Source organism: Phyllobates terribilis, unplaced genomic scaffold (assembly GCF_046119375.1).
Source record: "Phyllobates terribilis strain yellow unplaced genomic scaffold, ASM4611937v1 Scaffold_11__3_contigs__length_659146591, whole genome shotgun sequence".
NCBI classification, from domain to species: Eukaryota; Metazoa; Chordata; class Amphibia; order Anura; family Dendrobatidae; genus Phyllobates; species Phyllobates terribilis.
The window spans coordinates 98,173,821-98,317,999 of record NW_027362771.1 but is presented as its reverse complement, the minus strand read 5'-3'; the positions used below and the strand labels follow the sequence as shown (position 1 = coordinate 98,317,999).

At 46.5% G+C, this 144,179-nt stretch overlaps 1 long non-coding RNA gene across 1 annotated transcript; it reads left to right on the top strand.

The window, feature by feature from the left end:
- The first annotated feature begins 52,752 nt into the window (after positions 1–52,752).
- LOC141165006 (uncharacterized) lies at positions 52,753–131,612 on the top strand. The gene is made up of 3 exons (XR_012251026.1): positions 52,753–52,849; positions 121,384–121,427; positions 131,576–131,612. It is a non-coding gene; the product is annotated as an uncharacterized lncRNA (long non-coding RNA).
- Positions 131,613–144,179: the final 12,567 nt, after the last annotated feature.

Below are 144,179 nucleotides of genomic sequence, written 5' to 3'. Positions count from 1 at the left end.
ACATTGGAGGGTTTCCGAGCATGAACCTCCTTTTTAAGGTCATGCCACAGCATCTCAATCACATGAAGGTCAGGAATTTGACTAGGCCACTCCAAAGTCTTCATTTTGTTTTTCTTAATCCATTTAGAGGTGAACTTGCTGGTGTGTTTTGGATCATTGTCCTGCTGCATGACACAAGTGCACTTCAGGTCATGAACAGATGGCCAGACATTCTCCTTCAGGATTCTTTGGTAGACAGCAGAATTAGTGATTCCATTTACCACAGCAAGTCTTCCAGGTCCTGAAGCAGCAAAACAGCTGCAGACCATCACATTACCACCACCATATTTTACTGTTGGTATGATGTTCCTTTTCTGAAATGCTGTTACTTCTACGCCAGATGTAATGGGACATACACCTTCCAAAAAGTTCAACTTTTGTCTTGTCAGTCCACAGAGTATTCTCACAAAAGTCTTGGCAATCATCAAGATGAGCCTTTATTCTTTTTGCTCAGCAGTGGTTTTCGTCTTGGAACTCCAACTGACATTTTTGCTCAGTCTCTTTCTTATGGTGGAGTCATGAACGCTGACCTTAACTGAGGCAAGTGAGGCCTGTAGCTCTTTGGATGTTGCTGTGGGGTCTTTTGTGACCTCTTGGATGAGTCATCGCTGCGCTCTTGGGTTAATTTTGGTTGGCCGGCCACTCCTGGGAAGATTCACCACTGTTCCATGTTTTTGCCATTTGTGGATAATGACTCTCACTGTGGTTCACAAGAGTCCCAAAGCTTTAGAAATGGCTTTATAACCTTTTCCAGACTGGTAGATCTCAATTACGCAGCAAGATATTTAGCTTTTGAGGATCTTTTGGTCTACTTCGCTTTGTCAGGCAGGTCCTATTTAAGTGATTTCTTGATTGAGAACAGGTGTGGCAGTAGTCAGGCCTGTGTGTGGCTAGGTAAATTAAACCCAGTTTCCCAAAGATGTGATAAACCACAGTTAATTTATGTTTTAAGGGGTGGGGGTAATCACTTTTTCACACAGGGCCCTGTAGGTTTGGATTTCTTTTTCCCTTAATAAAAAAAATCTTGATTTAAAAACTGCATTTTTGTTTACTTGGTTTACGTATCTTTGTCTAATATTTAAATTTGCTTTTTGATCTGAAACATCTAAGTTTGGCAAACATGCAAAAAAATAAGAAATCAGGAAGGGGGAAAACACTTTCACACCATTGTATATTCTTTACAAAGTTGCATATTTTCATGTATACTATTGATTAATGAAAAAAAATGAACTCTTAAAAAAAAAGCATAAAACGCATAGGAAAAAAATTGTTAACTAAGGGTTAAGGGGCTTTCTTGCTCTTCACAGGCAGATGATGTCGGGAGAAAAAGGAGGAACCATCCTGTTGAATTTCAACAGCTGATCCTTTTGTTTGGCGCAGAGACAAGCCTCTGCAAGAGCGACAGTCATACAGTATATACTGCATGCAGAATTTTTAGTTTTGATTATTCATTTTATTATTGAACAACTACGGTGCTGTCAATCAATGCAAAAGGTTAATAAATCTGAAATCTGAATATTTAAGAAAGTAAAAGTGATTGTCTTTCTTAGCAAAATATCTGTGTGCAGAATTATTGGTCAACTATTAGTATGCAGAATTATTATGTAACTAAATGAAAAATGTAAATTTTCCCATCTCAATTGTTTATTTTCATTTGTTAATATGAGAATAACAAAATGACTCTATGTATAAAAATAAATTTCTGACATTTCAAAAATATATTGGTGACTAATATAGCCACCCTTCTTTTCAACAATCGTCATAAGCCTTCCATCCATGGAGTCTGTTATTTTTCTAATTTGTTCGGAGGGGTGTACTGTTTTCCTTCACTGTAAAGCTCCCGCTTTAGAAAGACCCACAAGTTCTCAATAGGGGTTCAAGTGAGGAAAGGCACTATGTCATTATTCTTTAATCTTTAAGGCCTTTATTGGAGCATAGTCCTGCATAAAAATCAAAGTGTTCATGGAAGATGCAGACTTTTTCCTTAAAGTGCCTTCTAAAAACTGGCAGCAGGTTTGGGAGTTCATTTTGAGTTCATCTTCAACCTGAAACAATCCAACTAACTAATTTTTAATAATACCAGCCCGTAGCATTACCTCACCTTTACCTTGTTGAGTCGAATTGGGGGGTCTGTGCTCATTACTGATCTTGCCACAGACCCATCCATCTGGTCCTTCAAGAGTCACGCTTATCTCCATCAGTCTGTAAAACCTTTGAAAAACCTGTCATCAGATATTTCTTGGCCCAGTACTGATGTTTCAACTTCTGAGTCTTGTTCAGTGGTGGTCGAGGTTGCAATTTTAGAATATGACAGGACTGGAGGATTATGGGTTTCTGGTGACTTCACATTAGATTCTTCTCAAATATTTGGCAATTAATGTGTTCTTGTTTTTATTTTGCACATTTTTTGCAAGCCTGTTGACCATTTGCAACAAAACTTTTGATGGTTCTGTGATCATGCCCCGATGTCATAGAATTTTAAGAGTGCTACATTCCTCGGTAAGACTTGTAACAATTTTTGACTTTTCAATCAGTTAAATCTCTTTTTGGCCCATTTTTCCTGAGGAACACAAGCTGCATAATAATTCTGAACACCTTGATAAAGGGTGTCGATATCCTCAGTCCTCACCCTCCCTCATTACACAAATACTTATTACCTAATATGCTTTATACCAATAAGCCTTTAAGTTTATACAACTTGGAGTTGAAAAATCTGCATGAAAATTATGCTATGGTCAAAATACTCACTTGCCTAATAATTGTGCAGTGTAGAGAACTCAAGAATGCTCCGCTGAGCGTTCCTATGTATGGGGGAGTCAGGAGAGACAGATGTAGGCCATTCGATCGTTCTGCCATAAGATTTCTAATGTGAATGGCAGCTTTATTTAATTTGCTTCACTTATTCAGTTATGCAAGAGTCATAGCATGCAGTATTGGCAATAAGATATTACTTTTAGACCCACTTCTATCAGATGGAAGATTTATCTTATTGATTTATACTGGAGATCCAGTGGTTTTAAAATTACATTTCTAGCTCTGGAGAAAACCTTGGAGTGCTCTTTAACTACCACCTTGGATCCTTTGTTATTTAATGAGAGAGACCTTTGATAGTGTCCATTCAGTGAGAAAGATAAGAAACCATGACAGTCTTTGGATCCATTGTGTGCTTGATGCACTATCTCTTATCAGAAAGTCCAGCTCTTTGTAGCTCAGCAGCCAAAAAAACTATTTTATCTCAACAGGGTTGAAAAACATAACCTGCAGGCAAAACCGGCAAACTTCAATTAGCCTCATAGCTGGTGGGGAGATTTGTGACCACCTGGATAGAGATTACTAAAAAAAACTCATTATGCAGTAGCCCCAGTAGGTACATAGGAATCCACTTAAAAGGACAGTCACAATGTCATAATATTGTAATTAGCTATGTAAATGAGATAATAGCAATCGCAGGTTGAATTTATATTACACAAAATATTATATAATATATACATATATATATATATATATATATATATATATATATATAAATTTATATTAGAATTATACAGTGGGGACAATAAGTATTAGATATACTGCCAATTTACACTTCAACTGTGAGAGACAGAATCCAAAAAAAAATCCAGAAAATCACATTGTATGATTATTACTTAATTAAGGCTGAGTTCACACGATGCGTATTTAATGCGTTTCCGCGGCGTCTTTGCAGTTGCGTAAACGCCGCGGAAACGCATTAAAAACGCATGGTAGAAGGGCAGCAATGTTCCCCAATTGAAATACGCATGTGCTGTGCCCATGATGCGGATTTTTCCGCAGCGTAAACGCTGCGCTCAAAAATCTGCAGCATGTCATTTAATTTTGCGTAAACGCGGCGTTTTCGCCGCCATTGACTTGCATTAGAACGCTCCAATTCCACAAGACTGCATCTGTACTTGCGTAATTGGTGCGTTCTAATATGCGGATGGTACCCGGGTGTGGAGGAGAGGAGAGTCTCATCCACACCCAGGTACCATTAAAAAAGCTGTAAAACAAGAATAAAATAAAAAATATATATATACTTACCATCTGTCGGCCCGCGCACCGCTCCTGCTTGGTTCCCGGCACTTGCAGTGAGTTGAAGGACCTGCGCTGACGTCAGAGTCATGTGACGGGTCTTGTGACGCTGACGTCGGCAGGTCTTTCAATTCAAAGTTGCCGGCGAGGGAGAACGGATTGAGCAGGACAGCGCGGGCCATCGGACGTAAGTATATACACTCTCTCGGGTCACACTATATAAATCCATGCTGTTTGCATGGATTTATATAGTGTGACCTAGTTGTCAAGCACTTTCCAAGTGATGCTAAAATCGCTTGGAAAGCGCTCGACAACCCACATGCGAAAAAACATGTGGAAACGCATGTGAATCCGCATGTGAATCCGCATGTATTCCGCAGGAAAAACGCATGCACAATCTGCATGCGTTTTTTCTGCCAGGGAGATGCAGAAATGATGCAGAAATTTTCAGCTTCATTTCTGCATCGTGTGCACATACCCTAAAGGGGTTTTCCCACAAACAAAAGTTCATTTTAATCAATGGCTGTGTCTGACCATGCAGGAACATGGACTGATCATACCACAGCTCCTGGACAGGGGAGGAAGCAAAAGAGGATACAGATATTACAGCAGGGGATAACAGAGGATTCTTTCTTTGAAGTAAAACATTTTTTAAAAACAGGCAGAGAAATGTTTTATCTCACAGAATGAATCCTCTTCGATCCCCTTCTGTAATGTCTGTATTGTCTCCCCCCCCCTGCCCAGGAGATGTGGTATGATCAGACCATGTTCCTGCACGGTCAGACACAGCCATTACACAGTACACAGCAGGGGCACATTTATTTGATTATCTCAGCACAGGAACATTTTATTTAAATACATTCAATTGTGGAACTTATTATCATTCCAAGATCTATTGATTAAAATCAACTTTCGTTCATGGGAAAACCCCTTTAATTTGCACTTTATTACATGAAATAAGTATTTGATACAATAGAAAAACAGAACTCAATATTTGGTACAGAAACCTTTGTTTGCAATTACAGAGGTCAGACGTTTCCTGTAGTTCTTGACCAAGTTTGCACACACTGCAGCAGGGATTTTGGCCCACTCCTCCATACAGATCTTCTCCAGATCTTTCAGGTTTCGGGGCTGTCACTGGGCTACATTGAGTTTCAGCTCCCTCCAATGATTATCTATTGAGATCAGGTCTGGAGATTGGCTAGGCCACTCCAAGACCTTGAAATGCTTCTTACAAAGCCATTCCTTAGTTGCCCTGGCTGTGTGTTTTGGGTCATTTTCATGATGCAAGACCCAGCCATGACCTATCTTCAATGCTCTTACTGAGGGAAGGAGGTTGTTGGCCAAAATCTTGCGATACTTGACCCCATCCATCTTCCTTTCAATACGGTGCAGTCGTCCTATCCCCTTTGCAGAAAAGCAACCCCAAAGTATGATGTTTCCTCTACCATGCTTCACAGTTGGGATGGTGGTCTTGGGGTTGTACTCATCCTTCTTCTTCCTCCAAACACTGCGAGTGGAGTTGATACCAAAAAGTTCTATTTTGAAGTATGTCCATTGGAACATCATAATGTGGGACTGCTTTTCAGCATACAGCACTTGCAAACTTCATATGATTGAAGGAAGGATGAATGGACCAATGTACTATAACATTCATGATAAAAATCTGCTGCCATCTACTAGGATAATGAAGATGATGTAGCGCCGGCGTCCCTGCCCTCTGCTAGGCAGGGACGCTGTTCCCCTCACCCCTCTGCTCCGAGCCCGGCGTCCTCCTCCCGCTCTGCTGGCAGCGCGCGCTCCTTCCCGGCCACTGTGCTTAGGGCGCGCGTGCGCGCGCTCCCTCCCTCTTAAAGGGGCCGCGCGCGCCGTCCTAAGGAGTCCCCGGCCAATGGCCGGAGGATTTCACCATATATAAGGCACCTCCTCCAAAATGGAGGTGCCCGAGCAATGTTGTTGCACTGTTCACTACTCTGCTTCAGCCCTCAGGTCCCGTTGCCAGTTACCTGCCAGATTCCTGCCAGTTTGCTGTCTGATTCCTGTCTGATATTCTGCTACCTGCCTGCTAGCCTGAGGTCCGACGGTCTGCCCTCCAACTCCTGTCAGTCTGTCTATGGACCAGCTTGCCCGCTCACCTGGGAGCGCACACCTGTTACCTGCCTGCTAGCCTACCTGGAGGCTCCGCCGTCACGTGCTATGACCACCTGCCATTCCAGAGACTCCTGCCCGCTCACCTGGGAGTGCACACCTGTTACCTGCCTGCTAGCCTACCTGGAGGCTCCGCCGTCACGTGCTGTGACCACCTGCCATTCCAGAGACTCTCGCTTGCTCACCTGGGAGCACCCATCAACCATCTGCCTGCTAGCCTACCTGGAGGCTCTGCCATCACAGGTCGTACCTACCGTTTACCCAGAGACTGCCCCGGTCACTTGCCGTGACCTCCTGCCCGTTCATCCAGAGACTGCCCCGGTCACTTGCCGTGACCTCCTGCCCGTTCATCCGGAGACTGCCCCGGTCACTTGCCGTGATCTCCTGCCCGTTCATCCAGAGACTGCCCCGGTCACTTGCCGTGATCTCCTGCCCGTTCATCCAGAGACTGCCCCGGTCACTTGCCGTGACCTCCAGCCCGTTCACTCAGAGACTGTCCCGGTCACCTGCTGTGACTGCCTGCCCGTCTTCCCTGGTCGCCACCCGCTCCCTTACAAGGACCGCCCCCTTGTATAGTAGCTCAGAGGTTCCGCCTCCCAGACCCGTTACAGTTTGCTCGGGCCATGGAACCCGGTGGCACCCAAGCTCCCTCACTCTCGGACCTGTGTCATGAACTGTCCCGTCAGAGGTCCCAACAGGAGTCCATCCTGGGTCACCTGCGGAATGTCAATACTCGCCTGGACACTCTGACTGCTCCACCAGCAACCACCGCCAGAGCCATGACTCGCAATCCGGCAGCTCCGCTGCCCACCAATACTATGGTATCCTACCCCGGACCCCGGCTTTCCGCACCTCCTCACTTTGGAGGCGACTCCGCTCAGGCTCGGGGCTTTATAAATCAGTGCACCCTGCACTTTGAACTCCTGTCCCACCAGTTTAACTCCGACCGGGCCAAAATTGCCTTCATCATGTCCCATCTCACCGGGGAGGCCCTGGCCTGGCTAAATCCTCTATGGGAGAGAGGAGACCCCCTGGTGTCCGACTTGCCTGCCTTTCTCACGGCTTTCCGGAAAGTCTTCGACGAACCTGGACGGAGGACCTCATCCACATCATCTCTGCTACGCCTCCGTCAGGGAAGTCTCACCGTGGGCCAATATGCCATACGGTTCCGTACCCTTGCCTCGGAGCTGGCCTGGGATAACGACGCTCTGGTATCTGTCTTCTGGGAGGGTCTGTCCGGCCGTATTAAAGATGAACTTGCCGGTCGAGACATTCCTACCACTCTCGATGACCTAATAACTCTTGCCACCCGGATTGACCTACGGTTCCAGGAGCGTGCCAAAGAAGTCACCCATGAGAGGAGGTTTCCACGTCTAGCTCCTACTTTTCAGAAATCCGTCACTCCCTCCGTTTCTCCCCAGGTACACTCTCCTGAGCCCAAGCAGGTCGACCAGACCAAGATGGTCAAAACCCGTCAGGACTTACGCCGTGCCGAGGGGAGCTGCTTCTACTGTGGCAGTAAGGAGCACCGGATCCGTACCTGCCCGGAGAGGTCGGGAAACGCCTGTGTCTAGGTTCGCTCAGAGAGGTCGACCTAGACAAGAATAAATCCTCTCCATCTCTGCTGCTGTCAGTCTCAATTATCTGCGGGGAGAATCGTTATTTCGAACTAGCCCAACTTGACTCTGGAGCGGCCGGGAATCTTATTTCACAGGCCCTGGTAGAAAAATACCACATTCCCACCAAACCTCTGGCTATACCATTATCTGTTGCTGCTGTGGATGGGGGCCTCTTACCACGTCCCATCCAACTCATCACCGAATCCGTAACTCTGCAGGTGGGAATGCTGCATTCTGAGAGCATCTCTTTTCATGTTCTGCCTGGACTCTCTCACGCCCTCTTACTAGGTCTACCTTGGCTCCAGAGACATGCACCCGTGCTTGACTGGCAGACCGGAGAAGTCCTTCGCTGGGGACAGGACTGTCATAAGACTTGTTTGGTTCCTGTTCATCCCGCCCGTCCTTCTCCTACCCCAACTAATCTACCTGGACTTCCGATTCCCTATTGGTCATTTGCTGATGTCTTTAATAAAAAGGAGGCAGAGACATTACCCCCTCATAGACCATACGACTGTCCTATCGACCTGTTACCCGGTACTACGCCTCCCCGTGGGCGTATTTACCCATTGTCCGCTGCTGAGACCCGGTCGATGTCCGAATATATTGAGGAGAATTTGGCCAGGGGATTCATCCGGAAATCTACCTCCCCGGCGGGAGCAGGCTTCTTTTTCGTAAAAAAGGACGGCTCTCTCCGTCCCTGTATAGACTATAGAGGCCTTAACCAGATCACGGTGAAGAATAAGTACCCCCTTCCGCTCATTCCAGAATTATTTGATCATCTGAGGGGGGCTAGAATCTTCACCAAACTGGACCTCCGTGGGGCGTACAACCTGGTCCGTATCCGTCAAGGGGATGAATGGAAGACTGCATTCAACACCCGGGACGGCCACTATGAATATCTGGTAATGCCCTTTGGTCTCTGTAACGCTCCTGCCGTCTTTCAAGAGTTGGTCAATGACATCTTCCGGGACCTTCTCTACTCCTGCGTAGTGGTGTACCTGGACGACATCTTGGTCTTCTCTCCGGATCTCCAGACTCACCGGAGAGACGTTCGTCAGGTCCTGCTCAGGCTCAGGCAGAATCACCTCTTCGCTAAATATGAGAAGTGCCTCTTTGAGCAGACCTCGCTTCCGTTTTTGGGCTACATTATTTCTCAGACCGGCCTTCGAATGGATCCAGAGAAACTGTCTGCCATCGAGAAATGGCCCCGACCGGAGGGGTTGAAGGCCATTCAGCGGTTCCTGGGCTTCGCCAACTACTACCGCCTCTTCATTCCGCACTTCTCTTCCCGGACTGCCCCAATTTCCGCGCTCACCCGTAAGGGCACTAATCCCAGAGAGTGGCCGCCCGAAGCAGAGGAGGCCTTTCTTTCCTTAAAACAGGCCTTCTCTTCCGCCCCGGTGCTGCATCGCCCAGATGGCAACAAGCAGTTCTTCCTGGAGGTTGACGCCTCCTCCTCTGGAGCCGGAGCGGTACTTACCCAAAAATCATCTTCCGGGAGAATGGTAACTTGTGGCTTCTTCTCCAAACTCTTCTCCTCTTCTGAGCGCAACTATTCCATAGGAGATCGAGAGTTATTGGCCATCAAGCTGGCATTGGAGGAGTGGCGTTACCTGCTCGAAGGGGCTCTTCACCCGGTAATAATTTACACTGACCACAAGAACTTGGCTTACCTCCAGCATGCCCAGAGACTTAACCCGCGCCAAGCTCGGTGGTCCTTGTTTTTTGCTCACTTTGATTTTATTCTTCATTTTCGCCCAGCTGACAAAAACATCAAGGCGGACGCCTTGTCCCGATCCTTTCTGGTGTCTGATCTCGAGGAGGAACCGAAACACATCATCGATCCCGCCAGAGTAATGCAGGTGGCTCCCGTGAGTCTAAATCGTCTCCCTCCCGGTAAGACGTTCGTATCAGTACCTGATCGGGAGAAGATCCTACACTGGGGTCACTCATCTAAACTAGCTGGCCACGCCGGTCAGAAAAAGACCCTCCAGCTTATTACCCGGCACTACTGGTGGCCTACCCTGCACAAGGACGTAATAGACTTTGTTTCTGCCTGTGTGTCCTGCGCCCGCAACAAGGTTCCGAGACATCTACCAGCCGGTCGCCTCCTTCCGCTCCCAGTACCTGCTGCCCCCTGGCAGCATATAGAAATGGACTTTATAACTGATCTTCCCGTCTCTGCCGGTTGTACGGTCATTTGGGTGGTCGCTGACCGCTTTTCCAAGATGGCTCATTTCGTTCCCCTGCCAGGCCTCCTGTCTGCACCCGAGCTGGCTAAAGACTTTATCCGCCACATCTTCCGTCTTCATGGCCTGCCCCTCCACATCGTGTCGGATCGTGGGGTACAGTTCACTTCACGCTTCTGGAGAGCCACTTGTAAACTGCTAGACGTCACCCTGGACTTCTCCGCTTACCACCCACAGTCTAATGGTCAAGTGGAGCGGATCAATCAGAACCTGACCAGTTACCTCCGGCACTTCGTTAATGCCCACCATTCAGACTGGGTGGATCTCCTGCCATGGGCCGAATTTTCTTACAACAATCACGAGAGCGAATCTTCCACCAAATCCCCGTTTTTTGTTGTCTTCGGTCAGCATCCTCGGATCCCTTTTCCCGTCTCCACCTCGGTGGACAATCCGGCTGCGGAATCTCTTGTTAACAAATTTTCCTCCATATGGGAGTGTACCCGATCCGCACTCCTTCTGTCATCCGAGCGTATGAAAAGACATGCTGACAAAAAACGTCTGGATCCTCCTCAATTCCGTCCAGGGGATAAGGTCTGGCTCTCGTCCAAGGATGTCCGGCTCAAGATTCCTTCCTATAAGTTAGGGCCTCGGTTCATCGGTCCTCTGAAGGTCATCAGTCAGATCAACCCGGTGGCCTATAAATTGAAACTCCCGGCCAACTTGCGGATCCCTAACTCCTTCCATGTATCTCTCCTCAAACCTGTGGTACTTAACTCTTTTTCCAAGTCTACAGGTACGCCTCCTGCTCCGGTTTCCGCTGAAAACGAATTTGAGGTAGAGAACATTCTGGCCACCAAAAGGGTAAGAGGGAAGACCTTTTTTCTAGTAGATTGGAAGGGGTTTGGTCCTGAAGAGAGAACGTGGGAGCCCCAGGAGAACATCCATGCCCCTCTCATCCTAGCTAAATTTCTCTCTGGCCTAAAAAAGGGGGGGCCTAAAGGGGGAGGTACTGTAGCGCCGGCGTCCCTGCCCTCTGCTAGGCAGGGACGCTGTTCCCCTCACCCCTCTGCTCTGATCCCGGCGTCCTCCTCCCGCTCTGCTGGCAGCGCGCGCTCCTTCCCGGCCACTGTGCTTAGGGCGCGCGCGCGCTCCCTCCCTCTTAAAGGGGCCGCGCGCGCCGTCCTAAGGAGTCCCCGGCCAATGGCCGGAGGACTTCACCATATATAAGGCACCTCCTCCAAAATGGAGGTGCCCGAGCAATGTTGTTGCACTGTTCACTACTCTGCTTCAGCCCTCAGGTCCCGTTGCCAGTTACCTGCCAGATTCCTGCCAGTTTGCTGTCTGATTCCTGTCTGATATTCTGCTACCTGCCTGCTAGCCTGAGGTCCGACGGTCTGCCCTCCAACTCCTGTCAGTCTGTCTATGGACCAGCTTGCCCACTCACCTGGGAGCGCACACCTGTTACCTGCCTGCTAGCCTACCTGGAGGCTCCGCCGTCACGTGCTGTGACCACCTGCCATTCCAGAGACTCCTGCCCGCTCACCTGGGAGCGCACACCTGTTACCTGCCTGCTAGCCTACCTGGAGGCTCCGCCGTCCTGTGCTGTGACCACCTGCCATTCCAGAGACTCTCGCTTGCTCACCTGGGAGCACCCATCAACCATCTGCCTGCTAGCCTACCTGGAGGCTCTGCCATCACAGGTCGTACCTACCCTTTACCCAGAGACTGCCCCGGTCACTTGCCGTGACCTCCTGCCTGTTCATCCAGAGACTGCCCCGGTCACTTGCCGTGACCTCCTGCCCGTTCATCCAGAGACTGACCCGGTCACTTGCCGTGATCTCCTGCCCGTTCATCCAGAGACTGCCCCGGTCACTTGCCGTGATCTCCTGCCCGTTCATCCAGAGACTGCCCCGGTCACTTGCCGTGACCTCCAGCCCGTTCACTCAGAGACTGTCCCGGTCACCTGCTGTGACTGCCTGCCCGTCTTCCCTGGTCGCCACCCGCTCCCTTACAAGGACCGCCCCCTTGTATAGTAGCTCAGAGGTTCCGCCTCCCAGACCCGTTACAGATGAAACAAGAGTGGAGATCTCAGCAAGACAATGATCCAAAACACACAGCCAAGGAAACTCTTAATTGGTTTCAGAGAAAGAAAATAATGCTCCTAGAAGGGCCCAGCCTGAACTTTCATGGAAGCTACTAAAGTTCAGAGTTCATAGAAGGAGCACACTGAACCTTCAGGATTTGAAGAGTGTTTGTATGGAAGAATGAGCCAAACTCACACCTGAGCAATGCATGCGACTAGTTTCTCCATACAGGAGGAGTCTTGAAGCTGTCATCACCAACAAAATCTTTGGTACAAAGCATTAAATACATTTCAGTAAGTGTGTTCAATACTTTTTCCCTGTGTCATTTCTCATTTTTATACATAACTTAATTTATGGACATCTATGGTTTGATTTGTTTGCCTATGTGGATTGGATGGTTGTTACCAACATCTGGTGAGATTTCCATGTCAATAGGACCTTTAGAAATATACTCAGGGGGTCCAAGTGTAAAAATTGTGGCGTTTTGATTTTATTCCCCCATTTAGGTGAAAAGTTTCAGCGTCCCAACTTAAATCTTATCTAACAAGGATTGCACCATTGATTGAAGACTGTACTATATTTGTCTAATACAGTATATACATTAAACAGAAATGCAACCTGTTACTAGGTATAGACTGAATTGTCTTTCAAATGCCTATTATTGAGATTGTGATTTTTTTTGTTATTTAGGATATCATAGACATAATAGGAACAGATGTAAAACATCCTGTGAGCTCATCACAGATGATGACAAAATGTCACTGTGAACCTAGAATCTGCTCTGCAATAGTGTTTTGGCATGCCATCTGGCCTTGTTTTGGCAAAACAAAGGTAAAATTTCAGAAAAAAATAATTTAGTGTCTATTCAGTGCTATAGTTTGTTGTCTGTAGCATTTCACGGTTTATAGGCCCTTATTCAAAGCAGTAGTTTGTGTTAATCCTTTAAGGTTTAAAAATGTTTTTCATTTTCCCGTTGTCGCAGTTCAAAAGCCATAAATTTTAATTTTTTCATTGATATAGTTCTATGGAGATTTGTTTTTTTGCAAGATGAGTTATATTTTTCAGTGGCCTATATTATGGTACATATAATTTATTGATTAATTAAAGGGGTTTTCCACTCCAACAAAAGTTGTCCTGATACGCTTTTATACATGAAAATGACAAACAAAGGAAGTACTCACCCTTCCTGGGTCCAGCGCTAGCTCTTTGATGCTGCTCCGGTCGGTGTTTTGACGTCACAACTACGGAGCACATCACTACTGTAATCTATCTCTGAGCTCATCGGCTTGTTCCTTCTATATTGGCAGAGCAGCAGTGATTTGCTGCAGCGGTGACATCAAGACTTCGGCACGCATAACCCCATCTATACAAAGAAACCAGAGCATAGACTGCGATGGTGAGTACCTGCTTTGTTTATTATTTTACATGTATAAAAGCATTGGGGGACCCTTTACTTTTTGGGGGGATAAAATGGCCAAAAAACCGCCATTCCACATTTTTTGCGTGTTTTTCCCATTCTTACTGTGCAGTTAAAATAACTATTTAACTTTATTCTGCTAATAATTAGACATATGGCATATGGTGATACCAAAAAAGTAATGTTTTTATTTTCATATAAATACTTATTTTTCATTATTGAATTTAATGCCCCACCATACATTCTCCCACACAGTATGATGTCCCTTAGAACTCCCTACATGCAATATGTAGCAACCATTGCTGCCCCCACACAGTATTATACCCTCACAGCGTCACCACATAGTATGATGCCCTCATAGTAATCCAACACATAATGCCCTTATAGCTCCACACATACAGTATGATGCCATCATAGTCCCTCACACTCATTATAAAGCCCCCACAGTATGATGCCCAAATTCAATTCCCACCACAGTATCCACACACAGATTGATGCCCACACAGCCTTATCACAGTATGGTGCAACACTCCTCATAGAGTATGATGTTCCCCACAGACACTACATGCAATATGATGCTCCCTTCACACAGTATGATGCCCCCTGCAGCTCCTGTACACACAGTATTGTGACCCCAGTCCCCCCAACACAGTATGATGCTCCCGGAGTAGACCTGCCCTGATATAGTAAAGCATTTTGAGAAGTTCTCTGGTGTTCTACATAGATAAGATAATGAAACAAACCTTCAATTTGCTAATTTAGTGTGTAGTTACATTTTAGTCCTGCAGTATGATCTTAGATGCCTTAAATGCTGTTGTCTGTTTGAGAGTATGGTTGTGTGCACCTCATAAATAATCCCTATGAAGTCTCCTTATGTTCCAACTTACTAATCAAAGAGGGGAGCATTTCTTCAGTATAGATCAGACCTTGTCATATTAGTAAGGAGCATGGTAGGTTACCAGCCAATACAGTACCACAATAAAATAGATAACTTGCAAACATTTTTACAGATAGATGCCATTAACATTTGTAGGTCAATATTGATAGCTCAAACATCATATATTAGGCCATGTGCCCACATAGCGTTTTTGCGGTGTTTTTACGGCCGTGAAAACGCTTGTAAAACCATCTGCCATGCAAAGCAATGTGAATTCGGATGTGCTGTGCACATGATGCGCTAATTAGCGCGCCGAATTCGCATTGCGTTGCAAAACGCAGCATGACCATTTCTACCGCGATTACGCTGCGTCATTTAGTCAGCTGATGGTCACACGACCGCTGACGTCAGCGGTCAGGTGATGGTCGCGTGGCCATCAGCTGACTAAATGACGTCACCGCAGGTCCTGACAGTACACCGCGGGATGCCGAGGAGATGGGAGCGCTGCCGCCGGGAGGAGACCAGAGAGGTGAGTATACAGTTTTTTTTTATTTTTAACTTTTTAATTCTTTTTTTTTTTTTACTATAGATGCAGCATTTAAAGCATAGCTAGTTGCATGGATTTATATTGTGTGACCAACTTGTCAAGCACTTTTCCAAGTGATGCTCAAAATCGCTTGGAAAAGTGCTTGAAAAAACGCATGCGAAAACACATGTAAAAACGCTGAAAAAACGCTTCTCTCTGGCAAAAAAAAACGCATGTAAATCAGCATGCATTTTTTTCTGCCAGAGAGAGGCAAAAACGCTCTGCATCAAATCTGCTACGAGGGCACATAGCCTCACTATCTAAAGGCAAAAGGTGGTCAAGCCATTATGTGTTTTCAACAGAGAGACAGGAGAAAGACCAGCCTGACACCTCTGGCAGTGCCTTGTCTCCCCTATAAACAAATGATCAATCAGTTGAAGTTCTAACTGAATCCTTCTCCCCCTTCTGAAATAATCTGGTGGAGGAAACTCGGAAGGCGTCATATACTTCAAAAGGTTGGCCTGTCCTGCTTTTCCTGAATAATAAATGTATTTTGGCAACGATACTTGATTATTACCTACTAGTCTCATTAAAAAAATGTGTTGCCATTCAGATGGTTTGTGAAGGCGACCATACAGATTTGATGGCTGTCAGCTGAATGATGTTTCGGTCGATCGTTAGTCAGACAGCCATCTCAGCCGACCCCCCCCCAGCGCTCCTGTGTTCTCTATGAGAAAGCTGCTGGTTGACATGTAGGTTGGCGGCTTACTTATGGGAGAAAAATTAGATTGGCAGTTCAAATTCGGGTATGCCCAATCAACAGTTCTCCTGATGATAAGCCAGCCGGCAACCCCATTTGGCCAACATTATGTGCATGAGAGCTTTAATAATTTGACTCGTTCAAATCTTGAGATGCTTTGCTCATTCAAATAGTTTAGTCAATTAACAAACCAAGATCATTCCTTTTATGATATGAATGTGAGACCTAAATAATGAAAGATTAAGAGATATATGTTAATAAGTGATGTTTAATTTCATTCAATACCAAATTATATTTAATAGAATTTATACTATGTTTATTGTATGCAAAAATTTGGATTACTGGTCAATTACTGCTATTTTCATTCAAAAAAGAAAAACTTCAACAGAGGGGCTTAAAGTCTCGCGCCAGTGTCCCTCCTATCCCCCCATATTGCATAATGAAAAAAAAATACCAGGAAATCCACAAAATCTTCCTCTCTCCAGCAGTTAGAGCTGCAGATTCTGCCTGATCTGTATAAATACATAACATAAACTCTTCTACTCAGTATTACTAGATTTGGGTCTCCAAAAGGGACTATATATTAAAAATGCTAAAAGAATGATTCATTGTCCATTTCAGAAACTATTTTCATTAATCTTCTCAACCTATTCATCTAATTATGTCCAGTGATGGAGCCCCAGAATGACTGTCGGAAATATTTGTTTTAGGAGTGTGAATATGAACATTCCCTTATGGTCTGTCAAATCAGGAAATCGCTAATACTTGGATTAGATGATACAGACACAAATCCATATTAGATATCCATAACAGCTCTGGGGTTTAATACTCAAGGGGCCCAATTGTTGGAAGGCCAACCATGCATTTTAAGCCTTAGAAGACTTAACTGGTAAGGAAAGAACTCGGAGGAAACCACTCAAGGAACTGTTGAAATGTGTAGAATTCCAAGAAAGCAGCTAGACCTTACAGAATGCATACAGAATTATAATTGAATTAGTTCTTGAATTACAATAACTGAGTTTCAACGACTACAACACCTTTGATTGTAGAATTTTACATATTACAAAGTTATATGGCTTACTAAAAGTTGTTTAGGACTTGTGTCATACTAATATCTAGAATTACAAAAAGAATGTACCAGATGATATGCAGTAGCACCACATCTAGTGTTACATGATTCTACTGTCTGCAGCCCTGTACTGGGTTTAATGATCGATCAATGTTGTCTTGAGGTGAAGTCACGCTGGAAGTGAAGTCACGTCTTCTTTTTTCAGAAGCAGGGCACAGTGATGATAGTTTTAATTAAGAAGAATTGGTAAATTCACCCAGTGTAACGGCTCTGTAGTCTGATATCCCGAGGCTCGGGGCTCCTTCCCTATCCCTTGAGCTAAGGGCACCCAGCTATCCCTGCTCCCGGATTACTTCTAATAGTGAAGACGCCAGAACCACGTACCTTGCTGAGCTCCTAAATCAGACCTAAACTATCCTCTTTCCCGCCAAGGAAAGTGGGGAGTAGTTGTATATAAGAATACACCAACCAAACAAGGGAAGACATACAGGGATAAATGAAAATACCAATCATACAAATATGCACTCACAAACAACAGAGTGGAACACCGGGAAGTAAAAGGAAGGAACAATAACATAGGAGAGGATGAGCATATGCACGCAAACTAATCACCACGCAACAGTCTTCGGAGCAATACTTCAAACGTGTCCTCAAACACCTCCAACTCCACACAAGGCAGTATATAAAACTTACACTGGCATTTCCGATTGCCAGAGACAAGTATATATAGGAGAGGGGAGTGGCCAACACTGAACACTGAGACTATCAAGGCTGGAAAGCTCTAGCAGCTCTCAACTGAACAGTTTAACCCCTGCACTGCTAGCAGAAACCAGCACTGTTTAATATGACGGTGAAGTGCTTCTAATGAGTGCAGGAGTACAGTAAATCAGATGCCACGTTCTTCTGGCATCTCTCTGTCGTGGTAAACCCATGACAGCTGAGCTTTGTAAAGCCCTGCGATATCACTGATTGACAGCTTTCTGTGTACACTGTGCATAGGCAGAAAGCTGCCAATAAGTGCCGAAAGCGGGATTATACAGAGCTCATGAATATGGAGGACTACATGGAAGCAGATTTACTAGTCCTCTGTAATAGTAATGTTAGCAGCCCAGTAACTAACACATCACTGGAATCGAGGTCTCTGCCCCTACATCATGCTCCTCTCACATTAGGTGGCAAAAATCTGGTGACAAATTCTCTATAAGGTCAGTTTCTCTGAAGCTCAGTTCAGGTTATTAGATTTGTGGCTAGGTGGCTGCAATATAAAGTTGTATGGATTTCTAATACGCAGACTCTTAGGCGCACACACTGTACATCTGTGTATCTTCAATTTTTGGGCACACAAATTTTATTCTCATGGATTTAAACAAAATCTATAATAGAAAGTATGGTTATGCTTTATTGGATGCTACATTAAGGAGTTATTCACTAGGGGAGAAGATGGTTCTTCATGAAGGCCCCATACAGCAGAACATGGAGTGTTTCTAGCTCTGTAAAACAAAACTCCATGGACTCCGTATGGTGCCATACAGGCTCTGTGCACTGTGTTAAACGTGCGTAATGCTCTTGCTATAATTTCTGTCAAAGTTTGAGCAAACTATAAAATCATCTCATTGTGCAAATGCCTGATCTGCTTTCAGCTCACAGGGAGACTTGGGTCTGTTTTTGAGTATCTTCTCTAAGTAGAGAACAGTCCATTTCTGGACATTGTTTACGCCACAACCATGCACTTTAAGACTGAAAGACTAGAAGGAGAGAATTTCTAATTAAATCCTATCACCACACACTTGTTTGTTTAATCCTCTAGGCCAGAGGAATTTTTCTTCACCACCCCTAATATGGAGCGTAATTGTGCGGCTTACTAATTGAATGAGGCAGGGAGAAAGCATTCCGAGGTTTTAATCCACTATCTCACCCTCAATGTTGGCAGATCCTTACATGTGATAGCTGTTTATAATCCCCATATCTAATGCTGTAGTCTCAGGTCTTTCTCATGATACATGGATACACAATACGTCTTCGTTTTTCTTTCTATTTGACCATATAAAGCAGGTGACACATGATTACTTTTTAATCCAGCATCTACAGAAGCTTCACTTTTGCAGCTTTTTCTTGCAAATGCATTTTAAATTTTAGCAATTACTCCTTAGCACCAGACATTAAGGCCCCCCAATTCATCAATACTGTTGATTTTCTCAAAAGTCATGATTAAGGGACATGGTGGAGTCAGATGTTTTTGATTTATAAAGAGGCGCACCCCTCTTCATGAATCTGGAGCACCTGACAAGTGGCGCGCGCCTCTATGCACCACGCCAGTTATCTTACTCCAGTCAGGGACTCTGACTAGAGTAAGATTTCTGGGGTAAGGACTGCCATAGCTTATAATTAATTAGACGCTTACCGCCATTGCAGTGCTCACTGCTTATCCATAGCGTTAGTATACATGGTCTATCTTGTGCAATCTGTTGTACTGATGACGGTCTCTTGACCGAAACGTCTTCACTTTTTGGAATGCCTGCACTATAAACAAAAATATTCAAAATATTCTTTGATTCACTACGAGTTCCAAGTCTTTTTCAACAGTTTACAAGGGATATAGGATACTACTTGTGCACCATACATAGGAGTGCTGTGGTACTACTTTACTATAATGAATTAGATGCTGAGCCCCCAAATCTGCCTCCTCAGCCCAGCCTATTTTGGCACAGCTGGGAAAAACTGACTTGAAAATGCCAAAAGTTGCAAAAGTTTTATGTAACTCCAAGTCCACATACCTCTGTGGAATAAAAAGTTATGGCTATGGGAAGAAGGGGAGGAAAAAATGAAAACGCAAAAACGGAAATTGGCTGCATCAGGGAGGGGTTAACATTGTCTTTCGTGGCTTTACTTTTATAACAAATTAGTGAAATATAGTCCAATTTCCTTTTAGGAAGTGGTGGAATTTTAAATGCTGTAAAGTGGCTATTGGACACATAGTGGATGGGAGCTATGTATCACAGAGGTGCATGTGACTCGCCCCCTGGGCCTGTGCTGTGCAGGGGGATACCCGGAGCCGGATCGCTGGGGGTTGTAGTCTCCGTGTGGCGGTGACCCGGTCCGTGCCCAGGGTGGTCAAACCAGTGGCAGTCTATTTGTATTGGAATAAGTGTCCGACTACGCCACCCGTGGATTGCGGTCAGTGGGGACCGCCGCTGCGCTGCCGACCGCTGAGGCTGATGTTGGTTGCGCAGCCGAGTATGGGATAACTCCCCACGGGAGGAGTATTGCCTCAGGCAGCTAATGTGGAAGATGGTGGTAGTGATGGTGTGAGTGTCCCAGTACTGATGGTGCTGGTGCGGCGATGAAACACAGAGACTTGTAATTGCAGTTTCCAAAGCTTTACTCACGGTTGTTATTCAGGTCAATGCTGCAGGCGATGACTGCCCAAGCCGTGCTGCGTCCACCAGGCGAGGGACTCGGTCAACTCCCAGGCAATTCCAGAGCGTGGTTCAAAGCTCCCCTCTCTTCCTTTCTACTGGCCGTCCCCACCAGTGACCCACCTTTGTCCAGCTTCCTCGGGCCTTCTGTTGGCGAAACCTCTCCCGGTTTCCCTGACCCTATGCGGTATGCCTTTCTGGTGGATGTAGTGAGGGGTCGCACCAAGATGTGGTAACAACCTCCGGTTTTGGCTGAGGATTAGTCGCCTCCACCAATTTGGGTTCCGGTACCCTGCTCTGCCAACCCTTCACCCTGTATCTCCTGGGCATATGAGGTTCCTTCTGTCCTCGTGTCTCTGGGCCTTTCTCTGTGTTCCTTGCTTCCTTTCTCCTCTGTTCCAGTTCCTTTCTTACTTTCCTTTTCCGTTCCTTCTCCTCTCTCTTTCTGCTGTTTCTGGCCTCCACTCCAGGCCTGCCTCTGGAGCTGGGCCCAGACTGAGCCACAGCTCCCTGTCAGCCCTCTCTGGCTGAGCTCCTGTCTTCTTCTCCTCCTCTCTGAACTGAACCGGACTGAACTGAACTCTGTTCTAAGATGGTGCCCACCTTTTATACCTCCTTCTAACACCCGAGCCCAGGTGACTAGCAACCAATGGGCTCTTATCTATGCCCAGAGACCCACCCCTATCTGCTCCTACACCACTGGGTATTCCTTTCCCCGCCCCACTCCAGCCAGGGACAGAAGCTGTCGTGCCTGCACTTCTGTGGGAGCACCGTTGAGCTGTCCCTCGGAAATGGGGTGTGTGTGGTGCATGCAGCTAAACGAGTCCTGGTCCACACTCCATCCTTACCTGGGAGTGGAATATCACACCTCTGGTCTGAGGTGCAATACCCCTGTAGCAGCCGAGCCCTCGGGGTGCTACATTCCCCCCTGGTAAATCACAGCACGTCCTCGGGCTGGAAAAGAGCAAAGACAATTCAAAAACATGCAATACTTTTTCAAAACTTTTCACATTAGAAACGGGCCGGCATTATTCAACTTCCCTTTATGGGAAACACTTTCTCTTTACTAGACATTATACTGCACTTTTAATATTACTGGAACTCTTTTGTCATATAACATTTTCTAGCAGCATATAAAACTATTCAGCATATCAAACTTTTTCTGGTAAAACATTTTAGTAGATTCTCTTCTTCACTGGCCACTGTGCAACTTGCGACCAGGTAAAGGTGCAACAGTCCATTTAATTCCGAGGTAGGCGTTGCAGTTTTTGTATAAAACCAGTAGGGGGCGCTTTAAGAAGCGCAACTATATACAAGGGATGGCCGCTCTCAGTCCTCGGCCAGTGGGGATAGGGGAATGGCTGCTCACAGTCCTCAGACTGGTTAGGGATTAGGGGCACACAGGTAACAGTCCCTTTAATAACTCCACACTAGTCCCAACGGGGACCACACTTCAATCATTTAACAGTTTCAGCAAGTTCTCATACCCTTACAGGTAACTATATACAGTTCCACTTTACCGTTCACTGGTAACGGTGTCCTCCTGATGCTCCTTCCTCATAGTCTTCAGACCCGTCCGGGCCCTCTTGGCACTCGGCCTTGCGACCAGGCCGGTGGTCGCTTGTTGGTCGCGCCCGGGTGTGGCACCGCCAAGGTAGGGGACGCTGGTGAGGCAGCGGCACCCGGGTGTGCTGGGCCTTGCGTCCCGGCCTGTGACGTCTCCTGCTTTACGGCGCCCGGGTTCAGAGGGCACAGCGCGGGGCGGGGCGTGATGACGGTTCTTGCTGCCTGAGGCCTAGCTAGCGGCGGTGGAGGCGTGGTGTCAGGGACGGTCCCCGGGGCTTCGGGTCCCGCAACGGAGAGTGAGGGCAGGCTGGTGTTCCCAGGGCTTGGGGTGGTGGCGTCCCCATTACCTGCCTCGGTCTCCGTGGCCTCCTCCGCGGCGTCGTCTGCAACTACCGGTCCCTCTTCTCCGCGCCCAGCGGTAAGTGCGCTGCCCGGTCCCGGCGGGGTCTTCCACTGGCTGCCTTGGTGCTGCCGGGCCATCTCCTCTCTCCACCCGGCAAACACATTCCGCTGCGCCTGGACCATCCGTCTGTTCAAATCTTCCAGCGCTGCGCGCGCACTGTCCGCGTCTCTAGGCAGCTGGGCCAGCAATTCTGTCAGGCTGCAAGGTGGCTCCGCTTGCAGCAGGCTGCGGGCCAGGGTGCTGGTGGAGTTCTCTGCTCCCTCCATCTCCGGGTGCAGCAGGTCCAGACTGATCAAGGCCGCACCCAGCCCCTCAGTTTTCTTTCCTATCCGCCCCCATGGGGGTTGGTCTTGGGGGCATCTGCTGACAATCACCCTCAGGGGCAGCCCCCCCACGTTGATGGACATCTCCACTGCTGCACTCATGGCTGGTGGGGGCGGGCTCCTTCTTTGGCGCCATTCTGGGACCTGGCCCACGATGGGAGGTGGCTTCCTGCTGTCCTTTGGTGTGCACATAATGGCGTCCGCTCTGCCAGGGCGGGAAAAACGGATGAAGACGGCGGGAAACGGTCCAAGATGGCGTCCGATGGCGGGAATCGGCTCCGGATGGCGGGAAAACGACTCCGGACGGCGGGAAACTTCTGGAAATGGCGGGAGACTTCTTTTTAAGGTACACGTGCAGTTTTCTCCAGGCACGCAATACCCGCTTGTGGCGGGTTGGTAATGATCCTGCCGACTACGCCAAAGTTGACTCGCCCCCTGGGCCTGTGCTGTGCAGGGGGATACCCGGAGCCGGATCGCTGGGGGTTGTAGTCTCCGTGTGGCGGTGACCCGGTCCGTGCCCAGGGTGGTCAAACCAGTGGCAGTCTATTTGTATTGGAATAAGTGTCCGACTACGCCACCCGTGGATTGCGGTCAGTGGGGACCGCCGCTGCGCTGCCGACCGCTGAGGCTGATGTTGGTTGCGCAGCCGAGTATAGGATAACTCCCCACGGGAGGAGTATTGCCTCAGGGCAGCTAATGTGGAAGATGGTGGTAGTGATGGTGTGAGTGTCCCAGTACTGATGGTGCTGGTGCGGCGATGAAACACAGAGACTTGTAATTGCAGTTTCCAAAGCTTTACTCACGGTTGTTATTCAGGTCAATGCTGCAGGCGATGACTGCCCAAGCCGTGCTGCGTCCACCAGGCGAGGGACTCGGTCAACTCCCAGGCAATTCCAGAGCGTGGTTCAAAGCTCCCCTCTCTTCCTTTCTACTGGCCGTCCCCACCAGTGACCCACCTTTGTCCAGCTTCCTCGGGCCTTCTGTTGGCGAAACCTCTCCCGGTTTCCCTGACCCTATGCGGTATGTGACGCGCCCCCTGGGACATATTCCTTTTTGAGGGGAATACCCGGCACCGGATCAGATGGGGGGGGTTGTAGTCTCCGAGCGGCTGTGACCCGGCCCCGTGCCCAGGGCGTCAAGCTCAGTGTTATGTGGCAGTCCTACAGATGTTATTAAGAGTTCTTTCGTGTCGACTATGCCACCCGTTGTGATGCGGTCACTGTGGCCGCCGCTGCAGCAGGGTCTGCTGAGGCTGATGGTGCAGGTGCAGCTTGTGATGATAACCCCCAACGGGAGGGGTATAGCCTCAGGGGGAACAGTTGCAGAGGATGGGGGTTGTGGTGGTGCAGTGCAGACGGCAGTGAAGACAGAGTCGGGTTATGCAGTTAAGGGTGTTTACTTACTGCAGATGTTGTACTGGTCACTCCAGCTCCGAGTGACCACCCGAGCCGTGCTGCGTCCACCAGGTCCTGGATCCAGCCAACCCCCAAACAAGTCCGGAGCGTGGCCCTGAGCTCTCCTTCTGTCCCGTTCTCTGGCCGTCCCCACCAGTGATCCACCTAGGTCCAGCTCCCTCGGGCCTTCTGTTGGGACACCCTTGGCCTTGGGTTCCCTGACCCTTCATGTGGTGTGCCTTCGGGGTGGATGTAGTGGGTGACCGTGGCAAACGCTGCCCACGGTCTCCGGTCTCTGGCTGGGGAATGTTTTTACCCCCACCAGCTTGGGTTCCGGTACCCTGATGCCGACTCTTCACCCGGGGTTTTAATTTGGGATCTTAGAGTCCTGTTCTTCTGTGCCTCTGGGTCTCTCTCTCTCCTCTCTCACTCTGGGTCTTTCCTTCTCCTCTGCTCCTGACTTGTTCTCTGCATCTGACCCTGTTCTTAGTTGGTGCCCACCTTATATACACCCTCTATGTGTGAGCTCAGGTGACCAGCACCCAATGAGCTCCTAACTTTACCCAGGCTGCTCCCCCTATCTGCCCCTACACTACTTGGGATGTACCACCCCCCTCCCACTCCAGCCAGGAACAGACTCGGTCGTACCTGCACATTTCTAAGTGGGAGTACCGTTGGTCTGTTCCTCGGAAATGGGATGTGTGTAGTGCATGCAGCCTACCGAGCTCAGGTCCACACTCCATCCTTACCCGGGAGTGGAATATCACACCTCTGGGTTGAGGTGCAATACCCCTGTAGCAGCCGAATCCTCAGGGTGCTACATTCCCCCCTGGTAAACCACAGCACGTCCTCGGGCTGTAAGAACAAAACACCACAACATACATTTTTTTTTCATAAACATATAAAACATATTAAACATCATATATTAGCAAATAAAACATTCTCGTCGCCTCAGGCTCCTCCTCCGGTCACTGTGCAACGTGTGACCGGGTAAAGTGCGACAGTCTCTCTGGAAAACTGGTTTTCCTATAAAACCGGTAGGGGGCGCTTTAGGAAGCGCAACTATTTACAGGGATTATGGCCGCTCTCAGTCCTCGGCCAGGTAAGGAGGGAAAGGGAATGGCTGCTCACAGTCCTCAGCCTGTGGGATTAAGGGGTAAACGGGTAAACAGTTCACTCAGCTGGTCCCAACGGGGACTATATATATGTAGCAACAGTTTCAGTTTCTTTATACCCCGATTGGGTAACTTATTTACAGCACCTGCTCTGCCGCACTCAACGGCGTCTTCCTCCTGCTCTTTGCTTATAGCTGGTGGTAACTTCAGACCCGTCCGGGTCCTCTTGCTCCTCCTCCTCGCACCGCAACTCCTCCTCCGTCAGGCGGTGTACGTGGAGGGCGTAAGGTCCTTTGGCACACTTGTGCCGGGTAAAGGTGACCTCGTCCCCGATATAAAGGTCACGACCTCTGTGCCCCTCCGGCAGATGGGACTCAACGTCTCTGCGCGTTACAAAAACGTCGCCGGGGGTGTTGTGGTCTCTGATGAAGCCCCACCCATGCTGCTGGTTGAACTTGATCACTGTCCCGATGGTGCGGGGACAATGCGCTGCACGGGGGTCTCTCCTGGCCCGGCTCTTCTGCTCCGCGCTCCTTATCTGGGCTTGTTGTTCCCGGACCCGCCTCTCTCTCCGCTCCCTCTCAAAGACCTCGAGCTGCTGGCGGCAGCACTCTGCACGCTCCGCTGCGGCTGCCCGAGTCTCTTGAGTGAACCCCATGAGATCTTCTCCGGTGGGGTCCCACTCAAACTGCGCTTCTGCTAGCGGGGGCGAGATCCTCTTAACGGGCTTTGGAGCCGGGATCAGGGGTTCACACATGGGCCTTGCCCTCTTTTGGAGCTCTTGTTCGTAGTACTCCCTGGGCCAGACAAAGGGCTGCCCGTCCGGCCATGTGTGTTGGGCGAACAGATCTTCTCCCAGATGCGGCACTTTAGGTTTTATGGGCGCGGTGGTGGTGGCGCCCGGGTTGCCCAGGCCTTGCGGCCAGGTCTGGGGCACCTGGAAGGTGAAGGGCACCGTAAGGACAGCGGCGCCCTGGGCTACTTGGCCCTGCGACCAGGCCGGGGGCTCCGCGGAGGTAGGGGGCGCTGTTGGTATTGCGGCGCCCGGGGGTACTAGGCCTTGCGACCAGGCTGGTGGTACTTCCTGCTTGGTCACGCTCGGGGTCGAGGCGTGTGACGTCACAGGGGTCGCGGCGGCGGCTTCCGGTTGGGGCCTAGTCTGCGTCGGTGACATGGCGTTTTCGGGCACAGCAGGGGGACTTTCGGGCTCTGTGACGGGGAGCTGGGGCAGGTAAGCGGTGTCCCGGCTTGGGGTGTAGACGTCCCCTTTACCTGCCTCCATGCGTTCGGCTCCCTTCTCGGCGCCGTCTCCGGCCTTTGGTCCTCCCGCGCCATCCTCAGAGGCAGTCTGTTTCCTCATCTTGGCTGGCGTGCTCCGGGTCTTGGTTTCAGCTTGCTGGGCCATCTCCCGGCTCCATTCCGCCAATATCTCTCGCTGTACCCGGGCCATCCTCCGTGCGAGGCCCTCCAGGGCAGTTTGTGCACACTCCCGGTCTCGGGGGAGCTGTGCAAGGACCTCCACTAGGCCTAGCGGGGTCGTGGTGTCTAGCAGGCTCCTGACCAACGGGTCGGTGCTGCTCTGCTCTTCTTCCAGCAGGCTCCTGGCCAGCGGGCCGGTGCTGCTCTGCTCTCTGGACATCTCCGGGTGAGCTTCTTTGCTGCTCCTCTCCAGGCTTCCTGCCTCCGGGTGTGCTCGCTCCAGACTGCTCCAGGCGACACCCATCTTTGTTCTCTCCTTTCGTCTCCTCCCACTTCGAGGGCGGTCCCGGGGCAACTCGGTGACTGTCAGCTCCAGGGGTAGTTCTTTCACGCTGACAGACACCTCCAGCATCACAGTCTCTGTTGGTGGGGGCGGTTTCCACTTTTGGCGCCATTTTCTGTCCCGGCCCACGATGGGAGGCGGCCTCTTGCCCTCCTTTGGCACGCCCATAATGGCGTCCGCTGCCCTTCCAAGGCGGGAAATCTTCGGATTTGGCGGGAAGCGTCGCCCAGTGGCGGGAAACTCTGCAGATGGCGGGAACAAGCTGGAAATGGCGGACAATCGGCGGGACACGACCTGTGATGGGGTCCGATGGTGTGGACCCTCCGGAACCGGCGGGAGACTTCTTTCTGAGGTAAACTTGCACTTTTCTTCAGGCACGCAGTACCCGGGTGTTGCGGGCACGTAATCCTGCCGACTACGCCAAAGTTGACGCGCCCCCTGGGACATATTCCTTTTTGAGGGGAATACCCGGCACCGGATCAGATGGGGGGGGTTGTAGTCTCCGAGCGGCTGTGACCCGGCCCCGTGCCCAGGGCGTCAAGCTCAGTGTTATGTGGCAGTCCTACAGATGTTATTAAGAGTTCTTTCGTGTCGACTACGCCACCCGTTGTGATGCGGTCACTGTGGCCGCCGCTGCAGCAGGGTCCGCTGAGGCTGATGGTGCAGGTGCAGCTTGTGATGATAACCCCCAACGGGAGGGGTATAGCCTCAGGGGGAACAGGTGCAGAGGATGGGGGTTGTGGTGGTGCAGTGCAGACGGCAGTGAAGACAGAGTCGGGTTATGCAGTTAAGGGTGTTTACTTACTGCAGATGTTGTACTGGTCACTCCAGCTCCGAGTGACCACCCGAGCCGTGCTGCGTCCACCAGGTCCTGGATCCAGCCAACCCCCAAACAAGTCCGGAGCGTGGCCCTGAGCTCTCCTTCTGTCCCGTTCTCTGGCCGTCCCCACCAGTGATCCACCTAGGTCCAGCTCCCTCGGGCCTTCTGTTGGGACACCCTTGGCCTTGGGTTCCCTGACCCTTCATGTGGTGTGCCTTCGGGGTGGATGTAGTGGGTGACCGTGGCAAACGCTGCCCACGGTCTCCGGTCTCTGGCTGGGGAATGTTTTTACCCCCACCAGCTTGGGTTCCGGTACCCTGATGCCGACTCTTCACCCGGGGTTTTAATTTGGGATCTTAGAGTCCTGTTCTTCTGTGCCTCTGGGTCTCTCTCTCTCCTCTCTCACTCTGGGTCTTTCCTTCTCCTCTGCTCCTGACTTGTTCTCTGCATCTGACCCTGTTCTTAGTTGGTGCCCACCTTATATACACCCTCTATGTGTGAGCTCAGGTGACCAGCACCCAATGAGCTCCTAACTTTACCCAGGCTGCTCCCCCTATCTGCCCCTACACTACTTGGGATGTACCACCCCCCTCCCACTCCAGCCAGGAACAGACTCGGTCGTACCTGCACATTTCTAAGTGGGAGTACCGTTGGTCTGTTCCTCGGAAATGGGATGTGTGTAGTGCATGCAGCCTACCGAGCTCAGGTCCACACTCCATCCTTACCCGGGAGTGGAATATCACACCTCTGGGTTGAGGTGCAATACCCCTGTAGCAGCCGAATCCTCAGGGTGCTACATATGCCTTTCTGGTGGATGTAGTGAGGGGTCGCACCAAGATGTGGTAACAACCTCCGGTTTTGGCTGAGGATTAGTCGCCTCCACCAATTTGGGTTCCGGTACCCTGCTCTGCCAACCCTTCACCCTGTATCTCCTGGGCATATGAGGTTCCTTCTGTCCTCGTGTCTCTGGGCCTTTCTCTGTGTTCCTTGCTTCCTTTCTCCTCTGTTCCAGTTCCTTTCTTACTTTCCTTTTCCGTTCCTTCTCCTCTCTCTTTCTGCTGTTTCTGGCCTCCACTCCAGGCCTGCCTCTGGAGCTGGGCCCAGACTGAGCCACAGCTCCCTGTCAGCCCTCTCTGGCTGAGCTCCTGTCTTCTTCTCCTCCTCTCTGAACTGAACCGGACTGAACTGAACTCTGTTCTAAGATGGTGCCCACCTTTTATACCTCCTTCTAACACCCGAGCCCAGGTGACTAGCAACCAATGGGCTCCTATCTATGCCCAGAGACCCACCCCTATCTGCTCCTACACCACTGGGTATTCCTTTCCCCGCCCCACTCCAGCCAGGGACAGAAGCTGTCGTGCCTGCACTTCTGTGGGAGCACCGTTGAGCTGTCCCTCGGAAATGGGGTGTGTGTGGTGCATGCAGCTAAACGAGTCCTGGTCCACACTCCATCCTTACCTGGGAGTGGAATATCACACCTCTGGTCTGAGGTGCAATACCCCTGTAGCAGCCGAGCCCTCTGGGTGCTACACATGTCCTCTGTGATATAAAGCTGGAGTAATGCTCTAGTACACATAGTACTAAGAGGGGTTAATTGACCATGATAGGGCCAGGTCTAATTGTGAGCAGCTGAAGAGTTAGGGCGGGACGGCTGCTCACCATATCTCCACCCCTGAGTGTGGTTCACATTGTAAAATGGAACCTGTTTATCTCACACATAGTTCTGTGTATGGAGGTGTGTAGATCTCCTGGATTGTCTGGCTTTGCAAAAGGACTAAGAAGCTGGACTCTAAAGCCAAGCGGGTAAACCAGCACTATTGTATGGACTGCTTACTTTATGTTATACTTTGTGCCGGACAAAGGCTGTATTTAAGTTTTCCTGCTATGTGGTTTATGAGGACTGAAATAAACCGTCTGGACTTTTAAATAGAAAGGTTCCTGTGATACCTCAGATCGCTCCCAAGTGAGTAGAATCTTACATTGCCTAAATAAAAAGCTCTGCAAGTATGGGAAAGGATTGCCTATTTTATGTCTCTTTCAGATGAACATATATTCAGCTGATGTGCTATCTGATGCATTATTCTGGCCTCTGGTGCACTATTCTACACCAGCATGCACTATTCTGGTCCCTTTTAGGGATAAGAATAGTGCATATAATGCAGGAAGTTCCTACACCCATCCGTGATGCAGGCGACTGCACGGAATTGCACATGTACCCAGTGTCTGGCCTGATTATTGCACCAGCCATCCACAGTGGTGTTCAAAATAATAATAGTCCAATATGACTAACCAGATTAATCATTGTTTTTGGTATAAATTATATTACCACATGTCAAACAATTTACCAGTTGGTGCAGTAGATTCTAAGAAAACCAACAGACTCAGCATTCATGATCTGCATGTTTTTGAGTCTGTGTATTGTATAATTAATTGAAAGGGAATGTGTTCAAAATAATAGCAGTGTGGAGTTCAATTAGTGAGGTCAATCATTCTGTGAAGAAACAGGTGTGAATCAGGTGGCCCTTATTTAAGGGTCAAGCCAGCACATGTTGTACATGCATTTCTCCTTAAAAGCCTGAGAAGTATGGGTCGTTTGAGACATTGTTCAGAAGAACAGTGTACTTTGATTATAAACTTGAATGGAGAGGGTAAAACTTATAAAGAAGTGCAGACAATGATAGGCTGTTCAGCTAAAATGATCTCCAATGCTTTAAAATGGAAAGCAAAACCAGAGAGACGTGGAAGAAAATGTTAGACTACCATTCAAATGGATCGAAGAATAGCCAGAATGGCATAGACTCAGCCAATGATCAGCTCCAGGATGATCAAAGACAGTCTCAAGTTATCTGTGAGTACTGTGACAGTTAGAAGATGCCTGTGTGAAGCTAATCTCTTAGCAAGAAGTTCCCGCAAAGTCCCACTGTTAAAAAAAGACATGTACTGAAGCAGATACAATTTGCGAAAGAACACATCAACTGGCCTAAAGAAAAATGGAGAAACATTTTGTGAACTGATGAAAGTAAAATTCTTCCTTTTGGGTCCAAGGGCCGCAGGCTGTTTGTCAGTTGACCCCTAAACTCTGCATTCAAGCCACAGTACACTCTGAAGACAGTGAAGCATGGTGGTGCAAGTATCATGATATGGGCATGTTTCTCTTACTATGGTGCCGGACCTATTTACTGAATACCAGGGATCATGGACCAGTTTGCATGTATTAAAATACTTGAAGAGGTCATGTTGCCTTACGCTGAAGAGGATATGCCTTTGAAATGTGTGTTTCAACAAGACAACGACCCTAAACACACCAGTAAAAAAGCAAAATCTTGGTTCCAGTCCAACAAAATTGAGGTTATGGAGTGGCCAGCCCAATCCCCGGACCTTAATCTGATAGAACACTTGTGGGGTGACATCAAAAATGCAGTTTCTGAGGCAAAGCCAACAAATGCCAAAAATTGTGTGATGTAGTCAAAGCATCCTGGGCTAGAATAACAGTTGACAGGTGCCAGAAGTTGATTGACTCTAGGCAACATAGATGTGAAGCAGTTCTAAAAAACTAAACTAAATATTAGGTTAGTGATTCACAGGAATACTAAATCCTAAACGAAAAGAGTACATATTGTGAGTTTGTAAAGACAAATAGAGACACTACTATTTTTTTGAACAGCCCAATGTTCATTTTTTGTTATTTTCTGTAAAGTAGTTCATAAAAATTATATACATTTCTCTTCATGTTTTGAATTAGAAAACAGTGTGCAATGTTCCCAATTCATGGAAATAAAAACTAGTATAAAGATTTTGTGCTTAACTCGTGTTTTTGAACACACTGCTATTATTTTGAACACTACTGTATACCCATCCTTACAAAAATACTTTGGTAGCTTCATTTCTTAGCTAGGAAGGAAAGCAGCTACAATATGCGTCTTATGCTCTGGACAGCCCTTGCTTTTTTGCCCTTTAGTGGCGATACACAGAAATTAAATGTTTTTTTGGGGGTTTCAGAAAACCCCTATCCTCTGGCTGTTATTGGCTAACGTCATGTCGATAGCGCTGCATCCAATAACTGAGCTCAGTGGCTCTGCCGAGTTAATGGCACGAGTCGCTGAGAGGCACTGAGCTCAGATATTGCCGGCAGCACTGTTGACATGACGTCAGCGCTGCATACAATAGCATTCAGCGGGAGAAGCTGGAAGACTCAGTGCTGGACCCAGGGAGGGTGAGCAAAGCAGTATGTTTTACTTAAACAAAAACCTGAAGCCAGAGGAGAGGTTTTTTTTGGGAACTGGAAAACCCCATTAAAGTGTACATATCATTTATAAAAAACCTTTTTATATAAGGTATGATAAAGCTGTATAGTGCAATTTAAGAGTCCCATCAGTTAGTCAAAACATACCGATGTGAAATAAAGAAACAAAACCGCTGTGAAGTGTGTAACTCCGGCATGAGCTGCATGCACAGAGCAATGTATGGCTTCAATAGTAAGTCTGAGATGGTGAATGCATAGACTTACTATTCATCAATACACTGCACTTTGCATTCAGGTCATGCAGGAGCGGCACACTTCCGAGCAGTGTTTTGACCGATAATATAGGGAGAGGAAAGAGCAGTTGGGTAAGGAATTGAAGAGGGGAATGATTTCTGCAGGGAAAAGAGACTTCCTGTTTCTACAAAGAGCAAGGAAAGAGAAGAATTTATTGGGTAGAAAGACAAAATGAGCAATTGTAAGTACACAGTGCGATATAATATGATGATTTCAATATAATTAAGAGGATAAAAACTTTGATGGGAGTGCTTCTTTAACTCTAGTCAGACATTAATTTTCTAGTGTTGAGTGGGGGTGTATTTAAAAAAGAGAGTTTAAGCGAAACAGTAGAAAATTCTAATATAAGGGTGAAGCATTAATGATAACTACAGTTTATTTAAAGGGACTGTCCAGGGCAAAATTTTATCTTAGCAAAGACTTGTATGCATATAAAATAACAAACATAGGTATTACTCACCCTCACCAAATCCAGAAACGGCTCTCAGCTGCTATAGCGAACATCACTGCTACAGCCAATCACTGAGTTCAACCACTCTTGCCATCTACAAAGGCAGAGCTACTGAGCTCAGTGATTGGCTGCAGCAGTGATGTGTGCTGTAGTTGCGACTAGTGTTGAGCCACCCCCGTAGTGTTCGAGTTCGGTTCGGTTCGTCGAACACCCGTGTGTTCGCCGAACTGTTCGTCGAACTGTTCGTCGAACACCTTCGAACACCGTTAAAACCAATGGCAGGCAAACAAAAACACATAGAAACACATAGAAAACACCTTCAAAGGTGTCCAAAAGCTGACAAACTGCTCAGAAGACACAACTAACACATGGAAAAGTGACAAGTACATATAGTCATGCGAAAAAAAAAGAGGTGGAGGAGTAAAAGGAGAGGGAGACACAGATATAGGCATGTCATGCCCTTCTAAAATCCAAAAAGTGAGAAGCCGACACGTTCAGTCCGCTCCTGCCCGTGCCACCTCCGCGTCGCCGGGTTTGTGCCAGAGCCGCGGTGAACCCTGACGGCCAGCCCCCCTCTCCCAATACTGGTGCATGTCCGCTGGTGGGTCGAGCGAGCCCCCCTGTGGTGGAGGCAGCTCTAAGCTTTTTAATTTAAATTGTCTCTCTAATTTGAATGAATACACTTTAAATCCATTTACAAGGATCTATTGGAGGGCAAGTCTCATGCCAGCAGCCGCGTAATTCCAGCTCCAGTAGCGTCCACTAAAGCTGCTGCAGTTAAAAAGCTTTTATAAGGATCGAGCTCGGCTGTCCACCGCAAGGTATCCTACTGCCAGTCCCAGCCCCTATGCCTTGGGGTGCCTCCTGATGCTCTTCACTGAGTATCCCGTGGTCCCGAAGCATTTCCTTTGAAAAAATTAAGTGTCAAAACTACAGGTGGTGTAGCTTGCTTAACAGCCGGGATAATCCGCTGACTAGCAGACACTGCTACTAGGCACAAAGTATTTCCTGGGCTAGATGCAGTTAAAAATTTGTAATTAGATACTCTCGTTGGATGCTGAGAAAGCATTCCATAGAGTCTCCTGGCACGCCATATATGATTCTCTTAAAAAGCTTGGGGTAGGGGTCTAGGGGACCCTTTTATAGCCAAAATCACGGCCCTGTATCGCAATACGTCACCTAGGCTGAAGATAAATGGAACTGTATTACCCTGAGGGCTCGGTTGCTACAGAGGTATTGCACCTTACCCAGAGGTGTGATATCTCACTCTCAGGTAAGGATGGAGTGTGGATCAGGACCCGACACCTGCATGCATTACACCACATTGCCGTGGGGCAGGGCGACCAATATGCCCCTGAGATGGGCACGACAGTCCCTGTCCCTGGCTGGAGTGGGGGGAGGGAACACTGAGGAAGGGGAACCCTGTAGTGCAGGAGCAGGGAGGAAGCAGTTCCTGGGTGCATTGAGAAGGGAGTATAAAAGGTGGGCACCATCTTAGTTCAGTGCAGAGAAGTCTGAGCAGAAGTGGCAGGGAGCAGGGGCTCTGCATGAGCTCTGCTCCGGAGGCGGGCCTAGTAACAGAGGCCCAGGCCTGGAAGAGGGAGAAGGAAGGAAGAGGAGCGGAGAAGGCTCCAGGAACGAGGAACGAAGGGATCCCAGGGGTGCGGACGAGTGAGTCTCCACCGCACGCCCGAATCCACCTGCGTGGAGGGGTCAGGCCAAAGGGGGAAACCGGTCCCCGAAACTAGTGGAGGCAGGAAACGACCCTCAGCTAGAAACCGGAGGCTGTGACATTTTATGTGGCGCAGCCCCTCGCTACACCCGCTAGGAAGGCACCACATAGGGTCAGGGAAACTGGCGCCAAGTTTACCAAGAGGAGGCCCGAGGCAGCCGGACAGAAGGGTTGGTAAGAAAGGCCAGACAAAGGACACACAAAGGGGGTCCTGTGAAGCGCTCCAAAGTTATCTGGGAGTTGTCTGAGCCCCTCACCTGGTGAGCACAGTACGACGTGGGCAGCCGTTACCTGCAGACGTGGTCTGGATAATAAGAACTGTGAGTAAAGGCCCTGGACTGCATCACTGACTCCGTGTCGTTACTGCTGCTGCCCTGCACCATCACCCCCATCCTCCACATACACTGCCCTGAGGCTATACTCCTCCCGTGGGGAGTTATGCTACGCTCTGCTGCACCCACAACACCAGCCTCAGCGGTCTGCCCTGGAGCGGCGGTTCACTCTGACCGCAATCCACGGGTGGCGTAGTCGGACATTTAAACATCAAAACCACATAAATAGTTCCGCCACTGGTTTGACCGCCCTGAGCCACGGAACCGGGTCGCCCCCACGGAGACTACAACCACCAGCATCCACCAAAAAGGGTCCGGCTCCGGGTGTCCCAAGGCCCAGGGGGCGCGTCAGAACATTTTCATCACCTTTCACAATCACCAATGGGACAAGGCAGGGATGTTCTCTGTCCCCTCTCTTATACATCCTAGTGACGGAGCACCTGCTCTCATCAATTCGCCATAACCCCAATATTAGGTGGATTGAGGTGGGAGGCACCGAGTACAAGTGCTCTCTATTTGCTGATGATGTCCTAGTATATATCACTCAATCACATATATCCATCCATGCTGTTGTGGCTGAAATAGATCACTTTGTTACATGGTCAAATTTTAAAATCAATGCAGCGAAGTCTGAGGCCCTCGATGTCTCCCTCCCCAAATCCATATTGGATTCCATCCAGTCCAACTTTCCCTTTGCCTGGCCCTCACAGGGTATCAAATACTTAGGAATTCCTATTCATAGAGACCTCTCCCATCTATGTTATCTTAATTTTGGGCCCTATATTGAACAACTCCATACAGACCACGGTTGGCAAGTTAGAACTGTAAGATTCACTACGTGAACCACTGGTGTTTTGTGGAAAAGCACATGTAAGATTCTGCAACAGTCTCTGCTGATACTCCTGCATGCGTGCATCCCTTTCTATGGCAGGAATAATTTCTGCAAATTTACTTTTGTACCGGGGATCTAACAGTGTGGCAACCCAGTAGTCAGGATTATTTCTAATTCTCACAATTCGAGGGTCATGTTGCAGGTAGTGCAGCAAGAAGGCACTCATGTGTGTTGCGCATCCAGGAGCACCAAGTCTCTGTTGTGTTGGTGGCGAGGTAATGTAGCACCCTGAGGATTCGGCTGCTACAGGGGTATTGCACCTCAGCCAGAGGTGTGATATTCCACTCCCGGGTAAGGATGGAGTGTGGAACTGAGCTCGGTAGGCTGCATGCACTACATACATCCCATTTCCGAGGAACAGGCCGACGGTACTCCCACTTAGAAATGTGCAGGTACGACCGAGTCTGTTCCTGGCTGGAGTGGGAGGGGGGTGGTACATCCCAAGTAGTGTAGGGGCAGATAGGGGGAGCAGCCTGGGTAAAGATAGGAGCTCATTGGGTGCTGGTCACCTGAGCTCACACATAGAGGGTGTATATAAGGTGGGCACCAACTAAGAACAGAGTCAGTCAGTCAGCCACAGTCAGTCAGGCTGTGAGTCTTTGCAGAGAGAAGTCAGAGGAGCAGAGAAGCCCCAGAGAGAGAGAGAGGAGAAAGTAAGAGAGACCCAGAGGGGGAAGCAGAAGAGAGGACTCTGAGACCCCAAATCCAATCATCGGGTGAAGAGTCGGCATCAGGGTACCGGAACCCAAGCTGGTGGGGGCAAAAACACACCCCAGCCAGAGACCGGAGGCCGTGGGCAGCGTCTGCCACGGCCACCCACCACATCCACCCCGAAGGCATACCACGTGGAGGGTCAGGGAACCCAAGGCCAAGGGTCTCCCAACAGAAGGCCCGAGGGAGCTGGACCTGGGTGGATCACTAGTGGGGACGGCCAGAGAAAGGACAGAAGGAGAGCTCAGGGTCACGCTCCGGACTCGCTTGGGGGTTGGCTGGATCCAGGACCTGGTGGATGCAGCACGGCTCGGGAGGTCACTTGAAGCTGGAGTGACCGGAACATCAGCAGTGAGTAAATACCCTTAACTGCATAACCCGACTCTGTCTTCCTTTAACATCTATGCTGCACCACCACAACCCCCATTCTCTGCACCTGACCCCCTGAGGCTATACCCCACCCGTTGGGGGTTATACCACCAAAAGCTGCACCAACACTATCAGCCTCAGCGGACCCTGCTGCAGCGGCGGCCATAGTGACCGCAATACAACGGGTGGCGTAGTCGACATTAAGAACTTAATAACATCTGTAGGACTGCCACATACAACTGAGTTTGACACCCTGGGCACGGACCGGGTCACAGCCACTCGGAAGACTACAACCCCCATCTGATCCGGCTCCGGATATTCCCCCTAAAGAATATGGCCCAGGGGGCGCGTCAACTTTGGCGTAGTCGGCAGGATAACGTGCCCGCAACACCCGGGTACTGCGTGCCTGAAGAAAAGAACGAGTTTACCTCAAAAAGAAGTCTCCTGCCGGTTCCGGAGGGTCCCCGCCATTGGACTCCATCACAGGTCGATTCCCGCCGGTTGTCCGCCATTAACAGCTTTTTCCCGCCATCTGCAGAGTTTCCCGCCACTGGGAGACGATTCCCGCCATTTCCAAAGGTTTCCCGCCTTGTCAGAGCGGACGCCATTATGGGCGTGCCAGAGGATGGCAAGAGGCCACCTCCCATCGTGGGCCAGGACCGAAAATGGCGCCAAAAGTGGAAACCGCCCCCACCAACAGAGACTGTGATGCTAGAGGTGTCTGTCAGCGTGAAAGAACCGCCCCTGGAGCTGACAATCACCAAGTGGCCCCGGGACCGCCCTCGAAGGGGGAGGAGACGAAAGGAGAGAACAAAGATGGGTGCCGCCTGGAGCAGTCTAGAGCGAGCGCACCCGGAGGCAAGAAGCCTGGAGAAGAGTATCGGAGGAGCTTACCCGGAGATGGCGAGAAAGCAGAGCAGCACCGGCCCGCTGGCCAGGAGCCTGCTAGAAACCGAGGAGGGAGAGCAGAGCAGCACCGGCCCGCTGGCCAGGAGCCTGCTGGAGACGACTGTAGGAGAGCAGAGCAGCACCGACCCGTTGGTCAGGAGCCTGCTGGAAACAACGACCCCACTAGGCCTAGTGGAGGTCCTAGCACAGCTCCCCCGAGACCGGGAGTGTGCACAGACCGCTCTGGAGGGCCTCGCAAGGAGGATGGCCCGGGTGCAGCGAGAGACGTTGGCGGAGTGGAGCCGTGAGATGGCCCAGCAGACTGAGACCTGTCAGCGGAGCACGCCACCCGAGATGAGGAGACAGACCGCCTCTGAGGATGGCGCGGGAGGACTGAAGGCCGGAGACGGCGCCGAGAAGGGAGCCGAACGAGTGGAGGCAGGTAAAGGGGACGTCTATACCCCAAACCGGGAAATCGCGTACCTGCCCCAGCTCCCCGTCGCAGAGCCCGAAGTCTATCCTGCCGTGCCCGTCGCTGCAACGTCACCGCCGCAGACTAGGCCTCAAACGGGAGCCGCGACCCCTGTGACGTCACACGCCTCGACCCCGAGCGTGACCAAGCAGGAAGTACCACCAGCCTGGTCGCAAGGCCTAGTACCCCCGGGCGCCGCAATACCAACAGCGCCCCCTACCTCCGCGGAGCCCCCGGCCTGGTCGCAGGGCCAAGTAGCCCAGGGCGCCGCCGTCCTTACGGTGCCCTTTACCTTCCAGATACCCCAGGCCTGGCCGCAAGGCCCGGGCAACCCGGGCGCCACCACCACCGCGCCCATAAGACCAAGAGTGCCGCATCTGGGAGAGGACCTGTACGCCCAGCATACGTGCCCGGATGGGCAGCCATTTATATGGCCACCGGAGTTCCACCATCCCCGACTCCGGAGAGAGAGACCCCTGGATGAACCCCTGATCCCGGCTCCAAAGCCCGTAAAGAGGATCTCGCCCCCGCTAGCGGAAGCACAGTTTGAGTGGGACCCCACCGGAGAAGATCTTATGGGGTTCACTCAAGAGACTCGGGCAGCTGCAGCGGAGCGTGCTGAGTGCTGCCGCCAACAGCTCGAGGACTTCGAGAGGGAGCGGAGAGAGAGGCGGGTCCGGGAACAGCTAGCTCAAGTAAAGAGCGCGGAGCAGAAGAGCCGGGCCAGGAGAGACCCCCGTGCAGCGCATAGTCCCCGCACCACCGGGACTGTGATAAAGTTTAACCTGCAGCATGGGTGGGGCTTCATCCGAGACCACCACACCCTAGGCGACGTCTTTGTGACCAGAAGAGACGTTGAGTCCCACCTGCCGGAGGGACACAGAGGTCGTGACCTTTACATCGGGGACGAGGTCACCTTCACCCGGCACAAGTGTGCCAAAGGTCCCTACGCCCTCCATGTGCATCGCCTGACGGAGGAAGAGCTGCGGTGTGAGGAGGAAGAACAAGAGGACCTGGACGGGTCTGAAACTAGAGCCAAAGGTAACCAAAAAGCAAGAGCAGGAGGACGCCGTCGCTAAGGACAGCGAAGCAGAAGCTGTATATAGTTGCCCGTCGGGGCACCGTGAACTGAAACCGTGAACTGAAACTGAAACTGAAACTGTTGCTGTTGCTAATATAGTCCCCGTTGGGACCAGCATGTGTGAACTGTTACCCGTATTTCCCTTAATCCCACTGACCGAGGACTGAGAGCGGTCATTCCTCCCTAATACCTGGCCGAGGACTGAGAGCGGCCATATCCTTGTAAATAGTTGCGCGTCCTAAAGCGCCCCCTATTGGTTTTATAGGAAAACCAGTTTTCCAGAGAGACTGTCGCACTTTACCCGGTCACACGTTGCACAGTGACCGGAGGAGGAGCCAGAGGCGACGAGAATGTTTTGCTGCTAATGTAAGTTATTTTATATGTTTTTACTATGTTGTTGTTTATGAAAAAAAAAAAAATGTATGTTTGTGGTGTTGTTTATGTCTTACAGCCCGAGGACGTGCTGTGATTTACCAGGGGGGAATGTAGCACCCTGAGGATTCGGCTGCTACAGGGGTATTGCACCTCAGCCAGAGGTGTGATATTCCACTCCCGGGTAAGGATGGAGTGTGGAACTGAGCTCGGTAGGCTGCATGCACTACATACATCCCATTTCCGAGGAACAGGCCGACGGTACTCCCACTTAGAAATGTGCAGGTACGACCGAGTCTGTTCCTGGCTGGAGTGGGAGGGGGGTGGTACATCCCAAGTAGTGTAGGGGCAGATAGGGGGAGCAGCCTGGGTAAAGATAGGAGCTCATTGGGTGCTGGTCACCTGAGCTCACACATAGAGGGTGTATATAAGGTGGGCACCAACTAAGAACAGAGTCAGTCAGTCAGCCACAGTCAGTCAGGCTGTGAGTCTTTGCAGAGAGAAGTCAGAGGAGCAGAGAAGCCCCAGAGAGAGAGAGAGGAGAAAGTAAGAGAGACCCAGAGGGGGAAGCAGAAGAGAGGACTCTGAGACCCCAAATCCAATCATCGGGTGAAGAGTCGGCATCAGGGTACCGGAACCCAAGCTGGTGGGGGCAAAAACACACCCCAGCCAGAGACCGGAGGCCGTGGGCAGCGTCTGCCACGGCCACCCACCACATCCACCCCGAAGGCATACCACGTGGAGGGTCAGGGAACCCAAGGCCAAGGGTCTCCCAACAGAAGGCCCGAGGGAGCTGGACCTGGGTGGATCACTAGTGGGGACGGCCAGAGAAAGGACAGAAGGAGAGCTCAGGGTCACGCTCCGGACTCGCTTGGGGGTTGGCTGGATCCAGGACCTGGTGGATGCAGCACGGCTCGGGAGGTCACTTGAAGCTGGAGTGACCGGAACATCAGCAGTGAGTAAATACCCTTAACTGCATAACCCGACTCTGTCTTCCTTTAACATCTATGCTGCACCACCACAACCCCCATTCTCTGCACCTGACCCCCTGAGGCTATACCCCACCCGTTGGGGGTTATACCACCAAAAGCTGCACCAACACTATCAGCCTCAGCGGACCCTGCTGCAGCGGCGGCCATAGTGACCACAATACAACGGGTGGCGTAGTCGACATTAAGAACTTAATAACATCTGTAGGACTGCCACATACAACTGAGTTTGACACCCTGGGCACGGACCGGGTCACAGCCACTCGGAAGACTACAACCCCCATCTGATCCGGCTCCGGATATTCCCCCTAAAGAATATGGCCCAGGGGGCGCGTCAGTAACAATCATGCTTCCTTCCTCTGTCCTCTCCCCCCAACCTCGCACAACAGAAATGTGATCAAGGTCTCCCTCATCTGATGAGTCTTCCATCAGTTCGTCCTCCACTTCTTCCTGGGCTCCTTCACCTTCCTCACTAGTTTGGCTGCTACCATGTGCCCTGGTAAAACCATCTCCCCCACCCTCACATGCCTGCCGCCTTGGTGCTGCCGACCGTCTGGACCTTGCAGATGTTAGCCCTTCCGCATACAACTCCTCCTCCTCTACTTCCTCCACCTCCTCTTGTGCCACCACCTGACTCCGAATTCTGTTTAACATGTGCTCCAGCATGTAAATCACCGGAATAGTCATGCTGATAATGGCATCGTCAGCACTAAACATCTTCGTCGCCATTTCAAAACTGTGCAGAAGGGTGCATAGGTCCCTGATCTGAGACCACTCCTCCAGCGTGATTTGCCCCACGTCTGGATCTCGTTGGCCCAGGCTATACGTCAGAACGTATTGCACCAGGGCTTGTCGGTGCTGCCACAGTTGCTGCAACATGTGCAGAGTTGAATTCCACCGGGTAGGCACATCGCATTTTAGCCGGTGAAGTGGCAGGCCCAACGACTTCTGTAGAGATGTAAGTCGCTAAGCTGCGGGATGCAAACGGTGGAAGTGAGCACACAGCGACCCTGCCCTCTGCAGAAGGCCATCTAGTCTGGGATAGTGGGCTAAAAATTGCTGGACAACCAGGTTCAACACGTGAGCCATACAAGGCACGTGTGTGACATTGCCCCGGCGAAGGGCCGCACCCAGGTTTGCAGCATTGTCGCACACGGCCTTCCCTGGTTTCAGGTCCAGTGGAGACAACCATTCATGAAATTGGTTCTCCAGAGCTGACCACAACTCCTCAGCTGTGTGACTCACATTTCCCAGACATTTCAAAGTAAAAACCGCCTGATGACGTTGAGCCCTACTGCCAGCATAGTAAGGAGGTGTGCAGGATCCCTTCTGCGCAGTTAGAAAGCTTGTGGCATGACCAGACAGGCTTTGGGTGCAGGTGGAAGACCGAGAGGAGGTTGAGGAGGCAGAAGCAGTGGAGGAACTTTGACATAAAGAGGATTGACGCACAACTCGTGGGGACGGCAAGACTTGGACAGCAGCCCCTTGTCCTGCTGTCACCATAGTTACCCAGTGCCCAGTCAGCGACATGTAACGCCCCTGTCTATGCCTACTCGTCCAAGTGTCTGTGGTGAAATGCACCCTGTCACACACAGAGTTTCTCAAAGAAGCGGTGATGTTGTGTGCGACATGCTGGTGGAGCGCAGGCACACCTTTCTTTGAGAAGTAGTGCCGACTGGGCATCTGGTACTGGGGCACTGCGACGGACATAAGGTCTCGAAAATCCTCTGTGTCCACCAGGCGGAAAGGCAGCATTTCTGTAGCCAAGAGCTTGCAGATGGTGAAATTCAACCTCTTAGCTTTCTCATGGCTAGGAGGAAATGGTCTTTTACTTGTCCACATCTGAGGGACCGAGGGCTGGCTATTGTGCTTAGACGAGGTTGATAAGGGTGTCCCCGGCAAACTGCCGGTCTGTGAGGAAGATGCAGGCGGACATGTTAGGTTGCCTTGATCCAAAGGTGGTGCTATCGATGTCGGACAGCGCTCAACACCAGCTGGTGTTACCACCTCCAAAGAAAATGATGACCTGCCAATCACGCTGGCTGTTGCGGGTAAAGAGGTGGCAGGTCTGCGCCCCAAAACAGGTGTGACTGCTGTCCCCCCAGTCACAGAGGATGAAGAGGCCGCGGATGCACAAGATATGGCAGACGGTGGTTGGCCCGGCCGGCTAGGCCGCATTGTAGCACACTGAGCTTCCCACTGCAACTTATGCTTCATGTCCATGTGCCGGTTCATGCATGAAGTACTCAAACTATGTATTTTTTGGCCTCTACTTAGCTTTTGCTGACAAATGTTACAGATAACACGAATTGGGTCATCCTTATCGATCTGAAAAAATGCCCAGGCTATGCAAGGCTTAGCACCCATGCGACCTGAAGAGCCACCACGACTTGTGGTGAGAGGCAGAGTTGTGTTTGAGGATGCAGTTGTTGATGTGCTTCCAGTACTACGTCTCTGTCCAGGAAGGCGCAACCTGACCTCGTCGTCACTAGCATCTTCCTCCACCTCCTCTGCTGACCTCATCTCTTGGCTGACTGTGGGTTGACAGTAAGTTGGATCTCCAACCTCATCATCATCACCCTGTGCGTTATCACACCCGTCGTCCTCAGAGCCAACCTGTTCCTGCCCTGACAAAAAACTAAAGTTGTCGCTCCAATCAGGTATTTGAGTCTCATCATCATCTTCCTCATTGTTTCCACCAACAGGAGTTACAGTTTGGGAATGAGGCTCTACATTATGGTCAGAACCTTCTGCGTCTGGTCCTGGATCCGACTCATAAAGATTCTGGGCATCAGTGCAGATCATTTCCTCGTCTGGATTCACAGAAGCGCTGGAGTCGACCTCTGATTCCCAGGCTATAGTATGAGTAAACAGCTCTGCAGACTCAACCATCTGTTCTACCTCATACTCAGACGGGCAGCTGGAGATTTGGGAGCTGTGAGGAAGCAAGTGCGATTGGGGTGACACCTTTGAGGACTGGAGTATTTGTGATGTTGAAATTGATGTGGAGGAGAGCCCACTTAAAGGAGCACTTGATATCCGTTGAAGCACCTGCTGTTTTTGTGCCTCATCTGGAATTTGTAGCGATTGGCGTGACCGTAAGAAAGGGATCTTATCACATTGTCCGCTAAAAGAAGTAGACATTTTAGTTTGGCTGGAAGATGGTCTTTCTTCTGCAGATGTTACTGTTGCTTTAACACCTACCCCACGGACACAACCTTTTTTCCCCTTCCCAACACGCCTATTCCCCTTTCCACCAGCAGCAGGCCTTTTTCCACTCATTTTGGTGGTTAACTAATTCACAACTCTGGAGTTGTTTGCACAAAAAAACAATGGATGGGAACCGAGCAGAGCTGAGTGGCCAAACTGTGGTATTAGGCCAAAACTATTGGCTGGGTTAGATGCAGAAAAAAATTATATTCAATTTGCAACCTGATGGAGGTCAGTATAGATGGACTAATAGAACAAGTCCCACACACAGCTAGAAGCCCAAATATTTTTTCAGAGGTAGATGCAGAAAAAAATATATTCAGTTTGTAACCTGATGGAGGTCAGTATAGATGGACTAATAGAGAAAGTCCCACACACTGCTAGAAGGCCAAATATTTTTTCAGAGCTAGATGCAGACAAAAAATTATTTTGAATTTGCAACCTGATGGAGGTCAGTATAGGTGGACTAATAGAACAAGTCCCACACACTGCTAGAAGGCCAAATATTTTTTCAGAGCTAAATGCAGAAAAAAATTATATTCAGTTTTCAACCTGATGGAGGTCAGTATAGATGGACTAATAGAACAAGTCCCACACACAGCTAGAAGCCCAAATATTTTTTCAGAGGTAGATGCAGAAAAAAATATATTCAGTTTGTAACCTGATGGAGGTCAGTATAGATGGACTAATAGAGAAAGTCCCACACACTGCTAGAAGGCCAAATATTTTTTCAGAGCTAGATGCAGACAAAAAATTATTTTGAATTTGCAACCTGATGGAGGTCAGTATAGGTGGACTAATAGAACAAGTCCCACACACTGCTAGAAGGCCAAATATTTTTTCAGAGCTAAATGCAGAAAAAAATTATATTCAGTTTTCAACCTGATGGAGGTCAGTATAGATGGACTAATAGAGAAAGTCCCACACACTGCTAGAAGGCCAAATATTTTTTCAGAGCTAGATGCAGAAAAAATTATATTCAGTTTGCAACCTGATGGAGGTCAGTATAGATGGACTAATAGAGAAAGTCCCACACACTGCTAGAAGGCCAAATATTTTTTCAGAGCTAGATGCAGAAAAAAATTATATTCAGTTTGCAACCTGATGGAGGTCTGTACAGATGGATTAATAGAACAAGTCCCACACACAGCTAGAAGCCCAATATTTTTTCAGAGGTAGATGCAGAAAAAAATATATTCAGTTTGCAACCTGATGGAGGTCAGTATAGATGGACTAATACAACAAGTCCCACACACAGCTAGAAGCCCAATATTTTTTCAGAGCTAGATGCAGAAAAAAATTATATTCAATTTGCAACCTGATGGAGGTCAGTATAGATGGAGTAATAGAACAAGTCCCACACACAGCTAGAAGCCCAAATATTTTTTCAGAGCTAGATGCAGATAAAAATTATTTTTAATTTGCAACCTGATGGAGGTCAGTATAGATGGACTAATAGAGAGAGTCCCACACACTGCTAGAAGGCCAAATATTTTTCAGAGCTAGATGCAGACAAAAAATTATTTTGAATTTGCAGCGTGATGGAGGTGAGTATAGATGGACTAATAGAACAAGTCCCACACACAGCTAGAAGCCCAAATATTTTTTTAGAGGTAGATGCAGATAAAAATTATTTTTAATTTGCAACCTGATGGAGGTCAGTATAGATGGACAAATAGAGAAAGTCCCACACACTGCTAGAAGGCCAAATATTTTTTCAGAGCTAGATGCAGAAAAAAATTATATTCAGTTTGCAACCTGATGAAGGTCTGTATAGATGGATTAATAGAACAAGTCCCACACACAGCTAGAAGCCCAATATTTTTTCAGAGGTAGATGCAGAAAAAAATATATTCAGTTTGCAACCTGATGGAGGTCAGTAGAGATGGACTAATTCAACAAGTCCCACACACAGCTAGAAGCCCAATATTTTTTTAGAGCTAGATGCAGATAAAAATTATTTTTAATTTGCAACCTGATGGAGGTCAGTATAGATGGACTAATAGAGAAAGTCCCACACACTGCTAGAAGGCCAAATATTTTTTAAGAGCTAGATGCAGACAAAAAATTATTTTGAATTTGCAGCGTGATGGAGGTCAGTATAGATGGACTAATAGAACAAGTCCCACACACAGCTAGAAGCCCAAATATTTTTTCAGAGGTAGATGCAGATAAAAATTATTTTTAATTTGCAACCTGATGGAGGTCAGTATAGATGGACTAATAGAGAAAGTCCCACACACTGCTAGAAGGCCAAATATTTTTTCAGAGCTAGATGCAGAAAAAAATTATATTCAGTTTTCAACCTGATGGAGGTCTTTATAGATGGATTAATAGAACAAGTCCCACACACAGCTAGAAGCCCAATATTTTTTCAGAGGTAGATGCAGAAAAAAATATATTCAGTTTGCAACCTGATGGAGGTCAGTATAGATGGACTAATACAACAAGTCCCACACACAGCTAGAAGTCCAATATTTTTTCAGAGCTAGATGCAGATAAAAATTATTTTTAATTTGCAACCTGATGGAGGTCAGTATAGATGGACTAATAGAGAAAGTCCCACACACTGCTAGAAGGCCAAATATTTTTTCAGAGCTAGATGCAGACAAAAAATTATTTTGAATTTGCAGCGTGATGGAGGTCAGTATAGATGGACTAATAGACCAAGTCCCACACACTGCTAGAAGCCCAAATATTTTTTCACAGGTAGATGCAGATAAAAATTATTTTTAATTTGCAACCTGATGGAGGTCAGTATAGATGGACTAATAGAGAAAGTCCCACACACTGCTAGAAGGCCAAATATTTTTTCAGAGCTAGATGCAGAAAAAAAATATATTCAGTTTGCAACCTGATGGAGGTCTGTATAGATGGATTAATAGAACAAGTCCCACACACAGCTAGAAGCCCAATATTTTTTCAGAGGTAGATGCAGAAAAAAATATATTCAGTTTGCAACCTGATGGAGGTCAGTATAGATGGACTAATACAACAAGTCCCACACACAGCTAGAAGCCCAATATTTTTTCAGAGCTAGATGCAGAAAAAAATTATATTCAATTTGCAACCTGATGGAGGTCAGTATAGATGGAGTAATAGAACAAGTCCCACACACAGCTAGAAGCCCAAATATTTTTTCAGAGCTAGATGCAGATAAAAATTATTTTTAATTTGCAACCTGATGGAGGTCAGTATAGATGGGCTAATAGAGAAAGTCCCACACACTGCTAGAAGGCCAAATATTTTTTCAGAGCTAGATACAGAAAAAAATTATATTCAGTTTGCAACCTGATGGAGGTCTGTATAGATGGATTAATAGAACAAGTCCCACACACAGCTACAAGCCCAATATTTTTTCAGAGGTAGATGCAGAAAAAAATATATTCAGTTTGCAACCTGATGGAGGTCAGTATAGATGGACTAATACAACAAGTCCCACACACAGCTAGAAGCCCAATATTTTTTCAGAGCTAGATGCAGAAAAAAATTATATTCAATTTGCAACCTGATGGAGGTCAGTATAGATGGAGTAATAGAACAAGTCCCACACACAGCTAGAAGCCCAAATATTTTTTCAGAGCTAGATGCAGATAAAAATTATTTTTAATTTGCAACCTGATGGAGATCAGTATAGATGGACTAATAGAGAAAGTCCCGCACACTGCTAGAAGGCCAAATATTTTTTCAGAGCTAGATGCAGAAAAAAATTATATTCAGTTTGCAACCTGATGGAGGTCTGTATAGATGGATTAATAGAACAAGTCCCACACACAGCTAGAAGCCCAATATTTTTTCAGAGGTAGATGCAGAAAAAAATATATTCAGTTTGCAACCTGATGGAGGTCAGTATAGATGGACTAATAGAACAAGTCCCACACACTGCTACAAGCCCAAATATTTTTTCAGAGGTAGATGCAGAAAAAAATTATATTCAGTTTGCAACCTGATGTAGGTCTGTATAGATGGATTAATAGAACAAGTCCCACACACAGCTACAAGCCCAATATTTTTTCAGAGGTAGATGCAGAAAAAAATATATTCAGTTTGCAACCTGATGGAGGTCAGTATAGATGGACTAATACAACAAGTCCCACATACAGCTAGAAGCCCAATATTTTTTCAGAGCTAGATGCAGAAAAAAATTATATTCAATTTGCAACCTGATGGAGGTCAGTATAGATGGAGTAATAGAACAAGTCCCACACACAGCTAGAAGCCCAAATATTTTTTCAGAGCTAGATGCAGATAAAAATTATTTTTAAATTGCAACCTGATGGAGGTCAGTATAGATGGACTAATAGAGAAAGTCCCACACACTGCTAGAAGGCCAAATATTTTTTCAGAGCTAGATGCAGACAAAAAATTATTTTGAATTTGCAGCGTGATGGAGGTCAGTATAGATGGACTAATAGAACAACTCCCACACACAGCTAGAAGCACAAATATTTTTTCAGAGGTAGATGCAGATAAAAATTATTTTTAATTTGCAACCTGATGGAGGTCAGTATAGATGGACTAATAGAGAAAGTCCCACACACTGCTAGAAGGCCACATATTTTTTCAGAGCTAGATGCAGAAAAAATTATATTCAGTTTGCAACCTGATGGAGGTCAGTATAGATGGATTAATAGAACAAGTCCCACACACAGCTAGAAGCCCAATATTTTTTCAGAGGTAGATGCAGAAAAAAATATATTCAGTTAGCAACCTGATGGAGGTCAGTATAGATGGACTAATACAACAAGTCCCACACACAGCTAGAAGCCCAATATTTTTTCAGAGCTAGATGCAGAAAAAAATTATATTCAATTTGCAACCTGATGGCGGTCAGTATAGATGGAGTAATAGAACAAGTCCCACACACAGCTAGAAGCCCAAATATTTTTTCAGAGCTAGATGCAGATAAAAATTATTTTTAATTTGCAACCTGATGGAGGTCAGTATAGATGGACTAATAGAGAAAGTCCCACACACTGCTAGAAGGCCAAATATTTTTTCAGAGCTAGATGCAGAAAAATATTATATTCAGTTTGCAACCTGATGGAGGTCTGTATAGATGGATTAATAGAACAAGTCCCACACACAGCTAGAAGCCCAATATTTTTTCAGAGGTAGATGCAGAAAAAAATATATCCAGTTTGCAACCTGATGGAGGTCAGTATAGATGGACTAATACAACAAGTCCCACACACAGCTAGAAGCCCAATATTTTTTCAGAGCTAGATGCAGAAAAAAATTATATTCAATTTGCAACCTGATGGAGGTCAGTATAGATGGAGTAATAGAACAAGTCCCACACACAGCTAGAAGCCCAAATATTTTTTCAGAGGTAGATGCAGAAAAAAATTATATTCAGTTTGCAACCTGATGGAGGTCTGTATAGATGGATTAATAGAACAAGTCCCACACACAGCTACAAGCCCAATATTTTTTCAGAGGTAGATGCAGAAAAAAATATATTCAGTTGCAACCTGATGGAGGTCAGTATAGATGGACTAATACAACAAGTCCCACACACAGCTAGAAGCCCAATATTTTTTCAGAGCTAGATGCAGAAAAAAATTATATTCAATTTGCAACCTGATGGAGGTCAGTATAGATGGACTAATAGAATGATGCTATGCCCAAAAGATTTTACTTCACTAGGTGCAGTAAAAAAATTGGTATTCTATACACAGGTGGTATATCTTGCAACACAGATAGGCTACTCCACTGACTAACACACTCTGCAATAGGCCAAAAAGGATTAGCTTTGCTAGATTCAGCCAAATGCTGTGAAAAAAACTTGCACAGCACTGGCTCAGACCTGCCTGGCAAAAACTGATAGGAACTGATGTAACCTAGTCCTGAAAAGGACTCCAATTACAATTAGTCTTTACTCCTACAACCTATCTATTTAAGAGCACAGACCTGCCTGATAAAAGTCATAGGAAATGCTGTAACCTAGTCCTTAAAAGGACTGCAATCACAACTATTCCCTACTCCCAAGCTATCTGTAGATTTGTGCGAAAATTGGCTTGAAATTAACAAGGTATAGCGCACACAGCAACAGCGGTGCCGTCTAACACGCAGCTGCAGCAGTGAGAAAATGGTGGCGACGGGGAAAATGGCTTGGTCTTATAGGGCAAGGACATGTGACATACACTGCCAATGACACATGCCCTTGCTTGTGTGAAAAAAAGCACTTCGCTCTGTGTGTGCGCTGCTGATAGGCTGACAGATTGCACCTCCCCACTGTAAATGCGGGAAAGAGAAAAAAAAATGGAGATCTTCATTATTCCTGCAGAGATCCATCCCCTGCCCCTCCCCCCACCCCGCTGTACACTCAAACTGCGTATTAACATTAATTTTCATCATTACTGAGAAAAAATCCAGTTATGATTTTGGTGCACGAACAGTTATCGAACATAACCTCGAACAGCCGAATTTTTCTCAAATCGTTCGTGTTCGCCGAACGGCTCGAACACCGCCCAAAACAGCTCGAATTTGAGATTGGCGAACAGTTCGAGTAGAACAACGCTCATCTCTAGTTGCGACATCACCACGCAAAACAATGAGCAGAGCAGTGGCAGAGCACCAGTGCTGGACCTGGGGAGGGTGAGTAACAGATGTTTTTAAAATATTTAATATATGCAAGACTTTGCTGAAATAAGTTTTTCATTTTTTTTTTAAAAATTGTATAAAAGCAAGGAATTTGATAAAGTAATAAAATGTATGTTACTCACTTTGTAAATCTCCCATTTATTCAGTGTTCAAGGTCCCCAATTGCGTCTGCGTACCTTTCTGCAGCGATAAAGTGTCCACTGCAGCCAATCATTGGTTTCTGCAGTCGTGTGATGTACAAGCAGGCATCGGTGCTGACACAAGTGATTGTCTGTAGTGGTCAGGAGGATGTATGGGGCGTGATCACCGTAAAGAGAGATTGAATGGGACTGCTGCAGTGGCTGAGGATTTAACAGTTCTTATATTTTTTAATACATTCTCTGCTCTTATAAATGTTAGTTTTAAATTCTGGACAACCTCTTCCAGGTGTAGTAAGAAGTTCCTTTACATCAGAAAATACCACTTTTATGGCTTTTCCCTTTAATAGTAGTATTGCGTCAATAGGTTAAAGGCTTAAATACAGATGACAGTGGTATTTTCTTGTAGTTTTGGTTCGATCGAAATGTCCTCTTTTATTTCCCACATGTATAGTATCACTATCTCTGTCTCACTTCGAATGCTTTCCTTGCCTGACTCTTCCCGGCTTGTTATTGTCGATCTCCTTGGCTGGCAGCAGTAACAGTCTTTGAAGATTGCCTGGTTCTAATCATCTCTCATCCATCAAAGCATCTCAGCTTTCCCCCCAATGTTCCCTGTCTTTGTTGGTTTGTGACACAAACACTTCAGCATTTCTATGGCAGCCAAAGCCAAAATGGAAGAGACTGCAGGGTGTGTGTTTTAGTCTCTAGTGGCAATTTCTGGCCTGCTCCCAGGATCTGACGCAATTAGAGAACCACAGAACAAATACAGATGGGGTGGGTTCCTATCACATCTTCCATGCAATTTACACATCTCTAAAAGGAAAAGATCCATAATTCACATGATGCTTTTCTATTTATCTATCTATATTGTATACATATGTGCGTGCTGGGAGCACGGAGAGGATTTAATAAAGCATAATTGTGGTCTGTGTTATTAAGTTCTGCCTCATTACACAGTGCGTTATTGCACAGTCAATTCGCTTTCCTGAGCTAGATTCCAAAATGAGATTGTTATTACTCTTTGCTACGTGTCACTGCGTTTCAGGTAAGGGTCACTGGCTTCAATAACTCAGCCTTTCTTGCTTACATTACAAATAACACTTGCCTATTTTCTTACGTATGATCACCTAAAAGAGTGCATAGGTGGACTTGATGGCGTTCTGGAGATGTCCTTGGGAAAAAGAGGATCTAGGGATCATTGGTCTGTAGCATGGAAGCCATGGCTCTGACAATTTAATTTCCTTTCTTTTTATCTTGTGATTGCAGCAAATGATTAAGTGTCATTTTAAACACTTTTTTTTATCTTAATATGTATTGTTTCAAAGTGGTTACTTGGTGTCAGCAATGACATTTTATTTTAGACTAGGGGATCACAAAGGATAAGCTGATCATGGAAGGTCATGCTCTTTGAAGTTCCACAATAATTGTATATGCTTGCATTATAGTTATCAATACACCCATTGTAATCTATAGATATCGGTGTTCTCGACTGTTTAATTGGCTGAAGTTACATCCTCTAAAGCAGAGAGCTATTCTGTATAAAGATTCAGGCTTTGTTAATAAAGAGGAACTATAAGCAAGAGGTCTCCCTCTATTGAAGGGACTTCGGCTGATTTCTGCAGCTAGAGCCACTGCAGCATGAATGATAGGCTAATTCCTGCATTTTTTAACATCTGTGTTTTACTCTGAATGCTGCAGAATTTCAGAGAAAAGCAAGGCTGGGACATGGTATCTAGTCCAAGAGGCATGTTTCCACTGCTTTCTCCCACCCATCCAGCTGAAATGACAGGTCTCTCTATGTGTGTGTGTGAAAGGCAAATGGAAGACAAAGTTGAGGGGGGAGGGGGGGGTCCGCTCAACTTAAAGGGGGCTTATATTACTAACCATCCTTGGTTGTGGCTGGGATAGTCAACTACACATCCTAGCTGGGGTGTTCTTCTGCTCTGCAGAACTGTGATCTTCCAAAGCTTGTTGCCATTAGGGTATGGAGGACTTCCAGGAGAAGTGACGAGGCTGTGTTTGTAGAATCTGAGAAAACAGGTGCTGACGAATGGAGTAATTGGATGGCTGAAGGAAAACGGGTTTCATATAAAAAAACCAAAAAACAACGCTTTTGCTCCTTCATCGTTTTGGCTTTTGCACCTTCATCGTTGTTTTTATTTATTTTTATAAAATACGTTCTCCTTCATCCATATGATTGCTCCAATTGTCAGCACCTGTTTTCTCAGATTGTCCAAGCACATCCTATTTATTTCTCTATTTGTGTGTCAGAGCTGACATTATGGGGGTCAAACTGGGCAATCATTCAAGGCCCCTATCCCCAAACCTCAAAAGGGCCTCCAGCTTTTACAAGACAAAAACTGCAATGCATTTTCAGTGCAGTTTGCGAAGTTAGAAGTGTAGAAGAACCATTGGTGACACTACGGTCATGTGACAATAGATCCTTCACCCTGCGAATTATGAAGGAACTGAAGAGAAGGAGAGAGCCTGGTATGTCCTTTACACTGTGCAAGTAATATGCAGTGTATGTGAAACATGCAATGTTTGCGTGACATGCAGTATTTGAGTGTGATATGCAGTAGGTGCATGCAATATTCAGTGTGTATAACATGCGGTATGTTTCTGTGTATCATGCAGTGTGTGTGTGTAATATATAGTGTTTGTGTGTAGCATGGAGTGTGTATAGAATGGAGTGTGTGTGTAGCATGGAGTGTGTGTAAATGACAATGTGTGTGTAAATGACAATGTGTGTGTAAATTACAGTGTGAGTGTAGCATGTAGTGTGTGTAGAATGGAGTGTGTGTGTAAATTACAGTGTGAGTGTAGCATGTAGTGTGTGTATAATGGAGTGTGTGTGTAAATTACAGTGTGAGTGTAGCATGTAGTGTGTGTATAATGGAGTGTGTGTGTAAATTACAGTGTGAGTGTAGCATGTAGTGTGTGTAGAATGGAGTGTGTGTGTAAATTACAGTGTGAGTGTAGCATGTAGTGTGTGTAGAATGGAGTGTGTGTGTAAATTACAGTGTGAGTGTAGCATGTAGTGTGTGTATAATGGAGTGTGTGTGTAAATTACAGTGTGAGTGTAGCATGTAGTGTGTGTAGAATGGAGTGTGTGTGTAAATTACAGTGTGAGTGTAGCATGTAGTGTGTGTAGAATGGAGTGTGTGTGTAAATTACAGTGTGAGTGTAGCATGTAGTGTGTGTATAATGGAGTGTGTGTGTAAATTACAGTGTGAGTGTAGCATGTAGTGTGTGTAGAATGGAGTGTGTGTGTAAATTACAGTGTGAGTGTAGCATGTAGTGTGTGTAGAATGGAGTGTGTGTAAATTACAGTGTGTGTGTAGCATGTAGTGTGTGTAGAATGGAGTGTGTGTGTAAATTACAGTGTGTGTGTTGCATGGAGTGTGTGTGTGCATGTATGTAACATAAAATGTGTGTGTAATGGAGTGTATATGTGTAACATACAGTGTGTGTGTGTAAGTGTGTTTACAGCATGGAGTTTGTATGTGTACCATACAGTATAGGTAGCATATAGTATGTGTTTCTATGTGGCATGGTGTGTCTGTAACATACAGTGTGTATAATATGCAATATGTGTGAAACATAAAGTGTGTGTGTAACATATAATGTGTGTATTTAGCATGGAGTGTGTATGTGAAGCATACAGTGTGTGTGTGGCACACACATTAAAAATACTGGGACTGCAGACTGGTCGTCACAGGTGTAAACATCCATCGAACAAACAAAATGCTTGTTCATCGGTTGATTAGATTGTTTATGCTGGTACAAAAGTTGTACTCTGCCACACATCGGCATTTTGGGCACCAACCTTAACTTTTGCCCAGCATCACACTTTGTCATAGGCTACGGCCCCACTATCAGTATTTGGTCAGTGTTCAGTCAGTATTTTTTCTCAGCAGTGGGAGACAAAACCAGGAGTGGATGATAAATGCAGAATTGGTGCAATTGTTTCTATTAGACCTTTTCTCTGATCGTTCCTCATCTGGTTTTGACTCCCACGCCTGAGAAAAAATACTGACCAAACACTGAGAGTGGGGCCATGGCCTTAAACTGTTCCTAGTGTCTGTGTATAGGCATAGCTCCCAACCGTCCCATATACTGCGGGACTGTCCCGTCACGGCTCAGCTGTTCTCCCGGGTTCTATTTATACAACCCCTGGCAAAAATTATGGAATCACCGGGCTCGGAGGATGTTCATTCAGTTGTTTAATGTTGTTGAAAAAAAGCAGATCACAGACACGGCACAAAACTAAAGTCATTTCAAATGGCAACTTTAGGGCTTTAAGAAACACTAAAAGAAATCAAGATTAAAAATGTGGTACTCAGTAAGGGTAATTTTTTCAGACCAAGCAGAGGGAAAAAATTATGGAATCACTCAACTCTGAGGAAAGAATTCTGGAATCATGAAAAAACAAACACACAAAAGAACACTCCAATACATCACTAGTATTTTGTTGCACCACCTAACAGCTTGCAGTCTCTGAGGCATGAGTGACAAACAGTACTCTTCATCAATCTGGCTCCAACTTTCTCTGATTGCTGTTGCCAGATCAGCTTTGCAGGTTGGAGCCTTGCCATGGACCATTTTCTTCAACTTCCACCAAGGATTTTCAATTGGATTGAGATCTGGACTATTTGCAGGCCATGACATTGACCTTATGTGTCTTCTTTCAAGGAATGTTTTCACAGTTTTTGCTCTATGGCAGGATGCATCATCATCTTGAAAAATTATGTCATCATCCCCAAACATCCTTTCAATTGATGGGATAAGAAAACTGTCCAAAATATCAATGTAAACCTGGGCATTTATTGAAGATGTAATGACAGCCATCTCCCCAGTGCCTTTACCTGACATGCAGCCCCATATCATCAATGACTGTGGAAATTTGCATGTTCTCTTCATGCAGTCATCTTTATAAATCTCATTGGAATGGCACCAAACAAAAGTTCCAGCATCATCACCTTGCCCAATGCAGATTTGCGATTCATCACTGAATATGACTTTCATCTAGTCATCCACAAACCACGATTGCTTTTCCTTAGCTCATGGTAACCTTGTTTTTTTCTGTTTAGGTGTTAATGGCTTATGTTTAGCTTTTCTGTATGTAAATCCCATTTCCTTTAGGCGGTTTCTTACAGTTCGGTCACAGACATTGACTCCAGTTTCCTCCCATTCGTTGTTCATTTGTTTTGTTGTGAATTTCCTGTTTTGGAGACATATTGCTTTAAGTTTCCAGTCTTGATGCTTTGATGTCTTCCTTGGTCTTCACAGAATTTTACAACTTTGATCTGTGAAAATGAAAAAAATATATATTTTTCCCACAAAAATTTTGTTTTAGCCACAAATGTTTTCATTTTCACAAGGATAGCAGGAGAAAATGGACCTCAAAAATGGTTTGAGGGGGCCATGTCACATTGGCAGGGCCCCTGAGGTGCCAGCACAACAGAAACCCACCATATGTGACCTCATTTTATAAACTACACCTCCCAATGAATTCACCTAGGGTTGCAGTGATCATATTGACACCACATGTGCCTCAGAATTTTATACCATTGGGTGGTGAAGTCAGAATAAATTACATTTTTACCACAAAAATGCTGCTTTTGTTTTTAATTTTTCTAACGGCTAATAGGAAAAATTTTTAAACAAACTGAGGTCCATTTTTATGCTGAGTGGCTGAGTGCACCAATACCCTACTTGTAATCGGGAAATACTTTTCAGGCACAGTGCAAAGCTCAGAAGGGAAGGAGCCTCATATTTTAGTGCAGATTTTACTGTTATGGCTTGTGGGTGCCATGACCCACTGGTAGATCCCCTGAGGTGCCAAAACAGCAGAACCCCCCATAAGTGACCCCATTTTACAAACTACACCTCTCAATGAATTCATCTAGAGGTGCAATGATCATATTGACACTACGAGTGTGTCACAGAATTTTATACCATTGGGCAGTGAGGAAAATATAATTACATTTTTACCACCAAAATTTAGTTTTAGCCCCAGAGTTTACATTTTCACAAAAGAAAGTGGGTGAAAATGGCACCAAAATTTGTCCCACAATTTCTGCTAAAGTGGCAGTACCCCATATGAGGCTGTACATTACTGCTTAGCCACACAGCGAGACTCGGGAGGGATGGACCGCTATATGCCTCCTGGAGCTCAGATTTTCCTAGAATAGTTTGCAGACTCCATATACAGAGCCCCTAAGTGCTAGAAGAGCAGAATCCCCCCACAAGTGACCTCATTTTGGAAATTATACCCCTTTGGGAATTTATCTACAGGTGTAGTGATGATTTTGACTCCATGGGTTTTCCAGAAACAAGCAGCAATAGATCTTGATAAGTGAAAATTGCAAACTGCTGTTGTAGTGACCAGTATGTTATAGTGCCCAGTATGTTGCAGTGCCCAGTATGTTGTAGTGCCCAGTACGCTGTAGTGCCCAGTATGGTGTAGTGCCCAGTATGCTGTAGTGACCAGTACGTTGTAGTGCACAGCTCATGCTTCTGGAGACAAGCACCCGTAAATTAGGCGGGCTCTCATCACTACAGACATGCCAAACATGTGAACGCTAAATATGGTTTAGGTACACTGGAGAGGGGGACATTTGGATTTGGGAGTGCAGAATTCATTGGATTCTTTTGGGGGGCGAAGAGCCATAGCGCTTTTCCAGAGTCTTTGTACTACCAGTAACGTGGAAGCCCCTGATATTTTCATTAACAGATGACGGACCTGAGTGGGGAATATTTTTTTGGATTGAGTTGAAGCTTTTTTGGGAACATTTTATAAACATTTGGGATCACATTTATCCTACGCTCTACACTCAGCACTTAGATAGGGGTTTCCATCTAAATCTCCAAATGACCTGATTCAGATGAATTCCCTGAGGAATCCATTCACTATAATGAAGCAGCAGAGTTACTCTGGACTCTTTCTGGCCTCTGTTCAGCAGTGTTCTTCTTTTCAGAAGTGCACAAAACTGTCACCGACGGCACTTTTATGCACGCCTAAAAAGACAAACACCGCCGGATCACAGGCCAGACAGCGTCCACAGTGCGTCCATATGCCTCATTATAGGGAATTTTCTGCCGGGGGGGTCAGTCTGAATCATGTATTTCAGAGATTTACATGGAAACCAAAGTATAAGCGCTCAACAGAGGGTGCAGGATAAATGTGTGCTGAGCCTTACTGCGATCTTTGGGAGGCAGAATGAACATATCAACAATAGATCAAGAATTGGTTTTATTTATTTTTTACGCCTTTCCTCGTGTGGTATAAGTGATTAGACAACTTTATTCTTCGGGTCTGTGTGATTACAGCGATACCAGATTAAGTTTTTTCATGTTTGGCAGCTATCACACACTAAAAGACGACTTTTTTTGCAAAAACTAGTTTTTCTATCGCCATGTTGTGAGAGCTATAATTTTTCCATATTTCGGCCGACAGAGTCATGTGAGGGCTTGTTTTTTGCCGGACAACTTGATGTTTTTATTGATACCATTTTCGGGCATATGACATTTCTTGATCACTTTCTATTCTGATTTTTGGGAGGCAGAATGAACAAAACCCAGCAATTCAGGAATTGTTTTTTTTTTTTTTTATCCTTTGGGTCAGTACGATTACAGCAATACCACATTTCTAGCATTCCTCTATGTATTGCCGCTTTTACACAATAAAAACTATTTTATAGAAAAAAATATTAATTTTGCATTTCGGTATTCTGAGAGCAATAACTTTGGTATTTTTCCACTGATTGAGCTGCATGGTGGCTTGTTTTCTGTGGGACTAGATAAAGTTTTCAGTGATACCATTTTTATTTACATTCGTTTTTTTGATCGCGTTTTATTTCACTTTTTGTTTGGCGGTATGATGAAAAAGCATTGTTTTTTGCCATCTTTTTTATTTCTATATTTACACGGAGTTCTCTGAAGGGGTTAACCAGTGTGACAGTTTTATGGGGCAGGTCGTTTCGGACGGGGCAATATGTTTTTCTTTTTTATTATTTTCTTTCTTTACATAAAATTACAAATACAGTTGAGCTCAAAAGTTTACATACCCCGGCAGAATTTTTTCTTTCTTGGCCTTGTTTCAGAGAATATGAATGATAACAAAAAAACTTTTTCTCCACTCATGGTTATTGGTTGGGTGAAGCCATTTATTGTCAAACTACTGTGTTTTCTCTTTTTAAATCTTAATGACAACCAAAAACATCCAAATGACCCTGATCAAAAGTTCACGTACCCTCGTGATTTTGGCCTGATAACATGCACAGAATTTAACTCAATGGGTTTGAATGGCTAGTAAAGGTAACATCCTCACCTATGACCTGTTTGCTTGTAATCAGTGTGTGTGCATAAAAGTTGAGTGAGTTTCTGGGATCCAGACAGACTCTTGCATCTTTCATCCAGCCACTGATGTTTCTGGATTGTGAGTCATGGGGAAAGCAAAAGAATAGCACCATTAATTTTACAGCACTTCACAGACATTATTAGTATATCTTTGGAGTGTGGGAGGAAACCCAGGCAAACACTGGGAGAACATACAAACTCCTTGCAGATGTTGTCCTTGGTGGGCATTGAACCTAGGACCCCAGTACTGCAAGGCTGCAGTGCTAACCACTGAGCCAATGTGCTTATGTTCACTTTTCATATCTCTTCTTTGCAATTGCAGCATGTTATGGATTTAAAATCTTAAATTAGGGATAGAATTTTAGGGTTCATACTACAAAAGCAATACCAGGGCTTGGTATACATTTAGGGTATAAATTATAGTGAATATGTGAGGCCATATTATCCACGCCCCCTTCCACTGTGCTCCACACACTTTTCAAAAATATTGTTCGAGCTGCCATAAAAACGTCAAAAGTTGCAACATTTTTGCGCAACTATGTGTTGAAAAATGTGCAACTTTTTAACTCGTTTTCTGGCATAAAATGTTTAATGAATTAGCTACTTAATTTGGGCTCTAATAATGCGGCTCTATTATGACCAACAAGCAACTGGCCACAGATGTAATGATTCTAATTAATGATTATTATTTTTTTGGCCTGGCTCAATAAGTGATTGGCTCTAATCAAACTTTGACATTTTTCTTAGTTGTTATTGAATTATTGTATTATTATTATTATTATTATTATTATTATTATTATCTTGGAAACCATGTGAGAGGCTGTGCAAAGAAATAACATATTCCATATCATGGATGGTTTGTCATAGGTAAAAGAGATGTACAGTTATATGAAAAAGTTTGGGCACCCCTTTTAATCTTAAGCTTAATGTTTTATAAAAATTGGTGTTTTTGCAACAGCTGTTTCAGTTTGATATATGTAATAACTGTTGGACACAGTAATGTTTCTGCCTTGAAATGAGGTTTATTGTACTAACAGAAAATGTGCAATCTGCAGTCAAACAAAATTTGACAGGTGCATAAGTATGGGCACCTCACCAGAAAAGTGACATTAATATTTAGAAGATCCTCCTATTGCAAAAATAACAGCCTCTAGTCGCTTCCTGTAGCTTTTAATGATTTCCTGGATCCTGGATGAAGGTATTTTTGACCATTCCTCTTTACAAAACAATTCCAGTTCAGTTAAGTTTGATGGTCGCTGAGCATGGACAGCCCTCTTCAAATGATCCCACAGATGGTCAATGATATTCAGGTCTGGGGACTGGGATGGCCATTCCAGAACATTGTAATTGTTCCTCTGCATGAATGCCTGAGTAGATTTGGAGCGGTGTTTTGGATCATTGTCTTGCTGAAAGATCCATCCCCTGCGTAACTTCAACTCTGTCACTGATTCTTGAACTTTATTGTCAAGAATCTGCTGATACTGAGTGGAATCCATCCGTCCCTCAACTTTAACAAGATTCCCGGTGCCGGCATTGGCCACACAGCCCCAAAGCATGATGGAACCTCCACCAAATTTTACTGTGGGTAGCATGTGTTTTTCTTGGAATGCTGTGTTTTTTTGCCGCCATGCATAACGCCATTTTGTATGACCAAACAACTCAATCTTGGTTTCATCAGTCCACAGGACCTTCTTCCAAAAAGAAATTGGCTTCTCCAAATGTGCTTTTGCATACCTCAGCCGACTCTGTTTGTGGCGTGCTTGCAGAAACGGCTTCTTTCGCATCACTCTCCCATACAGCTTCTCCTTGTGCAAAGTGCGTTGTATAGTTGACCGATGCACAGTGACACCATCTGCAGCAAGTTGATGCTGCAGCTCTCTGGGGGTGGTCTGAGGATTGTCCTTGATTGATCTCACCATTCTTCTTCTCTGCCTTTCTGATGTTTTTCTTGGCCTGCCACTTCTGGCCTTAATAAGAACTGTCCCTGTGTTCTTCCATTTCCTTACTATGTTCCTCACAGTGGAAACTGACAGGTTAAATCTCTGAGACAGCTTTTTGTATCCTTCCCCTGAACAACTATGTTGAATAATCTTTGTTTTCAGGTCATTTGACAGTTGTTTTGAGGAGCCCATGATACCACTCTTCAGAGGAGATTCAAACAGGAGAACAACTTGCAAGTGGCCACTTTAAGTAGCTTTTCTCATGATTGCATACACCTGGCTCTGAAGTTCAAAGCTCAATGAGGTGACAAAACCAAAAAAAGTGCTTTAGTAAGTCAGTAAAAAGTAGGTAGGCGTATTTAAAACAAGAAAATGATAAGGGTGCCCATACTTATGCACCTGTCAAATTTTGTTTGAATGCAGATTGCACATTTTCTGTTAGTACAATAAACCTCATTTCAAGGCAGAAACATTACTGTGTCCAACAGTTATTACATATATCAAACTGAAATAGCTGTTGCAAAAACACCAATTTTTATAAAACATTAAGCCTAAGATTAATAGTGGTGCCCAAACTTTTTCATATAACTGTATATGTATGTTTTTCCTATGTTTATGTGGGTTTCCTTCTGACACTCCAGTTTCCTCCCACTTACTAAAAACATACTGGTAGATTAAGTGGTTTCCTTATGGAATTTTGATGTATTTAGCTTGAACTGATTTTAATGTTGATTTTATTTGATTTATTTCTCAGTGTTTATAGTCTATTGAGATATATTGCTGTACAATACATGTATAGGATTTACCAATTCATAGTTGTCCATGCCTCCAGTTAAGGAGCATTTACATGAACTGCAGTCATTAAACAATAGCCAATCGACCGTCGTTTAATGGCCTGTTTAGACAGGCCAACCTCAATTCTAGGTGTACATGATGATCATATTAATCAAAGAATATTAAAAGAATATTATAGTTATCGGCAGCATATATCTTCTATAGACAGAACAATATATGTACTTATTTTATTATATTTCACAAGTATTCCTCTATTATTATGTATTTAACCATGTAGCTTAAATATAATTTATGGTGTTCTGCCTCACTTGGTAAAGTGGATCTTCAAAGCACTTGTTCTTAATAAGCAGTCACAAAACAGTTCAGATGATGTTGCTGCAGTGAGGTAAACCAGTTTGAGCAATGGAGGTTGCAGGTTGTAGCAGGGCTTAGTAGGCCAGGAGACTCACAGTAAAAGTAGAGCACAGTTGAGTGTTGTGGCAATGCACTGTGATGTAGCAGATCTAGGTATGTCAGGAGAGTCACTTGAGATAATGTAGCAGAGCACAGTGACACAGCAGTGACGCTACCAGTACATTTGTGGCAATGTAGAAGGGGTTAATGGCGGAGCAGAGATGGGTATGTCAGGGCACATGTGTGGAAATTTAAGCAGTACCCAGCTAAGAAGCATAGCTAGATAGATCATAGAATGCTAGAGTTGGAAGAGACCTCCTGGGTCATTGTGTCCAACCCCCTGCTCAATGCAGGATTCACTAAACCATCTCAGACAGATGTCTGTCCAGCCTCTGTGTGACGACTTCCATTGAAGGAGAACTCACCACCTGTCGTTGCAGCCTGTTCCACCCATTGATCACCCACTGTCACTTAGCCCTATTCCTCTTATTATTTATCTGCTTTTTTCATTTTTCTTGCCCAGATGTAGGACTTTGCATTTCTCCTTATTAAAAACCATTCTGTTAGTTGCTGCCCACAGTTCCAGTTTGTTTAGATCTTTTTGAATCCTCTCTCTCTTCTCTAGTATTAGCTATCCCTCCTAGCTTTGTGTCATCAGCAAATTTAAGATAACATAGTAACATAGTTTTTAAGGTTGAAGGAAGACGATAAGTCCATCTACTTCAACCCATAGCCTAACATGTTTATCCAGAGGAAGGTATTACAAGAGTCTCTCTTGAGCAATGCAGCAGAGCCCAGTGGTATAGTAGAGCAGAGCTGAGTATTTGAGGAGGCACCCTTGCAGAGATAGTGCAGGCTAGGTTTCCACAGAAGAGGTGTGGACACAAACTACCTGAATACTCAGGCATCAATCTGCCATCTGCACTGGCCTATAAAGCCTGAGGGCATGAGGTCCGTGGTGCATGTAAGGTTGCCATGGCCACCCAGCATGCCAAGGAATAGAGAGAGATGGTAACAGGAGAAGGAAGCAGCACCTGGCACTGAATCAGACAGGTGAAGTGAATAACACATGGCTAGATTCTAGTACACTTTATTTGTGCTTTTAAGTGTTTTTATATAGTGTCTGGTGTCTTCCAAAAGTTGCTAACTTTTTGAAATTTAGATTATTTTTATATTTTATTGTATATAGTTACATTTTGTGCTGATGTACCTTGTTTTCTTTTGTAATACAGTTGAAACCAGAAGTTTACATACACTATATAAAAAGACACATATGCATGTTTTTCTCAATATCTGACATGAAATCAGAATAAACCTTTCCGGTTTTAGGTCAATTAGGATTACCATATTTTTTAATATTTGCCAAACACCAGAATACTGAGAGAGAGAGAAAATGTTTTAAGGCATTTTTATTACTTACTGCAAAGTCAAAAGTTGACATACACTAAGATTACTATGCCTATAAACAATTCTGGACTGCCCATATGATGACGTCATGTGTTTGGAAGCTTCTGATAGTTTTTTTGGCAACATCTGAATTAATTAGAGACACACCTGTGGATGTATTTTAATGTACTGCTGAAACACACTGCTTCTTTGTGTAGCATCATGGGAAAGTCTAAAGAAATCAGCCAAGATATCAGGAAGAGAATTGTGGACTTCCACAAGTCTGGCTCATCCTTCATCTGTACAAACAATTATACGCAAGTACAAACAAGATGAGAATGTCCAGCCATCATACCGCTCAGGAAGGAGACGGGTTCTGTGTCCCAGAGATGAACGTGCTTTGGTCCAACATGTGCATATCAACCCAAGGACAAAAGCAAAATACCTTGTGAAGATGATGGTGGAAGCTGGTAAGATTTTGTCAATATCCATAGTGAAACTAGTACTGTATCAACATGGGCTGAAAGGCCACTCTGCCAGGAAAAAGCCATTACTCCAAAATAAACATAAAAAAAACAGATTAATGCTTGCAAATGCACACAGCAACAAAGACCTTAATTTTTGGAGACATGTCCTGAGGTCTGATGAAACTAAAATTGAACTTTTTGGGCATAATGACTTTCTTTTCGTTTGGAGGAAAAAGGGAGAAGCTTGGAAGTCTAAGAACACCATCCCAACGGTGAAACATGGGGGTGACAGCATCATGTTGTGGGGATGTTATGCTGCAGGAGGAACTGGTGCACTTCACAAAATAGATGACATCATGAGAAAAGAAGATTATGTGGCAATACTGAAGCAACATCTCAAGACATCAGCCAGGAAGTTAAAGCTTGGGCTGAAATGGGTCTTCCAAATGGACAATGACCAGAAGCATACTGTCAAAATAGTAACAACGTGGCGTAAAGATAACAAAGTCAATGTTTTGGAGTGGCCATCACAAAGCCTTGATCTCAATCCTATTGAAAATTTATAGGCAAACCTGAAAAGGCAGGTGTGAGCGAGGCAACCTACAAACCTGGATCAGTTACACCAGTTTTGTCAGGAGGAATGGGCCCAAATTCCGACAAACTATTGTGAGAAGCTTGTGGAAGGCCCAAAGGTTTGACCCAAGTCATTCAGTTTAAGGGCAATGGTATCAAATACTAATGAAATGTATGTAAACTTTTGACTTTGCAGTAAGTAATAAAAATGCCTTAAAAATTTTCTCTCATTATTCTGGTATTTGGCAAATATTAAAAATTATGGCAATCCTAATTGACCTAAAATGGGAAAAGTTTATTCTGATTTCATGTCAGATATTGAGAAAAACATGCATATGTGTCTTTTTATATAGTGTATGTAAACTTCTGGTTTCAACTGTATATGATATTATTCACACCAGGTTTTTTTCTTGCACTCTGTTTGCCTTTATGTTTTTATCCACTTATCAGGCTGCCTGCTTTCTTCTAATTCTATTGAAAGTCCAGCCTTTGAAGTGATATTGCAGGCTATTGCATTGCACAACTAACAAAATAATATAAACTTTAGTTTTACTAAAGCTACTTCTCTCTTCCTCTATCCAAGGTCCCCACTGTGACAATATTTGTGCTCGGTTCAAAAGGCAGATAAGTATCAGCATGAATATCTTTGACCTTGGGCCGAGACAGCATATATCATCATGAGTAATGTGCTCTGAACATGACCTTGAATAAATTGTGTCACATTCAGGGACTAACAATCCATTCATTTCCATATATTCTGTCATATGGCAAGATGGGAAAAGAAAACTTCTGTGGGTTCAGTATGCTCTTGTTCTTTGCAGACATCCTCTATGCTAACAGCCAAGAATGAGTTCAAGAGTAATCTAGAGGGGCTTTATTAGTTTACAACAGCAGTAAATGCAGACCATAGACTGAAAAGAATAGAATTAAGCAAATGATTTTTAAGGAATGAAGGGAGATTTTCATCAAGATATAAGAACACAACACTAATGAAAGTTAAAAGGGTAACAATAAATAGAAAAATATTAAAATAGTAGCAGAATGATTGGAATATATGGTCTGCCCACTGAAACCCCAAAGAGCAGCTGAAATCATTTCAAATGAAAGGTCATATGAATCATATGAATGCAACTGTAATACGTGACAGCATCAAGTATATAAGAATAGAAGTTGCTCTGTGTTAGCGGCTCATTGCTCTGGCTAATATGAGGATCCCTGACTGGTGGGATGTTTTTCATTTTATATGACAATGGTTTGGATTTGCTAATGGTAGTGACAGTGTGTTATGCAAAAGGTAAGGTAGCAAGGAGATTCATTAGTTAAAAATGGGCTATGTATCTATATCTGTATAGATATTAGTGATGAGCGAGCATGCTCGTTACTTGAGATTTACGAGCATGCTCAGGTGTTTTCCGAGTAGCTTCAGCGTGCTCGGGTGTTATGTTTGATTCACGCCGTGTGCATGATTTGCGACTATTTGACAGCTTTAATACATGTGAGGAATGCCTGTTTCTTAGGTATTCATCACATGTATTAAAGCTGTCAAATAGTCGCAAATCATGTGCACGAAGTGACTAAAACATAACGGTCGAGCACGCTGAAGATACTCGGCGAGCATCCGAGCATGCTCGCCGAAAGGGTTAACAGAACATACTCGCTCATCACTAACAGATATATACAAGTGTGTGTGTGTATGTATATATATATATATATATATATATATATATATATATATACAGTACAGACCAAAAGTTTGGACACACCTTCTCATTTAAAGATTTTTCTATATTTTCATGACTATGAAAATTGTACATTCACACTGAAGGCATCAAAACTATTAATTAACACATGTGGAATTATATACTTAACAAAAAAGTGTGAAACAACTGAAAATATGTCTTATATTCTAGGTTCTTCAAAGTAGCCACCTGTTGCTTTGATGACTGCTTTGCACACTCTTGGCATTCTCTTGATGAGCTTCAAGAGGTAGTCACCGGAAATGGTTTTCACTTCACAGGTGTGCCCTGTCAGGTTTAATAAGTGGGATTTCTTGCCTTATAAATGGGGTTGGGGCCATCAGTTGTGTTGTGCAGAAGTCTGGCGGATACACAGCTGATAGTCCTACTGAATAGACTGTTAGAATTTGTATTATGGCAAGAAAAAAGCAGCTAAGTAAAGAAAAACGAGTGGCCATCATTACTTTAAGAAATGAAGGTCAGTCAGTCCGAAAAATTGGGAAACTTTGAAAGTGTCCCCACGTGCAGTTGCAAAAACCATCAAGCGCTACAAAGAAACTGGCTCACATGAGGACCGCCCCAGGAAAGGAAGACCAAGAGTCACCTCTGCTTCTGAGGATAAGTTTATCCGAGTCACCAGCCTTAGAAATCGCAGGTTAACAGCAGCTCAGATTAGAGACCGGGTCAATGCCACACAGAGTTCTAGCAGCAGACACATCTCTACAACAACTGTTAAGAGGAGACTTTGTGCAGCCGGCCTTCATGGTAAAATAGCTGCTAGGAAACCACTGCTAAGGACAGGCAACAAGCAGAAGAGACTTGTTTGGGCTAAAGAACACAAGGAATGGATATTAGACCAGTGGAAATCTGTGCTTTGGTCTGATGAGTCCAAATTTGAGATCTTTGGTTCCAACCACCGTGTCTTTGTGAGACGCAGAAAAGGTGAACGGATGGACTCTACATGCCTGGTTCCCACCGTGAAGCATGGAGGAGGAGGTGTGATGGTGTGGGGGTGCTTTGCTGGTGACTCTATAGGGGATGTATTCAAAATTGAAGGCATACTGAACCAGCATGGCTACCACAGCATCTTGCAGTGGCATGCTATTCCATCCGGTTTGCGTTTAGTTGGACCATCATTTATTTTTCAACAGGAAAATGACCCCAAACTCACCTCCAGGCTGTGTAAGAGCTATTTGACCAAGAAGGAGAGTGATGGGGTGCTACGCCAGATGACCTGGCCTCCACAGTCACCAGACCTGAACCATATCGAGATGGTTTGGGGTGAGCTGGACTGCAGAGTGAAGGCAAAAGGGCCAACAAGTGCTAAGCATCTCTGGGAACTCCTTCAAGATTGTTGGAAGACCATTTCCGGTGACTACCTCTTGAAGCTCATCAAGAGAATGCCAAGAGTGTGTAAAACAGTCATCAAAGCAAAAGGTGGCTACTTTGAAGAACCTAGAATATAAGACATATTTTCAGTTGTTTCACACTTTTTTGTTAAGTATATAAGTCCACATGTGTTAATTCATAGTTTTGATGCCTTCAGTGTGAATGTACAATTTTCATAGTCATGAAAATACAGAAAAATCTTTTAAATGAGAAGGTGTGTCCAAACTTTTGGTCTGTACTGTATATATATATATATATATATATATATATATATATATATATATAATCTCCTGTTTCGGATGGTTTGTAACTTATGGCATATTTATTTCAGACAAATTTACTTGCATAATTACTGTAGTAATTTAAAAAAAAAATATATATATAAAAAGATATAAAACATTTGTACAGAGGCTTATTTATTGGGCATGCACAGCAAAATAGGCATCTTTCTGATGCTCATCTTGTGGTAAAATAAAAAAAGCTACTTGAAGCTGTTTTGGCACCCATCACATGTTGCTTAGGAATATTTTTTTGTTGTTATTTACTAATAATCTATTTAAATATGATTACCTAATATTTGCAGTTATACGTGGGCATGGTCTGTATAACAGTGGTACTCTCAAAACTATTTCAACTTTTTTTTATCTCCCAAGTCTAAAAATGTAGGAGCCACACCTCTAGCAGCGGCTTATGCATCTATCTATATAGCTACTACATACACATGAAAGGGGTCAGAAGTAGTGTTGAGCGATACCTTCCGATATCAGGAAATATCGTATCGGATTGGATCGGGCCGATACCCAAAAAGTATCGGATATCGCCGATTCCGATACCGGAAACCAATGCAAGTCAATGGGACACAAATATCGGAATGAAAATAAACCCTTTCTTTCCTTGTAGGTTAATTCTACATGAAGTAAAACAACTAAGAATAATGTAGAATGACATGAAAAGCCGGCAATTCATCAGCGGCATTCACCGGTACCCGACAATTTACAACAGAAAGAATAGAGCTTCACACATAGATTAGGTAGATAGAACCATGTCAGTCACATATATATGAAGTACAGGGACAGTGTTGCTTACTGTACTTGTCATTTAGTGTAAAGGATTTATTTTAAAAAATATTAGTGTTTTCATGCACCGTCTCTTTAAAAAAGCCGGCCGGCAATTCAGCAGCGGTACCCGACAATTTATAACAGACAGAATAGAGCTTCACACATAGATTAGATAGATAGAAACATGTCAGTCACATATATATGAAGTACTGTGACAGTGTTGCTTACTGTACTTGTCATTTAGTGTAAAGGATTTATTTAAAAAAATATTAGTGTTTTCGTGCACCGTCTCTTTAAGAAAGCCGGCCGGCAATTCAGCATCTGTACCCGACAATTTAGAATAGAAAGAATAGCGAATCACACATAGATTAGATAGATAGAAACATGTCAGTCACATATATATGAAGTACAGTGACAGTGTTGATTACTGTACTTGTCATTTAGTGTTAAAATAAAGGATTTATTTAAAAAAAAATTGGCGTGGGGTTCCCCTTAATTTTAGGCTCTAGCGGAGGTTAAGCAGACGGCTGGGGCAGATGTTTGAAGCCTGGGAAGGGGGTAATACCCACGGAGCTTCCCAGGCAACTAATATCAGCCCCCAGCTGAATACCTAGCCTTTACTAGCTATTAAAATGGGGGAACCCCCCAAAAAAAATAACGTGGGGTCCCCCCTAATTTAATAGCTAGCAAAGGCTAGGCAGACAGCTGGGGGCTGATTTTAATAGCCCAGGAAGGGTGCCATGAATATTGGCCCCCTCCCAGGCTAGAAACACCAGCCGTCAGCCGCCCCAGAAATGGCGCATCCATAGGATGCGCCAATTCTGGCACTTAGCCTCGCTCTTCCCACTGCCCTGTAGCGGTGGCAGTGGGGTAATAGGACTGGGGTTGATGTCAGCTTATAATGCCAGCTGACATCAAGCCCAGGTTAGTAATGGAGAGGCGTCTATAAGACACTCCCATTACTAACCCCATAGTCAAAGTTAAAGAAAAACACAAACACCCAGAATAAAGTCCTTTAATTGAAATAAACACACAATTCTTTATTGTTCTAAATTAAACCATACTTACCATCACGCCCATTCCAGCTGAAGCCAACGATCTCCTGCAATAAAAGTAAAATAATAAAGCAACATCATCCTTACCTTTCCATGGCTCCCACGACGGCTCCAGCTCTGCTACATCGAGATGACAGGCTGGACCGCAGCAGAACACTGCCATCCAGCCTGTCATCCCGCAGACACTGAGAAGCGCAGGCTTACTTGCGCTCCTCAGTATCTCTCTGTGACGTCATCCAGATGAGCCGAGTTCATGTCCAATGAACTCAGCTCACCTCATGAACGTCACTGACAGCGTGGGAAAATTCTCACGCTGAAGTGCTGAGTGCAGGAGAATTTTCCCACGCTGTCAGTGACGTGCATGAGGTGAGCTGAGTTCATTGGACATGACCTCGGCTCATCTTTATGCCCTCACAGCCAGACACTGAGGAGTGGAAGTATGCCTGCACTTCTCAGTGTCTGCGGGATGACAGGCTGGATGGCAGCGTTCTGCTGCGGTCCAGCCTGTCATCTCGATGTAGCAGAGCTGAAGCTGTCGTGGGAGCCATGGAAAGGTAAGGATGAGGTTGCTTTATTATTTTACTTTTATTGCAGGAGATCGTTGGCTTCAGCTGAAATGGGCGTGATGGTAAGTATGGTTTAATTTAGAACAATAAAGAACTGGAGATCTTCGTGGGACACTCGTGGACTACTCCGGAGGGGTAAGGATAAGGTTGTGGTTTATTATTTTATATTTTATTACAGGAGATCGATGGCTTCGGGGAATTAGGTGTCTAGGTGAGTATAGGTGTAGTTTTTTATTTTTTACTTTATTTTAGGTGGCGATCGGCGGGGACAGGTAATGTATGAACTAATTTATTTTAGGTAAACACTGGCCACCAATGACATGTATTTAACATTTATTGGGGAAACAGTAGGGCAATTTAAATAGCAGGATCAGGCTGATGGGAACTACTGCTCCCATCGAGCTGATCCTGCTGGCAGGAGTGGACGGGGGACAGACATAGGCCGATGGGAGTAGTAGTGTCACATCGGCCTATGTCTGCCTGCACGCACACACCCCCCAGACATCGCACACACACCCCGCACACACACCCCGCACACACACCCCGCACACACACCCCGCACACGCACACACACCCCGCACAAACATCGCACACACACCCCGCACACACACCCCGCACACACACCCCGCACAAACATCGCACACACACCCCGCACAAACATCGCACACACACCCCGCACACACACCCCGCACAAACATCGCACACACACCCCGCGCACACACACCCGCACCCCGCACACACACACCCGCACACACACACCCGCACACACACCCCGCACACACACCCCGCACACACACCCCGCACACACACCCCGCACAAACATCGCACAGACACCCCGTACACATACCCCGTACACACACCCCGTACACACACCCCGCACACAAACATCGCACACAAACCCTGCACACACACCCCGCACACACACCCCGCACACACACCCCGCACACACACCCCGCACACAAACCCCGCACACACACCCCGCACACACACCCCGCACACACACCCCGCACACACACTCCGCACACACACCCGCACACACACCCGCACACATCGCACACACACCCGCACACAAACATCGCACACAAACCCCGCACACACACCTCGCACACACACTCCGCACACACACCCGCACACACACCCGCACACATCGCACACACACCCGCACACACACTAATCATGACCGGTCTGATGGTCTGGGAGGTGAGGCTGACCTGTGCGGCCGTGGGAAAGTTCATGTGAGTTCATGCAGTGAAGCATGAACTCACATGAACCCTCAGAGGGCACCGCGGCGACTTCAAATGAACAGCTGATCGGCATCACCTGATACCTCAGCTGTTCATTTGAAATAACCGGCGGGAAAGCGCAGCACAGAACGGGAAAGTCGGCGGTGAAGTCTTTTCACTGCCGGCTTCCCCGCCCGGGTCCTTCGCTCCCCGCTCCTTGGTGCTGCGCTCCCCGCCCGGTCCTAACTTACGATCAGGATGGGGAGAGCGGAGGATCGGGGTGGGAGGCTGCGGGGAAGCAGTATGGGGCTGTGTGATTGTTTAAAAGCCGGCGGCTTTTTACCGCGCGCCGGCTTTTAAACAATCAGGAGAATTCTCCCCCGCTGGGATGGCATTCTGATGACAGGCTGGATCTCAGCGGAGCGCTGCCATCCAACTTGTCATCCTTCACAGACACTGCAGAGCGCAGGCATTATGGGAACTTCCGATTCCGGTATTCGATATTGTAAAAGTATCGGAATTAAGTATCGGAATTCCGATACCGCGAATATCGGCCGATACCCGATATTACAGTATCGGAATGCTCAACACTAGTCAGAAGTAATTACTGTTTGTAAAACAAGTATTTGGCCAACAGCTATGTAATTTGTATGTGCACCTTAGGCTCGAATTTAGATGTCCTTGAAACAGAGACTGTATAGACCCTAATGGACGGACTGGCTGTGCTCCAGCTATCTAAGTATTTAGCTTCCTTAACAATGAACCTGTGTTAGAATTATAGGACTGTTATGTATTGTACGTAGTTATGAAAAATAACTAAATTAACTATATAAAATGATAAAAAGCATAAAGAAAAACTATACGATAACTGAAGAGAAAAGACATGGACTACACATCTAAATATGCATTTATCTGCTGTGGCTAGGCAAAATTTTCCAAATTTGAACTTGAGATTCTTATTTAATATTTTGATCAAACAATGTAAACCCACTGCCATGTCATGGCAAACCTCTGTATTGGGTCCCTGCTCTGCTAGGTGTGGCACTGCAAAGTGACTATTGCCCATGCGAAACTGTATTAGGGTGTGCAACCCAGGTGCCAAGCAGCATGACATAACCCGCAGGGTTCTGGGTCACGCTGTGACACCAGGTGTGGGAAAGATTTAGTGCAACACAGAGGGAAGAGGGAAAGGGAGCCCAGACACTAAGGAAAGGGGGAAGTGGAGACCTCCTAGTCTGGTCTAGTGTCACCCTGTCTCAACTACCGTCCCTATATTGCCTCTTCAGCAATCGCCACATGCGTGCCTCGCTCTGTCTTTCCCTGGCGTATGGCTAAGGCTAGGGATGGGAGGAGATGAGCACTAGTTGATCTCCACTAAACCCTATAGACAACAAGGATAGACAAACAGGGAGAGAAAGCTTAGCTTTAGATGACTCCAGACAAATGCACACTCGGCCTCAAGCTCCAGAGAGGACGAAGTACTGCTCTTGCTAAGCCTTCGCAAGTAGAAATGAATATAGCCGGCACCTCCCTATCAGACAATCCAGGTATATATACATCCAGGCCAGAGAGCTAATTACTAGAGGGAGGTAGCCGCTAGGTCCTAGAGACAGCCTCTCATCTAAGAAGATATCTGTAATGCTAGACGTAGAGATCTCCTGCAACCAACTGCAGGGCGACTGTCTGTCACCTCTGATACACCCGTGACACACACCAGCCAAAAAAGCACAACATCACCGCAACAATTGCTTCCACCTAACACCAACACCATAGAGCAGGAACTAACTATAGAGATTCACTGTCATGTGGCTAATGGGTTTATACCCTTTGATCAAAATGTTAACTAAGATGATCAAATTTTAACTAAGATGTTCAGTTTTGAAAAATTTAGCTTAGAGACAGTAGATTATTGTATTATATTTGGATATTATGATATAAAGCAAAACTGCATCTGTTTCCAATCTTGACTCATATAGAGTTGGAATTTCTGTAATAGCTATTGACAATTTGGTTTCTATTTATCATAGCTTTTTTGTCTTTACCTTCACTTTTGAATAATGATAGCATGACTTAAGTATGTGTTGGGGGTGATAATTTCTGCCCTGCGTTCCTATCAGTCTTCTGCGTGAAAGTTACTCAAGGCTATATATCAACTTCTCTAACAATACCACATGAGAACTCTGACATTTCAGCAGTTGTTTTGTGTCTGTACATGACATTGGCTCAACAGCTTTACATCACTCTAAGGTTCTGCATTTTCTTCAGTCTGGAAACAAAGCACACTCATAAGTAATGTTAAACTGTCTTGTCTATGTTGTATATGGTAAAGCAATGTGTAGCTGATTTAATGGTGCATTGTGAAATATATTTAACTAGCTCTGTAGTGTTTGTGACTGTTGTTTCCATCTTCCTAGTATTTATAATGTAGTGGTCATGCTCAATGTTATTCAAAATTGTCTAGCATGTACTATACATAAAAGTAATTTAATTTGCTAAAAATAAGTCAGCTTAAAGAAGAAAGGACTCCATTAAAATATCAAAATTGGGCATTTCTCTTTCAGCAGGGCTTAGACAAGGAGTAGACATGAGAGTGCAACTGTCTCCCCATCTGAGGAAGGTACTTCAATTGTCACTTTTGTTTCAACATACCTTGCATAATTCAACAGTCCAAGGAATATAAAAAACTTTGTAATATATTATTGAAAATTCTGCTTCTTTCTCCATTTATGAGAGTTCCTCTCAGTGCTGTCTCCTGAACTCACCATACACTTAATTAATCTTTGTTAAAACGATTGCCATCACATTGAAATGTCAGGTAACACCTCTTATTATATTCTGTGGAGGGGATGTAAAGAGGAGCACTTAGCAAAGTAAGAAAACAAGGCAGAATGCTAAAGTTTGTGTGTTTTATGTCATCGCAGAGCTGGATTCACAGCCACACAGCACATGACTGCTATATCATTTCCTCTATGTTGCTGCTACTTTTGAACATATACTAAACAAAGAATGAATCAGGAAACCCTCTTATTCTGTGTACAGTGTATAGGAGACATAGTCTCCTCCCACTAATTTAAACATAATTGAAAATTAGAGAGAGAGCCTGGGCAAAACTATTGAAAATACATGATATAAGTCATATGAATGGGCAGAAATAGTGTTATTCCTCATGTACACACACATGACAACTTGCTGTATACTGAAAAGTTACCTTAAATGACAGGACCATAAGAGCTTATACTTTACAGGAGATAGAGAGGACCCTGCTGACCATAAGAGCTTACATTCTACAGGAGATAGAGAGGACCCAGCTGACCATAAGAGCTTACACTCTACAAGAGAGAGAGAGAGGACCCCGCTGACCATAAGAGCTTATATGCTACAGGAAAGAGAAAGAGAGGAACCTGCTGACCATAAGAGCTTATGTGGCACCCCAGGGGTCTGGTTTCCACAGTAATGTAATGTTATGTCTGAGAGCAGGTGGGAGGTCCTTTGGTCAGGGATCCTGTGCATGCCACACCTCCTGCTCAGTCTTGGGAGGGGAAGAACTTCCCCTATATAAACCCGGGGCTGAAGCAGGGTTAGTCAGTCAAGGAGAGTAGAGACAGAGAAGCAGCATAGGAAGAAACAGCAGAAGCTCAGTGGGAGCAATACTACTACAAGTCAGGGGCTGGCAGCTGCAGAGCTCGCCCTGACTGAGAAGATTTCTTACCGGACCCGGCGTCCGAGGCTGTGGGGACTAACTCTTACCCAGCAGCAGAAGCCGACCGGCAGGGGATTTCAGGTCCTCAGGCCCAGAAACCCGAAGGCACGGTCACACGCGTGGGACCAGCACCGCCATCGTGGAGCGGAAGCCATTAGAAGGCCCCGAGTCACCGGCCATACGGGTGAGCACCACACGGTACACTCAGGGACGTGGGCTACTTATATCCGCTTCTAGCAAGGTAGCCAGAAGAGTACAGTCAGTTTGGGAGGCCTACAACTCCGCCTGGCCAGGGGAGATCCCATCTGCTCAAGGACTGACCAGGCCCCGTTCGCTAGCAAGTACTCCGGGAGGGTTTATCGTTGTTACCAGTAAAGACCCTGAATTACACCGCACCGTCTCTGAGTGGTTCCTGCTACCCCCATCATCCACGTCGGCTGCCCTGAGGCCATACCCCTCCCGTTGGGGGTTATACCATCCCCGCTGCACCATCCATCCACCGGCCTCAGCGGACTGTCCTGCAGCGGCAGCTCCATAAGCTGCATTCAACGGGTGGCGTAGTCGTACTACATCTACCGCTAATAGACTGCCGTCCAGTTTGACTCCCTGGTCACGGACCGGGTCACCGCCACGAGACTACAACCCTCAACAGATCCGGCTCCGGGTAAGCTCCCGCGTGCGCAACGCAGCGCGACACAGGCCCAGGGGCGCGTCAACCTTTGGCGTAGTCGGCAGGATTTCGTGCCCGGAACCACCGGGTACTGCGTGCCTGAAAAAGAGACTTTTCAAACTTACCTGTGGTGAAGATTCCCGCCATCCGGCGCCATCTTCAGCCTTCTTCCCGCCATCCGTGGAGTTTTCCCGCCATTGGACGCCATCTTGAGGACGCCACGCGGGAAGAAGAGGGGCGTGGACTCCGAAAGCGCGCGAGAACTGAAGCCCCGCCTCACGTCCGCACGTTGCGTAAGGTCCTGGAAGGAGCCCAGCAGACGCCGACGTCACAGGAGCGCGACGGAAGGTCCTCAACCCTGACGATCCACTGCGGAGCCGCGGCCTACGGAAGAGGATCATCGCAAGGTAGGCCACGGTCCACTAGGGGGGAGGAAGATGTCGGATACGGAGGAGAGCTTCACTGCCTCAACCCCCGCCAGCGCTACCGCTGCTGCAGTTATGCCCTTCACCATGCCCTATATCCCGGGAGCAGCTTGGCTACCCCAGTACTCAGGGGAGTCACATACCCTGCATGACTTTAGAGAAAAGCTGGATAGCCTCTTCCAGGTGTACCCCCTCACAGAAGAGCAAAAAGTGAGCATCCTGGTGGCCCAACTAGCCGGGGCAGCCAAAAGGGAAGTAAAATCCTGGCCACCTGGGAGGAAGACTGTCGCAGGGATACTAACCCGGCTGAAGGACACCTTTGATACCCGCACCTCAGCCGAGATTAAGCTTAGATTCTACGGGTGCAAGCAGCGAGCGCATGAGAGTATAAGGGACTATGCACTAAACCTACAAGAGGCCCTGAGGGCCATTAAGCAGACCGACCCTGATGGAGTGGGAAACGAGGACAGGCTGTTGACCGAACAGTTTATAGAGGGACTGTATTGTAATACCCACCGAACCCAGTTGCGGGCAATGGCCTTACAGGATCCCCATCTGGGCTTTGCACAGTTCAAGGACAGAGCCATCCGGGTGCTCCGAGAACCGGCACCGGGTGGCGTTGTGACCCACAGGCGCCCTGCTATCACTTACCACCAGGAGGCGGCGCCCTTGTCGGCAGGGCCTGTGGGAGCTGATGCGCAGGCTTTGGACAATGACCCGGCTCCAGACCTACACCATCAGGTCCAAGAGCTAGCTAAGAGCGTTGCTGCGCTAACCCGAACTGTGCAGTCTTTACAGGCTTCCACCCCAGGGAAGATCCAGCTGGCATCCGGACCGGAGGACATCCCGTGGCGTCGACCAAGGAAGACCCCACCGGCCAGAGGAAGACCCAGTGACCGATACAGCGAGGACGGACGACCCATCTGCCGCCGCTGCAATCAACCCGGACATATGGCAAGGTACTGTTCTTTAAACGGGCACAACCTGGGGTAGAGGGCCAACCCCCAGGAAAAAGATCACCAGGCCCATCGAACTGGCGCGACAGATATGTGGGAGGACGTCCAGTCTTGCCTGTGGTACTGGATGGCATTCCCATGAGTGCCCTACTGGACACCGGGTCACAGGTCACCACCATCCCGTACGTGCTCTTTAAGCAGTACTGGAATGACTCGGATATTACCCGCTACCCTGACGACGACTTGAGTATCATCGCCAGCAATGGCCAGCCCGTGCCACAGATCGGATTTAAAGAGGTGACCATCAAAATCGGTAGAGTCGAACTGGCAGCACAGGGACTGATCATTGTAGATATTGACAAACATGAGAGTCACCCAAAAATAACTCTAGGAACTAATGTAATTGAAAATTGTCTTGCAGATGTGATTTTCCTTTTACAGCAGGTTGCCAAGAACGCCAGCTCCGGCGAGCAGCGGGTGCTCCAGAAAGAGATCCGGGCACTGATGCGACGGCAACAGGTGGAACTCTCCGGCGGTGAGATTGGTAGCGTAAGAATGTGTGACCCTTTTCCTATTGCCATGCCCCCAAAAAGTGAAATGATGATTTGGTGCCGGGCAGCTATTGGTCTGAGAGGTAGAGATTACCAGGCAATGGTAGAACCAGTTTACTCGGACAGTAGGCCCACCATTTTGACAGCACGGGGGGTGGTTGATGTACGCCATGGGAGGGTGCCCGTTCGCATAATAAATATCGGGGAGAGGGAAGTGTACCTGCCCCGGTATGCCACGCTAGCCAAATTATATACCATTAACCAAAATTCTATACAATCTGTGGAACCCTTGCCTCCATCTCACCCGGAGGAAGGTAACGGCTCTAAGAAAAACATGGAGGACTGGTGTCAGCAACTACATCTGGGTACTGACTCCACTCCCGCACACCAGAAACAAGGAGTCTATCGGGTGGTTCAGGAGTACGAGAGAGTGTTCAGTAAACACCCGTTAGACTTCGGGCGAGTCAAGGGGGTAGAACACCACATCCCCACGGGAAACCATCTTCCTATAAAAGAGAGGTATCGACCCGTACCCCCTGCCCACTACCAACACGCCAAGGGGATGCTTAGAGACATGAAGGAGGCTGGGGTGATCAGGGATAGCTGTAGCCCCTGGGCAGCTCCACTAGTCTTAGTCAGAAAAAAAGACAACACCATGAGGATGTGTGTAGATTACCGGAAAATCAACCGTATCACACACAAGGATGCGTACCCCTTGCCAAGGATAGAGGAGTCATTGGCTGCTTTAAGATCTGCTAACTTCTTCTCTACCTTGGATCTCACTAGCGGGTACTGGCAGGTTCCTGTAGCAGAGGCGGACCGGGAGAAGACCGCATTCACCACCCCGATGGGACTTAGCGAGTTCACCTGCATGCCGTTCGGACTCTGCAACGCACCAGGAACCTTCCAACGACTAATGGAGTGTTGTCTTGGCCACAGAAACTTCGAGACGGTCCTGTTGTACCTGGACGATGTCATCGTATATTCCAAGACGTATGAGGACCACCTGAAACACCTGGCGGAAGTGTTCGAGGCTCTGGCGAGTTACGGCCTAAAGGTGAAACCCTCCAAGTGTCACCTCCTGAAACCAAAGGTGCAGTACCTGGGACACGTGGTGAGCGCTGACGGAGTGGCTCCCGACCCTGATAAGATCACCGCAATTAAGGAATGGCCAAGCCCCTCCAGCGTAAAAGAAGTGCGGCAGTTCCTCGGGTTGGTAGGCTACTACCGAAGGTTTATTCCCGGTTTCACCAAAAAGGCAGCACCTATGCAGGACCTCCTGATAGGCCAGTCCCGGAAGGCCAAGAACCAGAAGCCGCCCTTCAAATGGGAGGAGCTGGAAGAAGAGTCCTTCCGCCAGCTGAAGATGGCCCTCACGGGGGACGAAATCCTGGCGTACCCGGATTATAGCCAGCCCTTTATCCTCTACACCGACGCCAGTAACATCGGGCTAGGAGCCGTACTGTCCCAGATCCAGCAGGGGAAGGAACGAGTAATCGCCTACGCCAGCCGAAAACTGCGACCCACCGAAAGGAACCCCGAGAATTACAGCTCATTTAAGCTAGAGTTCCTGGCCGTAGTATGGGCAGTCACCGAGCGCTTTAAGCATTACCTCGCTTCTTCCCGGTTCACCGTGTACATGGATAACAACCCGTTGACACACCTGGACACGGCAAGACTCGGTGCCCTGGAGCAGAGGTGGATGGCCCGTCTGTCCAACTACGAGTTCACAATCAAATACCGGGCCGGACGCTCCAATACCAACGCGGATGCCCTGTCCAGGATGCCCAACCTGCCGGACGAAGGAGAAGATCCGGAGGGACTGGAAGAAGTTGAACTCCCTGCGTTCCACCGTCATGGGACTATCCAGTATTCCCACCGGGTAAGGAGTAAGCAGGCTGTTACGTTGAACCCCTTACCTCACTACAACTGGGCGGAAATGCAAGACAGCGACCCTGCCGTCCGACTGGTGAAGGAGATGCTGACTCGCCCGGAGGCTTGCCTTGAACCAGACGCTCCGGAGGAAGCCAAACAACTATGGGCAGAGAAGAGTCGACTGTTCCTTTACAAGGGGAAGTTGTGCCGCAGAATGGTTAACTCCCGGACGCATGAACTACTCTGGCAAGTAGTGGTGCCACGGAGGGACGCAGCCATGGTGATGGAGGCATACCACGACGGAGCTGGACACTTCGGGTGGAAGAAGCTGGAGTTCCTGCTGCGCGAGCGATTCCACTGGGTAGGCATGAGGGGAACCATTGAGAAGTGGTGCAGAGACTGTGGCCCGTGCAACCTGAGAAGGAAGGACCGCGCCAGCCAGAAGACTCCCCTGCAGTCCATCGTCACCCGGCAACCGTTGGAACTGGTAGCCTTGGATCATGTAAAACTGACCCCAAGCAGAAGTGGCTACGTCTACGCGTTAACCATCGTGGATCATTACTCCCGGTTTCTGGTTGTCGTCCCCGTCAAGGACTTAACGGCTCAAACAGCAGCTAGAGCCTTCCAGCAGCACTTTTGCCGTCCACACGGGTACCCGGACCAAGTGCTGACGGACCAGGGACCTGCCTTTGAAGCGGAGGTCTTCCAGGAATTCTGCAATCTGTATGGCTGCCGGAAGATAAGGACGACACCCTACCATCCGCAAACTAATGGACTTTGTGAGAAAATGAACCAGGTGGTAATGGATCTTCTAAAAACGTTGCCCCTGGAAGAACGCAATCTGTGGCCTGAGAAGTTGCCCGATCTGGTGGACCTATACAACCACATCCCGGTAGGTTCCACCAACTGTACCCCGGCTTACCTAATGAGGGCAAGACCTGGTAAGTTACCTGTTGACCTGGAAATGGGAGTCCTGACACCCGAGGACACTTCACCAGAAACAGACTGGGACACAGAGAGGCAGCAGCAGTACCGGAGAGTACAGGAGAGCGTGGAGCGAAGTCTCTGTCAGGCTAGGGAAAGACAAGAGAAAACTTACAACCAGTATGCTCCCGCTGTTCCCCTGGTACCCGGAGAGCAGGTCTTGAAGAGGAAGAGACGGCTCCACAAGTTGGACGACCAGTGGGAGAAGGACCCGTACACCGTACTGCCCTCAAGCCATGAGAACCCGAAGGTTTGTACCATCAGTAAAGACGGAGGGGAAACCACAGCCATTGTATCCCGGGACCACCTGAAGAAGTGTCCCGAACAACTGAGGAACCCTGAAGAGGAACAAGAAGACCATCGACCCGTAGAGGAAAGGGAAGATATGGTTAGTACTGTGCTCGGGGACTTCCCTCGGTCTTGGACTCAAGTCAATGGTGCAGTTGTGGTACCCGTACTCACCTTCCTCCAACCAGCATCCCAAGCACCTACGGAGCAACAGGTAGAGCTGGAAGAACAGCCGGTCCAGGAGGCAGAAGACTCCACACAAGCAGAACAGGAGGATCAACCCTCTGCTTATAGTGAGCCTGCCGTACCCCTAGTGAGACAAAGAGCCGGTAGACAGCTGCCCAGTTTACCCTTGACAGCTCCTACACCCTGTAGTTCAGGGCCAGACAGTCAGCTCCGTAGGTCCACTAGGGCCACTAGAGGCCAGTTACCCGCACGCTGGAGGATTTGAAGTGTATAAATTGTTTTATTTATGTTTACCTGTGTATTGTTGCTTGTGTATAATTTTGTGTTTCCAGTTACTTTTAGGAATCCTTGGTGGATTACCGGGAATCCTTGTACATAGTTGGAGCGTAAGCCAGGATGGACTAGAGACTGTTAAGGACTCGGGGTAGGACAGACCCCTACCTGGTTACGTCTCCCTGTTTTGGTGAAATGGACACCTTGCTTTCTTCAAAGACTGCACCCGGTTACGGACATGCCGTGACCACCTTTATGTGTTTCTTATTGTATTATTATTGTTTATATCTTGTTATGTTTTTCTAAAATATGTTTAGTCCCGGAGTACTAAATTTTACTAGGGGGGAATGTGGCACCCCAGGGGTCTGGTTTCCACAGTAATGTAATGTTATGTCTGAGAGCAGGTGGGAGGTCCTTTGGTCAGGGATCCTGTGCATGCCACACCTCCTGCTCAGTCTTGGGAGGGGAAGAACTTCCCCTATATAAACCCGGGGCTGAAGCAGGGTTAGTCAGTCAAGGAGAGTAGAGACAGAGAAGCAGCATAGGAAGAAACAGCAGAAGCTCAGTGGGAGCAATACTACTACAAGTCAGGGGCTGGCAGCTGCAGAGCTCGCCCTGACTGAGAAGATTTCTTACAGGACCCGGCGTCCGAGGCTGTGGGGACTAACTCTTACCCAGCAGCAGAAGCCGACCGGCAGGGGATTTCAGGTCCTCAGGCCCAGAAACCCGAAGGCACGGTCACACGCGTGGGACCAGCACCGCCATCGTGGAGCGGAAGCCATTAGAAGGCCCCGAGTCACCGGCCATATGGGTGAGCACCACACGGTACACTCAGGGACGTGGGCTACTTATATCCGCTTCTAGCAAGGTAGCCAGAAGAGTACAGTCAGTTTGGGAGGCCTACAACTCCGCCTGGCCAGGGGAGATCCCATCTGCTCAAGGACTGACCAGGCCCCGTTCGCTAGCAAGTACTCCGGGAGGGTTTATCGTTGTTACCAGTAAAGACCCTGAATTACACCGCACCGTCTCTGAGTGGTTCCTGCTACCCCCATCATCCACGTCGGCTGCCCTGAGGCCATACCCCTCCCGTTGGGGGTTATGCCATCCCCGCTGCACCATCCATCCACCGGCCTCAGCGGACTGTCCTGCAGCGGCAGCTCCATAAGCTGCATTCAACGGGTGGCGTAGTCGTACTACATCTACCGCTAATAGACTGCCGTCCAGTTTGACTCCCTGGGCACGGACCGGGTCACCGCCACGAGACTACAACCCTCAACAGATCCGGCTCCGGGTAAGCTCCCGCGTGCGCAACGCAGAGCGACACAGGCCCAGGGGCGCGTCACTTACACTTTACACAATAAAGAGAGGATGCCGTTAACAATAAGAGCTTACACTCTACAGGAGAAAGAGAGGATCCTATAAACCCAAGAGTTTAAACTCTACTTGAGAGGGAGACTTATCCAGTGACTCTGGAGATGGAACACGACTCTACCACACAAACAGTGCAGCACTGGAAACCAGTGATCTCAGATGGCCTGGGTACTGACCCCCCATATAGAAGGTATAATAATCCATAAAATGTCATAGCTGCAGGGCATTGTGTGAAGGTCCATGCGGCAATACAAAAATGGTGTTAGCTTGCTCTCTGATGCTTCAGTAGTGCTGTAAATGGTGCCTGGCAAGGTTTTTTTTGTGAACCACATACTGAATCTCAAAATATTTGAATTCACGTGAAACTGTGGATCTCCGGAAATTTGACTCAATCTCAATCCTCCGACAATTACTAGTCTCCATAAATATCAGATGTGAGGTATCTGACAGCCCAGCACCCACAATAATCAACTATTATTACCTCTGACGGTGAATGGAGTGAAACAGCAAAGCTCCATATAATATTTATTGGCCATTGTTGAAACTGCATCTCAGCTCCTATTGAATTGAATATGAGTTCCTCTTTCCGATAGCTCAACAAGCACTCAGATTCAATTACAAAATTCTTAATCTCTGGGAGATGTTTAAGAGGTCTCTTAGAAAACTATGACAATCTAGGACTCTCAAAGTATGTTTACTCTGCTGCTGATGCACCAAAGAAAACCAGTAACATTATAAGTTCTCTCCATTTATACAGCTATTCTGATTTTCCACAATTTTTACACCTAGAGTTAGAACTTGAAAAAACTGAATTCTGAACAAATTCTACAATGTTCTTATATTCCAACTATGATTATATTGTTTCAGAGTTCCACATGTGTTTACTTGAATATGTTCAGTTTAATTTACTGATAGAAATCCATGTTGTAAAAAGAAATTAGTATCTGCTAAACATTTACAGGATAATAAAATCAGAAACTGATGATTAAAAAAGTGTAAAGCTTGAATTGGCTGGCACACATATTTGAAAGGAGTCCCTGTTTGAACACTATTTATGCAGAACTACGACTGCCCACGTCTCACAGCCATACATTGCAATTAGGAACACAATTGCGGCAGTCAGTCTTCTCCAGTGTCTGAAACGTTTTTGCACTTCCATATTTAATATATGCTCACGATGGCTGCATGCCCAAGTGCTAATCGACACTCATTCTCTGCTGGTCTTCTTGATATTCAGGTCCCATCTTCTCACTTTCTTCTCTCAACTCCATGATCAGATTCTTCAGATTCTTCTCACTCTCTGCAAACAGGGTTGCACCATCTGCATATCTCTGATTCCTGATGGTTCTACCTATTTTCACCCCAACACTCATATCATCTACGTCCAGCTTCTGTCATGATTACTTCATGATTGCTTCCCAAAGCTTATCATGCTCCACACGGTCAAAAGTCTTGGTATAATCAATGAAGCGCAGGTACAGCTTCTTCTGGTATTCTCTCATCTTTGCTATGATCCACTTCAAGTTTGCGTTGTGAACATGGGTTACTCTGCCCTTACGAAATATAGTTTGTTCATCAGAAAGTTCTCTAAAAAGGATGTTGCCCAAGCACTTATAAATGATCTCTAGAAGCATCTTGTTGGTGTGGGGGTATCAGCATGATTGTTCTATAGGTGACACCATCTTTTTTCAGCAATGGAATGAAAACTGAACATTTTCAGTCATTTGGTCATGTGCGGGTCCTTCAGATCTTCTGGCATAGTGCTGTCAGTGCATCAGAAGGTACTTACGTATATGTTTTTTTTATTATTTTCTTTTTTAACTACAGGTACTATGGTACCCGGGTATGGAGGAGGATCTCCTCTTCTCCAGACCCGAGTACCATCCGCGCATGGAATCGCATAATATCCGCATGTGTACGTGTAGTCATGCGGTTGTTATGTGGTCCAATGCAAGTCAATGGTGGCGATTTCACCGTGATTCCGCAAAATTAATGGTAATGCTGCGGATTTTTCCGCAATTATAATCTGCAGGGGAAATTTCCGCAGCATGTGCACAGCACATGCGAATTATCATTGGGAAACATGGCAGACAACTTAACATGCGTTTTTAATGTGTTTTTGTGGCGGAAATGGCGCCGCGGAAACGCATTAAATTCGCATCGTGGGTATGCAGCTGTAGTCACATTTCTGTGGGTTTTCAGAAACTGCTTCTGCACTTTCATTAACTCTGCCTTTTGCAAGGCTCCAGAAGGGATAGGATAAACAACTACATTACTCAGGTTTTCAAGAAGTTTCAAGTAAAGGATAAAAAATGTTCTATATGACTTTAAGAAAAGAATAGATAGCAAAAACTGAAACAAACCCAGCTATTCATTAGAATCAATAGTTACAATTATGTTTATATGCAACTATGATCAGCCTGGAACATTTTTATCAGGTCCAATCACTATCCGATAATGTTTCCCATTTACCAGAATTAACAACTAGTGTAAAATTTGATGTATAAATCAGGATTGACAACTAGTGAAAACCTTTACTTTCATACACAATGTCATGATTTTTGTGTATATACAGATGAAGGCTTGTTGCTATTGTATAACGATATATATTAATTTTATCAAGACTCGGGATCTCTGCCAGTATATATTGCTAAAGAAGGGTGGAGGACTTGTAATTTTTATATTAGATAATGCTTTGGTTTATGCCACATTAACCCTGTCTTTTCTGTTAGGCTCCTTAAACTCTTCCAGGCATTAAAGGCTTAAAGGACAACAATTTTCTTTAGCCCTTAAAGAGACAGTGTATCAGTTTGCAAGAAGCAGCTGCACTCATTACAGAGTTAAGATCAGCCTGGAATCTCTCAATGGCAGAGACGAAGGGTGGGAATAGCATGATATGAAGGGTGGAAAGAGGGAATTTAAACAGAGAATAATATTCTGTGTTGTTATCGCCAGTTGTTGCTTTCTGTCACATGCACATGAGCTGCTAAAGCAGCACACCACAAGCTCACGAATAGTCAGAGACCATGCATTGCTGAATAATTATGTGATAGACAAACACACCACACAGACAGTCACAAGAGTCAGTGAGAGATCAAGAATAGCATGGTAAAATATATACTATTAAAATGATAATGTAATTCAGATCAGATATCAAGTAATGGGTTGTTCATTTATTGTAGCAATCAATAATTGCGGTCAGATTGTTAATATCTTTGTCTCAGCATCCTTTACTCTATCTCCATATATGTAAGAAGAAGTAATTTAGTAGAGATTTAAAGTTATTGGCTGGAGTTGACTCCACAAATAGTATAACTATCTGTGCATCTGTACTCGGATCTTCTTTCATTTACATATAGAATGTCATGCCACCCACAAATAAGATGGCATGAGAAGCGCTCCACTTTGAATTCTGTCACTTAGCTATGCAGTTAGGGGCACATATATACTGCAAGGCAGACACAATCAGTCAGCAGTGTTTGAGTTCCCAATACTCTTAAAATTCATAACAAAATGTCTGAGAAGTTTAAAATGTAACTGATCCAATAGATTAAATATTGTAGCAAATGATAGCATAAAGAAATTGCTCAATTTGGAAAAACCTTTTTTGTTAACCACTTCGCACCAGAGCCTGTTTTTGCCTTCGTGACCGGGCCAATTTTTTCAATTCTGACCACTGTCATTTTATGAAGTAATTACTCTGGAACGCTTCAACGGATCCCCCTGATTCTGAGAATGTTTTTTCGTGACATATTGTACTTCATGATTGTGGTAAAATTTCTTCGATATAACTTGCGTTTATTTGTGAAAAAATCGGAAATTTGGCGAAAATTTTGAAAATTTAGCAATTTTCAAACTTTTAATTTTCATGCCCTTAAATCAGAGAGATATGTCACACAAAATAGTTAATAAATAACATTTCCCACATGTCTACTTTACATCAGCATAATTTTGGAACCAAATTTTTTTTTGTTAGGGAGCTATAAGGGTTAAAAGTTGACCAGCGATTTCTCATTTTTCCAACAAAATTTACAAAAACATTTTTTTAGGGACCACATCATATTTGAAGTCACTTTGAGGGGTCTTTATGACAGAAAATACCCAAAAGTGACACCATTCTAAAAACTGCACCCCTCAAGGTGCTCAAAACCACATTCAAGAACTTTATTAACCCTTCAGGTGCTTCACAGGAATTTTTGGAATGTGGAAGAAAAAAAATTAACATTTAACTTTTTTCACAAAAATGTTACTTTAGACGCAATTTTTTTTATTTTCACAGGGGTAACAGGAAAAAATGGACCCCAAATTTTTTTGTGCAATTTCTCTTGAGCGTGCTGATACCCCATATGTGAGGGAAAACCACTGTTTGGGCGCACTGCAGGGTTCGGAAGGGAAGGAGCGCCATTTGACTTTTTGAATGTAAAATTTGTCTGAATAATTAGCAGACGCCATGTTGCATTTGGAGAGCTCCTGATGTGCCTAAACAGTGGAAACCCCCCACAAGTGACACCATTTTGGAAACTAGACCCCTTAGGAAACTTATCTAGATGTGTGGTGAGCACCTTGAACCCCAAGGTGCTTCACAGAAGTTTATAATATTGAGCTGTAAAAATAAAATTTTCACATTTTTCCCACAAAAACGTTTTTCATCCCTTAATTTTGCATTATCATAAGGGTAATAGGAAAAATTGCACCATGAAATTTGTTGTGCAATTTCTCCTGAACCGCCGATACCCCATATGTGGAGGCAAATTATTGTTTGGGCGCATGGCAGGGTTTGAAAGGGAAGGAGCGCCATTTGACTTTTTGAATGTAAAATTTGTTTGAATAATTAGCGGACGCCATGTCGCATTTGGGGAGCCCTTAATGTGCCTAAACAGTGAAAACCCCCCACAAGTGCTACCATTTTGGAAACTAGACCCCTTAGGGAACTTAGCTAGATGTGTGGTGAGCACCTTGCACCCCCAGCTGCTTCACAGAAGTTTATAATATTGAGCCGTAAAAATAAAATGTTCACATTTTTCCCACAAAAAATGTTTTTCATTCCCTAATTTTGTATTATCATAAGGGTAACAGGATAAATTGCACCATGGAATTTACTGAGCAATTTCTCCTGAGTACGCCGATACCCCATATGTGGGGGAAAACCACTGCTTTGGTGTACGGCAGGGTTCGGAAGAGAAAGGAGCGCTATGTTGGCTGGGATAGGTAGCAGACACCATGTCACATTTGAAGAGTCGCTGACATGCCGAAACAGCAGAAACCCCCACAAGTGACCCCATTTTGTAAACTACACCTCTCAAGGAATTCATCTAGGGAAGTAGTGAGTATTTTTTAATTTTTAAATTTATACCATTGGGCAGTGAAAAAAGCATAATTATATTTTTACCACAAAAAAATGTTTTACCCTCAGATTTTACATTTTCACACAGGGCAATGGGTAAAAATGGTGCCGAAATGTGTCACACAATTTCTTCTAAAAGTGGCAATACCCCATATGTGGCTGTATCGTACCGCTCAGCCATACGGCGAGATCTGGGGGGGACGGAGTGCTATTTGACAATTGGAGAACAAATTATTGTAGAATAGGCATTTGGATTTGGGAGCACAAAATTTTCTGAATTTCTTTTGGGGGGCAAGGGCAATTTCGCTTTTCCAGAACCTTTCTGCTACCAGTAACTTGGAAGTCCCTTATATTTTTAACAGATGACGGACCTGAGTGGGGACTAGCTTTTTTTGAGAACTGAGTTGAAGCTTTTATTGGGAACATTTTACGTAACATTTATCCGGCGCTCTAGGCTGAGCACTTACATCGGGGTTTCCATCTAAATTTCCAAGTTTCTAAGTTTCCTCTGGTGTAATAGTAAAATACCAGAGAGAAACTGATTCCAGAACTGATTCCATAAATGTCAATGGGATTGTTCTCAGTCTTCCGTTAGGCCAGTCTACTACTGAATCTGGATCTAATGAGATTCCATGCTGTGAAATTAGTGCACAAAGTTGTGGCAGAACACTGATAAGTGGAAACCAATCCTCAGTTGCTACGTGCACTATTGAAATTGGAACATTATATAGCTATAAGCAGTAAATACAATTGACTGCAAGTCTCATATATCCTTTAATTCTGGACATTTGAGGAGCATTGGATCCTTGCTGAGAGGTATCTTATGCTGGTGTAAGTACAGCAGGTCAAATAAGTATTGAACACGTCATCAATTTTCTAAGTATATTTTTAAAGGTGCTATTGACATGAAATTCTCACCAGGTGTAAGTAACAACCCATCCAATACACACAGGCAAAGAAATCAACCACAAATGTCCATAAATTTAGTTAACTTCATTTATGTGTAATAATAATTATGTGTAATAATGAAAAATGACACAGGGAAAAGGTATTCAATATGTTTACTGAAATTTAATTAATGGTTCGTACAAAAGCCTTTGTTGGTGATGACAGTTTCAAGACGCCTCTTGTATGGAGAAACTAGTCGCATGCATTGCTCAGGTGTGATTTTGGCCAATTCTTCCACACAAACACTCTTCAAATCTTGAAGGTTCAGTGGTCTCCTTCTATGAACTCTGAGCTTTAGTTCCTTCCATACATTTTCTATTGGATTAAGGTCAGTTGATTAGCTTGGCATTTCTACCAGGTTTATTTTTTTGCCCTGAAATCAATTAGAGTTTCCTTGGCTATGTGTTTGGGATCTTGTCTTGCTGAAATGTCCAGCCTCGTTTCATGTTCATCATCCTGGCAGATGGCAGCAGATTTTTTCAAGAATATCTCAATACATTTGTCCATTCATCCTTCCTTCAATTAAATGAAGTTTGTCAGTGCTGTATGCTGAAAAACAGCCCGACATTATGATGTTCCCACCTCCAAACTTCATTGTTGGTATGGTGTTTTTGTGGTGACATGCAGTGCCTTTTGGCCTCTAAACATGATGTGTATTATGGCATCCAAAGAGTTCAATTTTGGTCTCATCTGATCAGACTATATTCTCCCAGTATTTCACAGGCTTGTCTATATGCTGTTGAGAAAACTTTAAACGGTCTTGAACATGCTCTTTGTTTAGCAGTAGAATCTCAGTCTTGCATAGTGAGCATACAAACAGGCCATGGAGGTTGAGTGCATTACTTATTGTTTTTTTTAAATAGTTGTACCTGCTGATTCCAGGCATTTCTGTAGCTATCCACAGGTGGTCCTTGGCTTTTGGACAACTTTTCTGATAATTTTCACTCCTCTGTCTGAAGTCTTGCAGGAGCTCCTGGTTGTGGCCAGTTTATAGTGAAATTATGTATTTTCCACTTCCGGATTATGGCCCCAACAGTGCTCCCTATAACCTTCAGTAGTTTAGAAATTCTACTATAACCAATGCCATGAGTATGTTTTGCAACAATAAGGTTGTAAAAGTCTTGAGAAAGCTCACTGGTTGTACCCATCATGAGATGTTTCTTGTGTGGCACCTTGGTAATGAGATGTTTTTATAGGCCATCAATTGAACCAGCTGATATTATTTTTCACCAAGTGACAGGATTGCTTTAAATTACTGATAGTTTTCAGCGGGTGTCATGACTGTCCATGGCTTTTTGTACCTCTCTTTCGTCATGTGTTCAATACCTTTTTCAATACCTTTTCCCTGTGTGATTTATCATTATTACACATAACTTAATTTATGGACATGTATGGTTTGATTTCTTTGCCTGTGCTGATTGGATGGGTTGTTGCTGACATCTGGTGAGAATTTCATGTCAATAGCACTTTTAGAACTATATTTACTTAGAAAATTGGTGACGCGTTCAATATTTATTTCACCCGCTGTCAGGGCTGCCACCAGGAATTTCAGGGCCCCATACTGTCGAAATTTTCAGACCCCCTTAAAGCTCCACTCAGGCTCTACCCCAGCTCCGCCTCCACCCCGCGAACCTTCCACAGTCTCACCGCCCACTCTTGGAAAAACTCCACTTCTGCACAAGGTCCTCACCAATCACACATTAACAGTTCCCATCGAACCATATCACATACATAGCCATCATCTTTTGTTTTGACCAAAATATTTTTTAAGCCTGCCAACCACGACAAGGTAGACTCTTTTGGCAGGGCCCTACTCTACTCTAACCTATTTAACATTTCTTATAATATCTCTTTTTAGCTATATTTAATTTATTTTTCTTTAAGGGAATGTGTCACATAAATGTTTTAAACTAATTGAAACCAGATTATAAATTGATTGCAGATTATTGTATTCTGTTTCCTGTACATTTATGGAAGCTGCTCTCTTTCCTGTTTTGAGATATGGACATTGGACATATGCATGTATATATCACAAGACATTAAGTGCCTTTTAATCATCTCACAAACACATTGGGTAACAATAACCAGAGAGTGGTCAATGCCCTTAACATAACAGCTTCATAACACATTCCCACTATATATTTTGGTAACTAAAGATATTTTTCATAAGAGTCATTTGGTTAAATCCTTTGGTCAATTACATGAAGTGCAAAATTATCATCTAACTACAGTGTTGTTATGCAGCTGGTGTGCGGCAGGCCCTAAACTGTTGCCCTGAGGCCCGGTGAGCAGAAGCAAAGAGGGGATGGGCCCGGGCTGCCAGTATGTCTGGAACCCCCCTCTTTGCTTCTGCTAACCGGGCCCCATACACTAGTAAGGGCAGTAATGCCTTGATGGCAGCCCTGTTCCTGCCTATCGTGAAATGACACTTGTTGACAGTCCATACTACATGAAGTATGCAGCTAGTCTGCATAGATCATGGGATGACAGACATCCATTGCTGGCTACCTTATAGTTGCCATTTCATCTAAGCATTCTCTCAATCTTTCTGAAAGCATACATAGAGATATATTCATTATTGTCTATCTAATAGGATGATGACAGCTGTCCAGATGAGCGCTAACTATGTTCCTGCCTATTGTGAAATGACCCCTGTTGATAGCCCATAGTTCATGAAGTATGCAGCTAGTCTGCATAGATCATGGGATGACGACAACTGTCCAGATCTGCATCCCACCACAAAAAAACACTCTGGAGAATGAAATCCTCAGTTCCCAAACTGTTGGGGTGCAGCTGTGGGACCCTATTTTCAGAGATGATGTCCTCCACCCAAGTCTCAAAAGGCTGAAAGGGTCTTCAGGAGAAGTGGGTAGTCGAGCTAGTCTAGGCCATCAGACTGTCACCTCTGTAGCTGTACTGTCATCCTTTCTATGGTTCTAATCAGGGGCGGACAAGGGCGGACGTGTTATTGGTGTAATTTGTGTGACTGCACAGAGACCAAGAGGTAAGGGGGCCCATTCCACCTCCAATGCAGATGGAATTGTGCATTATGATGAGCTATTGGGCTGCAAAGGGCTCATATATAGTACTTGCACAGGGGCCCTCTTCTGTCTGTGTCTGCCAGTGGCTCCAATGAAAAATTAAATTCCTGCAATGAGAAACACATCACATTAATAATTTCCAGGCAATCAAGATCAAAACAATCAATCCTATCACTACCACTATGGGCTTTAGCAAAGTTGAGATTATATTGTTTAACCAAACTCCGATAGACCCCTTCCAGGAAAAGGGATTCCATCTCTATATATCTCTAGCTTTTTGTTGCAGCTCCTTTATCTTATCCATGTTTCTCTCAATTGAATCACGTGCATCTTCAATCTAGGAGCAGCATTCCTCACCTATAATAGCACAAGTTCCACCTTCAATTGCTAACAGGCAGTCAAGAGCCATTCTGTTCTGAAGAGCTACTACCATATTCAGTGACATCAAAAGTAGAAGCTCATGGGGGCGAAACCAAGAACCAAAACATTAGGTGACATCATATGAAGAATGAAAACCAGAGCAAATAGGTATAGGAGGTCCTAAACAATTAAACAAAAGCTAGGAAAAAAATACTTAAAAATATTCTTTATTATAATACGTTAAAATTTGGAAAATTTAGCAACATACAAGTGCTTCTCACTAAATTAGAATATCATCAAAAAGTTTATTTATTTAAGTTCTTCAATACAAAAAGTGAAATTCATATATTGTATAGAGTCATTACAAACAGAGTGATCTATTTCAAGTGTTTATTTTTGTTAATGTTGATGATTATGGCTTAGAGCCAATGAAAACACAAAAGTGATTATCTCAGTAAATTAGAACACTTTATACCAAATGCTTGAAAAATGTTTTTAAAATCCGAAATGTTGGCCTACTGAAATGTATGTTCAGTAAATGCACTCAATACTTGGTCGGGGCTCCTTTTGCATCAATTACTGCATCAATGCGGCGTGGCATGGAGGTGATCAACCTGTGGCACTGCTGAGGTGTTATGGAAGCTTAGGTTGCTTTGATAGCAGCCTTCAGCTCGTCTGCATTGTTGCGTCTGGTGTCTCTCATCTTCCTCTTGACAAGTTAAGGTCAGGCGAGTTTGCTGCCCTATCAATCACAGTGATACTGTTGTTTTTAAACTAGGTGTTGGTACTTTTGGCAGTGTGGATAGGTGCCAAGTCCTGCTGGAGAATGAAATTTCCATCTCCAAAAAGCTTGTCGGCGGAGGGAAGCATGAAGTGCTCTAAAATTTCCTGGTAGACAGCTGCGCTGACTTTGGTCTTGATAAAACACAGTGGACCTACACCAGCAGATGACATGGCTCCCCAAACCATCACTGATTGTGTTAACTTCACACTAGACCTCAAGCAGCTTGGATTGTGGCCTCTCCACTCTTCCTCCAGACTCTGGGACCTTGATTTCCAAATGAAATGCAAAATTTACTTTCATCTGAAAACAACACCTCCTTGGACAAAGTAAGATGCTTCTGGTGTTGTCTATTGGTCATGAGTGGCTTGACACAAGGAATGCGACACTTGTAGCCCATGTCCTGGATACGTCTGTGTGTGGTGGCTCTTGAAGCAATGACTACAGCAGCAGTCGACTCCCTGTGAATCTCCCCCAAATTTTTGAATGGCCTTTTCTTAACAATCCTTTTCAAGTTGCTTGTGCACCTTTTTCTACCCCACTTTTTCCTTCCACTCAACTTTCCATTAATATGCTTGGATACAGCACTGTGAACAGTCAGCTTCTTTAGCAATGACCTATTGTGGCTTACCCTCCTTGTGGAGTGTGTCAATGACTGCCTTCTGGACATCTGTCAAGTCAGCAGTCTTCCACATGATTGTGGAGCCTAGTGAAACAGACTAAGGGACCCTTTTAAACATGTAGGAAGCCTTTGCAGGTGTTTTTTGTTAATTATTCTAATTTACTGAGATAATGACTTTCGTGTTTCCATTGGCTGTAAGCCATAATCATGAACATTAACAGAAATAAACACTTGAAATAGATCACTCTGTTTGTAATGACTCTATGTAATATATGAGTTTCACTCTTTGTATTGAAGAACTGAAATAAATTTAATTTTTGATGATATTCTAATTTAGTGAGAAACACTTGTATATAAAATATATACTAAAACCTGAAGCTTTATTGAGCAGGGTGATGGGGTGTTAAATTCTAAAGTCCCTAATAGGACCCTGTGTTCACCCCTACCTATTGCGGAGGTTGGCATGGCACCCTAAACTATAAGCGATATAGTGCCCCCGCACACCGCAGACTGACCATATTGGTCCCTATATCACCCTATTCTTCAACTGAGCACCAACCAAATATCAAAAGACACCTTAAACACTAAAATATCCCAATAGTGCTACTACACCAGATATACAAATATATGTGTAGGCTAATACAATAAAATATGCCCAACAAAGATATCAAACAGGGTTGAGAGCGTATTAAATATATTTTCTCTCTAAAGTCCCTAATAGGACCCTATTTTCACCCCTACCTAACGAGGAGGTTGGTACCCTAAATTCTAAACGATATGGCATCCCCGCTCACCGCTGACTGACCCTATGGTCCCTATATGACCCTATTCTTCAATTGAGCACCAACCAAATATTAAAAGACACCTTAAACACTAAAATATCCCAATAGTGCTACTACACCAGGTATACACATATGTTTGTGCACACTATGAACAACCTCCAAAGATACTCCAGATACAATAATCCCAATGCATGCCCAATTTTTGAGTAAAATAAACATAGGGATTAGATTCAATCCCTCTAATAAACAATAGTCATAACAGCTCTTCATAGGATACAATATCCCCAAAATATCACTTGATGTGCAATGACATTCATAGACAATATCCACTTATCTGAATACTGCATAAGAACCAAGTCCTGGTGCGTTTCCCCCCTTCTCCATTTTAGGGGTTCATCAGGGGATAGTGGTAAAATGCAATGGTGCTTGCAGTGTGCACCATGACGTGCAGTAAAGGACCCAATAGAACACTGGGGATATTGTATTGTGGCGCCCTGCTGCGCTTTGGTGCCACAGGACCCAGAAGGGTGCATGGATGGACTTCTCCACAAGAGGCCCTCACACATTCACACACCTCCACCCTACCACCTCAGATCAGCAGAGGGAGCCCGTTAGGGATATATATAGGGAGGGTGGAGCCAGGCAGCTCAGTTAGTTAGTGAGTAGTGAGCAGACAGAGAGAGTCTGAGAGCGTGCTGACGCTCAGAGAGCAGCTAAGAGGCAGCACGCTGGCTGCTGTGCTTTGGCGAGCCAAGGTGTAGCACCCTGAGGACTCGGCTGCTACAGGGGTATTACACCTCAAGCCAGAGGTGTGGTATTCCACTCCCGGGTAAGGATGGAGTGTGGTACTGAGCTCAGTTAGCTGCATGCACTACATACATCCCATTTCCGGGGGACAGAACGACGGTACTCCCACCAGTTTATGTGCAGGTACGACTGCGTCTGTCCCTGGCTGGAGTGGGAGGGGGGTGGAACATCCCAGTAGTGTAGGGGCAGATAGGGGGAGCAGTCTGGGTAAGGCTAGGAGCTCATTGGGTGCTGGTCATCTGAGCTCACACATAGAGGGAGTATATAAGGTGGGCACCATCTGAGATCAGGGTTCAGTTCAGGCAGAGGAGAAGAGCAGAGAAGCTCAGCCAGAAGGGCTGACAGGGAGCTGTGGCTCCGGCTGGGCCCAGCTCCAGAGCAAGGCCTGCTGAGAGAGAGAGAGAGGAGTCAGAAGGACCCAGAGAGGAAAGAAGAAAGAACCCCAAGACCCCAGAATACAGACAGAAGGGTGAAGGGTTGGCGGACCAGGGTACCAGAACCCAAGCTGGCAGAGGCCAAAGCACACCTTAGCCAGGAACCGGAGGTCGTGGTCAGGATCTGCCACGACCCTCACCAAATCCACTAGAAAGGCACACCAAGCATAGGGTCAGGGAACCCAGAAAAGGTGCAACCAACAAGAGACCCGAGGGAGCCGGACATAAGTGGATCCCTGGTGGGAACGGCCAGTAGAAAGGGAAAGTCAGAAAGGAGCTCAGGACCACGCTCCAGAATTGCCTGGGGGTTGGCCGAGTCCAGGACCTGGTGGACGCAGCACGGCTCGGGTGGTCACTCAAGGCCAGAGTGACCAAAAGAACATCAGTAAGTAAAAACCCTGAACTGCACCTCCCGTCTCAGAGTCTCCTTTCTACACCACAACAACCCCCATCATCCACACCTGCTGCCCTGAGGCCATACCCCTCCCGTTGGGGGTCATATCATCACTGCTGCACATACACCACCGGCCTCAGCGGACTGCTTTGCAGCGGCGGCTTCAAAGCCGCACTCAACGGGTGGCGTAGTCGACAATCAAAGTAACATCTACTGCCATAGACTGCCACGTAGTTTGACACCCTGGGCACGGACCGGGTCACCGCCACAAGGACTACTACCCCCATCGAGATCCGGCTCCGGGTATCCCCTACAGCACTGGTCCAGGGGGCGCGTCAACTTTGGCGTAGTCGGCAGGATTCCGTGCCCGCAACCACCGGGTACTGCGTGCCTGAAGAAAAGTTCACATTTACCTCAAAAAGAAGTCTCCCGCCGGTTCCGGAGGGTCCCCGCCATCGGACGCCATCTCGGATCGGTTCCCGCCAGTTGCCCGCCATCTGCAGCTTTTTCCCGCCATCCACAGAGTTTCCCGCCACTGGGAGGCGATTCCCGCCATCTTGGACAGTTTCCCGCCCTGGCAGAGCGGACGCCATTATGGGCGTGCCAGAGGGTGGTAAGAGACGACCTCCCATCGTGGGCCAGGACCAAGAATGGCGCCAAAAACGAAGACCGCCCCCACCAGCAGAGGCTGCGATGCTAGCGATGTCCATCAGCGTGGGGGGTCTGCCCCTGGAACTGACAATCACCAAGTTGCCCCAGGACCGCCCTGAGTATGGGCGTATACAAGACAAAAGAGAGAAGATGGGAGCAGCCTGGAGGAGTCTGGAGAGAGCGCACCCGGAGATGAGAAGTCTGGAGAGGAGTCCGGAGAAGTCGCACCCGGAGATGGAAGGAGAGTCAGGCAGCACCGACCCTGTGGTCAGGAGCCTGTTGCAAGCGACAACCCCACTAGGCCTGGTGGAGATCCTGGCACAGCTCCCCCGAGACCGGGAGTGTGCGCAGACGGCGCTGGAGGGCCTCGCACGGAGGATGGCCCAGGTGCAGCGAGAAACGCTGGCGGAGTGGAGCAGAGAGATGGCCCAGCAGGCTGGAACCCGCCAGCGAAGCACGCCACCCGAGACGAGGAGACAGACCGCCTCTGAGGATGGTGCAGGAGGAGTGAAGGCCGGAGACGACGCCGAGGAGGGAGCTGGAGAGACGGAGGCAGGTAAAGGGGACGCTACTACCCCGAGCCGAGGAACCGCGTGCCTGCCCCAGCTTCCCGTCGCAGAGCCCGAAATTCCCCCTGCCGTGCCCGTCGCTGCACCGTCACCGCTCCAGACTAGGCCTCAAACAGAAGCCGCGGCCGCGACCCCTGTGACGTCACGCGCTTCAGTCCTGAGCGCGGCCAAGCAGGAAACACCACCGGCCTGGTCGCAGGGCCGAGTAACCCCGGGCGCCGCCGTTCTTACGGTGCCCTTGACTTTTAGGGTGCCCCAGGCCTGGTCGCAAGGCCTGGTCAATCCGGGCGCCGCTTCCACCACCGCGCCCTCAACATCTAGAGTGCCGCACCTAGGTGAAGACTTGTTTGCCCAGCACACTTGCCCGGATGGGCAGCCCTTTATATGGCCACCGGAGTATTACCAACTTGAGCCCCAAAAGGAAAGGCCCCTGTGCGAGCCCCTGATTCCGGCTCCGAAGCCCGTCAAAAGGACCCCGCTCTCGTTGGAGGAGACACAGTTTGAGTGGGACCCCACTGGAGGAGATCTCATGGGGTTCACCCAAGAAACTCGGGCGGCCGCAGCTGAGCGTGCGGAGTGCTGCCGGCAGCAATTAGAGGTCTTCGACCGGGAACGGAGAGAGAGGCGGGTCCGTGAGCAGCGGCTGCAGATACAGAGCGCAGAGCAGAAGAGCCGGACCCGGAGGAACCCCCGTGCAGCTCATGGTCCCCGTGCCACCGGGACTGTGATTAAATTCCAAATGCAGCACGGGTGGGGCTTCATAAGAGATCACCACACCCCCGGCGACGTCTTCGTGACCAGAAGAGACGTCGAGTCCCACCTACCGGAGGGACACAGAGGTCGTGACCTATACGTAGGGGATGAGGTCACATTCACCCGGCACAAGTGTGCCAAAGGACCCTACGCCCTCCATGTACACCGGCTGACGGAGGAGGAGCTGCGGTGTGAGGAGGAGCAAGAGGACCCGGACGGGTCTGAAGCCTACTTGCGAGAAGGAGCAGGAGGACGCCGTCATTAGAGTACGGTATAGTGAAACTGTAAAATAGTTACCCGTCGGGGTACAAGAACTGCTGCCGTTTAAAATATGTTCCCCGTTGGGACAAGTGTAAACTGTTACCCGTATATCCCTTATTCCCACTGACCGAGGACTGAGAGCGGCCATTTTCCTTTGTATATAGTTGCGCTTTCTAAGGCGCCCCCTACCGGTTTTATAGGAAACTGTTTTTCAAGAAGAGACTGTTGCACTTTACCCGGTCACAAGTTGTCCCGTGGCCGGAGGAACAAGAATATTTATTATGCTGCTGATAGTGTTTATATGTTTTCTATGTTTATGTTTTATGGAAAAATATTGTATGTTTGTGGATGTTTTTATTCTTTTACAGCCCGAGGACGTGCTGTGATTTACCAGGGGGGAATGTAGCACCCTGAGGACTCGGCTGCTACAGGGGTATTACAACTCAAGCCAGAGGTGTGGTATTCCACTCCCGGGTAAGGATGGAGTGTGGTACTGAGCTCAGTTAGCTGCATGCACTACATACATCCCATTTCCGGGGGACAGAACGACGGTACTCCCACCAGTTTATGTGCAGGTACGACTGCGTCTGTCCCTGGCTGGAGTGGGAGGGGGGTGGAACATCCCAGTAGTGTAGGGGCAGATAGGGGGAGCAGTCTGGGTAAGGCTAGGAGCTCATTGGGTGCTGGTCATCTGAGCTCACACATAGAGGGAGTATATAAGGTGGGCACCATCTGAGATCAGGGTTCAGTTCAGGCAGAGGAGAAGAGCAGAGAAGCTCAGCCAGAAGGGCTGACAGGGAGCTGTGGCTCCGGCTGGGCCCAGCTCCAGAGCAAGGCCTGCTGAGAGAGAGAGAGAGGAGTCAGAAGGACCCAGAGAGGAAAGAAGAAAGAACCCCAAGACCCCAGAATACAGACAGAAGGGTGAAGGGTTGGCGGACCAGGGTACCGGAACCCAAGCTGGCAGAGGCCAAAGCACACCTTAGCCAGGAACCGGAGGTCGTGGTCAGGATCTGCCACGACCCTCACCAAATCCACTAGAAAGGCACACCAAGCATAGGGTCAGGGAACCCAGAAAAGGTGCAACCAACAAGAGACCCGAGGGAGCCGGACATAAGTGGATCCCTGGTGGGAACGGCCAGTAGAAAGGGAAAGTCAGAAAGGAGCTCAGGACCACGCTCCAGAATTGCCTGGGGGTTGGCCGAGTCCAGGACCTGGTGGACGCAGCACGGCTCGGGTGGTCACTCAAGGCCAGAGTGACCAAAAGAACATCAGTAAGTAAAAACCCTGAACTGCACCTCCCGTCTCAGAGTCTCCTTTCTACACCACAACAACCCCCATCATCCACACCTGCTGCCCTGAGGCCATACCCCTCCCGTTGGGGGTCATATCATCACTGCTGCACATACACCACCGGCCTCAGCGGACTGCTTTGCAGCGGCGGCTTCAAAGCCGCACTCAACGGGTGGCGTAGTCGACAATCAAAGTAACATCTACTGCCATAGACTGCCACGTAGTTTGACACCCTGGGCACGGACCGGGTCACCGCCACAAGGACTACTACCCCCATCGAGATCCGGCTCCGGGTATCCCCTACAGCACTGGCCCAGGGGGCGCGTCAAAGGCCTACAGCACATGTGAAGGCCTAGTGAGGGCCTTGAGTGGGCCGAAGGCGAGAGGAGAAGGAAAAAGTAGCGAGGGGGCAGAGGAGCATACCAGGCTCACCCCGATATATATACCGGACACAGGGTCCGCGCCTACAGGGGTCCTTTACACCCAGTAGGAACCACCGGAACCCCTGGATGACTACAGGTCCCAGGTTCACCAAACGCTGACTACAGTACCAGGGCTAGGAGTCACGGAGGCCCCAGCATCCAGGGAGAGTGATCTCCAAGAGAAGGCCCTACCACCAGGTCAGCAGGTGCAAAGAGAGACAGTAACCAAGCTAGGCCTAGTTCCAGAAGCTTAGCGAGTAAAGCAACGGATCAGGAGGCCCTATACCCGCTCACTGGGGAGAGTCCAAAAGTGCGCCCTTCGCCCGGAGTACCCTGGACCGTGCCTGCACCATCACCAGTAAAGGTACTGAAGCTTACCCCCGTGTGAGTGTCCGTCTTTCCTCTGGGACCGCCCTGCCGTCTCTCCCCTGCACCACCATCCATTACACCCCACGCTGCCCTGGAGCTAGCTCTACCTGTGGAGAGACACCATCCCTGCTGCCGTAACACCAGCTCCAGAGGACTGCTCTGCAGCGGCGGCACCCCTTAGCTGCATTCCACAGGTGGCGTCACGAACTTTCCCAAATCCCCTATAAACTATTTCCCCTTTTACTGACCGCCCTGGGTCACGGACCGGGCCAGCCACCGTGATATCCCCCAGCAACCAGAGGCCCGGCTGCTGAGTACCCCACGGCCCAAGGGGCGCGTCAACTTCCTATGAAGAGCTGTATAACCATTGTTTATTAGAGGGATTCAGTCAGTCCGTGATCTTACAAGTAGCGGCTGTTACTGCCGGCTTCCATTGAAGTGCATTGTCCGATATACTAGAGATCAAACAATATGATTCCTACCAATGTGGGGGGTTACTTGAATAGTTTCACTACATATGGAGCTAATATGTATATACATCGGTGTTGTGCAAGGATTTCCCAATATTGGTTGGATTTATACTTTTGATCTGGACTGTATATTACTATATGTCTCAATAACACCCGACAATTACATAATTATCTTCAAGTTACATGTGTTCCCTTTACAGGATATAACTTTAATCTCCGAGATTTGGATGATTCTTAAACAATACATGGCCCAAAAATCGAGAAGTCGTCATGTTCCAGTTATGGCTGAGGGCTTTCTCTCAATTATAACTATTCTGTGGATCTGATGAGCAAGAAAGTCAGAAACCAATAAAATGTGATGGATAATCAGTAAATCATTGTCATTTCTGCACTTGGAGATAAATCCTGTCACATCCTATGTATCCCTTTATTATTGGAAGAAATGCTGTAAAACATGGACATCACCTAATCTGAGGGGTTCACTATATGTATTGGACCTGCTTGTAATATATAGAAAAAAAGACTCCTTAATGAATAAAAAATAAATGAGAAATAGATGATAGAAGAGAATGAAGGACACACAAGGGGTGACATAGAACCGACTTACCTCTCTCCATGATATGCAAGCCTCAAATGGAATGTTGGCTCTGCAGCTCCTACTATAATATACAGTACAGACCAAAAGTTTGGACCCACCTTCTCATTTAAAGATTTTTATGTATTTTCATGACTTTGAAAATTGTACATTCACATTGAAGGCATCAAAACTATGAATTAACATATGTGGAATTATATACTTAACAAAAAAGTGTGAAACAACTGAAAATATGTCTTATATTCTAGGTTCTTCAAAGTAGCCACCTTTTGCTTTGATGACTGCTTTGCACACTCTTGGCATTCTCTTGATGAGCTTCAAGAGGTAGTCACCGGAAATGGTTTTCACTTCACAGGTGTGCCCTGTCAGGTTTAATAAGTGGGATTTCTTGCCTTACAAATGGGGTTGGGACCATCAGTTGTGTTGTGCAGAAGTCTGGTGGATACACAGCTGATAGTCCTACTGAATAGACTGTTAGAATTTGTATTATGGCAAGAAAAAAGCAGCTAAGTAAAGAAAAACGAGTGGCCATCATTACTTTAAAAAATGAAGGTCAGTCAGTCTGAAAAATTGGGCAAACTTTGAATGTGTCCCCAAGTGCAGTTATAAAAACCATCAAGCGCTACAAAGAAACTGGCTCACATGAGGACTGCCCCAAGAAAAGAAGACCAAGAGTCACCTCTGCTTCTGAGGATAAGTTTATCCGAGTCACTAGCCTCAGAAATCGCAGGTTAACAGAGGCTCAAATTAGAGACCAGGTCAATGCCACACAGAGTTCTAGCAGCAGACACATCTCTACAACAACTGTTAAGAGGAGACTTTGTGCAGCAGGCCTTCATGGTAAAATAGCTGCTAGGAAACCACTGCTAAGGACAGTCAACAAGCAGAAGAGACTTGTTTGGGCTAAAGAACACAAGGAATGGACATTAGACCAGTGGAAATCTGTGCTTTGGTCTGATGAGTCCAAATTTGAGATCTTTGGTTCCAACCACCGTGTCTTTGTGCGACGCAGAAAAGGTGAACGGATGGACTCGACATGCCTGGTTCCCACCATGAAGCATGGAGGAGGAGGTGTGATGGTGTGGGGGTGCTTTGCTGGTGACACTGTTGGGAATTTATTCAAAATTGAAGGCATACTGAACCAGCATGGCTACCACAGCATCTTGCAGCGGCATGCTATTCCATCCAGTTTGCATTTAGTTGGACCATCATTTATTTTTCAACAGGACAATGACCCCAAACACACCTCCAGGCTGTGTAAGAGCTATTTGACCAAGAAGGAGAGTGATGGGGTGCTACGCCAGATTATCTGGCCTCCACAGTCACCAGACCTGAACCCAGTTGAGATGGTTTGGGGTGAGCTGGACCGCAGAGTGAAGGCAAAAGGGCCAACAAGTGCTAAGCATCTCTGGGAACTCCTTCAAGATTGTTGGAAGACCATTTCCGGTGACTACCTCTTGAAGCTCATCAAGAGAATGCCAAGAGTGTGCAAAGCAGTCATCAAAGCAAAAGGTGGCTACTTTGAAGAACCTAGAATATAAGACATATTTTCAGTTGTTTCACACTTTTTTGTTAAGTATATAATTCGACATGTGTTAATTCATAGTTTTGATGCATTCAGTGTGAATGTACAATTTTCAAAGTCATGAAAATACAGAAACATCTTTAAATGAGAAGGTGTGTCCAAACTTTTGGTCTGTACTGTATGAGATGTCATAATGCAAGGGGGCGGAGTCAGAAACCTCAACATTCCGTGACATCATGAGCAGGAGCAGCAGCAGGTATTTAAAGGGACCAGACCAGGCCATGAAACCAATTCATTACCATATAGATGAAATGGACTCTAATTATCCACCTTGGCCTCTGAAACCTTTTACAAAATGATACAATGTCATTATTGCCATACAATGTAATTCCGGAGTAGTTTCTATTAATTTGAATAAATAAAGTGATAAATCCACAATAATAACCCATATATCCCAGTAATACAGAAGATTAGATTATATGGATGGTTGGATGGGGAGGTGGATGTACTGTACTACTGTAGGATAAATGGCCAGTAAATAAGAGAGGACATTATAAACAATGTTACTACAGGGGTGGCCAAAAGTATTGGCACCCCTGCAATTCTGTCAGATAATACTCAGTTTCTTCCTGAAAATGATTGAAATCACAAATTCTTTGGTATTATTATCTTCATTTAATTTGCTTGCAAGGAAAAAACACAAAAGAGAATGAAGCAAAAATCAAATCATTGATCATTTCACAGAAAACTCCAAAAATAGGCCGGACAAAAGTATTGGCACCCTCAGCCTAACACTTGGTTGCACAACCTTTAGCCAAAATAAGTGCGAACAACCGCTTCCGGTAACCATCAATGAGTTTCTTACAATGCTCTGCTGGAATTGTAGACCATTCTTCTTTGGCAAACTGGTCCAGGTCCCTGATATTTGAAGGGTGCCTTCTCCAAACTGCCATTTTGAGATCTCTCCACAGGTGTTCTATGGGATTCAGGTCTGGACTCATTGCTGGCCACCTTAGAAGTCTCCAGTGCTTTCTCTCAAACCATTTTATAGTGCTTTTGGAAGTGTGCTTTGGGTCATTGTCCTGCTGGAAGACCCATGACCTCTGAGGGAGACCCAACTTTCTCACACTGGGCCCTACATTATGCTGCAAAATTTGTTGGTAGTCTTCAGACTTCATAATGCCATGCACACGGTCAAGCAGTCCAGTGCCAGAGGCAGCAAAGCAACCCCAAAACATCAGGGAACCGCCGCCATGTTTGACTGTAAGGGACCGTGTTCTTTTCATTGAATGCCTCTTTTTTTTTCCTGTACACTCTATGTTGATGCTTTTTCCCAAAAAGCTCTACTTTTGTCTCATCTGACCAGAGAACATTCTTCCAAAACGTTTTAGGCTTTCTCAGGTAAGTTTTGGCAAACTCCAGCCTGGCTTTTTTATGTCTCGGGGTAAGAAGTGGGGTCTTCCTGGGTATCCTACAATACAGTCCCTTTTCATTCAGACGCCGACGGATAGTACGGGTTGACACTGTTGTACCCTCAGACTGCAGGGCAGCTTGAACTTGTTTGGATGTTAGTCGAGGTTCTTTATCCACCATCCGCACAATCTTGCGTTGAAATCTCTCGTCAATTTTTCTTTTCGATTCACATCTAGGGAGGTTAGCCACAGTGCCATGGGCTTTAAACTTCTTGATGACACTGCGCATGGAAGACACAGGAACATTCAGGTCTTTGGAGATGGACTTGTAGCCTTGAGATTGCTCATGCTTCCTCACAATTTGGTTTCTCAAGTCCTCAGACAGTTCTTTGGTCTTCTTTCTTTTCTCCATGCTCAATGTGGTACACACAAGGACACAGGACAGAGGTTGAGTCAACTTTAATCCATGTTAACTGGCTGCAAGTGTGATTTAGTTATTGCCAACACCTGTTAGGTGCCACAGGTAAGTTACAGGTGCTGTTAATTACACGAATTAGAGAAGCATCACATGATTTTTCAAACAGTGCCAATACTTTTGTCCACCCCCTTTTTTAGGTTTGGTGTGGAATAATATCCAATTTGGCTTTAGGACAATTCTTTTTGTGTTTTTTCATTGAAGACAAATTAAATGAAGATAATAATACCAAAGAATTTGTGATTGCAATCATTTTCAGGAAGAAACTGAGTATTATCTGACAGAATTGCAGGGGTGCCAATACTTTTGGCCACCACTGTATATACCAGGGATGGGCAATTCATTTTCCTGAGGGGTTACATTATTGTGGGGGGCTGAACTAATAGGCTGAAACTAATTCTGCTCAATATTAATATTAACATATTAATTACAATTATTATTTTTTATTAATAATAATTGTATCACTTAATATTGAGCAGTATATTGTACTGTCATCTATTATATAGGTACTGTCAGGGCTGCCAACAGGAATTAGTGCTCACTGAAACCAGTATCCTCACCCCCGCCTCACTGAAACCAGTATCCTAAAAATAAAATATATACCAGTAGTAATAATATCCCTTAATTAGCCCCTACAATAATAATGTCCCACATCCTGGCCCCATGTCTCCATCCTGCCCCCAATGTCTCCATCATGCCCGCATTTGTCTCCATCTTGCCCCATGTCTCCATTTGTCTCCATTCTGCCCCCATTCTCTTCATCCTGCCCCCATTGTCTCCATCTGTCTCCATTCTTCCCCCAATGTCTCCATTCTGCCCCCAATATCACCATTCTGCCCCATGTCTTTATCCTGCCCCCATGTCTCCATCCTGCCCCCATGTCTCCATCCTGCCCCCATTGTCTCCATCCTGCCCCCAATGACTCCAATCTGCCCCGATGTCTTCACCCGGCCCTCATGTCTCCATCCTGCCATTTTTATCCATCCTGCCCCCATGTCTCTATTTGTCTCAATTCTGCCCCATGTCTCCATCCTGCCCCATGTCTACATTCTGCCCCCAATGTCTCCATTCTGCCCCCATATCTCTCCATTGTGCTCCCATGTTTCAATCCTCCCCCATGGTGCAGCTTTACAAAAAAAAGTTAAAAAAGTTTCTCCTTACCTTACCACGATCCAGCGGCTCCTGGCTCGCCCATCATCTGAGGAATGGTCGCCGGCGCATGATAGCGACGTCATACGCCGGTGACGTGCGCGCTGACGTCAGCTGCCGGCCTGTGATTGGCTGGCCGCTGTTAACTATTGCCGTGCGGGAAGATAAAATAGATTTCAAGTGAACGTGCGCGCACGGTCAGTAACTGAAATGGCAGTTGCCCCTTTGGGCCCAGCGAGCAGAAGAATGGGGGCCTGACTGTCAGACTTCCAAATATGAAATTGTGTGTATGACTACCACAAGTGGGCACAATTCATGGTTCATCTGATCGGGCATATGTGCCGAAGACAGTTATTATGATTGGACATTTGGATCTTATGTGACTACGGGACCAAAAAACAATATATTAACCTAGGTGGGAAATTACACATATATTTACACATATGTGTATATATGTGTTCATGATATAAGATTTGTAAATTATATCAACTATATATGTGGAATCTTATTTGGAATCTCTTCTTTGATTAAGAGATTAAGATATGTGTACTTACAACTTTGCGTATTTACAATTTGCTTTGCGAAGCCATTTCATTTTGTAGGCAATTAAGTTTAAAGCTATCCAAAATGTATTGTCAGTTTTTTGTGACTTCCAACGACCAAAATTTCTTCAGCAAATTTTCCATTTTACTGCACTTTAAATGGTTCTATAGGAACAACTAAATATCTAAAGAAAATGTCAGAATCAATAAATTCATAAGTTCATTTAATTAACAAATCACAATCGTTTTGTTTAAGGAAGTAATCTCTATAGAATTAAAATGGTGGCTTCCTTGTTTCACTGAGCGAAACCTGTCCAAGAAAGTTTGACAGGTGCAGGGACCATTGGCTTTCCTTGCACTTTGGTACATCAAGCTTTCACTTCTGCTCCATGGTCATTCATTACTTTATTGCCCACTCAAAGATCATTCGCTCGTCACCTATGTCCTTTCCATCCATATTCTTTTTCTTTTTTGAACTTCACAATTAGCAATGGGAATCTTTCAATACTATATACAAAGAACCCTGTCTTCAAACCTAAACACCCTTTTTCTGCAATAGAGTAATAAACATGTCTTATTGATGTGTACTGAAAAGTGTCTTTATAAGATTGCATTCATTCTTGAACCATAAAAACTTTTGGACGTCATTGATACATTTTAGTGGAAACCTGTTTATATTCAAAACCCAGAGTTCTACCCAAATTCCTTCAGGAAGGAGTTATACGATAATAGAGAAATATCTAGAAAGTTGGAGATATTGGAGATCACTTTGATATCTGACCATAGTTAAGAGTCAACAAAGTTACTTTTACTAGTTGAAAATGTGGTCCAAATCTTCCCAAAAAAATACATGTTGCATGTAACTTGAAATAAATGAAGTAAGCAGGATGAATTTAGATATACTTACACAGCATCATTTTTGTAATGAAGCAGGAATGAATAAACTGCAATTAAAGTGTTTGTTTGCTCAAGCAATAAACAAATATCTGCAACATATTATTTAAAACATAATTGACTGTGGGTGTTGATCTATTGGCTAAGATTCTCAATATTGCTAAATAAGTATCAAGTGAACAGACTTCTTTAATGATTAACTCATGGTTGTTATCCTTTATTTCCTAGCATTTCTGTAAATTCTGTGAGCACAAGTTACATTTTCTGAAGGAAACTAATATTTTACAATAAAGGTTTTATTAGAAAATATGTTCTATTGTTGATGAAATGGTAAATAATTGCTAATAGAGAAAAGATATCAGCAAATAAGTATAGTCTTCAGCCGGCCATACAAATTAGATGGCTGTTGGTTGAATGATGCTTCAGCCAATTGTTTAGTTGGCAGCCATCTTGGCTATTTTTCCCAAACACAGGAGTGTTCCTGTGTTCTTTATAAGAAAGCCACCAACAGTCATCTCTGCTGGCGACTTATATTAGGGAGAGCAAAGCGATCGGCCGTCTGCAATCGTACATGCCTAATCGACATCTTCCCTGATGATCGGTGGCTGGCGCCTCCATACACGTTAGTGTCGGCTGAACATGGCAATATCAGTGGGTTTGGCACAGACAGCACTAACACAACAAATACTTTTAACCTATGGGCCCACATGTATATAAAGTCTATAGGCTGAAAGCCCCCCACCCCAACTCTTATCAGTCTTGGCCAAGTGTATATTGTTTTTGTTGCTTCAATAAAGACCGAAGAGTAATGTTGGATTTACATGCATTGACCATGGCTGTTAAATGACCACCAATATGCTTCTTTCCCCCTTCTTTATTTATACTTACTTAAATCCCTTCCTTGTCTCTCCGCGTACGAGTTATCATGTCCCAGGTATACCCAAAATGGCCGTGCCTGTGCCACCGATGTACGCATGCACTCTGGGTCATCATGCTTTTCTGGATCACGCAGTCATCACAAATGTGATGCGCACGTGACTATGACATCACCGGGATTGTTTACCCGACACGCGCGCATCGTCATGATCGCAACGGGCGAACGCCGATCTCAATAGCGTGGACCGCAGCTTGCATGTGACTCGACCCCTGGGCCGTGGGGCACGCGGATCCGGGCGATAGGGGAACGATGGGGGTAGTAGTAGTGGCTGCCCGGTCCCGCGGCTCAGGGTGGTCAGGCCAATGGTAGTCTGCTATGCGCTCCAAATAATGTCCGACTACGACACCCGTGGATTGCGGTTATTAGGAACCGCCGCTGCAAGGCAGTCCGCTGGGGCTGATGATGGGTGCAGCTGAGGTGATGTGACTCCCCACAGGAAGAGTGCAGCCCCAGGGCAGTGTAGTGGATGTTGGGAGTGATGGTAGTGCGGGTCCCGGTGCTGATAGTGCTGGAGGCGCGAAGGAGCACACAGACAACAAGTTACAGTCCAGGGTCTTTACTCACAGTTCGTTTGTTCCAGGTCACTTCGGCCAGCAGTGACCGCCCGAGCCGTGCTGCGTCCACCAGGTGAGGGGCTCGGTCAACTCCCAGGCAGTTCAGGAGCATGGCACAGGACCCCCTTTTATCCTTTCTCTGGCCTGCCTCACCAGTGACCCACTTTTGTCCAGCTGCCGCATACCTGTGCGGTTAAACGTGGGCCCCGTCCTCCGCTGTCCTATATGGTGCCTTCCTAGCAGGTTTGATGAGGTGTCGCACCAATATATGATCACGACGACCGGTCTTTGGCTGAGGGTAGTTTCTCCTCCACCAACTTGGGATCCGATACCCTTAATCTGCCTGACCCTGCACCCTGGATTCTCGTGGGTTCTTAGGGTCCCTTCCACCTTCTTGTTCCTGAGCCCTTCTGTTTCTCTGTCTCTCCTTCTTTGCAGTTCCTTTCTGTTTCTGTTCCTTTCTCTTGGAGCTGAGATGAGCCAGAATCTCAGCTCCCCTTCACCTCCTCCTCGGCCTCTTCTCCAGGCCCACTTCTCCTTCTCCGCTCAGGCCCCGGCCTCTTCTCTAGGCCTGCCTCTGGAGCAGCACTCAGCCTGAGCTGCTGCTCCCTGTCTTCTCCTCTCCACAGAACGAACCTAGATCTAAGATGGTGCCCACCTTTTATACCTCCCTCTAGCCATGAGCCCAGGTGACCAGCAACCAATGGGCTCCTTCCTACACTCAGGAACCGCCCCCTATCTGCCCCTACAGCACTGGGTGTTCCACCCCTCCCTCCCCACTCCAGCAGGGACATGGTCGGTCGTGCCTGCACTTCTGTCTAGTGGGAGCACCGTTGAGCTGTCCCTCGGAAATGGGGTGTGTGTGCTGCATGCAGCTAACTGAGCCCTGGTCCATACTCCATCCTCACCTGGGAGTGGAATATCACACCTCTGGTCTGAGGTGCAATACCCCTGTAGCGGCCGAACCCTCGGGGCGCTACATTCCCCCCTGGTAAAGCACAGCACGTCCTCGGGCTGGAAAAGAGCAAAAACAGTTGATTACAGGACATGCAAAGACTTTTTCAATAACTTTTTACATTAGAAACAGACATTACGGTTCAACTCCCTTTATGGGACACACTTTTCTTTTCACTAGACATTATAGAAAACTTTTCCAATACTTCCGGAACTCTTTTGTATAAAACATTATAGAAAACTTTCACATGACTATTTAGCAGCATATAAAACCTTTTCACATAAAACATTTTTTTTTTTTAAGTAAAGCACATTCTTGGATCCTGGCGGCGGTGCAACTTGCGACCAGGTGTTCTTTCTTTTTAAAGGTGCAACAGTCCATTTTAACTTTGAGGTAGACGTTGCGGTTCTTGTATAAAACCAGTAGGGGGCACTTTAAGAAGCGCAACTATATACATGGGATTGGCCGTTCCCAGTCCTCGGCCGGTGGGGATAGGGGAATGGCTGCTCACAGTCCTCAGCCTGTTAGGGGAAGAGGGATGGCTGCTCTCAGTTCTCAGCCAGGTTACTTAGGGGATAGGGCATAACGTTCACACAGTCCTATATCAGTCCCAACGGGGACCACACGCAATTTGAAACAGTCCCACACAGTTCCTTTGCACCCTTACGGGTAACTATTTACAATGCCACTTGACCGTTCACTGGTAACGGTGTCTTCGTGACGCTCCTTCTTCCTCCTCATATGGATCTTCAGGCCCGTCCGGGCCCTCCTGGTACTCAACGTCCAGGTAGTGCTGTTCCTCCTCCTCTACTACTCGGCGGACGTGTAGGGCGTACCACCCCTTCAAGCATTGGTGTCGGGTGTAAGACACCACGTCGCCTGGGAATAGATCCCGCCCACGATGGCCTTCCGGTAGGTGACTCTCCACATCTCTCCTTGTCACAAACACGTCACTGATGGTCTCGGGGTCTCGGATGAAGCCCCAGCCGCGCTCCATCTGGAACTTCACCACAGTCCCGGAGACTCGGGGTCTGCGGGCAGTTCGGGGATCTCGTCGCGCCTTCATTTTCTGCTCCGCGCTCTGGACCTGCAGCTTCTCTTGCTTCACCCGCCGCTCTCGCTGCTCCTTCTCAAACATCTCCAGCTGTTGGCGGCAGGCCTCCCGCCGCTCAGCTGCGCCCGCTCGCGTTTCTTTCGTGAACCCCATCAGGTCCTCCCCTGTGGGGTCCCATTCAAACTGGGCATCTTCCAATGGCAGCTGGGGGATTTCCTGAGGCGCCGGAGCAGGTATGAGGGGCTCAAAGGGTACTTCGACCTCCGCGGACGGGCTCCTCCGGAAGCGGGGGTTGACAAACTCGGGGGGCCAGATGAAAGGCAGCCCATCCGGAGTGGTGTATTGGGCGAAGAGATCCGCGCCCAGTGGTGGTACTGCAGCAGCAGGGGGCGCAGGTGGGTTGGCGGCGCCCGGGGGCACGTGACCTTGCGACCAGGCCCGTGCTGGTTGTTTCCTGGTTGCTCCCAAGGGCGGTACAGCAGGTGCAGGGGGTTCCGTCGGGGCAGCGGCGCCCGGGGGCGCAGGGCCTTGCGGCCGGGCCTGCGATGGTGGTTGGCTGAGCACGCCCGGGGTCAGAGGGCACGGCGTGGGGCGGGGCTCACCGGCAGCGTCGACGGCCTGGGGGCCGGTTGATGGCGGCGGGGGCACGGTGTCGACGGCGGGTCCCGGTGCGTTGGGCTCCGTGACGGGGTGCAGGGGCATGTCGGCGGCCTCAGGATTCAGTGCAGGGGCTTCTCCGTTACCTGCCTCTGCTGTCGCGGTCTCCTCCGCGGCGTCGTCCTCGGCCTCCGCTCGGCCTTCACTGCCCTCGGTGGCTGGTGCGCTGCTCGTCGATGGCGCCTTCGGCTGCAGGATCACAGCCCGCCGGGCCACTTCCTTCTTCCATCCGGCGATCACGTCCTGCTGCGCCCGGACCATCCTCCGGTCCAGCTCTTCCAACGCCGCCCGTGTATATTCGGGGTCCTCCTTGGGGAGATGGGCTAACAGCTCGGTGAGGCTGCATGGTGGTGTAGCTTGCAGCAGGCCCTTTGCCAGGGTACCGGAACTGGTTTCTCCCTCCATCTCCGGGTGCGGCCTGGCCAGACTGATCCAGACTGCGCCCTGCCCCACAGTTTTCTTCTCTCTCCGCCCCCAGAGGGGGTGGTCCTGGGGCATTCTGCTGACAATCACTTTCAGGGGCAGCCCCCCCATGTTGATGGACATCTCCACTGCTGCATTCATGGCTGGTGGGGGCGGGCTCCTTCTTTGGCGCCATTCTGGTACCTGGCCCACGATGGGAGGTGGCTTCCTGCTGTCTTTTGGTGCGCACATAATGGCGTCCGCTCTGCCAGGGCGGGAAAGACGGATGAAGATGGCGGGAAACGGTCCAAGATGGCGTCTGATGACGGGAATCGGCTCCGGATGGCGGGAAACGACTCCGGACGGCGGGAAACTTCTTTTTAAAGGTACATGTGCAATTTTCTTCAGGCACGCAATACCCGCTTGTGGCGGGTTGGTAATGATCCTGCCGACTACGCCAAAGCTGACTTGACCCCTGGGCCGTGGGGCACGCGGATCCGGGCGATAGGGGAACGATGGGGGTAGTAGTAGTGGCGGCCCGGTCCCGCGGCTCAGGGTGGTCAGGCCAATGGTAGTCTGCTATGCGCTCCAAATAATGTCCGACTACGCCACCCGTGGATTGCGGTTATTAGGAACCACCGCTGCAAGGCAGTCCGCTGGGGCTGATGATGGGTGCAGCTGAGGTGATGTGACTTCCCACGGGAAGAGTGCAGCCCCAGGGCAGTGTAGTGGATGTTGGGAGTGATGGTAGTGCGGGTCCCGGTGCTGATAGTGCTGGAGGCGCGAAGGAGCACACAGACAACAAGTTACAGTCCAGGGTCTTTACTCACAGTTCATTTGTTCCAGGTCACTTCGGCCAGCAGTGACCGCCCGAGCCGTGCTGCGTCCACCAGGTGAGGGGCTCGGTCAACTCCCAGGCAGTTCAGGAGCATGGCACAGGACCCCCTTTTATCCTTTCTCTGGCCTGCCTCACCAGTGACCCACTTTTGTCCAGCTGCCGCGGACCTGTGCGGTTAAACGTGGGCCCCGTCCTCCGCTGTCCTATACGGTGCCTTCCTAGCAGGTTTGATGAGGTGTCGCACCAATATATGATCACGACGACCGGTCTTTGGCTGAGGGTAGTTTCTCCTCCACCAACTTGGGATCCGGTACCCTTAATCTGCCTGACCCTGCACCCTGGATTCTCGTGGGTTCTTAGGGTCCCTTCCACCTTCTTGTTCCTGAGCCCTTCTGTTTCTCTGTCTCTCCTTCTTTGCAGTTCCTTTCTGTTTCTGTTCCTTTCTCTTGGAGCTGAGATGAGCCAGAATCTCAGCTCCCCTTCACCTCCTCCTCGGCCTCTTCTCCAGGCCCACTTCTCCTTCTCCGCTCAGGCCCCGGCCTCTTCTCTAGGCCTGCCTCTGGAGCAGCACTCAGCCTGAGCTGCTGCTCCCTGTCTTCTCCTCTCCACAGAACGAACCTAGATCTAAGATGGTGCCCACCTTTTATACCTCCCTCTAGCCATGAGCCCAGGTGACCAGCAACCAATGGGCTCCTTCCTACACTCAGGAACCGCCCCCTATCTGCCCCTACAGCACTGGGTGTTCCACCCCTCCCTCCCCACTCCAGCAGGGACATGGTCGGTCGTGCCTGCACTTCTGTCTAGTGGGAGCACCGTTGAGCTGTCCCTCGGAAATGGGGTGTGTGTGCTGCATGCAGCTAACTGAGCCCTGGTCCATACTCCATCCTTACCTGGGAGTGGAATATCACACCTCTGGTCTGAGGTGCAATACCCCTGTAGCGGCCGAACCCTCGGGGCGCTACATTCCCCCCTGGTAAAGCACAGCACCTCCTTGGGCTGGAAAAGAGCAAAAACAGTTGATTACAGGACATGCAAAGACTTTTTCAATAACTTTTTACATTAGAAACAGACATTACGGTTCAACTCCCTTTATGGGACACACTTTTCTTTTCACTAGACATTATAGAAAACTTTTCCAATACTTCCGGAACTCTTTTGTATAAAACATTATAGAAAACTTTCACATGACTATTTAGCAGCATATAAAACCTTTTCACATAAAACATTTTTTTTTTTTAAGTAAAGCACATTCTTGGATCCTGGCGGCGGTGCAACTTGCGACCAGGTGTTCTTTCTTTTTAAAGGTGCAACAGTCCATTTTAACTTTGAGGTAGACGTTGCGGTTCTTGTATAAAACCAGTAGGGGGCGCTTTAAGAAGCGCAACTATATACATGGGATTGGCCGTTCCCAGTCCTCGGCCGGTGGGGATAGGGGAATGGCTGCTCACAGTCCTCAGCCTGTTAGGGGAAGAGGGATGGCTGCTCTCAGTTCTCAGCCAGGTTACTTAGGGGATAGGGCATAACGTTCACACAGTCCTATATCAGTCCCAACGGGGACCACACGCAATTTGAAACAGTCCCACACAGTTCCTTTGCACCCTTACGGGTAACTATTTACAATGCCACTTGACCGTTCACTGGTAACGGTGTCTTCGTGACGCTCGTTCTTCCTCCTCATACGGATCTTCAGGCCCATCCGGGCCCTCCTGGTACTCAACGTCCGAGTAGTGCTGTTCCTCCTCCTCTACTACTCGGCGGACGTGTAGGGCGTACCACCCCTTCACGCCTTGGTGTCGGGTGTAAGACACCACGTCGCCTGGGAATAGATCCCGCCCACGATGGCCTTCCGGTAGGTGACTCTCCACATCTCTCCTTGTCACAAACACGTCACTGATGGTCTCGGGGTCTCGGATGAAGCCCCAGCCGCGCTCCATCTGGAACTTCACCACAGTCCCTGTGACTCGGGGTCTGCGGGCAGTTCGGGGATCTAGTCGCGCCTTCATTTTCTGCTCAGCGCTCTGGACCTGCAGCTTCTCTTGCTTCACCCGCCGCTCTCGCTGCTCCTTCTCAAACATCTCCAGCTGTTGGCGGCAGGCCTCCCGCCGCTCAGCTGCGCCCACTCGCGTTTCTTTCGTGAACCCCATCAGGTCCTCCCCTGTGGGGTCCCATTCAAACTGGGCATCTTCCAATGGCAGCTGAGGGATTTCCTGAGGCGCCGGAGCAGGTATGAGGGGCTCAGAGGGTACTTCGACCTCCACGGACGGGCTCCTCCGGAAGCGGGGGTTGACAAACTCGGGGGGCCAGATGAAAGGCAGCCCATCCGGAGTGGTGTATTGGGCGAAGAGATCCACGCCCAGTGGTGGTACTGCAGCAGCAGGGGGCGCAGGTGGGTTGGCGGCGCCCGGGGGCACGTGACCTTGCGACCAGGCCCGTGCTGGTTGTTTCCTGGTTGCTCCCAAGGGCGGTACAGCAGGTGCAGGGGGTTCCGTCGGGGCAGCGGCGCCCGGGGGCGCAGGGCTTTGCGGCCGGGCCTGCGATGGTGGTTGGCTGAGCACGCCCGGGGTCAGAGGGCACGGCGTGGGGCGGGGCTCACCGGCAGCGTCGACGGCCTGGGGGCCGGTTGATGGCGGCGGGGGCACGGTGTCGACGGCGGGTCCCGGTGCGTTGGGCACCGTGACGGGGTGCAGGGGCAGGTCGGCGGCCTCAGGATTCAGTGCAGGGGCGTCTCCGTTACCTGCCTCTGCTGTCGCGGCCTCCTCCGCAGCGTCGTCCTCGGCCTCCGCTCGGCCTTCACTGCCCTCGGTGGCTGGTGCGCTGCTCGTCGATGGCGCCTTCGGCTGCAGGATCACAGCCCGCCGGGCCACTTCCTTCTTCCATCCGGCGATCACATCCTGCTGCGCCCGGACCATCCTCCGGTCCAGCTCTTCCAACGCCGCCCGTGTATATTCGGGGTCCTCCTTGGGGAGATGGGCTAACAGCTCGGTGAGGCTGCATGGTGGTGTAGCTTGCAGCAGGCCCTTTGCCAGGGTACCGGAACTGGTTTCTCTCTCCATCTCCGGGTGCGGCCTGGCCAGACTGATCCAGACTGCGCCCTGCCCCACAGTTTTCTTCTCTCTCCGCCCCCAGAGGGGGTGGTCCTGGGGCATTCTGCTGACAATCACTTTCAGGGGCAGCCCCCCCATGTTGATGGACATCTCCACTGCTGCATTCATGGCTGGTGGGGGCGGGCTCCTTCTTTGGCGCCATTCTGGGACCTGGCCCACGATGGGAGGTGGCTTCCTGCTGTCTTTTGGTGCGCACATAATGGCGTCCGCTCTGCCAGGGCGGGAAAGACGGATGAAGATGGCGGGAAACGGTCCAAGATGGCGTCTGATGGCGGGAATCGGCCCCGGATGGCGGGAAACGACTCCGGACGGCGGGAAACTTCTTTTTAAAGGTACATGTGCAATTTTCTTCAGGCACGCAATACCCGCTTGTGGCGGGTTGGTAATGATCCTGCCGACTACGCCAAAGCTGACTCGACCCCTGGGCCGTGGGGCACGCGGATCAGGGCGATAGGGGAACGATGGGGATAGTAATAGTGGCGGCCCGGTCCCGCGGCTCAGGGTGGTCAGGCCAATGGTAGTCTGCTATGCGCTCCAAATAATGTCCGACTACGCCACCCGTGGATTGCGGTTATTAGGAACCGCCGCTGCAAGGCAGTCCGCTGGGGCTGATGATGGGTGCAGCTGAGGTGATGTGACTCCCCACGGGAAGAGTGCAGCCCCAGGGCAGTGTAGTGGATGTTGGGAGTGATGGTAGTGCGGGTCCCGGTGCTGATAGTGCTGGAGGCGCGAAGGAGCACACAGACAACAAGTTACAGTCCAGGGTCTTTACTCACAGTTCGTTTGTTCCAGGTCACTTCGGCCAGCAGTGACCGCCCGAGCCGTGCTGCGTCCACCAGGTGAGGGGCTCGGTCAACTCCCAGGCAGTTCAGGAGCATGGCACAGGACCCCCTTTTATCCTTTCTCTGGCCTGCCTCACCAGTGACCCACTTTTGTCCAGCTGCCGCGGACCTGTGCGGTTAAACGTGGGCCCCGTCCTCCGCTGTTCTATACGGTGCCTTCCTAGCAGGTTTGATGAGGTGTCGCACCAATATATGATCACGACGACCGGTCTTTGGCTGAGGGTAGTTTCTCCTCCACCAACTTGGGATCCGATACCCTTAATCTGCCTGACCCTGCACCCTGGATTCTCGTGGGTTCTTAGGGTCCCTTCCACCTTCTTGTTCCTGAGCCCTTCTGTTTCTCTGTCTCTCCTTCTTTGCAGTTCCTTTCTGTTTCTGTTCCTTTCTCTTGGAGCTGAGATGAGCCAGAATCTCAGCTCCCCTTCACCTCCTCCTCGGCCTCTTCTCCAGGCCCACTTCTCCTTCTCCGCTCAGGCCCCGGCCTCTTCTCTAGGTCTGCCTCTGGAGCAGCACTCAGCCTGAGCTGCTGCTCCCTGTCTTCTCCTCTCCACAGAACGAACCTAGATCTAAGATGGTGCCCACCTTTTATACCTCCCTCTAGCCATGAGCCCAGGTGACCAGCAACCAATGGGCTCCTTCCTACACTCAGGAACCGCCCCCTATCTGCCCCTACAGCATTGGGTGTTCCACCCCTCCCTCCCCACTCCAGCAGGGACATGGTCGGTCGTGCCTGCACTTCTGTCTAGTGGGAGCACCGTTGAGCTGTCCCTCGGAAATGGGGTGTGTGTGCTGCATGCAGCTAACTGAGCCCTGGTCCATACTCCATCCTTACCTGGGAGTGGAATATCACACCTCTGGTCTGAGGTGCAATACCCCTGTAGCGGCCGAACCCTCGGGGCGCTACACATGCACCTCAGTATTCAGCACCTTTATCTGTGGGTATATATATATGGCAGGACTTTAATGAGGTCACATTATAGTGTCGAGGCAGCTTCTGGTAGGAGCATCTAATCCTCTCCTACTATGGGTAAGCACTATATGGCATACTGAGCAAATATATAGCACTTTCTGAGCACTGTCACTTTAAACTTTACCATTTCTATATACCACTCCATTGATTTTTATATCTTCCAATAGTAACTAATTGTGATGATGCTCACTAATATGATTACTGATATGTATTGTGTGGGATTGTGATGCTTTTTCTTACCATTTTTCTCCTTTTTAGACCTTCATTATATATCCCTATTGGTGATGAATTTTTAATTATTTAAAATAAAAAGGTGGTTTTATTTATCCCTTTAGTTGGTGTTTTTTCTTTGCTCTGTTTTTATTCGCTCTTCTGGCTTATTGATGTTATGGGAGTACTCCACTATTTATTTACTTAGGGGGGATTATATACTATTTATCCCCAGCCTGGATTAACGTGTTTTTGAACATTTTTGTACTGATACGTGCTAATAAGTGGTAGTTTGATGGCCTATTTAGACCAGCCGACTGTAATTCCATGTGCGCAAAACGATTCCTAATACGATTGTCATGTGCATATTGAATATCATTGCTCTTGACAGCACATGTCCTGCATACACAGGACATGTGCAGCTTAAAACAATGATTTTAAAGCTGTCTAAGAAATCATTGCATCCGACAAATGAGAGTCTGTGATTGCTGACCTTTTTAGACAGCCTGATAGTCAGGAAAGAGCCATCTAAAAGCCACATAAGCTGCAACACCTATAACAACAGAGTGTCTAAATTGGGCGTTATAATTTAATATCCAGGTCATTCTTTACTATCAATGCCACCTATCAGTAAACGTATTATAGTCTTAAGACAATGTATATTACACTGCCAAATTACCTTAAACATTCTGTCTTATTATAATAAAGAAACTTAGGACACTGAAGTCCAAACAGAACTGAGATAGGATTGTTTGTCCATCCCAAATCATGTTACTTTGGTTTTATTGGTATCCTAGATGTTAATAAGTCACTTGTATTAAGCCTAGCCAGTGACCTTGAGCAGTGTTGTTAAAAAGAGCTCTGATCCTATTGTGCAAGTCCCTTCATCATACTGCATCATATACTGGAGCTGTGTATGGACACTGAGTGTAGTAGTGGCTCTTGACATTGCATAGAGAAAAAAGGGACAACCATTGCCTATGTCCACCTTTCCTGTCCATTATATAAGGTGCTGGCCAGCACATTTCGTATTCTTGCTATACACACAGGGTTTTATGAGGTGTAATAAATGAGTCCTAATGAGACGCAGCATTATTTTATGACATTTGCTGTGCAAAGTCTCAGTTAATTACCTAAGCAATTAGCAAAGCAGCAAACGATGAAAGTAACCCTGTGATTTATTATGACACTAGTCCCGTTACACAACCCCAACCTTTCATCACATGCCATACCACTTTCTCTATTGATTCAAGGTGCTAGCACTCCAGCAACCACTGCAGCTGTCTCTAGTACCACAGTGATGCCATTAAAACCTCAAGTAATTAATGGAGAACTTAAAGTAACAAGCATATGCTGAAAATCAATATCCAGTTATTTATTGTAGGTCAGTCATTTACAATAATGCACTGGTTCCGCCTTGCCACTAATGCTGCCAGTCGTATCTAACTTGTTACATATACTATTTTTTATATGTTATTTACATCCAGTAATTGTACTTCAAGCATGAGATTAAGGGGCTGATACTTACAGTCTTTATTATGAGTCACACATTTCTAATTGTAACAGTTTTCACATTAAAATAACAGAATTTATCACAAATACATGTATTGTATACACTAACTGAAGTTATAAAGCAAAGCATCATGGACTGGATCAGGGATGTGAAACTCAAACACACAGAGGGCCAAAATAAAATACTTGGACAAAGTCGTGGGCCAACCAGTATACAGTATAATGGGCCCCACATAGTCCGCCATACAGAATAATGGGCCCCACATAGTCCTCCATACAGTATAATGGACCTCGCATAGTCCTCCATACGGTATAATGCCCCACATAGTCCTCCATACAGTATAATTGGCCTTGCATAGTCCTCCATACAGTATAATGCCCCACATAGCCCTCCATACAGAATAATGGGCCCCACATAGTCCTCCATACAGTATAATGGGCCTCGCATAGTCCTCCATACAGTATAATACCCCACATAGCCCTCCATACAGAATAATGGGCCCCACATAGTCCTCCATACAGTATAATGGGCCACATAGTCCTCCATACAGAATAATGGGCCCCACATAGTTCTCCATACAGTATAATGGGCCCCACATAGTCCTCCATACAGAATAATGGGCCCCACATAGTCCTCCATACAGTATAATGGGCCACATAGTCCTCCATACAGAATAATGGGTCCCACATAGTCCTCCATACCGAATAATGGGCCCCATATAGTCGTCCATGCAGTATAATGGGCCCCACATAATTCTCCATACAGAGAAAATGGCCCCACATAGGGGTGGTGGGTCTGGTGTCATGGGCCAAATATAACCACTCTGCAGGCCAGATTTGGCCCACAGGCCAGAGTTTGACATGTATGGTCTAGATATTCATACCTATTTACTATCTGCATTTTGTCTCCTAATACATTGGCATAATGTTATATTAAAGGGCTCTGTCAGGAATCTGTAATTGTTCCAATAACCACGTTCATGTACATCAGTCTTAGTTTTAGTCTTAGTCAGTGTTTCCCAAATTTGAATTCTGTAATTGTCTGTAGACCTCCACGCACCCCAATGTAGACTGATCATGCCTACAGTTGGCTGTCATGCCTTTGCATTTGGCTAGATTTTATACAGATTGACAAAGGTACAGAAAATAACAAAGAGCTCTACCATACTTAGGAAAAAGAAAAAAACTGTGCTGACTTACCAGTGTGTTGCCACTGTAAATCTTTAGCATAAGTGTGCTAGAGATTGCCTTAGAAAGACTGACCGGGGTGATGAAGTGATTGCGAATCTGCTAAAGGTAAGCCAACCATACAAAGTATCTCTATGGCCAGTTTAGCAACTTTGGACTTTTTTCCAGTACATTGAAAGTCACAGCTTACAAAGTATCTATATAGTAAGGGTACGGACATAACAATTTTTGCATAAGCAACACCTTTAAAAATCTAGTTTTATTTAAGATGCTAAAATATTCCAAACAAAAAATCCCACCTAATAATTCAATAAAGTGCTTATGGATAAATGTACAAGACCTTCAATAAAACTCAGTATCACAATCAATGGATTCTTTATATTCCCTCAGTAGTGGTATGATGTGGCCACTCCAATATAGCAATAAATACAATAACATAGAAAGTTGTTTAATCTCAAATTCTTTAGCAGACTCTTTTTCTGATTAATCAAAGCTGCATGTGTATGTGCTATTATGATAGTGCTAAAAGGCAACATGTAACATACTATAGTAGTTGTCCATCTCTGTATAAACTGAGGAAAGGTGACGAAGGAGTATTTTTCTTCAGTGAGAAATGCAGCTCAGGATGTTCTGCTTCATTACATATATTACACCCATCTGCTAACACATAATTTTGACTCCTTTCAGGATTGGGGACTGACTTGTTTTAATGACCTACTACTTAGATTCAGGTAAGTTCCTTGCCTTCTGATCTCCTTCTCCAGATGTCTCTTAATGCTTTTACTCCTTTAAGCATTTTTTCCCAAGTACCCCCTGCAGGACACAGTTAAAGTGAGATGATTACAGGCTCACCGAAACAAATTAAATTTCCTGTGGACACGTCGTAAATGTTACCCCCAAAATTATGTTTAATTACTTGTTGGAAACCCTAATCTTTAACAGTGATCAGTCAGTTCAATGTGGGCACTTTTGACTAGGTGTGGAGCCAGTACTACCTGAGGATGATCCTAAATAGGCATCATATACAAGTTCTTCTCACTAAATTAGAATATCATCAAAAAGTTAATTTATTTCAGTTCTTCAAAACAAAAAGTGAAACTAATATATTATATAGAGTCAATACAAACAGAGTGATCTATTTCAAGTGTTTATTTCTGTTAATGTTGATGATTATGGCTTACAGCCAATGAAAACACAAAAGTCATTATCTCAGTAAATTAGAATAATTAACAAAAAACACCTGCAAAGGCTTCTGATGCAGGTCCCTTATTCTGTTTCAGTAGGCTCCACAATCATGGTGAAGACTGCTGACTTGACAGATGTCCAGAAGGCGGTCATTGACACACTCCTCAAGGATGGTAAACCACAAAAGGTCATTGCCAAAGAAGTTAGCTGGTCACATAGTGCTGTATCCAAGCATATTAATGGAAAGTTGAGTGGAAGGAAAAAGTGTGGTAGAAAAAGGTGCACCAGTAAATGGGATAACCTCAGCCTTGAAAGAATTGTTAAGAAAAAGACATTCAAAAATTTGGGGGACATTCACAAGGAGTGGACTGCTGCTGGAGTCATTGCTTCAAGAGCCACCACACACAGACGTATCCAGGACATGGGCTACAAGTGTCGCATTCCTTGTGTCAAGCCACTCATGACCAATAGACAACACCAGGAGCATCTTATCTGGGCCAAGGAGAAAAAGACCTGGACTGTTGCTCAGTGGTCTAAGGTGTTGTTTTCAGATGAAAGTAAATTTTGCATTTCATTTGGAAATCAAGGTCCAAGAGTCTGGAGGAAGAGTGGAGAGGCCACAATCCAAGCTGCTTGAGGTCTAGTGTGAAGTTTCCACAATCAGTGATGGTTTGGGGAGCCATGTCATCTGCTGGTGTAGGTCCACTGTGTTTTATCAAGACCAAAGTCAGTGCAGCCGTCTAAAAGGAAATTTTAGAGCACTTCATGTTTTTCTCTGCCAACAAGCTTAACCCATAAAGAATCTATGGGGTATTGTCAAGAGGAAGATGAGAGACACCAGACCCAACAATGCAGACAAGCTAAAGGCTGCTATCAAAGCAACCTGGGCTTCCATAACACCTCAGCAGTGCCACAGGCTGATTGCCTCCATGCCATGCCGCATTGATGCAGTAATTCATGCAAAAGGAGCCCCTTCCAAGTATTGAGTGCATTTACTGAACATACATTTCAGTAGGCCAACATTTCAGAATTTAAAAACATTTTTCAAGCTGTTGTTATAAAGTATTATAATTTACTGAGAGAATGACTTTTGTGTTCTCGTTGACTGTAAACCATAATCATCAACATTAAAGGGGTTGTCCGGTACTTTTAAAAAAATGCCAGTGTGTTTTAATGATAAATACAACCTTCTTTCTAATTACCTTGCGCTGCTGATACTGCCTGTGAGCGGTGCTATCGGTGGCCGCTCACAGGCAGCACATGACCCCACGCTGACGTCACGACAAGTGAGGCATGACTCAGCGCTGGGGTCCCCGCGGTGGCTGCTGGGTTGTGGGCAGAGTTATTCCCCTGCGTCACACCAAGCATCCACTTTCCCAGTGAATGAGGACAGGGAGAGCGCGCGGTGGATGCCGGGTGTGACGCAAGGGAATAAACCCGCCCACAACCCAGCAGCCACGAGTGGAATGAGGAAGAGGGACCCCCGGCTGCAGCCGCAACTTGTCGTGACGTCAGCGGATGTCAGCGCCGGCTGCAGCCGGGGGTCACGTGCTACCTGTGAGTGGCCACCAATAGCGCCGCTCACATGCAGTATCAGCAGCGCAAGGTAATTAGAAAGAAGGTTGTATTTATCATTAAAACACACTGGCAGTTTTTTAAAAGTACCGGACAATAAACACTTGAAATAGATCACTCTGCTTGTAATGACTCTATTTAATATTTGAGTTTCACTTTTTGTATTGAAGAACAGAAATAAATTAACTTTTTGATGATATTCTAATTTAGTGAGAAGCACTTGTATATAGAATCCAATATGGCATTGTTCAATATTGGATAATTGGTCTTAAAACCACAAAATATTATATAAGATACTGTACTCCTATCTGAAGATTTTTTTTGCATAAATAACATTATTATTTGCATTTTGTCAGTTATTGTCATGTGTCTTTGTGGATTTTGATCTACTTATATATTATGTTTAAATAATGTTCAGATGCATGAAAGGGGTTGTCCAGGTTTGTTACGAAAGCCTGCAGTCACTGTGTGTGACTGCAGACTTGTGAATCCTCACATCTCGCACAGCGCACTCTGTGAGGGTTCTCCGATGTCAGCGCCAGGAATTGGCATCATGTGACCGCAAGTATGCAATATCCATATTGCAAACTACATTCCGACTAGATGTGTGTGACCTCACTCAATTCACTTATATCGCTTATAGCAATGCAAGATATGAGAATTCCCAAGTTTGCAGTCACATAGAGTAAACTGGACAACCGCTTTAAGTACTCCTCTAATAAATGGACTAATACTAAAAATGTAAAAAAACATAAATAGTTGACATGTTGTTATTCATTATGCAGTGGGGAAAATAAGTATTTGATACACAACCGATTTTGCAAGTTTTCCCACCTACAAAGAATGGAGAGGTCTGTAATTTTTATCATAGGTACACTTCAACTATGATGGACAGAATCTAAAAGTAAAAAAACAGAAAATCACATTGTATGATTTTTAAATAATTAAATTGCATCAAATAAGTATTTGATCAGCTACCAACCAGCAAGAATTCTCACAGACCTGTTAGTTTTTCTTTAAGAAGCCCTTCTACTCTGCACTCATTACCTGTATTAATTGCACCTGTTTGAACGCGTTACCTGTATAAAATACACCTGTCCACACACTTAATCATGGCCAAGATCAAAGAGCAGTCTAAGGACACCAGGGACAAAATTGTAGACCTGCACAAGGCTGGAATAGGCTACAGGACAATAGGCAAGCAACTTGGTGAGAAGGCAACAACTATTGGCACAATTATTGGAAAATCGAAGAAACACAAGATGACTGTCAATCTTCCTCGGTCTGGGGCTCTGTGCAAGATCTCGCCTCGCGGGGTAAGGATGATTCTGAGCTGAGAAAGGTCAGGAATCAGCACAGAACTACATGGGAGGACCTGGTCAATGACCTGAAGAGAGATGGGACCACAGTCTCAAACATTACCGTTAGTAACACACTACGCCGTCATGGATTAAAATCCTGCAGGGCACACAAGGTCATTCTGCTCACGCCAGCACATGTCCAGGCCCCTTTGAAGTTCACCAATGACCATCTAGATGATGCAGAGGAGGCATGGGAGAAGGTCGTGTTGGTCAGATGAGACCAAAATAGAACTTTTTGGTATCAACTCAACTCGCCGTGTTTGTAGGGAGAAGAAGGATGAGTACAACGCCAAGAACACCATCCTAACCGTGAAGCATGGTGGGGGGAAACATCATACTTTGGGGGTGCTTTTCTGCAAAGGGGACAGGACGACTGCACCATAGTGAAGGGAGAATGGATGGGGTCATGTTTCGCAAGATTTTGGCCAACAACCTCCTTCCTTCAGCAAGAGCATTGAAGATGGGTCGTGACTGGGTCTTCCAGCATGACAATGACCTGAAACACACAGCCAGGGCAACTAAGGAGTGACTCTGTAAGAAGCATTTCAAGGTCCTGAAGTGGCCTAGCCAGTCTCCAGACCTCAATCCAATAGAAAATCTTTGGAGGGAGCTGAAACTCAATGTTGCCCAGCAACAACCCCGAAACCTGAAAGATCTGGAGAAGATCTGTATGGAGGAGTGGGACAAAATCCCTGCTGCAGAGTATGCAAACTTGGTCAAGAGCTAGAGGAAAAATCTGACATCTGTATTTGCAAACAAAGGTTTATTTACCAAATATTAAGTTCTGTTTTTCTATTGTATCAAATACTTATTGTATGCAATAAAATGCAAATTAATTATGTAAGAATCACATAATGTGAATTTCTGGATTTTTTTTTAGATTCTGTCTCTCACAGTTGAAGTGTACCTATGAGAAAAATTACAGACCTCTCCACTCTTTGTAGGTGGAAAAACTTGCAAAATCTGCAGTGTATCAAATACTTATTTTCTCCACTGTATATACAGTACAGACTAAAAGTTTGGACACACCTCCTCATTTAAAGATTTTTCTGTATTTTCATGACTTTGAAAATTGTACATTCACACTGAAGGCATCAAAACTATGAATTAACACATGTGGAATTATATACTTAACAAAAAAGTGTGAAACAACTGAAAAAATGTCTTATATTCTTGGTTCTTCAAAGTAGCCACCTTTTGCTTTGATGACTGCTTTGTACACTCTTGGCATTCTCTTGATGAGCTTCAAGAGGTAGTCACCGGAAATGGTTTTCACTTCACAGGTGTGCCCTGTCAGGTTTAATAAGTGGGATTTCTTGCCTTATAAATGGGGTTAGGACCATCAGTTGTGTTGTGCAGAAGTCAGGTGGATACACAGCTGATAGTCCTGCTGAATAGACTGTTAGAATTTGTATTATGGCAAGAAAAAAGCAGCTAAGTAAAGAAAAACGAGTGGCCATCATTACTTTAATGAAGGTCAGTCAGTCCGAAAAATTGGGCAAACTTTGAATGTGTCCCCAAGTGCAGTTGCAAAAACCATCAAGCGCTACAAAGAAACTGGTTCACATGAGGACCGCCCCAGGAAAGGAAGACCAAGAGTCACCTCTGCTTCTGAGGATAAGTTTATCTGAGTCACCAGCCTCAGAAATCGCAGGTTAACAGCAGCTCAGATTAGAGACCAGGTCAATGCCACACAGAGTTCTAGCAGCAGACACATCTCTACAACAACTGTTAAGAGGAGACTTTGTGCAGCAGGCCTTCATGGTAAAATAGCTGCTAGAAAACCACTGCTAAGGACAGGCAACAAGCAGAAGAGACTTGTTTGGGCTAAAGAACACAAGGAATGGATATTAGACCAGTGGAAATCTGTGCTTTGGTCTGATGAGTCCAAATTTGAGATCTTTGGTTCCAACCACCATGTCTTTGTGCAACGCAGAAAAGGTGAACGGATGGACTCTACATGCCTGGTTCCCACCGTGAAGCATGGAGGAGGAGGTGTGATGGTGTGGGGGTGCTTTGCTGGTGACACTATTGGGGATTTCTACAAAATTGAAGGCATACTGAACCATCATGGCTACCACAGCATCTTGCAGCGGCATGCTATTCCATCCTGTTTGCGTTTAGTTGGACCATCATTTATTTTTCAGCAGGACAATGACCCCAAACACACCTCCAGGCTGTGTAAGGGCTATCTGACCAAGGAGGAGAGTGATGGGGTGCTACGCCAGTTGACCTGGCCTCCACAGTCACCAGACCTGAACCCAATCGAGATGGTTTGGGGTGAGCTGGACCGCAGAGTGAAGGCAAAAGGGCCAACAAATGCTAAGCATCTCTGGGAACTCCTTCAAGATTGTTGGAAGACCATTTCCGGTGACTACTTCTTGAAGCTCATCAAGAGAATGCCAAGAGTATGCAAAGCAGTCATCAAAGCAAAAGGTGGCTACTTTGAAGAACCTAGACTATAGGACATATTTTCAGCTGTTTCACGCTTTTTTTTGTTAAGTATATAATTCCACATGTGTTAATTCATAGTTTTGATGCCTTCTGTGTGAATGTACAATTTTCAAAGTCATGAAAATACAGAAAAATCTTTAAATGAGAAGGTGTGTCCAAACTTTTGGTCTGTACTGTATATGTCAAAATTAATTAAATGTGTTTCTCAATGGATTTGTACAGATTATGTGTGACATTAAAGGTTGAAAACATTCTGAAATTAAAGTGTAGACTTTTTATATTCACTTTGTTGTCTTTTTAAATGTACCAATGAATTGTGTGAAAACAGTTGTGGAGTTACACTTAAAGCCATAATTTTAGGAGACCAAAAGAAAACCAGCAGTGGTATACCAAAGAAATTCACCTATAGAAATATTTTTTTTTTAATCAAATAATATAAGAAAGCTATGAATACTTTTTTTCTTTTACAAAATTGGTTTAGAAATACATAATTAGTGTTGGGAAAATGAAGGGCTTCTTAAAAACAGCCAAAACGGCAGCTTTGCAACCAAGATGATGCCATCATTTTGGGATATCCACATTTTGTTTCCAGGTGTCCTGACCATGATATTATATTAAGTTGCAGAAAACCTGACATTCTCTTCCTCATTAACACATTGACCCTGATTCATCAAGACCCGTAATTTTCCCGGCGGTGTTGATGAGAGGGCATGGTGGAGTCAGGTGCTCCTGATTCATAGAGGGGTGAATGCTTTTTAGAGCATGAATCTCCAAAATAAGGATGGGAAGATATACATTGACATAAATGTTTCTGAAATCAGGGGCAGACAAACTGCCAATGCAGTCGGTGCAGCTGCACCAGGGCCCGGTGGTGGAGGGCAGACCTTGCAGAGCGGCTAATAATGAGGGCAATCTGGCCGGCTTCTCGAAGCCCTAGGCTCCGGGGGGGCCATGGCCAGATTGCCCTCATAGTGTGCGGTGGGCAGGGAGCGATCCCTGCAGCTCCGCTGCTGACAGGAGGAAAATAGCAAGGGAGCGGAGCTGAGGGATCCATCCTCTGCTTCCTGCCCGGCGCTTTCTCAGTGACACAGGCTTGCGCAGCTTGATAACGTCATCATGCAGTGTGGGCCTGTGTTTGTCAGAGAGAAAGTTGCCGGCAACGACAATGCTCCGGAGGAACGGGCAGAGAGGTGAGTGTTGTTCTTTTTTGGTTTGTTTTTACACTAATACACTGGGGAGAGGTCCAGGACAATGAGGGGTGGTGGGGGAGACAATGATGGAGGAGATAACAATGATGGGAATGAGGAAGAACAATGATGATGGAGGTGGGGGAGACAATGATGGGTATGGAGGAGATAACAATGATGGGAATGGGGGAAATAACAATGATGGTGATGAGGGAGAACAAAGATGAAAGGGGGGGAACAATTATGGAGGTGGGGGAGAGCAATGATGGGGATGGGGAGAACAATGATGGAGGTGGGAAGAGCAATGATGCAGGTGGGGAGAGCAATGATGGGGTTGGGGAGAGCAATGATGGAGGTGGGGGAGAGCAATGATGAAGGTGGGGGAGAGCAATGATGGGAAGAACAATGATGGGGATGAGCGAGAGCAATGATGGGGGTGGGGATAGCAATGGGGATGGGGGAGAGTAATGATGGTGGTGGGGCAGAGCAATGATGGAGGTGGGGAGAGCAATGATGGGAAGAACAATGATGGGGATGGGGAGAGCAATGATGGACATAGGGGGAGCAATGATGGAGGTGGGGAGAGCAATGATGGAGGTAGGGAGAGCAATGATGAAGGTGGGGGAGAGGACAATGATGGGGATGAGGGAGAACAATGATGGAGGTGGGGGAGAGCAATGATGGAGCAGGGGAGAGCAATGATGGAGAGAACAATGATGGGGGTGGGGGAGAACAATGATGGGAATGAGGGAGAACAATGATGGAGTTGGAGGAGAGCAATGATGGAGTGGGGGAGAGCAATGATAGGGGTGGGGAGAATAATGATGGAGCTGGGGGAGAGCAATGATGGAGTGGGGGGGAGCAATGATGGGGAGAACAGTGATGGGGGTGATAACAATGATGGAGGTGGGGGAGAGCAATGCTGGGGGTGGGGGAGAACAATGATGGAGCTGGGGGGAGCAATGATGGAGGTGGGGAGAGCAATGATGGAGGTAGGGAGAGCAATGATGAAGGTGGGGGAGAGGACAATGATGGGGATGAGGAAGAACAATGATGGAGGTGGGGGAGAGCAATGATGGAGCGGGGGAGAGTAATGATGGAGAGAACAATGATGGGGGTGGGGGAGAACAATTATGGGAATGAGGGAGTTGGAGGAGAGCAATGATGGAGTGGGGGAGAGCAATGATAGGGGTGGGGAGAACAATGATGGAGCTGGGGGAGAGCAATGATGGAGTGGGGGGGAGCAATGATGGGGAGAACAATAATGGGGGATGAGAACAATGATGGAGGTGGGGGAGAGCAATGATGGGGGTGGGGGAGAACAATGATGGAGCTGGGGGAGAGCAATGATGGGGAGAACAATGATGGGGGTGAGAACAATAATGAATGTGGGGGAGAGCAATGATGGGGATGGGGAGAACAATGATGGATGTGGGAAGAGCAATGATGGAGGTGGGGAGAGCAATGATGGGGATGGGGAGAGCAATGATGGAGGTGAGGGAGAAGACAATGATGGAGGTGATGGAGAGGACAATGATGGATATATTTTGATTGGTGCGTGGCTAATAGTATATTAATGGTGGGGTACATATATGTATTCAGGGCGCAGTGCGGGGGAGACACATATATGTATACAATATATATTACCTTGTTATTTTTAGGACTGCGGTGATCAGTGTGACAAGATGAGTTGTGGCTGGGAGATGTCGACATGAAGGTCTGACCAGATGGAGAAGAAGCAGCAGAAACAGACTCTAATCAGATGAGATGTCAGCAGTAAGTCCCTTGATGTAAATTTTATTCTGTATCTGCACTGTGTGACTTGGAGTGATAATGTTACATGTAAAATCTCTTAGGCTGCATTATCACATTTGTGTGAAATGTCTGTGAGCTGCCAGATTTTTTTATCGGACGGCACAAGGACTCGTAGAGTTTTCTGGGTCCATTCACACATCTGTGAAAATCACAGATCTGAGAATGAGATCCGTGAGGGTCAGAGAATGTCCTGTTCTGATCCAATTTTGAGGATCAGAATAGGACATGCTCATTGCGTCTGTAAAAGCAGGCAACATACCGACACTGCACATGGATACAGGAATGTAGCCTTATTATGTATAGCATAGTCCCTTAGTATACAGTGTACTCACTTATTATGTCTAATGCCATCCTTAGTTACAGTTTCCTCTTTTATTATGTATAACACCGTCCCTTATTATGTGCCATCCTGTCTAGTTATTTGTGGTGCCGTCTCTTATTATATAGCTGCATTTGCTGTTATGCACAGTGCTGTCCCTTACATAGTGAATTCTTTGCATTATTTTTGTAAGTCACAGTTCCCTCTACTATTACATAGTCGTTAAAATGACTACTGATGGAGGATCTGGTGAGGCAGCATCTGACCAGAGGAACAGTCCATCAGCTCCTCCATCAGAAAAGAAGCTTTCCCATGCTCCATCAGCCATCATTGCATTATATATCTAACAAGAGATGACACTATGTAATAAAAAACAGGGCGCTATATTATCCGATATGTAAGGGACAGTGCTGTACATAACAAGAGAGAGCACTGTGTAATATGGCACAGTAATATACGTATTAAAGGAGACTATTTAAGATATATATATGTGGCTATATATACATATCTGTAGCTTTGTTTCCATAAAAGGAGGGGGGCTCAGACACATTTCCTGCACAGGGGCCCCAAGTTGTCAGTGTCCACCCCTGTTGGTAGTAATATTATACATCTATAAGAAATCTAATTAATAAGTAAAACCAAGTTTACTTGGAACTGATCTTGACACAGAATAAAATGTATAAAATTAAGATACTGTAATTCCTTCAAAATTTCCATCCATGATCCCTGGTGAATTGTTACAGTATTTTTGCTATTCAAATACTTCAGAAATATTTCCTAATGCTGCACACAGTGTGATTTTGTGCTGGGGAGCTATTAAATCTGAATGTGTAGTTATAAAATGAGTACAGTGCCCACATATGAAGCCAAATTGGACAGAATATGCTTCTGTGTGGTGGATTTTAATCTAACCAAAGGAATTTTAGATTTATTTGTAGAAGACATGAAAAGCATAATAATGTAAATGTATTTTTAATTTATAGTAAATGCACAGAACATGTGGACTAAACGTGGTTAAAGGTAATTATATTTTCCACAATTCTTCCCATAACTAGGTTACTGAAACTGCTTATTCTGTTTGTACAACCCTTTCCATTTTCTAATATGGATGTTATATAGGGGATCTCGCACTCAGGAGCCACATCGATGAGCCAAAGGATGCATAGAAAAGTGACTGGAGGACTTTGTGAAACCCTGTATTTACATGGTCCGCAAAACATTTGAATGGGCGCAATGCCCATACGACATTTGACCAGTGTGGCCCCCTGCTGATCCCGCTGGTGATATCTGATTGATTTTACAGTTAGCTGATCGTCTGTTCAGCTATGTTCACAAATAAGGTTTTCTGATCGGAACAAGTCTTTTAATTGCCTTAAAAGTACATTATGTAGCTATACATATATATATATATATATATATATATATATATATATGGTGGTCCAAAAGTAGGTGGCCAGAAAATAATAACATTTATTTTGATTTGTATATAAAATTATATTTACTAACACAAGCATAACATTGACAATTAGATTTTATTCTGAACAATAATACAAAAGCCCTTAAATTTTATCAACGCAGGTGCTCAAACTGTTTTCCATTACAATTTGCACAGCTTTGAAGTCGCCTCTTACGCTTCAACAAACTTTTTTGCACAAGTCTCTTTGGGTATTAATTTCTTGAAATGCATCTCTTATGTCATTTTTCAAATCACTGACACTTTTTGGTTTTCAACTATAAACTTTGTCCTTGAGTACTCCCCAAAAGAAAAAATCCATTGGGGTCAAGTCTGGTGAACGTGCCGGCCAATCAAGTGGGCCTCTTTGGCCAATCCATTTATTAGGAGATGTTTCATCAAGATGTGGAGGGGGGCATCTTGTTGGAAGTAAAGACTTTTTTTTTCAAAGAGTCTGTGAGGAATGAAAAGTGGAATTTGATTGGTTGCTAAGGGCAACTGAGCCAGTTTCACTTTACACCATGTTTGATAAATCTCCCCCTTCATAACCTTATTACACTTTCTGTCCACCTTCTTTTGGACCACCCTGTATATATATAATGTTTTTTTTCTCTGGATATCAGTGCAGGTAAAAATACTTGATATATCATTCAAAAAGAGTTGCCTGTTGTTCATTTTGCCACAAAAAAAATGTAAGTGTCCGTCCATCTTTGGGCACAGCTTTCACAAATGGTTAGTGAAGCAAAAAACGAATTCGTACATGTGCAGCGTTGACCAGAATCTACAATGTGTCACAATATTGGTCATAATGGAAACATGTATTGTATGTTCCTCTAAACTAGTGGGAAGAGCACCACCTTTATATATAAGGGCAAACAATAGGATCAGGCAGATTGAAATCTAACTTTCAGGAGACAGGTGAGGTTATAAGACAGGTGAGGTTCCAACATTGGAATGTTGTTAAATATGCCACTGAATATGCATATCTTTAGATTAACTGGAACGTTGGTGGAGCAGATGATTCTGCCTTCATTGTGGATGATTATTTCACAAATCATTTTTTAGTTTGGAGTTTTTTCTATTGCATAGCAACTTTATGACATGTCCAGAAGGGACTGGTATGGGGTTTTGGGGGTCTGTGAAAGTATCAAATATTCCTATTTGTTGCATGGTGAGTACCTTGTAGCACAAAATCTATATGCACCTGTTAGACATATATACTCTGTATATTAGCAACCACTCCTCAGGTGAACGTAGAATGGAGCAAATTAATGCAATCTTTAGTAAGTATCTCCTAAATCTGGAGCTGTAGTGTCCAATTGTCAGTTCTGAGATTTGGAAGATTAATGACCTCATTCTTTGTTCTAAAATAATGGTAGAACCTACTAAGTATCCCCTCCCCCACCTGAATCTACTTACCACACCTAGTACTGATTACGGCTTTTGTCTGGGACTCATTACAATTTCAATAGAGCTGCATGGAGCTTGGTCCATTAGTAAAAATAACAGCAAAGAGGAATAGCTTAATCACATTGTGACTTTACTCTGGCTACACCCCCTACCAGAAGATGCAGAAAGAAAACAGTAACTTAATGTGGCCCAGTTAGCACATAATGCGAAGCAGAATGGGAGGATAGACTTGGGATAAATGTTCTGGTAGCAATCCCTTAATTAACCCATTCAATGCCAGATGAGCGTAAGACGGAACACAGATGTAAAGAGGTGATAAACATAGAAACCGATCACATTTCACAGGATACTTTAATTAGTTCTTGAACATACTAAAAAGTGATCTAGAGCTGTCAAGGAATCAACTATTGAATGCCCAGTGTCTTGTAGGATACAAGTTTGCCACCAGTATTATTTAAAGTGAACACCACCCATGTATACAGCATGAGTGCAGTATTTAAAAATCTATAAAAAAAAAAAAGCACATCACATGGCCATTGGCTGTGTCTGATATTGTAGTTGAGTTCTATTCAAGTATGTCACTGTTTCTGGCAGAAGTTTGCCATGTCTTTCTAACTCATAGAAGAAACCTGTGACCACTTGTCACATACAGGTGCATCTCACTAAATTAGAATATCATCAAAAAATGAATTTATTTCAGTTCTTCAATACAAAAAGTGTAACTCATATATTATATAGAGTCATTACAAACAGAGTGATCTATCTCAAGTGTTTATTTCAGTTAATGTTGATGATTATGGCTTACAGCCAATGAAAACACTAAAGTCATTATCTCAGTAAATTAAAATAATTAACAAAATGCACCTGCAGAGGCTTCCTAAGCATTAAAAAAGGCCCCTTAGTCTAGTTCAGTAAGCTCTACAATCATAGAGCCTACTTCCACAATAATGGGGAAGACTGCTGAGTTGACAGTTGTCCAGAAGGCAGTCATTGACACACTCCACAAGGTCCCAGAGTTCCAATTTTCATTTGGAAATCAAGGTCCCAGAGTCTGGAGGAAGAGTGGAGAGGCCACAATCCAAGCTGCTTGAGGTCTAGTGTGAAGTTTCCACAATCAGTGATGGTCTGAGGAGCCATGTCATCTGCTGGTGTAGGTCCACTGTGTTTTATCAAGACCAAAGTCAGCGCAGCCATCTACCAGGAAATTTTAGCTCACTTCATGCTTCCCTCTGCCGACAAGCTTTTTGGAGTTGGAAATTTCCTTCTCCAGCAGGACTTGGCACCTGTCCACACTGCCAAAAGCACCAATACCTGGTTTAAAAACAACAGTATCACTGTGCTTGATTGACCAGAAAACTCGCCTGACCTTAACCTCATAGAGAATCTATGGAGTATTGTCAAGAGGAAGATGAGAGACACCAGACCCAACAATGCAGACGAGCTGAAGGCTGCTATCAAAGCAACCTGGGCTTCCATAACACCTCAGCAGTGCCACAGGCTGATCGCCTCCATGCCACGCCGCATTGATGCAATAATTGATGCAAAAGGAGCCCCAACCAAGTATTGAGTGCATTTACTGAACATACATTTCAGTAGGTCAACATTTTGGATTTTAAAAACATTTTTGAAGCTGCTGTTATAAAGTATTCTAATTTACTGAGATAATGACTTTTGTGTTTTCATTGGCTGTAAGCCATAATCATCAACATTAACAGAAATAAACACTTGAAATAAATCATTCTGTTTGTAATGACTCTATATAATATATGAGTTTCACTTTTTGTATTGAAGAACTAAAATAAATATTTTTTTTGATGATATTCTAATATAGTGAGATGCATCTATATCTGTTGCAATGAATAAAATAAATAAATAAAAACCCAGATCTTTAATCAATCACCAATTTACAACTAGTTACTAATAACTAAGATTTTTAAACAAAACAAATCAGTGTGAAAATGCAAAGTTACATGTGCCAAATGCCTTTATAAATGCTTTTCACACAGTGATGTAGCACCGTACCTGATGCTCACTGTACAGTACCAATCCCTATAATGCTATAATAATACTCTCAACATTAAAGGTTGTGTTTACATAGGCCAACCATAGACACCATACAACTGCCAATTTTTTACAGATCGGCATTCTTTTAAATGCATGTTTAGGCTTTGTGCACATGTTCAGGATTTGCAGCAGAAAAATCTGCTGCAAATATTCATGTGTTGGCAGGAAAAACATGTTATAACATATGTAATTTTTGCCATGTTTTTGCCTGCATTCTTGATGCGTTTTTTTCCTATTCATTAAACTGGGTAAAAAATGCTGCAAAATCGCGGAAAGAATTGACTGCTTGAAATCTCCAAGGAAAAAATTAGCAATGTGTGCAGGAGATTTCAGAAATCTCATTTATTTTGCTGTGTTATCATAGCCTAAAAGGGTATGTGGGCACGTTAAGTATTTGCAGTAGAAATTTCTGCATCAAAAATGCTTTTCTTTTTGGCAGGAAAAATGCTCTGCAAAATAAATGCATTTTTTACTCTTTTTTTGCATGCGTTTTTATGTGTTTTTCGCTACTCATTTGAATGGGTTTAAAACGCTTAAAGATGACATGCTGCATGCTGCATATTTAAAACTTCTTCAAATCTGCAAGGAAAATATAAGCCGCATGTGCATGAGACATCAGTGTTTTGGTGCAGCAGTTTGGTGCAGGCATTTCTGCTGCAAATACTGACCAAAGTAAAAGACCTCTCAGCATAGGGTGCCATTGTTCTCAGCAGTGCGAGTCCTGTTTACACAGAATGATGCACCGCCATGAATGATTACTTTCGTGCAGTGCAAAAGATCATTTCTAACTGGGAATCCAATTAAGGCCCCAGTTGAAAAACAGTTCAATAAATAAACTGATTTCTACTAGAGGTTTTATATTCACACTCCCTGATTAAACAGGAGCGAAACGGCGTTGGAGTGGTGTGAGGGGTTGTGGTATGTCACTTATTCACCATATGACTGATTATGTCTGCTCTGCACTTTTTTTGTTAGCTCCCATCTGAACTTGCAAATCCTATATGGAGTAATATCACAATAGGATTGGAAATGCCTGCACTGTACTTTTATACAGTTATATGAAAAAGTTTGGGCACCCCTATTAATCTTAAGCTTAATGTTTTCTTAAAATTGGTATTTTTGCAACAGCTATTTCAGTTTGATATATGTAATAACTGTTGGACACAGTAATGTTTCTGCCTTGAAATGAGGTTTATTGTACTAACAGAAAATGTGCAATCTGCATTCAAACAAAATTTGACAGGTGCATAAGTATGGGCACCTCACCAGAAAAGTGACATTAATATTTAGTAGATCCTCCTTTTGCAAAAATAACAGCCTCTAGTCACTTCCTGTAGCTTTTAATGAGTTCCTGGATCCTGGATAAAGGTATTTTTGACCATTCCTCTTTACAAAACAATTCCAGTTCAGTTAAGTTTGATGGTCGCCGAGCATGGACAGCCCTCTTCAAATGATCCCACAGATGTTCAATGATATTCAGGTCTGGGGACTGGGATGGCCATTCCAGAACATTGTAATTGCTCCTCTGCATGAATGCCTGAGTAGATTTGGAGCGGTGTTTTGGATCATTGTCTTGCTGAAAGATCCATCCCCTGCGGAACTTCAACTTTATCACTGATTCTTGAACATTATTGTCAAGAATCTACTGATACTGAGTGGAATCCATGCATCCCTCAACTTTAACAAGATTCCCGGTGCCGGCATTGGCCACACAGCCCCAAAGCATGATGGAACCTCCACCAAATTTTACTGTGGGTAGCAAGTGTTTTTCTTGGAATGCTGTGTTTTTTTGACGCCATGCATAACGCCTTTTTGTATGACCAAACAACTCAATCTTGGTTTCATCAGTCCACAGGACCTTCTTCCAAAAAGAAATTGGCTTCTCCAAATGTGCTTTTGCATACCTCAGCCGACTCTGTTTATGGCGTGCTTGCAGAAACGGCTTCTTTCGCATCACTCTCTGTTATGCACACGCCCAGACTAACTGGCGTGTGCGGGTGTTGTAGTTCCACTGGACCATGGACCGGAGAGTGCCTGGAGGGGCGTGACTAAGTATCTGGCCGATCCGACCAAGGTGGCACGACGGCATACGACGCCAGTGCACCAGGGAGAAACCGGGCAGAGGGACCAGGTGCTACTCCAGGTCAAACTCCGGACACGGGGGTTGACCCACACTGGGATTACTGGAACAGGCAGGTTAGGCAGGCACAGACTGGTGGATGTAAGCAAACACGGCAGGTATGCAGATGGGTGGATACAGGCGAGTATGCAGGCAGGAAGGTACTGGCCGAAAGGACGGGCTGGAGCACAGAAAGGTTAAGACCCAGTACAGACTGGGTCACAGAACCGCAGATGCGGTAGACAACCACAGCAGAGAGGGAACGCCCGAAGCGGTGGGCAAGAACAGAGCAGGACGGGGCTGCAGGAGCAGCGAGCACAAGCAGGGCAGGACAGGACTGCCGGAGCAGCGGGCAGAAGCAGGGCAGGACAGGACTGCCGGAGCAGCGGGCAGAAGCAGGGCAGGACAGGACTGCCAGAGCAGCGGGCAGAAGCAGGGCAGGACAGGACTGCCGGAGCAGCGGGCAGAAGCAGGGCAGGACAGGACTGCCGGAGCAGCGGGCAGAAGCAGGGCAGGACAGGACTGCCGGAGCAGCGGGCAGAAGCAGGGCAGGACAGGACTGCCGGAGCAGCGGGCAGAAGCAGGGCAGGACAGGACTGCCGGAGCAGCGGGCAGAAGCAGGGCAGGACAGGACTGCCGGAGCAGTGAGCAAAAGGGTCAGAGCGGAGCAAGGCTGCCGGAGCAGTGAGCAAAAGGGTCAGAGCGGAGCAAGGCTGCCGGAGCAGTGAGCAAGGAGTCAGAGCAGGACGGACAGGGCTCTGTTCACACGGAACAGACAGGAAGGGAAAGGCAGAGCCAGATACCCACAGGGTATTTGCAGTTAAGTAGCAAGTGGACCACAAACTCACAAACGGGAGTACAGAGACAACAAGCAGGAGTTAGGTACGAGTTCAGACTCTGCAGAAAAAGGAAAGGAACGGACATAGAGGCAAAACAGGTAAAGGATAGGAGAGAGTTCAGACTGGAACTGAGTGTACGGAAGAGACCGACACTGCAGCGGGATACAGGAGCGGGTCTGGGAATACGGCCCCCAGAGAGGCGGGACGAACAGGCAAGGAGCGTGTTCAGACAGGACAGACAAGATACAGGAACGGATCTAGGTAATCGGCCCCTAGAAGGCGGGAGGAACAGGCTAGGAGCGTGTTCAGACAGGCCTGGAAATACAGCCTCCAGGAAAGGCAGCAGGCAAGAGTACACAGACAGGACTCAGTTCAGACACGGGAACTGATACCGCAAGGCAGGAGACATAGACAGGACTCAGTTCAGACACGGGAACTGATACTGCAAGACAGGAGAAATAGACAGGACTCAGTTCAGACAGGAACAGATACCGCAAGGCAGGGACACAAACAGGACTCTGTTCAGACGGGAACAGATACCGCAAGGCAGAGACACAAACAGGACTCTGTTCAGACGGGAACAGATACCGCAAGGCACAGACAGGCAGATCTAGGAATACGGCCCCTAGAAGGCGAAGGAACAGGCAAGAAGCGTGTTCACAAGAACAGACCACAGTTCAGACACAGAACTGGAAAACAGGCAGGAAAACAGGATAGGACCTGGCATGTCAGAGACAAAAAGCCGACTGACAGGACACAATGCTCAGGCGCCATCTTGAGGAAGAAGGTGGTATAAATACCCAAAGATGGACAGCAATAGGCTGAAGGTGCAACAGGGGCGTGTCCGCAGAAGGTACAAGAAACAGGAAGTTCAGCGGGCGTCGCCCTATGCAGCCAAAACAGACAAACAGACAGCAAGGAGGGAAGCCAGAGAGACATTCTGGACTGGAGATCAAGTGCGCGCTCTTGCACAGTGGGAGATGGACCACCATGCAAGGACGCCGCCAGGTATGTTACAGTACCCCCCCCCTTACGCCCCCTCTTCTTCAGGCCTGCCAGAATCTTCCGCAGGGAATTCGAGGACCAGTCGTTCACTTCAAGGAGATCACTTCCACTGTCCACAGGAAAAATTGATCTCATCTGGTTAGCTAGGATGCTACCTCCTATCCAGCCATCCTCAGCAACAGACGAAACGGGTGGAGTACCAGGAACAGCACACAAGGAAGTCTCTCTCCACATATTTTCAGGTGGCACCCCAGAGGGTACAGGAGACAACTGGAAGTCCTTCACCGGGTTGGAGGGGGACAGAGACTTGGGGGTAATCTCTGCTTCGAGGTACATCTTGTCAAACTCACAGGAAGAAATAGACGGGTTATCAGGTACATAATGAGGAAAAGTCACTGTCTCTTTGTTATCTGGTGGTACCCCGGAGAATTCAGGAAACAACTGGAGGTCCTCCGCCGGGTCAGAAGAGTGCAGAGGCTCAGAGAAAACATCTGCTTCAGAGTACACTAGGTCGGACTCACTGGAGGAAGCAGGCGAGGTATCGGGTACCGAGTATAGGAAAGTCTCTGTCCATTCACCACCAGGTGGCACCCCGAAGGGTTCTGGAGACAACTGGAGGTCCTCCGCCTGGTCAGAGGGGTGTAGAGACTCAAGGGTAACCTCTGCTTCAGAGTACACAAGGTCGGACTCACTGGACGAAGCAAGCGAGGTATCAGATCCAGGATATAGGAAAGTCTCTGTCCATTCACCACCAGGTGGCACCCCGAAGGGTTCTGGAGACAACTGGAGGTCCTCCGCCTGGTCAGAGGGGTGTAGAGACTCGGGAGTAACCTCTGCTTCGGAGTACACTAGGTTGGACTCACTGGACGAAGCGAGCGAGGTATCAGGTACAGAGTAAAGGAGAGTCTCTGTCCTTTCGCTACCAGGTAGCACCCCGAAGGGTTCTGGAGACAACTGGAGGTCCTCCGCCTGGTCGGAGGGGTGTAGAGACTCGGGAGTAACCTCTGCTTCGGAGTACACTAGGTTGGACTCACTGGACGAAGCGAGCGAGGTATCAGGTACAGAGTATAGGAGAGTCTCTGTCCTTTCGCTACCAGATAGCACCCCGAAGGGTTCTGGAGACAACTGGAGGTCCTCCGCCTGGTCGGAGGGGTGTAGAGCCTCGGGGGTAACTACCACTTTGGGGTACCGATTGTCAGGCTCACAGGACGAAGCGGACAAAGTATCGAGTACCGAGTGTAGAGAAGTCTCTCTCCATTTGTCATCGAGTGGTATCCCGGAGGATTCAGGAGGCAACAGGGGGTCCTCCGCCAGGTAGTAGAGGTGCACAGACTCAGAGGTAACCACAGCTTTGGAGCATCCTTGGACATGCACACCGGTTAAAGTGGGTGAAGCATCTGATGCCGGGTGCAGGAAGTTCTCCTGTGTGGAGTCTGGATGGGCAGAAGTCTCTTCGGGCAGGAGAACCGGAGCACTACCCACGCACATTACCCTTTGGGGCTTCTCCGGGATACAGGGAGATGAAGCTTCAGTAGGGACTTCAAGGTTGGGGTCAGGAGGTCTCAGGGAGGACAGACCCTGGCGTGACGGCTTGCCTCTACGTCTAGCATGTCTGGACTGCCTCTTGAGGTTGGGAGAAGTATTCCGGAAAGCGTAGTCACCCTGTGAGGATTCTGGGTGGGCAGTAGTCTCATTGGGCTGGAGGACTATTGTGCTACCCACACACATTACCCATCGGGGCTGCTCCGGGATATTGGGAGGTGAAGCTTCAGCAGGAGCCTCCGGGTTAGGATCATCGAAGACCATTAGAAAGGCCACCAGGAAGGCCATTAGGTCCAGGAGGATCGGATCCTGTGTTTCATATAGGGGGTTGATCCATTCCAAGGCATCACCCGCCAGGTAAGACATAATGAATGCCACCTTAACCCGATCGGTGGGAAAACATAGAGGGTAGAACTTGAAGTGTAGCATACATTGCTCCACAAATGCACGACTTTGTCTTGGATCCCCATAGTAACGTGGCGGATCCGCAGGAACGAGAGCAGATAGATCCATCTGGACGGGTGCGTAATTCGCCTGGAACTCAGCTGAGAAAAAAAAAAAAATTTTATTTATTTTTAATGCATGTATTCGCTGGAAAACTTCTCAGAGAGCGAAGGCCGTGGGGCTCAACGGGAACCATGGCCTGAGCATGCTGTTATGCACACGCCCGGACTAACTGGCGTGTGCGGGTGTTGTGGTTCCACTGGACCATGGACCGGAGAGTGCCTGGAGGGGCGTGACTAAGTATCTGGCCGATCCGACCAAGGTGGCACGACGGCATACGACGCCAGTGCACCAGGGAGAAACCGGGCAGAGGGACCAGGTGCTACTCCAGGTCAAACTCCGGACACGGGGGTTGACCCACACTGGGATTACTGGAACAGGCAGGTTAGGCTGGCACAGACTGGTGGATGTAAGCAAACACGGCAGGTATGCAGATGGGTGGATACAGGCGAGTATGCAGGCAGGGAGGTACTGGCCGAAAGGACGGGCTGGAGCACAGAAAGGTTAAGACCCAGTACAGACTGGGTCACAGAACCGCAGATGCGGTAGACAACCACAGCAGAGAGGGAACGCCCGAAGCGGTGGGCAAGAACAGAGCAGGACGGGGCTGCAGGAGCAGCGAGCACAAGCAGGGCAGGACAGGACTGCCGGAGCAGCGGGCAGAAGCAGGGCAGGACAGGACTGCCGGAGCAGCGGGCAGAAGCAGGGCAGGACAGGACTGCCGGAGCAGCGGGCAGAAGCAGGGCAGGACAGGACTGCCGGAGCAGCGGGCAGAAGCAGGGCAGGACAGGACTGCCGGAGCAGCGGGCAGAAGCAGGGCAGGACAGGACTGCCGGAGCAGCGGGCAGAAGCAGGGCAGGACAGGACTGCCGGAGCAGCGGGCAGAAGCAGGGCAGGACAGGACTGCCAGAGCAGTGGGCAGAAGCAGGGCAGGACAGGACTGCCGGAGCAGTGAGCAAAAGGGTCAGAGCGGAGCAAGGCTGCCGGAGCAGTGAGCAAGGAGTCAGAGCAGGACGGACAGGGCTCTGTTCACACGGAACAGACAGGAAGGGAAAGGCAGAGCCAGATACCCACAGGGTATTTGCAGTGAAGTAGCAAGTGGACCACAAACTCACAAACGGGAGTACAGAGACAACAAGCAGGAGTTAGGTACGAGTTCAGACTCTGCAGAAAAAGGAAAGGAACGGACATAGAGGCAAAACAGGTAAAGGATAGGAGAGAGTTCAGACTGGAACTGAGTGTACGGAAGAGACCGACACTGCAGCGGGATACAGGAGCGGGTCTGGGAATACGGCCCCCAGAGAGGCGGGACGAACAGGCAAGGAGCGTGTTCAGACAGGACAGACAAGATACAGGAACGGATCTAGGTAATCGGCCCCTAGAAGGCGGGAGGAACAGGCTAGGAGCGTGTTCAGACAGGCCTGGAAATACAGCCTCCAGGAAAGGCAGCAGGCAAGAGTACACAGACAGGACTCAGTTCAGACACGGGAACTGATACCGCAAGGCAGGAGACATAGACAGGACTCAGTTCAGACACGGGAACTGATACTGCAAGACAGGAGAAATAGACAGGACTCAGTTCAGACAGGAACAGATACCGCAAGGCAGGGACACAAACAGGACTCTGTTCAGACGGGAACAGATACCGCAAGGCAGAGACACAAACAGGACTCTGTTCAGACGAGAACAGATACCGCAAGGCACAGACAGGCAGATCTAGGAATACGGCCCCTAGAAGGCGAAAGAACAGGCAAGAAGCGTGTTCACAAGAACAGACCACAGTTCAGACACAGAACTGGAAAACAGGCAGGAAAACAGGATAGGACCTGGCATGTCAGAGACAAAAAGCCGACTGACAGGACACAATGCTCAGGCGCCATCTTGAGGAAGAAGGTGGTATAAATACCCAAAGATGGACAGCAATAGGCTGAAGGTGCAACTGGGGCGTGTCCGCAGAAGGTACAAGAAACAGGAAGTTCAGCGGGCGTCGCCCTATGCAGCCAAAACAGACAAACAGACAGCAAGGAGGGAAGCCAGAGAGACATTCTGGACTGGAGATCAAGTGCGCGCTCTTGCACAGTGGGAGATGGACCACCATGCAAGGACGCCGCCAGGTATGTTACACTCTCCCATACAGCTTCTCCTTGTGCAAAGTGCGTTGTATAGTTGACCGATGCACAATGCCACCATCTGCAGCAAGTTGATGCTGCAGCTCTCTGGAGGTGGTCTGAGGATTGTCCTTGACTGATCTCACCATTCTTCTTTTCTGCCTTTCTGATGTTTTTCTTGGCCTGCCACTTCAGGCCTTAACAAGAACTGTCCCTGTGTTCTTCCATTTCCTTACTATGTTCCTCACAGTGGAAACTGACAGATTAAATCTCTGAGACAGCTTTTTGTATCCTTCCCCTGAACAACTATGTTGAATAATCTTTGTTTTCAGATCATTTGACAGTTTTTTTGAGGAGCCCATGATGCCACTCTTCAGAGGAGATTCAAACAGGAGAACAACTTGCAAGTGGCCACTTTAAGTAGCTTTTCTCATGATTGCATACACCTGGCTATGAAGTTCAAAGCTCAATGAGGTTACAAAACCAAAAAAAGTGCTTTAGTAAGTCAGTAAAAAGTAGGTAGGAGCATTTAAAACAAGAAAA